The sequence below is a fragment of the Lissotriton helveticus genome, chromosome 4_1, assembly GCF_964261635.1.
Source record: "Lissotriton helveticus chromosome 4_1, aLisHel1.1, whole genome shotgun sequence".
Taxonomy (NCBI): domain Eukaryota; kingdom Metazoa; phylum Chordata; class Amphibia; order Caudata; family Salamandridae; genus Lissotriton; species Lissotriton helveticus.
The window spans coordinates 675,349,680-675,493,858 of NC_136063.1; positions in this window are offsets into that span (position 1 = coordinate 675,349,680).

The window sequence follows — 144,179 nt, forward strand, 5'->3', positions numbered from 1 at the left end:
ACTTACCAACCCACAAACTCACCTCCGTAGGGCACTTACCACCCTAAAATACCAGCACCAGGACACTGACCAGCCCAGAAACTCACCTCCGTAGGGCACTAACCACCCTAACCAATCACTCCAAAATACACAGCACTGGAAAACTCTCCAGTCCACCAACTCACTACCGTAGGGCACTCACCACCCTAAAATAAAGTGCATTGGCCACAAACCAACCCAGGAACTAACAAATAACCTCAGGACAGGATACACCACCACCAAAACCTCCCCTAAGATGACTGCACAGTGCAATATACACTGATACATACCATAGACACAAACCATGACCAAGAACCCACACCCACATACACACAACGAGACAAACATTAAATTGACCAGCAATATAAATGTAAGAGAAAGTCTCTTGTACCTAAGAGCAGTCTCTCACCAGGGTTCTCCAATGAAGTAAAAATCTCTTTCCTTGACCATCCTAAGGTACTCAGCACTGGGGCACTTACTACCCCACACATTCATCACCATTCGCAAAAGAGAAACTGATGTACCAGCAAATCAACACAACTGACCACCCAAAAATAACCTTTACATGGGCACACACTATCTTGCACATGCCAAAAATTCTTGCCCGCCGGTGAGCGATCTCTCACCCGATATCTCTTCAGAGGGTTCAAGCTTCATAGCTTCACGGGAAGTTGAAAAGTCATACCAATCTCTTGCACCGGTGATTTTACTCCTTGTAACAGAGAATTTCGATGCTGACAAAACTCTGCAGGATTGACTATTTAGCATTCAATTTCTGATACACTTTTATTTTCCTCCTTCCAAATCTCTACAGCTTTATTTTGTGCTAAATTGCTGATTGGAACACAGCTGACCAATGGGCTCCCGTTTTGCAATTGAATAGCAGCCAACCAATCAGGTATTATTTTGCAGATTTGTTCCTCCTTCTTCTATTTTTACTTCCTCGATGTTACTCTGAAGATGAACAGACACTGACTGATACGCCCTAAAATGTAAGTATTCCTGTTTTGGCTTAATCTCTTTTCGATTAAATCGCCCAAATTGTAGTTCACCCGATGCCTCACTCGTCACACACCCCTGTGAGATTGGTACTGCCAGTGCTTGGCCCTTCTAATTGGCCTTCTGCACCCTGCACTGTGGCATTGAACACCCCTACTTGTGTCCCACAGTTTGCAATGCCAGTCGCCCCACTCTGGCCCGCTGTATTGCCTCACCTTGTCTTACTGCCCCCTTTGTCGCACTTTCTCACCATCAACTCTCTCTGCCAGACCACGCTTTCCCTCCTCGACCAGTGAGCGGGCTTCCACTGCTTTGTCGCTCTCCTCATTGCTGTCCTCCTCGCTGCCTGACAGCACCCTTGACAATGCATGCCTTTACAACGCAGTTTTTACATTGCCGCATCCATTACAACTCATGATTTTACAACACATGCCATCACAATGCATTTATAGAAACTACATTCACAACGCATTCCATTACAATGCATACCTTTACAATGCATACCATTACAACCCATAATACATTTAGGGCTACAGTAGGGTAAGTGTTGGATAGTGTAGGGGGAAAAACATACTATTCCCACTCCAGTGAGTGCAACAGTAGGGTAAGTGTTGGATAGTGTAGGGGTAAAAATTACTTTTCCCTATTACTTACCTTATAATGCGTTGTAATGGCATGCGTTATAGTGACATGCGTTGTAATGGATGCGTTGTAATGGTATGCGAAGTAAAGGCAGTTGCGTTGTAATGACTGCGTTGTAAATGCAGTGCGTTGTTATGACTGCATTGTAATGGTTGTGTCCCTTCACCCCAGGTGCTTCACTCTAATTAGGGGGTTCAAACCTCACCAACCAATAGTCAGCCTGCTTTTTCCAGGGCTCACGGCTCGTTTCGTGGACATTTGCCTCGCGTTCCAGCAGTCCCCACCCTCGGGAGGCGTTCCTCTCTGGCCCTTTGAGCTCAGGCTTTGCCTTCACAGCCTGTGCCATTTTTCGCTTCTCAACATCTTGTCACCCTTTTCTAAGGTAAAAGAGGGAATCTAAGTAGGGCAGCAGTTACTGGAAGATGTCCATGAACGAAGGCAAGAGGTAGGAGGACATGGAGAGTGTGGAGGGACGTTGGGCGTCGAACAGCCGAGTTACTTACTATAAAGGGGAAGGAGGGGCAGGAAGTAGTGTGCGAGGGAAGAACACGAGAAGATGAGTTTCGGTAGCAGGGTCTATATAAATGCTACAATGCATGTAGAGAAATGGTTGGATGTATTAGATCTGGCAATCTCATTGCCTTCTTGTTCAAGTTATATGCTCTACTGAAATATCAAAGACATGCTCTACATCGACATGAAAAACTCGTCGATGCTGGCGGTCTTGCTTGCCAGATTTTCAAGGACGCCAGAATTCTTCTCACGCCACATCTGATCTCCATTTTATGAAAACTGTTCAGATGCCTTGCCCACCAAACACACGCCTATTTACACATTGAAAACGTTCCTTAAATTCATATTACACATTTAAAAATGGCTTTTCCGTGCGTTTTAATGTTCAAACGTGACGTAATCCCACAATCCGTGTATTATTTGTCCAGGCGACACATTTTCCATTCTTTGGAGATTTTAGGGAGCATTTCGTGGTTCCTCGTCTGTGAATGGCATCCTGAACATTCCGAGCGATTAACGCAAACATCCCTTTTATGGCTTGAATTCTAGTAGCCTCTGCGAAAACGCTACTGATTCTCAGCTTTGGAAATAGAGGACTTTATATTCTCCTTATGTTTTGGTGTTTATTTTGCGCACGTTCATTGAATTCAAAACTGATCTCTTTTATTCATATTGCAGTTGTCTTACATAAACCATATGAAGTTCATAGCGCCTGCTCGGGAGACTGAGTGCACACATGCATCTCAAGCAACGACAATTAGATCGCATAAATAAATAAAACAACAAGCATTTACAATGCAATGGTCTCGGCATTATTAAAGGTATGAGCTATTGGCATTGCTCATGACAATTGTTTTTTTTTTTTAAATCATAAATAAATGGCATTGTCATTTATATTGCCAATAGCTTAATCGCTTGCATATGCGAAACCTATTGCATTAGCACCCACACACAGAGTAAGTAGTAGAGTAGTAGAGTGAGTAGTTGTTAGTGAGTAGGAGAGAGTTATTAGTAAAGAGAGTATTAGAGAGCGAGTAGTAAAAAGTGAAAGAGTGAGTATTAAATAGTGAGAGAGTGAGTATTAAAGAGTCCTAGAGCCACACACATTTACATGCACAGCCACACCCTTACATATACAAAGTGTATTTTTAGTTTCAGTAGTAAAGAGTGAGTAGTATAGAGTGACTAATTATGAGTGAGTAATGTTGAGTAGTAGAGAGTGTGTGTGTGAGAGAGAGAGTGTGTTTGAGAGAGTGTGTGTGAGAGAGAGAGAGAGTGTGTGTGAGAGAGAGAGTGTGTGAGAGAGTTTGAGAGAGTGTGAGAGAGTTTGAGAGAGTATGAGAGAGAGAGTGTGAGAGAGAGAGTGTGAGAGAGAGAATGTGAGAGAGAGAGTGTGAGAGAGAGAGTATGAGAGAGAGAGAGTGTGAGAGAGAGTGTGAGAGAGAGAGTGTGAGAGAGAGAGAGTGAGAGAGTGTGAGAGTGTGAGAGAGTGTGAGAGAGAGTGTGAGAGAGAGTGTGAGAGAGAGAGAGTGTGAGAGAGAGAGAGTGTGAGAGAGAGAGTGTGTGAGAGTGAGAGTGTGAGAGAGAGAGAGAGTGTGAGAGAGAGATAGAGTGTGAGAGAGAGTGTGAGAGAGACAGGAAGGTGCACTGGCCTACAAAGGCCTGGCAAACTTGTAATGTTTTGAAAGTGTGATCCTATAGGAATTTGGCATGAGCCATTAAGGTTGGGCGTGGCTTTTGAGAGTTGACTTTGTCAAAGCAGCTCAGGAACTACAGTTAACAACCCCAACAGAACCACCAAAAGTACCCGATGCTGCCTCCCATGGAAGCTGAAAACACTGCACTGAGTTACAACAGTGCTGAGCTACCACTCATGACCTGGAAAGCTCCCTGTAAGGTGTTCCAAATCACATGGCTGTTCATCGTGCAAAAATGTCTCATCCCCGATGCGGCCGTGTGAAGAGTGTCAATACCATGTAGCACACAACAGCACCGTCTGAGCAGGATGCTGTGTCCGCATCAGCTAAAAAACGGAATCTTCAAATATATAATTTTTTTGGCCATTAACTCCGGTCCATAAATATATTCTCTAACATGTGGAAATGTCATGTTTTGTGCATGCCAACTAACCATTGTCAAAATCCAAAGGGTCTGCTTCCATTCTAATTGCAACATCGAACAAGAACACATTTTGTGGTCAGAAAATCCACCTGCAAGCAAGTACAATGTGTAATGGTATACTGTGTCTCTAATGGAGCGTGCAGCATGGCAGGACAAACAAATCACAAGTGCCCAGGACATTGAGCACCAAACACCCCATAAAATGCATATTGGAGAGTCAGACTTGGAAATTCTTTCATCGTGTCGCAAACTCTGCTCTGCACCTTAGCATATGGTACATGTGCTTCCCAGGTAAATAAACTCTCCACTGACTGGGTCCAACCCTGCGCAAGGCCTCGAACATTTCTTTTTCTACCAAACTGTAACTTTGTCCCAGAAGGCATAGCGGCAGCATAGCATGGCTAATGAACCCAAGGGCAGGCCCACTGGCATCAAGCTGACAATTAGGCAAGAAACGGCTTTAATTTCATAGTTTCATCTAACATGCTCTTTTTTGCATTATGCACAGTGTTCTGGAGAAACTTAGGCCTTGCGTGTGACAAACAAAAAAAAACTAATAAATAATTAAATAGTTCATACACAACACATTCTGGTGCTTCCTGATTAATCCAAAATAATTTTCAGTGTCAACTGAATCCTTCTTGAAAATGTGTTGAATTATTTTTTGTCTCCTGAACTACTGTCTCCAACAATTATTCCTGATTAATCCATGACACTGTTCATTAGCTATACCGAGCGGAGGGATAAAAACACTTTCAGGATGACACATTAACCAGGCTGTTTGCAAGAGAATAAAATGTCTCCTAAGGACCTTACAGGGGGCAATAATCTTAGCCACACCGAATCGGCCATTGTAGTTTGTATTGTGGTAGCAACCTGAACATGTTCACAATTGGACATAGTTCTGTCACGTGCTCTGTTGCAGGTTTGGAAGAGAATGGCGTTTTTTGAGGATTGTTTTGGAGTTTTTTGGGTTGTGTTCAATATTTCCATTACAGGTGTGTATATTTAGAATGGCGATTATGGTGGAAAATACGCATACGCTGCAGGCCCGGCTCCAGGAATTTTTAATTGGGTGGGCCAGGCACGCATTTGGGTGGGCCACTGCGGGCTCGATTTTGTCGCATATATGTCTAGGCAGGCCTGCGTCAGGGCCCTCCTTTACCTCTTCTCAGTCTTTCAAGGCCCAGTAAAACTCACTCTTTTCCGAACCTATGCTCATCTGCAGCGGTTGGAGAATGGCCTAGACCGTAGCTCAGCTGAGTTGATTGCGACAGAAGACTTTGGGCCAATTAAATTGGACTCATTCAGCTTGAGAGCCCACCTCTGGCATAAATGGGACTCTCTGGGGCAGGGATGCTATGTATTTGGGCCTTGCTGAGCTCTGAAGAATAATCACCTCACTCAATAAGCAGCTATCTTGCAGGCCTGCCATGCACCGTCAGTCACTGGGTCTATATGGCACCAAAATAAAGCACAGCTAATGAGCCCCACCAGCGCCTTAGAAGGGCTGCTGCTCAAGCAGTCAGACACCTGGTGTGAGTCCACACTGCAATGAAGTCTTTATGAATGTTTGAGACGGCCTGCTTTCTTTCACACCAGTCCCTGAATATGGCTTGTGGATAAACTACTTCAGGGCCACAAGGAGTCAAGTGAAGAAATGTTTAGACAAAAGACAAGATGCTGGGTAGCAAAAGACCAAATGAGAAGAGAATCTGGGTGAAAGGAGAAGAATAAAGACCTAGCTGCAGTGGAAAGGCAGAGAGAACCCATGATGGACCAAGGGGGCCTGGGGAAGTCACGTTCAGTGGTGAAGCAATTTGAATCTTTCCTTAAAAAGGACAGTGCTCAACTGCAGATTAGTATAGGTGCATAAATGTTGATTCGCCAAAAGGCCAGGGATAGCAGACGTGACCCTGAATGGCCTTTACCTCAAGTTCGTCACATGAAATTAAATGTTATGTACTTGGACCTTGTATCTCTCCAGGAAATTGTCACATGACCTTTGACTCTGATAAAAAATTGACAACTAACTCATAAAAAGTGAATTTGTAGAACAGTTAATGACAGACAATAGGTCTATTTTTAGATACCATCTGTAGTTTAACTCGGGTGCTACCACCATATGTCAGGGGACCATTAAGTGTTATGCTTTGTTAAAAAATGAGTTCACAGACGTGGATGTACTTTAACACAAGAACTAGGACAGAAAATATTCTTATCACAAATATCCATGATTGCAGTTGTTTGGGCCTCATGGAAATTGTAATGATAAACAGGGAGATGCACAGAAAAACTAAAATGTAGTAATGCCTCCCTGCAATCTACATAGATCACGAAGGCAACGAGCTAGGATAGTGGCTTACAAACATTTGTCATCATTAATATTGTTAGATGACTTCCGAAGGTCAATCAATAGTTTGAGGCACAAGAAAGATTTTACTCAAACATGTCAGGATTCACAATACCTAAACATCACCAAGTTGTTAAGCAATGCGCAAGCTTTTCGCTCTGAAAAATACCGAAAGACAATATAAATACTTTATGTATATGTTAAAAGCCAGGGTATTGTATTATCTTCCTATTGAATACTGAAAATACGTCTTTTATGACTTGTGGTTTGAACTAAACTGCAGCTTTTTATTAAGAATTGGCAGAGGAGCTGGTTACATTGTTTCTGTTTGCACGCTTGCAACTTTAAAAAGAGAAAAGCATTTCAAAGTTCCTGCTGAATGCATTTCAGCAAACTGAAAGCCTATTGTTCTGTTTCCCATAGGCAGTTGGTCCAAATTAACTCTGGTTTATAGCCCGTGTTCCAGTGGCGTCACTAGGGTTGGTGTCACCCGGTGCGGGTAACTCATGGTGTCACCCCCTCACAATTTACCGGATGGACCAATTCACCCTCTGCCTGCACCATCTCTCCCTCCGCCTGCACCATCATTCCCGCTGTCTGCACCATCACCCCTCCACTGTCATCCACGCGATCTATTGACACAAAAAGAAGTAGTGAAGCACGCAACCATCTTTTTTTAAAAATCGTTGTGTTCTTGTTCTTAGAGGTCTCTAATAGAAATAAGTCAAAACCACAAGTATCAAAATGAGGATGTGCCGATCTCCCTCGTTATAAGGCAACCGGAGAGCTAGGCGTGTCCTAAAAAGTGAGAACAAAACACTTTTTTTACTCTGAAGACCACGTTCTGCAATAATTAAATGATAAAGCTGAAAACATTTTTAAATGCTCTGCTATTCCACTTGAGCTGCAAGGATAAACAATCTTGCTAGCTGCACAGCCCATCTTAAAGTTGTTGCACAACTGTATCACGTATTGTGCGTTTTAACACACACTGTAACCATCTGCCTCAGTGACCTTATGGCACTGAGGAGAATGGTTCATGATCTCTTGACCTGACTGCCGCGCGCGCCATTGACAGCTGAGGATCGATGGAGCTATCTGAAGTCAGTCAGCAGAGATGCCGGCACACCCTATGTGTGATCTGGAGCTCACGGAGCAGGCTTGAGACTGGTGCAGCTAGCAGCAAGCCTTAGCTGCTGCGAGGCGAGCATTATTAGGACGAGGGAGGTCTGCGCATGCCATTAGATTAAATAGAGACATAACATACATGAACACAAACTTGCATATCACTCTGACAAAACGATAAACTAGATGGTGTCACCCCATGTGAGGGGTGTCACCCGGTGCGGTCCGCACCCCCCGCACCCCCCTTGTGACGCCACTGCCGTGTTCTTGGCTTGGCTCTTGTGACCCGAGGTCTAGAGTCGCTAGGGATAACTCCCCTCCCCCTCCCCCCTCCCCTCGACACCTACATGACGTCAATGAATGGCGTCAAATGCCTATTAGCCTACTATACTTTATAGGTTTATTTTTTAGTTCATTTTGATACTTGGCGCAGTAAAGTTCCATAAGTCACATAATGCAACTACTACTGGTTACAAAATCTAGTACACTGAAATTAGGATATAATGTTCTATGGAAACGGAACTGGATGAGCTTATGTTGGACTCGGCCATGAAGGGTAGAAGGCTACAGGAGTGCACTCGCAAGGGGACCTTCCGAGAGGCCCCTCCTGAGGCTTGGCAGGGCCTGGGAGCCTCAGGGTGGCAGGCTCTGCTGAGGTTCACTGGAGTTGGAAATACTATGGGAATTAAGATGCAGGGCCCAATGAAACCCCACCAATGGAGGGCAAGTCTCAGTAAAGCAAGCAGGTCTACCTCAAGCCATTACTGTGGAGAGAGCATTGCTGCACACAGATCTCACGGTCTCGATTCCACTGCCGTGCATGATGTGTTTTATTGCACTTCACTATAGCTGGTTTCATTTTAATTAATCTCAAAAGCAGGAAAGAGAGAGAATAGTTTACGTAAGGAATTAGGTTTACATTTAACCATGTGAGCGGTGCCTAGCGCCTCTGCTTCCCTCGTCAGTGAGTCATAAAGCTGACTTCACCAAGCACCGTGACTTGTTGTAAAAGCTGCATACATGGACTAAATACAGGACGGGAAATTGTCCAGGAGGGCCAGTCTCCTATGATGCACTTCAGTACAAGTACAAAGAAAATCACCTTGGGCCACCATGCAGCATGAAGTGATGTTTGAGTGAGTTGTATAGAAAGATGGAACAGCAAGCTCCTTGGGTAGCGGACATTCCCTCTCGTTTCAGTGAAGGCTGGAATCTCGGACAACATTTTTCTTGAGAGACCGTGAGAAATGGTTGAGGCAGTAACATACCCATTCTTGTGACCTGGAGGTACTTATAAAATATACATTAACACCATTTGTTGCGAGTTTGTGGCTGACTTGTCAATGCCAGTTATGTCATTCACGGGGCAAAGGTTAGGTTATTCCCCATCAATATGCAAAATCTCATTTTTGAAACTTGAAATACTGGCACTTCTTTATAACCACAAGTATGCCAAATCGATGCCCCAGTACACCAAAAGCAAACGTAGCGCAAAACACCTGCAATGCAGGGTTTATTTTTAATGAGTCCTCACTGCAGGCTCCGAGTGTGTCTGGAAGGGCTTGCCAACAGAGCTGAGTGTAGGGGGACAGCAGCACTGGGCAACGTTACTTCCAATTTTTTTTTCTTTGAATATCAATGACTTGTGCTTATCCTCTCAATTTAGTGTACAGCTTAATGACACGAACACGCGTGACAGTTAGTGATGCTGCTTTCTAGGCACGAGGGGTAAGACTGACCCGAGGAGGCTTTTATCCCCGCAGATGCAGGGGCAACCATTTAATTGAACCTGGTGAGAAACACCCGGAAGCAGAAAGATGACTGGAGGCAGACAAGGACAAGTAGAGACACAGCTACAAACAGGCCTTGATATATAATTTGAGGGCAGACAGACCGACCGAGACCGCAAACGACAAAACAAGCACCAGCGTGCGTGCCTTGCGCGGCAGCAGTGGGAGGGGAGAGAGGAGGGGGCCTGCACGATTCCCTTGCGGGAGCAAGCAGCAAAGCACGATCATTGATAACGTATGGCACCAGCTGCTTGCTCCCGCAAGGGAATCGCCAAACGTGCACGCGTTGCCATTGAAAGCAATGCAACATGTGCACATTTTTGGGCTCAACACCGACTAGATGGCTAAAGGTCTTTTTCCTAAGTAGCGCATGCGCGCTGCTTAGGCAAGATCTAAAAACTGCTTTATTGGAAAAGCAGTCCCAGACTTGGTGGTCTGCTGACCTTAGCAGGATACCATCGCTGGGAGTGCTAGCCATTCCCAATGGGGTCGCAAATTGCGACAGCCTCATTATTATTCATGAGGCATGCAATTTGGGTCCCCATTGGGAATCGCCAACAGTGTCCCAGACACTGTTGTACATAGCATTTTGCAACTTGCAAATTGCGACTCGCATTTTGATGCAATTTGCGACTTGCAAAATGCTATGGTCGTACATCTGGCCCCTGGGCCTTAATATTATGTTTCAAAATTAAGCTTCATTTCTATTGACTATTGTTACATTTTTCCAAGATTCTTTTAAATTCCTTCCTAATTTTTTTGACTCAAGCAAAGATAGTTGCGCATTATGATTTTACAGTTTATCTTACAACGTACTTATGTACTCTTCAAAGTGGTCAATTTTTATGTCATTTGACCCGGTCTGTGAACTGAAGGTTTTATTTGCTCCTAGAATTGTTGTTGTTCTCAGTTTTACTGAGTGGTATAATGATCAACATATTTTACATTCTCCGACCTCCTAGCCCTCCCTCAGACTCGTTTCTTTAGATAACATTCTGACATATATCCTAACTTGGAACAAAGCATGAAAGCAAGGGTTGACTTGAGCATAAAAATCAAGCACCCATTCAAAATAGACTTCATTTTTTTCCTTTGGTTTTCTCCGTGCACTTTAGGTAAACACTCCTTCTACCATACATATAACATTGTATTAGATGGTTTAGGGTGATGAAATACCACTTTAAAAACAAAGAAGAAGAAAAAGAAAAGAATAGTTTAATTCAAGAAAGTGGAGATAAAAAAAATGTGTACAAGTTTACATTCAAGAAATCATGGGGCATATTATCAAGGGGCGACAGGAAATTATCACCGCTTTAGCGGCCGTTTTCGGTCGCTAAGTGGCGATAATTCTATCGCCCGCTGTTGCTAACAGCAGTTAGCGACAGCTTGTAGGCCATAGCGAGCGGTTTGGGGCCGCTTTGCAGTCAGTGATATTTATCGCTAATGACATGCAAAGTGGGCGTTCCCAACCTGTTTGCGACTGAAAGCAGTCGCTAACATCGCTATCGCGTATTACCAACACAGGCGTAGCGATGGAAATATTCACGCTAATCGCGAATATCTCCAAAAACTAACGCCTGCTCGGACCAGTTCTTAGCCAATATATCCAATGGGAGGTGGATATAATGGCTAAGACCCTGTTAGGGATAATGCGTGAATATCGCTGTATTCTCACCGATATTCACGGATTTTGCCACTATCGCCGGGAATTTTATCGCTTTTGAGATAAACGTTGCTAATAGCACGTTATCTCAGCGATAAAATCCGGTGATGCGCGGCGATGAAAAAAATTGCCGCTAAGCCTACTTAGTGATAAATATTGCTATTTGTTGGTATTATGCCCCCATATTCTGGCCTTAATTAACTAAAAGAATTTTGCGAATCATCAATCAATCATCATCAAATAACTTTATATCAACTCAAAGAGACATAAAAATATATCATAGTGCATTTGATGACGAGCACAATAAAGATATGAAATGAATAAAATAGGAACAAAATAGGTATACTAGATTCAATAAATACAATACAAAGTTATAAAAATCATAGTCAAGTGAGACTGTGATAAATCTTGCATAGCATCCCTTGGTCTTGAAGGATCTAAGCCCAGGGGGTTTCAAGTTCAGGCAATTTCAAAGTTCAGTTCAAATGCATCAGTCATATATAAGGAAAAATAGTCGTGTTATTTATGTATGTTATAAGGCGTGGCGCGATACCCCCTACTGTTTCAGTAATGGAAAAAACATCTCTAGTGGGTGCCTAAAACATAGGCTGTGCTGAGGGTCCACTACACCGTACAAGAAGCTAGTAAGTGAGACCACTAACTAATACTAAAGTAGAAAGGTGCACAGAGCATGTAGAGATTGTGTTCCAAGTCAGCCTTAATGCGTGTGGAGCACTATCCTAAACAGTGCTTGGCCCAACAATCCTTTGTCTAATGTACCACGGTGCGCGAAGGAAGTTGGAAATAGAATATACGATACTGGACCTAGTATCTGACTTGCAGATTCCTAAGGACAAGTGGCGGTTCTCAAACTGAAAGAGTTGTCAAAGAGGGACAATCCAGCGTGAGATCTGATTTGTGTAGGCAGGGGGGAAGAACAAACGTTTTCTTCATTTTCGGCACACAGGCATCTCATAGGGCATAGTCTGCTGGGCGTGTCATCACTTTTGTTCCATGTGCTAGTTAATCAAGGCTGCTAGTGACATGATCCCAAGCCTGAACTTGATTGAAGGGATCTCACTGATGGAGCAGTCACATAGTCCATGTATTCTTCCAGGCAAAAACCGCACTTAGCAGATAAAAAAGAGTCAGACAAACTTCCAGACGGTACAGCCGAAACAGATGCAAAAGACAGTGTTCCAATAGTTATACATAACAGATTCCCAGGCATTTTTAGGAATGGTGGAAGGATTCAGCCAATATTCCAACAGACCAAGCTTAAACAGCCAGGTTTTTATATGGCATATCCAGGGAATTGTAAGTGGGACATTTGTGTGTAGGTTGCTCATGGCGTTCCCAAAGAAACTAACCATTTGACAAAAAAATTAATGAAAGTAAGTATGAAAAAATAGAAATGAGTGACAATGTTTTCTTAAGTAATTTTATTGCCCCAATGGCCAATCAACAAAAGTAAAAGGGCTTTATGACCAACAGACCCCTGCTTTTTAACAGTGACATACAGTGCTTGGTTGACCCTAAACATGTGTTCCCTAGACCCATACCCCACTTGTAGGTTGTAATGATTTCTTACTTTTTATTTGGTATGGATAAAGCATCAATTCATGAGATAAAATCTAACGAGTGAAAAATAGGTATGATTGAAAACTCTGCATTCTTCAATTGTACCAAATAATCTGAGTTCGGTAATAGTGGTTATTTGTACAGCTCAGAGTTTGAGTATTATGCAACTCCCAAGGCATATTGCAAAATGTGTTCTTTCTTACAAACAGACTTGCGTTTGGAAGCCAAAGATGGAGAAAAATGCAATATGTAATAAACAAATCCTTTACTCTTTTGAATTCCCACACAATTAATGATAGAAACAACACCCCTCCTTTCTGGGTGGGTCTATCATCAACGACAGGAAAGGTCTCAAAATGCAACAGGGAAACATCAAGCTTTTTCTTGAGAATTTCAATTTTTGTGGGTATGTTGCTAGGTGAGACATTTCGGCTCAGGATTGGCTGGCAAACAGAGAAACATTACAATCCACGCATGGACATCCTGATTATAGGGCGATGAGAATGACATGGATTACAGCATTTCTCACCAGAATACCATGTGTTGGACTTCGTCTTCTGGGCAAAGTCATCCTCAAATTTGTGCCTTGCCCTCCTATGTTCTGAACCTGTTTTTGTATGCTTAGAAGATTCTGTGCAGTTTACCCCTGCTAACCAGTGCTAAAGTGCTTGTGCTCTCTCCTTTAAACATGGTGAAATTAGATTACATCCAATTGGCACATTAAGTTTACCTGTAAGTCCCTACCAAAGTGGAACTACCTGCACCTAGCTCCTGTAAATTAAATTCTACTAAGGGTCCTGCAGCACTGATTAGTTTACCCATTTAAGTAGCCCTTTAAACATGTCTCAGACCTACCATTGCTGTCTGTGTGTCCAGTTTTAAACTACCATTTTGTCCTGGCAAAATAAACCTTTTACCAGGCCTACACCTTCCTTTAAATGCATGTAAGTCAACCTATAGTAGGCCCAACAAAGACCAGAGGGCAGGATGCAGTGTATTTCAAATGTTGGATATGTACTTTAACATTTTGCATGTCCAGGTAGTGAAAAAAAAGATTAACTTCATTTTTTTACTACTGCAAGCCTCACCTCTCCCATAGTGTAACACTAGGTTACCTTATAACATTTAATAAATGAAAACCTTCAATTGAGAGCAGGTAGAAATGCCAAGTTTGTTGTCTACAGAATTTTAATTTAAAAGTCAGATTTTAAGTCACAATTCTGGAAATGCTACTTTTAGAAACTTGTCATTTTCTTGTCCTGACCATTTGGTGCCTACAGCTTGTATCCTGGGTCACATAATGTGTAGCTGGTAGTTAGTTATGTTGTATTATTAGATAACATCTAGTTATCCTCTGGTCTGACAGGCTTCACCAAAACCTTAACGAGCTTAGACACAGGCTGTTACTCGTAATTCACGTGTAAGTACACTGTATAATAATTTATGAAAATTCACTGGACATATGCAGATACGTTTATATATGAGTATAAATGACTCACACGTTGCAAGTTTACCAGACACAAGTATTTGATCTCTTTTTCTGTTTTTCTGCTTTTCCCACAGGTACCACCAGTACATCGTATTCCTACAAAAGTGAAATTACTGGTGTTGTAGGTTGTATTTGTTTCAAATCACTACTTCAAGTTACACTTTTTACTTTACAACACAGTAGCATAAAATATCTAAGACCCTGAGGAAGGCCAAGACACTTTTTAGGTCAAATTGGCCGAAACATGTAGACCTGTTCAATGGACAGATGTAGTTATTATTTTTAAACTGCACATGCACTATTTTTAACCCTGTCTTCAAGAGTTAAGAGTTTTAATATACACTTCACTTTTTTTCACTGCGCCCATTATTTAAACCTTCTAGTGCTTCACATCTTCTGGATTTTAGTAGATCCTATGTGAGAATAGTATCTCAAAACATCCCTGAGCTCCTCCCTCCCAGTGAGGGGGTTGTAGCTTTTGGCTGCACTAGGCGTTGCAGCCAAGAGGAGAAATCCCAGACGATGAAGCATGCCACCTTGGTGGGTGATCGGATTCCGTCCTTATTTAAGGATCTCTCCAATGCATGATTGAGAGTTCATCTGCCTGTGTCTTAGTTTTTAAGGTTTTGGTGAAGCCTGTCAGACCCGCAGATAACTAGGTGTTATATCATAGTTGTAATGGGGAAACTATCCATGCCGGTCTTTAAACTTCCCTTGGACCCTCCAACCTGGATTTGTATTATTTATTTTGTATTATTCCCAGACAGTGAGGCAAAGGGGAAATAGGTGTAGCAGGATGGACTATCACTGACTTAATCATTATATTAATCATAACCCAGTATTTGTAAAGCGTGAACTAATCACCCCAAAGGGTCTCAAGGCGCTGGGGAGAATCAGGAAGATTAAGCAAGCTATTGCCCAGAGTTAAATGGTGCTGGGCTGAGCTGCCGCAGTGCCAGGGATTGAACCGTGAGTCCCGTGCTCTGAAGTCAGCCACCCTGTATCTTTTAGGAAATGTTGTCTTTTTTTCATCTCTCTTCCGAACTCTGATAAGGTGATATGGTCCTCTGAGATTCAATTTTGTGTCAATGGTGGACTTTTCTACTTGGTCCAAAAGTACTGTGCTGGGCTTGAAGAATCTAGAAAGATCTTGGATGACGGAGGCTGCGCTGCTAATATTTTATTACATCTCAGCGCAGCCTTCGATACCGTGAACCACCAAATCCTAATTCAAAGACTCAGGGAGGTGGGAGTCACAGGCATTGCCTTAAAATGGCTACAGTCCTTTCTGACAGACAGATTTTTTCCCGTCTTTGACGAAGGAGTCCTTTCAAAGCAAAGACCCTTGCAGTATGGAGTTCCCCCAGGGGTCGTCACTGAGCCCTACCATGTTTAACATCTACATGAGGCCTTTGGCGGGGGTGGTACTCCCCTGGAGAATCCATACTGTGACCTATGCTGATTACACCCAATTGGTGGTGTCTCTTAGTCAGCAAGATAAATCTGTGTTGGGTTTAGTTGCCTGCCTTACTAAGGTATCTGAATGGATGGACCTGTCCTTTCTTAAGTTTAATGGTGCCAAGACAGAAATCATGATCCTGGGGCATGCATCCCCGAACAACTTGGATCTTAGGTGGCCCAGCTGTCTTGGTTCTCCGCCTGCCCCAAAGAAACAGATAAAGAGTTTGGGCATTTGGTTGGAATCCAATCTGAACCTCTCTGCGCAAGCATGTAAAGTGACAGGGACCTGTTATGGTCTTCTTAGATGGATACGTAAGGTCCTTCCCTTGCTCCCATTTGATGCCAGGCGGATGTTGGTTCAGGCCCTCGTCTTGTCTCGGCTGGACTACGCGAATGCAGTCTATTCGGGTGCGCCACAGGGAACCATTAGGAGATTACAGATTGCCCAGAATTGTGCGGCCCGTCTTTTGCTGAACATCCCTGAACGGAACTCTGTTAAGTTGGTGCTTGGTCGACTGCACTGGCTCCCTGTTCAAGAAAGAATCAGGTTCAAAGCCATGTGCTTTGTCCACAAGTCCATCTCTGGTAAAGGCCCCCCTTTGATTCAGCCCATGGTGCAACCGTATTGCACCAAGAGGATATTAAGATCTAATGATAAGTGACTGCTTGCAGTTCCTAGGATCAAATGGGCCGGGTCTGGAGGCCGGCTGTTTTCCTATAATGCAGCTAAATCTTGGAACCAGCTCCCATATTTCATTTGTCTTGAATCTGACCATTTTAGCTTCAGAAGGCAGCTGAAAACTCTCCTCTTTCCGTAATCAGTGGAGATTGAATGGCGTCACAGGAAGCGCTGGGATGCCCATGGGTTGCCATGCGCTATACAAGTGCGTATTCATTCATTCATTCACTATGTTTTGGGTGGATTCATTGTTAGAATGGTCGCAATTCACTCTCCTGACACCTTCTCATTCCTTTTCAGTGAGATATCCCAAATATAGAACCTCTCTCCAACAGTATTGCAATTTGTTTGGAACCACTTTGGGGCATATGTAAAAGCCCCTAGCACCATGGGAACGTCCATTTTTGTGACGCTCCCGTGGCGATAGAGGCCTTGTCTTATGTACAAGGCAGCGTTAAGCCACTTAACATGGCTTGCCTTGTACATAAGGCACCCTTTCATGCTATGTTTAGGGTGAAAGGGGCGTGCAGTGGGCGTTCCACCTCAGCATCCATTGTATTTGACTCTGCCCCCTATGTACAAGTGTAGCGTACATAGGAGGCAGCGCCAAAATTAAGACCAGGAAAATCCTGGTCTTAAGTTTGCGAAACAAGGAGAAATGCATTATTTCTCCTCATTTTTGCTTTTTCCATGTGTGCTACCATGTGCAGCACACATGGAAAAAGCAAAATGCCATTGGTTGTTTATGTACAGGAAGGTATCCCTTCCTGTACATAAACAAACCTTTTAAAAAAAAATCCATTTTGTAACTTTCATGTGTGCATTTTAGGATTGTTTATGTGCAGGAAGGGATACCTTCCTACACATAACCAATCCTCCCCTGCACGCAGACACCCTTGCACTCTGGTGCAAGGGTGCCTGCATTGGTACTAAGTTGTTAAACTTAGCGCCATCGCAGGGGGAAATGCAAGTCTGCACCACATTCTTGTAAATATGGTGCAGCCTTGCGTTTCCGAAGTGGCGGAGTGTGTTGTTAAGCCCAGGAGGCTAACGACACGCTCCGCCCCTTCATTGTACATATCCCCCTTTGTGTCCATTCCAGCCAGGTGATTTAGAAGAGCAATCACATCTTGCTTAAAAGTTTCTTGTGTACTTGATTCTAAAAGGTAATCCTCAATGTACCGAAAAATAACTGAATTGCAAAGCATTTGTAAAGCCTCCAGATTCTTTTTCAAGATCTGATTAAAGATAAAAAGGTTCTCGGTTTACCCTTGTGGAACTTGGAACCATGCCAAAACTCTATCTCTGTATATAAATGAGAATGATTATTGACTGTTCTCCTGCAGCAGGATAGAGAACAAGGCAGAGATCCAAGACAGTAAACCACTCCTCGCCACAGGGAATCTGAAATAGTATTGGAGCTGGATTTGTTACCGTGGGAAGACATGGAACTACAATATTGTTACTTTTTGAAGATCCTGTACAATTCTATACTTGCCATTGGGCTTCTGTAAACCTAAAATCAGCAAATTGAAAGGAATTCTAGCAATTTCTCTCAAAATCCCTTGTTTTAACATTTGTTCACTCGGTGGGCATGGCTAGAGCCCGCAGGAGAAGGCGGTGGTTTCGTAGCTCTCTCGGGATGACGGGAGCGGAGATGGGCCACAAGCGACACTTCTGTCATGCACAGCCGCCAAATTGAAGGATGAGGCGTGGGAACCCTTGCAGAGCTGAGGGAAACCTACTCTGAAGCACTTCAAAGAACTCTCACAGTTTTATCTCATAAGTGAGTCACGGCGCGGCTTCACTGGATTTACGGCCGACATTTTGCGCTACCCGGTGACAGAGTTTCACTCCAACGCGGTGTTTTAGCAGTCGGGTCGTCGCGCCTTTGAAGTTAGCTTTTGTGAAGTCAGCTATTGTGAATTCCTTATGCTTCAAGGTACTCCTCTCTGCTTCAGGCCATTTCAGGAGGTGTAGACTTTATTGATTCACGAGCAACATGTGTTACGTCTCTGTTAAACTCGTGACCACCATTTTGACTGTTTTTCATCGCCGACGGAGCTCCACTCCAATGCGGTCCTCACAGTCTAGACTTAATTGAAAACGAGCGCTCAAGGATTTGTCATGAGTGTTTTAATTAACAGTTTGAAGTGACTTTCCCACTAGTGCCTCTCGTTGCTTTTCATTGGTTTTTCTTTCCCTCCTGCAGTCCGCCAATTCATTGTCTCTATGTTTTTATTCAGACAATTTACCCTCAGCACATTGATTGCTCATTTCCCTCAGCACTGCTTTATTTAAGAAATTGCGCTGTTAGCACTGCTTTCTGATTACTTTATCTTTATTGTTTTAGATATGACTCGGTTTAAGTAATATGTATTTTTAATGCATTTGCCATTCTCACATACATTTAAAAATAGCTCATGACATGTTTTTAGCAGTTTTTACTCATGAATAGATTTAACGCTGTATAGCATTTTCCTCTGACCTTCTTTCGTTATTTTTTGATGCATGTATGCCATGTCTCCTTTTTCCCTTTTTACTCTCAAATTACTGATGGAGTTGTAATTACAAAATTATAGCAATTTATTAGTTGCATACCCTCTGTGTACCCTCTTACATGCTTCCCTAGTTATATCATGTCAGGGTGTTAAGCTTTAAGGTTATCTAAAGGTTTACAACAGCCTAATTCCTCCTCTCGCAGATTCCTGGTCCATACTAGCTCACGTTACCAGTGTCTAGCCATGGATGTCTCACCAAACACCTCACCTAATGGTGCGTCAGTGTCTCATAATATTCTGAATCCTAGCACTACAAAAGCATCGACTAAAGCATCGACTAAAAGGTTGAAGAAGGATCCTCCCTCTCCTCCCAAACAGTCTACTTCAGTCACAATGGATTTATTGTTAGAAGAAATTAGGGCTTTACGCCCATTTATTGAGGAAGCCAATTCTCAGCTTCAGTTACTTTCTGACAAGTGGTCAACTGTGGTGACTCGTGTCACTACACTGGAACAGAACGTTGACTCCTTAAATTCTTCTGCCTCCAAAGAGGACTCTCTTTGCACCCAAGTATCGATGCTGCCCAGGCAACTGGAACATTTGGAAAACAGGAATAGGAGAAATAACCTCCGTATTTATGGCCTACCTGAAGGAACAGAAGGCTCTTATCCAATCGATTATTTCAAATCCTTTATCCCAAAAAGTCTTCGGTTACCAGACAGTACTGGTCTAAATATTCAGAGAGCTCATCGGCTGGGTCCACCGATAAATTTGACATCGTCCTCCTCAACAAGAAAACCAAGGGGAGTGATCCCATACCTTCTTGAATACACTGACTTGTTAAAAATCTTGTCTGCAGCTTGAGCAATGATACACATCACCTGGTCAGGAAATACCTTATTTTTTTCTCAAGATTACGCTAAACCAACTGCTGACCGTCACAAGGAATTCTTAGCGCTAAGGCCACAATTACATTCAATAGGTGCATGATTCGGTCTCTTCCATCCTTGTCTCTTTAAAGTGACCATCAGTAACAAGTACAAAAGATACTGGGCACACGTTGGAGAATTGACAGTACTGATACAATGAGAATAACTCGTGAGACAATTGACACTAGTGGTATACAATATTGGTTGTTTATAAAGATTTTATTCTTCAAAACTAAAAAACAACGACAGCCGACACTTGTTTCGTCATCAGGGCGATGCCTGTGACTCTTCAGGGCTGTAAATCATACAACGTAATCAGAAAAACATCAATATATCCAGAAACACAATAATACAATAAAAACCTTATCTTGTGCGTGTGGTGTCATCTTAAGACACAAAGAGAAGTGAAAATGCAGAACACCCTGTTTAAAAATGGAAACCAATAACCCTCATAGTGGAACGATAATTGTGACGATCGTGTGAGGTGGTTGCAAGAAAAGAATGCAACGCCTTAATCATATTGAGTGGAAAAAGGAACAGAGCTAATCAGACTGAAAATAAGAATAGAAACAAAAGCAAAATGGAAACTGGTAAATTAAGGAGGAATTCTCTATTTCTAACGAGATAAACCAAAATATTTGGGTAGTTTAAACTGAGTCATTTTAGCTAAACAAAGACAGACGTTACGATCTGGTGCATGTTCGGGGTGCGCATTATGCACAGAACACAGTACATGTTAGTTTGCAACAAAAAACAAATTTAGATTTAAACGTTTTTCGGGAGTTAGAGGCAGGTCAATAATTTTTTGAGTCATGTGGCGGATATTTTAAGTTAATACCGTCATGAGAGTTGTTCATGCAATTGTAGATCAATATACTATAGATAGCGAAAAACATATTCAACGTCACGTAATAGTCAGGACAGTGGAAATAGTAAGGGTTAACAAGTGAGCGAGACGGACGGTTGAGAATCATGTTACACAATTTACATGGTTTGCGAGACGCCTCACTAAAACAAGATCGTGTGTGTTGTTTAAAGAAAAAACGTGCAGAAACGAGGTAGGGACTGAAGCATGCGTACAGAGATATCGGAGTAATACCTGTAGTGGTGTGGTATTGAGATCTGTAAAAGGAGAAAAAAGGAAGGTGGGAGGCCGTAATGAGTATCGGGATGAGAAAAAGAAACGATGAGACAAATAATGACATTGGAAACGGAAATGCTGGTAGAAGTCACCGAATTACCGGTGATAATTCCGACCCGGTGCAACGGGTAAAAACAGGCCGTGGGTATGGCGTGGTGGGATAAGTAGTAGAAACGGGCGGATAAGTCCGTGTTCGTCCAGGACTTGAGAAGTAAAAGGTACTGGGGGTCAGGGAAAATGGGCTGCAGTCTATAGCCTGTGTGACTGGCGCACGGATGGGAGTGAAAGTTTCCTATGAGTACTCGGTTCTGGTTGGTGCTCTTGTCGCCTCGGGATGTGGGAGGACGAATGTGATATCGAAGGTCTGTTTAAAAGGAGGAGTTCAGTAACATGGGACCGCTACCGGAAGTGGATCGTGATCGTGGGTGGACAGGAAACATGGGTCGCCCGGGGCCGGGCGGTGGTGTCTGGCCACGTTCCTATCTACTAGAGCTGTGATCCTAGTGTGTGCCGGAAGTGAGTATAAAAAGTTGGCGCATGCCCCAATGGGGGTACTAAAGGAGAGAAGCGACCCACAGGGAAAGTACAGGATCTCGTTTGTACAGAAGTGCCAAATCCTACACAAAAATTTGTATATAAAAGACAAAATTTACAAATAATGTTTCATTACGGAAAATGCAGCAATCTAAATAGTATTGTGATGGGTATAAGATAGCAGGAGTGACTTCGAACAACAAGAGTGATTAACAAAGGAGTGGACAGCACATAGAGTATATCATTCAGGAATATAATTGACATTAAGCAAAGAAATTAAATCTCTAAAGTAAATTGTAATGGCGATGGATGTTTACCCAGGAACAGCTTAGTTTTCGTATTGAGATTGGGGCAAATAACATCCTAGTCCATAAATGACAGCAAGAAGCCGTGGGAAAATCGTGTATGAATTAAAAGTTTGAAGAAAAGGCATGTACATACAGGAAATGGTGACTGTGCAGAAATATGTACAGACAGGACATAGTAACTGCGCTTAGGTGTGTAGTGTCTACAGCCATCTGCTAGGCTTAAGTGCCCAGAAAGTATTGTAGCTCATGGTCGAAGTTTTGACCATATTTGACAGTATGTAAGTGCATGATCCAGGTTGCCTCGAAGCGTCTCAGTCTGAGTTCTCGGTTTCCTCCCCTCGCATTTGGTTGGGCAACATCGAATCCAAAGAAACAAAACCTGTCTGTGGGGGCCTTGAGAGGGACATGTTGCCATATGTAAAGCCATGGGATAGCGGGGGTCTTGTTCGTGCATGGCTCTTGCATGTTCGCTGATGCGATCTTTGAGGGCCCTGATCGTACTGCCCACGTATTGGCTATGGCAGGTGCATTCTAGCACGTATACAACATATTTTGTGTTGCAGTTTATGTTCACCTTGATCTAATATTCGCGTTTGTGGTGACTAGTGAAAGTTCTGACACCGTTTTTTGCCCATTTGCATACCCCGCAGCATCCACCTTTGTGCAAACCCTTGGTGTGTGGTGTGAGCCAGGACGTAGTGTGGGTGGAGTTTGGTACAGTGGGACTTAATCTGGAGCGCAAAGTACGTCCACGTCTATAAGTAATGAGTGGTCTGGAGCTGATGTTGGTACCGAGAGTTTTGTCTGCAAGTAAGATGTTCCAATGCTTATTGATGCTTTTCTTGACTACTGTGCTCAGTTCGTTCTAGTCAATTATTAGTCTAGTTTGCATTTTGCTTGGTGTTTTTTGGTTCTTGGCAGTAGGGTACTCCTACGGTTGACCTTACTGATTCTGTCGGCTGCTTTGTTAACACCTTGGCTGCTATGACTTTTCCCCTCCTGTGCTGAAGGCTTCAGATTTACATTGTTCATGACAAGGTCAGCGCGTCATTAGCACAGCTCCAGTGTGCCTCATGACGAGCTGAGCTCGTCATGAGCATGGAAGGAGTTAATAATTCTGCAATTATAGCCTCGTTTGTGGAATCTATCTTTCATGTCTGCAACACATTTGACAAATTCAGTGTCGTCGCTGCAGTTCCTGCGTGCTCTCCTTACTTCTCCGTATAGCCTGCTTTGAAGAGTGTTGTCTTTTATATATAGTTCAAGAGCTAAAAAGTGTGTGCTGTGGTTACATGTAAACTTCATGTCCATGTCGTTGGTATTGAGGTAAATGCAAAACGCCTCCAAATCGGCTATTGTACCTGACCAGAGGAGTAGGCAGTCGTCTATGTAGCGACTCCTGTAGACAATAAAGTCTATCCAGAGTGCTCCTTTCCTCAGGGAAAGGAGGAATACAAGAAAAAAACTAAGATCAGGGGACACGAGGAAATAAGCAACCATCAGAGAGAAGTACAGGTGGTTAACCTCTCTTCGAAACCACTGACTCTAGACATGATCTCTTTACTCAGCAAAGGTTTAAAGTTCAACCCACATGAGAAAGAAGACCTGTGCAAAACTAAAATCAACCTTTTTGAAGGTATCCGGGGTTTGAAACAAAAAAAAAACAGTTTGCCAATAACCCCAGTCACAACACCACCGCTAGAGACATGAACATCCCGTCACAACTGGGTGTCCAAACCATAAGAGAGATCAAGGACACACATCTACTCATGACACTTAGCGATATGGACAACGAACCATACACAAATGAACAGCTGCTTCACGAACTAGACATTGAGGGTGACACCACATTGGCCAGCAATCTCAAATGCAAATCCAAATGGACTCCCATTCTACCGGGTGGTAATCCAGTTGACACCTTTTATAACTTGATACTGGAAGATATTGACAAACATGAAATCAAATTAGATAAACATCAACACAAGGTCAGGGACAACCTTACTAGAAATGAACGCATGGCACTTCAATCTCTCTCCTCTGATCATGACATAATAATAAGAGAGGCTGACAAAGGCCGAAACTTCGTTATTATGGACAGAATTGACTACCACCAGGAGATTTTATCCCAACTCAATGACCCCAAATGCTACACACTCATTGAGAACAACCCTACTAACTCTGTTACTAATCTCATCAACAACCACCTGAAGGATTGGCATACTGCAGGCTTATTAAATGATGAAGAAGTACTCTATATGAAAGTAGACAGACCTACCGCACCATGGTTATACACACTCCCGAAAATCCATAAACCATCTCTTTTCCCCACCCGGGAGGCCCATCGTGTCGGGTATAGGGGGACCCACCGAGAGACTTGCTGAATACGTGGACCTTTTTCTTAACCCCATGGTCAAAAATCTTCCATTTATATCGAAGACACAACACATTCTGAGCATACTCAATGACATACAATGGCAATCTGGTATGGTCATGGCAATCCTCGACGTAGTGTCCTTGTACACTTCTATTAATCCTGGCACAGGCCTAGAGGCTGTGACTAAATATCTTGATACTAGACCAGCGACCTTGTGGCAGCATACTAATATGCTACTCACTATGATGGATATCATTCTCAAAAATAACTATTTCATGTATGACAAAAATGGTACAAACAAACAAAAGGAGTGGCCATGGGCTCAAGGTTCTCTCCCTCGTTTGCAAACCTCTACATGGGCACACTGGAAGCAACTTGGATTTGGGGCACAAAAGGAGCACTCTGGATAGACTCTATTGTCTACTGAGGTCGCTACATAGACGACTGCCTACTCCTCTGGTCAGGTACAATAGCCGATTTGGAAGCGTTTTGCAGTTACCTGAAACCAACGACATGGACATGAAGTTTAAATGTAACCACAGAACACATTTGATTACCTTTTTAGATCTTGAACTATATATAAAAGACAACACTCTTCAAAGCAGGCTATACCAAAAAGAGACATCCTGCAACGCCATACTCCGGGCTGAAAGCTTGCACCCTAAACACCAGATTGACGCTATTCCGTGCAGAGAACTAGTGAGAGCACGCAGGAACTGCAGCGACGATACTGAATTTGTCAAATGCGTTGCAGACATGAAAGATAGATTCCACATATGAGGCTATAATTGCAGAATTATTAACAAAGCAGCGGACAGAATCAGTAAGGTCAACCGTAGGTGTACCCTACTGCCAAGAACCAAAAAAGCACCAAGCAAAATACAAACTAGACTAATAATTGACAACAACGACCTGAGCACAGTAGTCAGGAAAAGCATCAATAAGCATTGGAACATCTTACTTGCAGACAAAACTCTCAGTACCAACATCAGCTCCAGACCACTCATTACTTATAGACGTGGATGTACTTTGCGCTCCAGATTAAGTCCCACTGTACCAAACTCCACCCACACTACATAATGGCTCACACCACACACCTAGGGTTTTCACAAATGTGGATGCTGATGGGCAAAAAACTGTGTCAGTACTTTCACTAGTAACCACAAACGCGAATATGAGATCAAGGTGAACATAAACTGCAACACGAAATATGTTGTATACGTGCTAGAATGCACCTGCCTTAGCCAATACGTGGGAAGTACGATCAGGACCCTCAAAGATCGTATCAGCGAACTTGCAGGAGCCATGCACCAATAGGACCCCGCTATCCCATGGTTTTACATATGGCAACATGTCCCTCTCAAGGCCCCCACAGATGTTTTTTATTTCTTTGGAATCGATGTTGCCAAACCAAATGTGAGGGGAGGAAACCGAGAACTCAGACTGAGATGCCTCGAGGCAACCTGGATCATGCGCTTACATACTGTCAAATATGGTCAAAACTTCGACCATGAGCTACAATACTTTCTGGCCACTTAAACCTAGTAGATGGCTGTAGACACTACACACTTAAGCCCAGTTACTATGTCCTGTCTGTACATATTTCTGCACAATCACCATCTCCTGTATGTACATGCCTTTTCTTTAAACTTTTAAGTCATACACGATTTTTCCATGGCTTCTTGCTATCTTTTGTGGACTAGGATGTTATTTGCCCCAATCTCAATACGAAAACTAACTGTTCCTGGGTAAACATCCATCGCCATTACAATTTACTTTAGAGATTTAATTTAATTGCTTAGTGTCAATTATATTCTTAAATGATATACTATGTGTACTGTCCAGTCCTTTGTTAATCACTCTTGTTGTTTGAAGTCACTCATGTTATCTTATACCCATCACAATACTGTTTAGATTACTGCATTTTACGTATTGAAACATTATTTGTAAATTTTGTCTTTTATATATGAACTTTTGTGTAGAATTTGGCATTTCTGTACAAACGACATCCTGTACTTTCCCTGTGGGTCTCTTCTCTCCTTTAGTACCCCTTTGGGGAATGCGCCACACTTTCTATACTCACTTCCGGCACATACCAGGATCACAGCTCTAGAGTTTCGGTCACGCCCCCGCTACGTCACGATCCACTTCCGTTAGTGGTCCCACGTTACTGAACTGCTCCTTTTAAACAGACCCTCGATATCACATTTGTCCTCCCACATCCCGAGGCGACAAGAGCACCGACCGGAACCTAGTACTCAGAGGTAACTTACACTACCTTCCGTGCGCCAGTCACAGAGGACTGCAGCCCATTTTCTCTGACCCCCAGTACCTTTTACTTCTCAAGTCCTAGACGAACACATACTTATCCGCCCGTGTTCCACTACTTATCCCACCACGCCATACCCACTGCTTGTTTTTACCCATTGCACCGGGTCGGAATTATCACCGGTAATTCGGTGATTTCTACCAGCATTTCCGTTTCCAATGTCATTATTTATCTCATCGTTCCTTCTTCTCATCCCGATACTCATTTCGGCCTCCCACCTTCCTTTTTTCTCCTTTTACAGATCCCAATACCACACCACTACAGGTATTACTTCCGTATCTCTGTACGCATGCTTCAGTCCCTACCTCATTTCTGCACGTTTTTTCTTTAAACACCACACAGGATCTTGTTTTAGTGAGGGGTCTCGCAAACCATGTGAATTGTGTAACATGATTCTCAACCGTCCGTCTGGCTCACTTGTTAACCATTACTATTGCCACTGTCCTGACTATTAAGTGACGTTGAATATGTTTTTCTCTATCTAGAGCATATTGATCTACAATTGCATGACCAACTCTCATTACGGTATTAACTTGAAATGTCCACCACATGACTCAAAAACGATTGACCTGCCTCCCACTCCTGAAAAACGTTTAAATCTAAATTTGTTTTTAGTTGCTAACTAACATGTACTGTGTTCTGTGCATAACGCGCACCCCGAACATGCACCAGATCGTAACGACTGTCTTTGATTAGCTAAAATGACTCTGTTTAAACTTTGTTGTGCTAACTACCCAAACATTTTGGTTTATCTCGTCAGAAATAGAAAATTCCTCCTTAATTTACCAGTTTCCATTTTGCTTTTGTTTCTATTCTTATTTTCAGTCTGATTAGGTCTGTTCCTTTTTCCACTCAATATGATTAAGGCGTTGCATTCTTTTCTTGCAACCACCTCACACGATCGTCACAATTATCGTTCCACTATAATGGTTATTGGTTTCCATTTTCAAACAGGGTGTTCTGCATTTTCACTTCTCTTTGTGACTTAAGATGACACCACACGCACTAGATATGGTTTTTATTGTATTATTGTGTTTCTGGATATATTTATATTTTTCTGATTACGTTGTATGATTTACAGCCCTGAAGAGTCACAGGCATCGCCCTGATGAAGAAACACGTGTCGGCTGGTGTTGTTTTTTCGTTTTGAAGAATACCATCTTTATAAACAACCAATATTGTATACCACCTGTGTCAATTGTCTCACGAGTTATTCTCATTGTATCAGTACTGTCAATTCTCCAACGTGTGCCCAGTATCTTTTGTACATTTTCTAGTGTTAAAGGTTTTGCTTTTAACTCATAAAGAGGTTCAGGGTTTTTTCCTCTGCACTGGAGGCACCGTTAACATATGTTTTTTGAATCAATAAGCATACAAAAAATCGCACTAACTACTTGAGCACCACTGTCCTGCTACCTCCCAACCCCTGCGCAGCTGTTCAACTATCAATAACAAAATTGATACCTACGAGGACCCAATAAAACTTAAGAGTTTCCTATACTCTTATCACACTGGTTCAATGGATACTGCATCTCCATCAAGTTCCAAATAGACTGATTTGGATAATGTCATGGTTCTACGTTTTTCATTGCTTTTAATTTGAGTGTATGAATAGTGTCTAGAACCAGGTTGAAAAAGTCCATGTACCAGTCTCTGGGTGAATCTCTGCAGCAATCTTATGCAGTTTTGATATTGCGTCGTATACTGAAGGTGAGTGATCTGGTATAAATACGCAACAACTGCTACCGATAATGCGACATGCACCACCTCGATCAGCCAAAATCACATCAAGCACCATTCTGTTTTGGAGTGCTACAATCCTTGCAATTTGCAGTTCCTCTGTAATGTTCCCAAGTGCCATAGCTGTTTGATTGGTGACAGCTTCCACAACACAAGTCAATCGCCTTATCTTTCTGCTTTTCAATGCAGCACCCACAAAGAAGAACAATCCTAAGTTAAAATCGACATATTGTTGTAGAGCAGTGTCAGTTTGATCGACTTCGTCCATACTTATTGTTCACTTATTTTGGTTCTTAGAGATATCATTATAAAGTTTATAGTCTCTGTGATAAGATGCAGGTGCAAGAAACACAGGGGGGCAATAGAAAGGATACATAGCAGATCCCTGACCACCCAACAGGTAGTTACTATAATATCCCTTATTGCCACAAACAAAAAAGGTATTGTGCGAAGATGTGAAACTACTATTATTAGCTCCTTCAATAGTTAGTGTCAAAATACATTCACTCCGCCCCACTGGAATTCTCCCAACACTACTAATACATAATGTTTCTCATGTTTGTAAAGACATATGGTGTCGAAATATTGTCAGGTTGATACTCTACCCATTCCCATTTAGTCTCTTTAGCTTGAGGATAACAGTCTGTATCTTGATAGCATACTTTATTCAGACGAAAGTTAATCCCACCTACTGAAGGCTTTCCAGAAGCAAACAAAAGTGCATACCAAGCTTGACATGAACCATTATGGGGAAACGGCAGAGGAATAAAAGGTGTTCCTCCCTTTTTCTGGTGAGCAGGTATCATCCCACTCACCCAACAGTTGGTGGTATTCGTGGCATTATGTGTATGATGCAACATTTGAATAAATGTGTTGTTTAAGTAGGATTGTCGAGGCTTCTGCTTGTGATAGGAAAGCGTGAAGTAGTGATGTTCCATTGGTACTATAGTAGTGACAACAAAAAGCTGTCCAGCAGGAGCCACTTTCTCAGCAAACCAGGTGATTTTTGCCATAACCACCAGAGCAACAACAAACCCTACAGCACAAATGATTATTTTGTTATGCTTTTTAACAACAGCGATAATTGATCTTTCTACAAACTCGTTGAAACAATCGTTGGAGCTCTTATCCCTGGGCAGCCGCTGATTTCTTCACCACAGGCCAAGACGGGTGTCACTACACTACGCTGGACGGATACCACCCCTTGCCACATCGGCGTTCTGTTTCACTAACCCAGGGCAGTAGCTCAACCAGTATTTTTCGGCAAAGCAGATTCTTTCCTTGGTCTCAGCTGATATCGGTATTCTCCAGCAATCGTGTGGTCCAGGAAGACTTTCGCAAATTCGTCAGGTGAGATAGCTTGACCTTTCTCCGACTCCAGAATCTCTCGATGGTCAGTCAACACAGCAGGTTCCACCAAGGCAGGTGACACACGTTTGCAGTGTGTGCTATGGACCCAGTTCTTCTAGTTCGTCACTCGAACTGCTGTCCTAGTTGCTAGGAGCACCTGCTCCGGTTCTCGCCACCTCGGTTCCAAACTGTTCGATCTGTCGAAGATCTTGACCATAAAATGAGGTCCTTTGTCACTCCACAAAAGTTTACAAACCCCATATCTAGGGAAAAACTCCTTTAGAAGCACCTTCGCTGTGGTGAGAGCAGTATTAACCTTTGTAGGGTATGCCTCTATCCATTTACTGAAGGCACATACCACCACTAGGACGTATTTCAGATTATTGCAGCGTTCAAGTTGGATGTAATCCATCTGCAAAACTTCCAAAGGTGCGGTTGGTGTAGCAAACCCTCCTGTAGGAGTCCGTGTCCCTTTACCAGGATTATACTGCCAACAGATCAAACAGGACTGCACTACTCTTTTAGCTGTGCTGGCAATTTCAGGATGCTCCCAAACTTGCGTAAGCAATTCAGTTATTGCTAGAGCTCCAACATGTGCCAGCCCTTGTGCCATTTGAACCATAGGTTGTAAATAGGCTGCAGGCAATTTCCATTTATCCATGTCTTTGTTGCGCCAACAACCCTCATTGTCCAATATTCCTACTTTAGCCCATTGCTCAAGTTCTGCTACAGAAGCAGATCTCTGTACATCTAACACTTCCTGTCTAGCATCATGCCATCGCTCAGCTTGAGACTTCACTACATACATGGAAGTAGTACTTCGTTGCATTGCAGTCTCACGAGCTACGCGATCAGCAAAAGCATTACCTTGTCCTATCTTGTCAGTCACTTTCTTGTGTGCGCTACACTTCACAATCGCTATCTTCTTCGGATATGTCAGTGCAGTCAAAAGGTTATGCATTAATTCTCCATGCATTATCTGCATCCCGTGGGATGTAAGAAAGCCTCTTTCCTTCCAAAGCAGGCCAAAATCATGGGCCACTCCAAAAGCATAGCGGCTGTCTGTATAAATGTTCACACACAAGTTAGTGCTAAGTTCACACGCTCGTGTCAGAGCTATTAGTTCAGCTGCTTGAGCTGACTTATGTGGTATGCAAGCTGTTTCCACTACTGTCTGAAGTGTCGTAATTGCATATGCAGCTGAGGTCGTGCCATCTGGTAACTTCAAACAGGACCCATCAACCCACAGTTCCCATCTACATCTGGAAGGGGCGTATCTTGCAAATCGATGCAACCCTTTGCCTGTTCCTCAGTATGGAATATACAATCGTGAGGTTCCTTTGACTGAGACTGAGTCGCAGGATATGGCAACAAAGTGGCTGGGTTTAGTGTCGCACATCTCTTCAAGGTAATAGGAGGTAGTAACAGTGTCAATTCATATCCTGTCAAGCGGGCACTAGTTAAGTGTTGTGTCTTGGTCTGATTCAAAAGGGCATCTACTGCATGGGGTACTAGCACCAACAGTTTATGTGACAGAACTATCCCTTTACTCTGATGTATGGACACAGCTGTTGCTGCAACTGAACGAAAGTACCCAGGTAATGCATGAGCCACAGGATCAAGGACAGCTGAAAAGTATGCGCAGGGACACTGCTTATCACCATGTGTCTGTACTAATACGGACAATGCGCATCCATCTTTCTCATGTACATAGAGTGTAAAAACCTTTGTGTAATCTGGTGTGCCTAACACTGGTGCAGAACAAAGAGCTTGACGTAACTGATGAAAAGCATTCTGACATTCATCTGTCCATAGAAGGGGCACTGGAGTGTCTTTCGTCAAAAGTGCTAGCAGAGGTTTAACAATTTGTGAAAATCCTAATATCTATTGCCTACAAAACAAAGTCAGACCAATGAATGCACGGACATCTTTCTGAGTGGAAGGTACTGGTGTGTCTAAAATTGATTGAATGCGATCTGATGTAAGTGCACTGCCCTCCTTAGACAGAAGGTGACCTAAGTAGGTTACATTCGGTCTACAATATTGCAATTTCTTTTGTGACACTTTATGATGGTGTGTAGCAAGAAAAGAAAGTAGACACAAAGTACACTCTTCACATAGTTCAGGCGTATCGGTTGCCAACAAGATGTCATCGACATATTGTATGAGAGCCACTCCTTCAGGCAAAATAAAGGAATCGAGTTGTCGTTTTAAGGCTTGACTATAAATGCTCGGACTCTCAGTGTACTCATGAGGAACTCTACAAAATCTGTATGATCGATTATTTAAAGTGAAACCGAACAAATATTGGCTATCAGGATGAATAGGAATCGAGAAGAAAGTATTCTTCAAATAGATCAAAGAAAATGTAGTCGCTGTTGGAGGGGGTAAGGTAAGTAATGTCGTTATGTCAGAAACCACAGGGTACTGCAGTACTACAATCTTGTTAACTTCTCTCAAATCAATGATGAATCTGTAAATCCTATTGTCAGTATCTTTTTTCAAAATGGGAAGAATCGGACTATTGCAAACATTGTAAGGAACTTCTTCCACAACCCCCACTTTAATCAAATCATGTACAATGCGTGTAAGTGCTTCTTCTCCTTCTCGAGAAATGTTATATTGAGGCAAGGGCGGCAATGAAGCGCCCTCCTTGACACTAATGTGAACTGGTGGAATAACCATTTGTCCTACATCAGTGTCTGAAGTAGCCCACAAAGCACTAGGGAGTGAAGCTAATGCAGTATCTTCTTTAACCAAACTAGATCTCTCAGTCATGGGGTAGTTGTCATTCAAAATAACACGCACTCCTTCAGGAGAACATCGTATCGTAGCCCTGAAATACTTGAGTATATCAAAGACCCACAATATTGTCTGGTGTGTTCGGAGAGAGCAAAAATGGACATGGAGCAGTAAACTTATCAACATGGAATGCGAGTGGTTGTGACAATGGGCTAAGGGAAGGCGTTCCATCGAACCTTATCGATGTAATGGTTGAGCCAGACAGGGGAGCCCTTGGAATCAATTGTTTAGATAAGGCGCTACGAGTAGCTCCTGTATCAACCAGAAACTGATCAGTAGAACCCAAAACATGTGTTGTAACATAGGGACCCCTCTGATCTACTGGAACTTCAACTGATTCCTTACCCCATCCTAGGCAATCGTATGCATAAGCAGAATCTTGAAATCAGACGGCACATAGTCTGACATTTGATATTGGTTCCTTCTATCAAAAGTGTTAAACCCATCCTGCCCATGTGTATTAGCATCAAACCTAGCACGATCATTAGTGCTTCCTCTAGGCCCTGGATATCCTGAACGATTTCTCATTTGTCCTCGACCACATGGACACTGCTGAGCACGCAGCACTGGACAATCAGAAATCCAATGTCCAAATTTCTTGCTGTGCACACACTGGTCAACAGACAAATTTGGACGAGCATAAGAAGAAAAAGATGAACCATAAGATCCACGTCCACCTCTATCATTACCTCTAGAAGGCGAACGATAAGCCTGAGCCAACATAACCTTTGTTTTAAACTCTTTAGTCTTTTTATCCTCATTACCCTTTGCTTCTAATTCCTGGCGTTCATAATACTGAGCCATAGTCAAAAGAGAAACCGGAGAAGAGGTAGTCCATGAACTCTCACTGGCCTTTAGGCGACTAGCTATTCCTGGCAAAAGGTTTGCGACATATTAATCGACAAACAGATGCCTACTCGTGTCATCTGTCAATGACTGGCCACTAAAATCGTGGAATGCCTCCTCAAAGCGTGTAAAGAAATCTGAAACCGATTCATCTGCCTTTTGCTTACACAACGCTAATACACTCCAATCTATCTTTTTAGGGGGAATAATCGTCTTTAACTTAACTAATATAGCTGTAGGGAGATCTAAAATTAATTTACACCATTTCTGTGCAGGCTCCCTCTCTACATTCATTTGTTCTAACTCTTTCCATAATGCCCCAAAAGTTGCACGATCATCAACTTTACACACAGTTCTCCACATGTCAGGCGGCAATATCAATCCGAAAAACAAACCAATATCCGGCAAAGTCATGGTACAAGAGCAAATAGCACCCTCAAATTCCTCATAAAAAGCTGCTGGATTGCGCGGATCTGGCAATGCATTTTTAAGGGCCATAACATCCGCTCTATTCCAAGGAGTGTAAACCCAATTATAAATAAAGTAACCCTTTGCATCAATTGAAGTCTTATCATCACTCGTACCCGCTCCTTTAGGAGGAACATACAAAGGTGCTGCTTGCTGCATAGGTTTCGCATGAACTGTCATATTCTTATCTGTTCCGAAGATAGAAGCTTGTGCCACGCCTGTCTGAGATGTTTGTGCAGCTGCGTCTGCTACCTTTTTCTCCTCTCGCAAACGGACTGCCTCAACACGTAATTTAACCAAACGCCTGATTGTATTAGCCACCTGAGAAAAGACAAAAAGACCATCACGCATTTGTTTAAAATCCTGTGCTACATCATCGGGCTCCAATTCATCAGAATGTTTCCTAAGCCACTCAACGACCTCTGCGCAAATACCTTGGTAAAATATATTTGCTCCCTTTCCTGCCAATTTTTCATCTCCTCTAAAAGCTCAGAAGCTCGGGCGGTACTGCGAAGGGCTTTTCGGGCAGCAGAACTAAGCTCAGACGAATGCTGGGCAGGCATCATAGAACGAGTTTATCGCGCTTTCTCCTGCTCTGTAGGAGAATCCTCATCTGACTCATAAGGAGCAGAAGAAAAAATGTACGGAGGTGGAGAACTATCTAATAACAAGAAATCATCTTGCGGTTTATTAAGGATAGGATAAAGGGCTTGCCTGACAGCATATTGGCCAGTTACCTGTAAATGGCGCTCCCAATCCTCTCTCTCTTTTAATTCTTTGATTTCCTTGTTTTTTAACTCTAATGTGTTCCCATAAATGTTCTTTCACTGTTCTTTTTCAATCAAGGCTTGCTCATGCTTCATTCGTTCACGCACTTCTTTCTCCCACATTCGCACACAGTCAAACTTATTTTGCCTAGTCTTTTGCTTAAACATACATTGTTCCACATACTGAATCTTTCGCAAGTCATATGACCCATGCCTGGGCCAACGCAACTCAGGATCCTTACGAGTGTATTTATTCCATAACGTGCTGTTTATTATAGAAGAAATACCATACTTGATATACATGTCCCTATTAGGCGTCCCCTCGGGGGGGGCGGTTGTGCTTCATCGAGTCTCAAACTGGTACCTCTACAAAAGCAACACATCCTACGAAGTGTGCTAGAAACAGGCATGCCAAAAATAGTGCAAAATATGCAGTATTATAATCAAAGTAGCGCCTAAAGTACTCTTCGTACGTTGCGCCGTTCAAACAAATTCAAATAGAGAAAAATCTCCTCATTACCTGCCTATATAAATTGCAACTTACATATACCTTACAAACAGATACAAATATTGGCCAATCCTTCAAATCTAAAGTCACAGTAAGTGTTACTAAACTACCTTACCAATCCAAGGCATCGAAAACCAATAGCAAGTGCCACAGAACGACTCTTACCAATCAAATGGTCTCCAGGTTCCAACTGCCAAGTTCTCAAATCGACCAAATGGTCACTGCACGGCGAATCAACAGAAGAGATCTCAGTCGAGGACCGGCGCCACCTGGATGGTCAGATCAGAAAGAAAGGAAAAACGCTGTGGTTGCCAAGTCTTGGGTCCCCTCAGGCAGCGATCGCGTCCAAAGCGAGATTCCAATCCTTCATTTCGACCAGTCCTTCGGGCATCTGAGTCGCCGATGAGCCCTGCGTTGGAAGCGCCAATTTGTAGTAGTGAGCCTCAGCAAGGCCTACCAGTGCAAGGGATTCACCCTTCTCTGCACAGAGTCCTCAGACCAATAGGAAGAAGTTGGCACAGAAGCTGGAATAGAAAATACAGAGTTTATCAAACCTCATGAGGTGGAACTACATTCACACAGCACCCTTTGGTAATTTATGAAGTAGCACACTGAATGGAAGGAGGTTGGTCGTTTTATACCCACACAGGGGCTCAAATGAAGGCGGTACAAGTACAAAATGCTGGTTTTAGGTACATATAAAGTCATACAGAAAATGCACAGTCAACAAGTGGGAGGAGCTAATAGTTGCTAATTCTGGTGAACACATCCTGACAGTTACAGACTGGGGACAGCTGCAAGGACAGCTGCAAACTCAACTGAGCATGTGCGAAGCAGAAAAGGCGAAATATATCTCGTCTCTAGGCAGATTTCAAGAGCAGTTAACAGGAAGGTAGGACAGAGCACATGGCGAGCACATGGTAGCACATGGCAAACAAAATGGCTGACAGAAATACAAAATGGATTCCACAAAACGGACAAGATAGTCTCTAAATACAGATGGCTTCTGCTAATGCTAACCTAATCGCTGCCAAATTACAAATCTCCTTGCTCAGATATATCAATTCATTCTCTTCGTATTGTTCAAACGAGAAATATTGAAACATCTCCTAACGATCTTTTCTAACTTCACCTTTGATTTTGGTACATCTATGGGTCTTGACCTTTCTGGTTTGTAGTTGGTCATGTCTATATCTCCTGTTGATTAATTTTCTGGAGTTTCCTCAAACCATTGTAATTTTTGGTATCATCAAATGGTCTTGTCTCCCCTTTTCACAGAGAGAGAATAATAAAAGCTTACAATTCAATACAAATTTAAAAAAGGAAAGAATGAATCAAATCATTAAAAACAGATGCAATAAAAACATTTACAGATTTAGGGTGCAGCAGTTATAAACTTCCTCCTAGTGATGACAGACCAAAAAAATCTTGCCACTACCACACATGTAAACAAGTCCGGGAGCAATTGTAAAAATAAGTAGGCTGGTCTAACGATTATATTAAAGGCTTAATAAAATAATCCTTAAGTCTGTATAAAATGTGCAGAAAGGCAGGACGTGGATAGTTGATTGTTTAGCGCTCTGGTCGCAAGGACAGCATATTAGTTGATGAGACCAGTTATTGGTATTGGGGAAACTTGTCAAACGATGAAAAATGTCTAATCTAAAAGGTGTCAAGACAAACCTAGGTTGAGCATTTAAAACACCAATTAAAAACAGGTCATTACATTTGATTATGTTGTACGGTGGGCTGTACAAGTTCCAGTGTTAATCTCTTTTCCTCTAAGTTTTTCAAGCATACTCTCTTTAATGATACTCTTGATATATGCAACAAAGATTCAGGATTTTGGTAATATTCAGAGTGACAAATATCATGCATGAAATTTTTTATGTACTTCAGCCATGGTATTTTCAGTGCAAGATCAGCACCGCATCAGTCCTGTACAATGGCTCTGTTAAAGCCTGTATGATCCGATGTTCATATCTTGTGCCAAAGGAGGACTGGCTGCACCCTTATCAAGTCTTCCAAATAGGTCACGCCCAATTCCGCTTGACACACAAAGGTAGAACAGCTGGTTGGAAGCCCTAAAAGGTTTTCAAGAAACCCATTTTCTACCAGCTGTACGGAATCTACATCTACGTATCCCCACACCTCAGAACCGTACATCGCTATTGACAGGCATTTGGCATTGTTAATGCTCAACATATCCCTGGGAAATGTGCGTCCCAATTTCCTAGAAAAGTTACTCAGACACGCAATTGATCTAAGGAACTGCATTCTTCTCGATTTTACTGCACTTTTCCAGTTACCATTGCTATCAAATAAAATTCCTAAATACGAGAAAATTGATGTTTGAGGTAAAATCTCATTTCCTATTGAAATATTGCGTCCCTTGTCTAACTTTCGACCAGCTTTCATAACGTACGTTTTACCTATGTTAATTAAAAGACCCAAATTCTCCATAAAATGTACAAATTCATCTAAAAGATGCTGAAGAGCGTTTGGGGTGCAGGCCATAAGCACCACGTCATCCACATACAATAACACTGGTACTGTAAATGTTTTTATTGCATCTGTTTTGAATGATTTGATTAATTCTTTCCTTTTTTTAATTTGTATTGATTTGTAAGCTTTTATGATTCTCTGTCTGAATCAAATAAAGTTGAATTGAGGTATATGGCATTTGATAAGTCCTCCGTCAAGAGTATTCTTCGTCAGCCAAAATGTAAATATGGCCCTAATCGAGAACTTGTTTTTTGTTTTTTTTGTAAGAGGTGTCCAGCATGACTTGCATTGATTGTGCATACATGGCTAACATTGCTCATTTATTTACATTTTGTGTTGAACATTTCTGTAATCTGTTGAGATCCACTAATTGACAACCAATCAGCATTCACACTTGTCTCCACATAAAAACGGAACTATATATTTTTGTGGGTGGCCCTTGCGCCTACGAATGCAATATGCTAAAAGCACAACATAGGCACATCACATGTATGCGGTGAAAGCGCACCTTATTTTGGATTGTGGATAGCTATGGATTTCAGGCCCAAGCTCAGCCACCACCTCGTCAAACTTGCGCAGATTTGAAAGTTAAACAACCAGGGGAGTCCAGGGGGGTGTTACTTGTTTGGCTGTCATCTGATAAGTTTACTCAGAAGCCAATGAAATCTTATTTTCCTTCCATTTCCATGATGGATAAGGCTGGAATCCACAGGGATCCACAAAGTTCATATAACCCTACATTATCGCACTGTGACAATAAAAACGCTGCTCCTCTTGTGTGACAGGCCTGCTCATGTTCAATATTTCTTTATTTCAACAGTTATTTTCTTTGGGAAAACCTTGAGGGATCTACACGTATGACTTGTTGCTGAATTCAGAATGTCTACTTTTCAGAAATCTATAGTTTTCCTGCATCACCTATGGGTTTCACACTTGTTTTCACCACAAACTGTAAGTTGGTTGAGAGCACAGAAAATAGGAACAAGCATTGGCATTGCCAATAGGTCTCGCTTGTGGGACCTTATAAGTATTTAGTTTTGCAGCACAATATCCGATTATGCAACAAGGATATTGTGCTGCAAAACGAAATACTTATAAGGTCCCACAAATGCGAGACCTATTGGCAATGCCAATGCTTGTTAAGCTACCTACTCTTCTGCTGGTTTAGTACGCATGCGTGATCCACTACCTCAGGCTCTGCCATGTTTCCAGTATTCGTGGTTTCGAGTCCCAGCCTAACCGTTTAGCATACTGTGTGATCAAGGGCAAGTTATTTAATCCGACAAAGATGCTATCTTCGCGCTGTGTTGGAAACATTTATTATTGTTACTGAAGAGCACAAATTAACTTGCACTTTGTGAATGCTTGTAAAAAAAAAAAAATGCGTGCGCCGGGAAAGGAAGGCAGAAGGCAGAGAAGGGGAGTAAAAAAAAAAATGCATGCGTGCGCCGGGAAAGGAAGGCAGAAGGCAGAGAAGGGGAGGGGGGAGGAGAAATGCGACACGGCGGGCAGGGGAGCGGCTAAAATGACTAATTAGGGGAGGAGAAGCCGAGAAGCCGCAGAGCGCACGCTGGGCGAAGCCCTCTGATGTGCTCTGCGGCAAATGGAGGGAGGCTGATGCGCGTTCATGTTTGAACACGTGGTTCACATGAACTTCATGAAAACACCAGCAAAAAGCTGGTGGTTTCATGATGTTTTCGCCGCTTGAATTCTCGCTCCGCTCGATGCGCATGCGCGCATCGATAGGTCGCGAGACCTAAAAATGGGCTACCTCTTTGAAAGATGCCAAAACTGCGTACAAAATTAGTTTTTTTTCAACTCTGTATTTTGCTAAAAATAGGAAGATGGTGACTTTAGCTCAGCAAACCGTTCATTGATGTCATTTTTAGAAGAAAAAAACAGGCACTTATATCTGGAACACCTTTTTTCCTACTTTTCACCCAAAAATCTGAATTTTGTGTGTTTTGCCTATTTTCTCGGTCCCCTCCAGGAAATCCAAAAACCCTGCATTACCTCCTCGTCCATCTTCCTCACCACAGTAATCACTAATGAGCATCCTGCTCCCACAGAAACTCCAAGCAAAAGTTAACATACTAGTCTCCCTATCCCTCCAACATGGCCCCCAGTGGCAACCACCAATCACATAAAAGGATACAAGATCCACACCACAACCTGTTTTTTTGTTTCTGCACTGCTCCGAGTGCTGTTCATATTTCTGTTGCTCAGGTAAGTTGGGGGGCGGGGGTCCTGCTATAGCGGACTCTTGTGCCCCGTTCTGGGGTGGAAGGACTGTTTCTTGTTGTACTGTTTGCTCCCCCCTTGGTTGGCGCTTTTTCCTATATCTCCTATCATGCTCTAGCTGCCTTGAGGGGTATTTGGATTGTGTGTGTCATTTTTGGCTTTGCCTCCGCGTCCTGCTCTGTCGGACTCGGATTATTTTTCCTTTTGTTTTGCAGCTGGTGTGTATGCCGAGTCCTGCTCTAGCGGACCCGGCGTCTTTTCCTTTACCGAACTGCTGCGTATGCAGAGTCCTGCTCTAGCGGACCCGGCGTCTTTTCCTTTTCAGCTGCTGCATGTGCAGAGTCCTGCTCTAGCGGACTCAGCGTGCTACATTGTGCTGCCCCTGATGCCGCTGTTCTGCTTGGAGCGGACGCAACGTGTTTTCAGGGTCCGCTGTGCATTTCTCTTCACGGCTTCCTGCTTGTGGCCAGAGCATTTGGTTCCGGCTGGCGGTCATGTAGGCATGGCGAGGGGGGGCTGATTTTGCTCGCACTTTCTGTCCGCTTCTGCTACGGCGTGTGTTCCCGGTCATGCTGCCACTTATGCGTTCTTGCCGCTTGCCTCGAAGTGGGATCATGTGTTGTGGCATGGGTCGGCTGCGGGTCTGTGCTGTTCGGCGTGCCAGTGTTTGTTTTGTTGGTATGCTGATATGGTGCTTTTAACAAGCACCACTTGCGCTTCTGCGTACTAGGGTTGTGTTTGCCTTCCCTCCTGGTCACTGGTGGGTCGCATACAGGTTTACTTCTCCCTCTTGCCCCTCTCATTTTGCATGATACTGAGTCCTGCTCTAGCGGACTCGTCGTGCCTTGTTTTGCGGGCCTCCCTGTTTTGCATGCCAGTTGCCTCTTGCTCTCCGCTTCATGGTGGGGCGTGGCTTCTTGCTGTCGTCTGTAGGGGCCAGCGCTTGGTTTATTGCGCTTCTTCTGGGGTTCTATATCTCCTATCATGCTCTAGCTGCCTTGGGGGGTATTTGGATTGTTTGTGTCATTTTTGGCTTTGCCTCCGCGTCCTGCTCTGTCGGACTCGGAGTATTTTTCCTTTTGTTTTGCAGCTGGTGTGTATGCCGAGTCCTGTTCTAGCGGACCCGGCGTCTTTTCCTTTACCGAACTGCTGCGTATGCAGAGTCCTGCTCTACCGGACCCGGCGTCTTTTCCTTTTCGGCTGCTGCGTGTAAAGAGTCCTGCTCTAGCAGACTCAGCGTGCTACTTGGTGCTGCCCCTGATGCCGCTGTTCTGCTTGGAGCATACGCAGCGTGTTTTCAGGGTCCGCTGTGCATTTCTCTTCACGGCTTCCTGCTTGTGGCCAGAGCGTTTGGTTCCAGCTGGCGATCATGTAGGCATGGCGAGGGGGGGCTGATTTCGCTCGCACTTTCTGTCCGCTTTTGCTACGGCGTGTGTTCCCGGTCATGCTGCCACTTATGGGTTCTTGCCGCTTGCCTCGAAGTGGGATCATGTGTTGTGGCATGGGTCGGCTGCGGGTCCGTGCTGTTCGGCGTGCCAGTGTTTGTTTTGTTGGTATGCTGATATGGTGCTTTTAACAAGCACCACTTGCGCTTCTGCGTACTAGGGTTGTGTTTGCCTTCCCTCCTGGTCACTGGTGGGTCGCATACAGGTTTACTTCTCCCTCTTGCCCCTCTCATTTTGCATGATACTGAGTCCTGCTCTGGCGGACTTGTCGTGCCTTGTTTTTCGGGCCTCCCTGTTTTACGTGCCAGTTGCCTCTTCCTCTCCGCTTCATGGTGGGGCGTGGCTTCTTGCTGTCGTCTGTAGGGGCCAGCGCTTGGTTTATTGCGCTTCTTCTGGGGTTCATGCTGTGACTTGCTTGCTTTGGGCCTGCCGCTCCGGGACTGGGGATGTTTTCTCTGGTTTCCATCTAGGGACTCAGTCTTTTTCCTTGCATTGTTGCAGCTGTTGTTGGTTGCGGCGGTGGCGGCGGCCTTGCATGTTCGGGACTCGCTTCCTCCTCCCTGATGGGCCGGATGTGTTCATTTCCTTGGTGGATATGTGGGTCTTTCATTTCTTTGTGCATTTTCGGCGCGGGGAGCCTGTATCATTTCCTCTCTTCTCATATGTTTTGAGGTCGTTGGTGGCTGGATGGAAACATGTTATTGGTGATATTTCCCCCCGTTTCTGTGTGAACATTATCCCTTGCTGGACTTTGCGGTTCGGTTTCCTGCCTCTGTTATGGTGGATGTTGGCCTGGGTGTGGACGTTTTCCCACTCTCGCCCTGATGGGATGCTTGGGCGGTTTATTTATTTTGTTTCCTCTGTCTCCTTGTGTCTCTGCCCGTTCTGCCCTATTCCTCTCCTGATCTCGTTTGCTCTCAGTAGTTAGAGGTCGTGCATGGTTAGGCGGCCGCCTGGTGGTGGAGGGTGCTGTGGGTGGGCGCATGTTGTGGTTCCGTTCTGGGAGGGCCGATGCTGCGCTGTGAGTTTTGGTTCTGTGCGGTTCTTTTTCTGGTGTTCGCCTTTGGTGCTCACTTGGTGGTTCTGCACTTTGCTTCAGCTCGTCGTGGACTGGCTCCTCCGACCTTTCGTGGTCTTGGGCGTGGTTGGGGTACTTCTTCCTCTGACTTGTCCCGGTTCTCTGCCACCTCTTCCTCCTCTTCTACTACCACGGGTTACTCCGGGTCTCCGGGTATGGGTCCTGTGGATGGTCGGCTGTCTCTCTTTATGGTCGGCTGGCTGCGGCTTGTGTCGGTCCACTGGGCTCTTCTGGTGGTGTTGCCAGGTTTTCTCCTTGTTTGCCTGCTGTCTCCCCCAGATGGTTTCGGGTCGCCCCTTGCCCCCGGGTCACTCTACTCTATGTTGGAGGCGCTGTTGGGTGCGTGCGCTGCCTTGTTGGATGTGGCGCTATTGTTCTGATGCCTGTGGATCAGCGGGTGCCAGGTGTATTCTTTGTTATCTTCCTGGTGGGATGTCTCCTGAGGTTTGTATCCAATGGTGGTTCTGCCTTCGTTGGATTGATGTTTTGTTCCCGTCACTTCCGGTTGGTGTCCTTGCGGGTGTTCCTGCCTCTACTCTTTATTGGGTTTCTGGATTCCTTCGGTTTGCGGGATGCTTCTCTCCATGTACCTGTCCTTTGACCTCCGTATTGGTTTGCCCTGTGGCCTGTATTCCTCCCCTCATGTCTTTACTGCGGTTCTGGAACCTCTGGTTGGGCTTTTTCATGGGAGGGGGTTGTGATCTTCCTTGCCTGTTTGTTTGGTTGCGCCTGCTTCCTTTTTCTCTGGGGCTATGCTCCATGTACGTGTGAGTTGCCTGGTCCTTGTGGGTCTCGGATTATCTTACTTCCGGGTTCCTTCTCTGGGTCGGTTGTTCATTGGGGCTCACTTGGGATGCTGTTGGGTTTGGCGCTCGGGCATCATATTCTGTCATTACCTCTGCCATCTGTTTTCGGTCCCTGGTGTCGGGGGCTTGGCCTCCGTTGTGGCTTTGGTTGGAGGTCCGGATATGCTGACCGCCTACTTGTTGGTGGTGCCTTGGGCTACTCTCTCATTGTCTCTTATGGTGTGTTATGTTGTTTTTCTCATTGACACCCCTATGGTCTAGATTTCGATTTATGGGTTCCGGTGCCTTCCCTAGTGTGGTTGTCCTGGGTTGTTGGCTGAGTGTCGGACGTCTGTTCTGACGTCATCCGTTTCTGTTTTGTTCCCTCTCCGATGGTCGCTGCGAGTGCCTGTCTGTTAACGTGGGGGGTGGGCTACTCTGGCCGATTCTTGGTTGCGAGGCTGGTGGTCTGTGGGTCTGCTTTCTCGCTCCTCCATTTGAATGGTGCTGAAGCCTGTACATTTAGGTCGCTTGCCTTTTTACCAGCCTTGCTGTGGGTTCACCGTGTTGGTGCCCGGACAGGCTCTCATGTTGTCATGTTCTTCTTCTCTCTACTGGGAGGATTGCATTGTTCGTTCCCTCAGTTTCCTCTGTCGACTCCTTGGTTCCGGGCCGGGGTCGTGGTTGGCCTCCCTGTCTGCAGTTTATCTCCCGTTCCGGGGGTATGTGATGGCGACCTGTCTGTTTAGGATCTTTCCATCCTTGTGGTCTTTTTATCTGTTCCGGATGATGGTCCAGCCATTGCTGTGGTGTTTGGAGTGTCCGTTGGTGGACTTGTTTGCATCTTCGTTCCATTGCTTGTTCCGTTGTTTCTCAGCATTTGTGCCTTTTTCCATGGGCATGGAGGATGGATGCTTTATCCTTCGAGTGGCCTGTTGTCTGCCAAAGTTCAAAGTTCAAAGTTTATTATGTTTTGGCTCTCATAGAGGGCCACATAAAATTATACACACAGTAATACATACAGACAATGAATAAATGACGACACAAAACAAAAAGAAAGAAGACACTACTTATCTGCGAGTAAAGCAATCATCAACATCTCCCTGTACTTCATTAATAAATATCTAAAATCCCTTTCAAAAATTTAAAAATTCTGGAACAAAACATTTCATTTGGGGGGCAATAAAGTGCATAGAAAAACATTTTTACATTTACAATTCCCAATTGTAAACAAATTGGTTTTAACCATTTTTGGCGCAATGGGCGCAATACAGGACAAATAAACAAGACGTGATCACGATCCTGTACAGCATTGTTACAAAAATTGCAAAGAGGAGATACCCCATACCATTTTGCTAGAAGTATATTGAGTGGAAGCAAATTATGTCTTAAAAGGTACCATAGTCTACGGACACTATGGGGAATATTCCAAATAAGATATTGTTGGGCTAATTTTGGGGTGTATGTTTTTACCAGGGCTTCCCTTTCTTTATGTCTAGGTTGGGCGAGTATATCCGATTTATAACAGAGTTCCCAAGACGTACTTTTTAGTTTCAGCTTTAGCTCAGATGGTGAAAGTAAGAATAACGTGCTTTCATCCAATTCGAGCAGCGATACCGCTTTTCTAAAGTTTTTTACCAACTGCGAGAACTCGTTAAAATTGCCCAAGAGTTCCTTTTTAAGAATTGCTCGTAAGGTACCCGGTTTACCTCTGGCCAAACAGGCTACCCATCTTACGAGGGCAACCAACCCCTGCGCCCAACAGCTTCGGAGTCCGAATTCCAGCCTGCATGAGGATGTAGAACAAGCTGTGTTAAGTGAAGAGATTTTTCTTAGTACCTTTCCTTCCATTTTTTGCATAAAACCCCATTGTTTCAACTCTACTAATTCAATTCCATATAGGAGAGTTGCAGGAATTTTCGCTCTAAATACATCCAGACAGAGGGAGAAATGCCTCTTCCCGGTAGCATTATACAATGAACATAACCCCATAGCATGGGCCAGCGCTTTACGAGAGTTATGTTCGATGTGGGGCTTCTCACTAGGATTAGCAAATATTATTTTGCCTAAAAACGTATAGGTTTTAACCACCTCAAGTTTTTGTCCGCTAATAGTCCAATTATAACTACCAGACCTGCATTTCTTCTTGCCAAAGATACACATGATTTTACTTTTAGAACTATTAATTTTCATATAGTGTGCTTCAGCAAATTGATTCAATGCATGTAGACGATTAGATAGACCCTTCGGGGTCAAATCTAAAACAAGTATATCGTCCGCATACATTAGAATCGATATGGCTGACCCTCCGATTGACGGGGCTAATCCCTCACAAACTGCTATGGAAGATGGTAGGTCGGCCGTATACAAAGAAAACAATATGGGCGCCAATATACACCCTTGTTTTAATCCATTCAGAGAGGGGATAGATTGGGAAAGACCCCTCTCACCACCTTGTAGCACCTTATACCATGTGTTCGAGTGTAAAGACTTAACTAGATCGAGTAAATATCCTGGCATACCCAATGCAGCCAGCTTTCTCCACAGCGTAGGACGATCCACCTTGTCAAACGCCGTGGAGAAATCTATAAATGCTACGTATACGCCGCCACCTCGGACACGAACATATTTATCCATAATCACCTGTAATAATGTCAGATTATCTAAAGTTCCATGCTCTTTTCGAAATCCTGTCTGTTCCATAGGTAAAATACTATTTAAATCTGCCCATTCCATTATTAACATTAAAAGAAGTTTAGCGAAAATTTTTCCTATTGAGTCCAATAAAGCTATTAGACGATAATTAGAGGGTTTATCCCGGTCACCCTTTTTAAATATAGGGATTAATATACTTCCCCTCCAAGAGTCGGGGACTATCCGTAATTTAAAGCATGCTTGAAATACTGGGAGAAGAATCCTACTCCAGATGGTAACATCTTGCTTAATTATAGACATGGGCAATTCGTCAGGACCCATAGCTCCGGAAGAGCGCATACTCTTTATCACGGTAGCTATGGATTTCTCAGTAGGAAGTTCCATTTTGTAGTCACTATTTGGGCCTGGGTCCCATGTATCCCCCCCTGCACCATTAGATGCATATAAGGTAGTCACAAATAGGGTCCAGACATCTTCTGAAATAGCGATTGGAGTGGGAGTTATTATTGAGCCACACCCTTTCCTTATTATGGACCAGAAATCTCTAGATTTATTATAAGTCGAAGCCTCTCTTAGCTTGATCCATAGAGAATCTTCTTTTTCTCTTTTTATCTTGGATCTCAATCTTACCCTCCTTCTTTTTAATACAGCTAACTGGTACTCATTTTCCCCAGATCTATTAAGGTATTGTTTCCTGACCAGTTTATTTATCTCCTTATTTAATATTAATAGAGGACTAGTTGTCTGCCTTCCTCTGGTTGCCCTGATTCCGGCGATTGTGCTGCGGTTTGGGTATGATGGGGCCCCCCGTGATTTCTTCTGTTGTTGGTAGTGGCGTTGCGTCCTGGTTGGGCGTTGCAGTTCCTTTTGCTTCCATTTCTTGGGCCCTCTGGTTCCTCTTCCGGTGTTCCGGTCTGTGTTCCTTCTGGGATGGCTCTTGCGCTGTATTCCCTGTTCCATATAGTGAGAAAGAGTTCTCCCAGATACTTAGAGGTCCAGAGGGGGGAGAGATAAACCAAGCGCAAATAAACGAAACCTCAAAAAGGACCTATATTTCTTTTTAACATTGAATCAATCTTATCATTTTTTAAGAGATGCCAAAAGAGAGAACATATGGGTGATTATTTGAACAAGTTTATTAGTATTTTTACATTTTTATATAAAAGAATTGTTTTAACACATTTTTGCAACTGAATTGTACATTATAGAAACAAGCATTAGAATTACTCAATTTACATATAAACTTTCTTAGGAAACATTAAGAGTGCCCTCTAGTAGCAGCTAATCTAATCTTTCATACATACATACGAACATGGCAATCTTACTATGAACTATTCTAAAATGACATATCTTTCCTCACATACACAAAAAACAAATTTATACTAAACACAAAAGAGACTAATACATTTGGCAATTCTAAGGTGTACTAAGTGGAATACACAAGGGATCCAAGATGGTATGGGTCATCTAGTTATGATGGAATAAACTAGTTTGTATCCAAGACAATTGATGTTAGGCCGACGTACGTTTCGGTGAGAAACACCTTCCTCAGGGCCAAGGACAATATAAGCAACAAATTATCAACACAATATATTTAAAAGGTTTGAGGGCAGCAGACAGATTTCTGAAAAGTAAAAGGTACAACAAAGGACATGTAAGTATCAATATTACTATTTCTTTTACATGACATGCTCAATCTTTGGCATCATATATAGACCCATGTTTTTACTTTGAAAAATGACAACTATTTGCTCATAGCTAGTGATTCCTCCTTATGGATAGATTAGATAGATCAGAGAGATTAGTGTTTAGCGGTGACAGAATAGAAATCAGATCCTAAGTGTTCCCTTTATATATTATGCACCAAAAAAGAGAGGTGTGTTTAAAAGCATGCAGTGCTACTAGGATTTATGAAAAAGTTTTAGAATTTAGTAATGGCATAAAGGCAACTTAATTTACCAATAATGTGATCTTTGTAGATACTGAATGTGGATCCTGGTCAGTCTTTAGTCAAACCGTTAGAACTGGAAAATTAAGAGAACTTTCATGATTATATGTAGGCATAAGGTGAAGTTAAAAAATGTCAATAGGCTTCTGTTTTTTTACCTCTAACGGTGATCCGCGGTTTTTAAGTTATGAAGGCTGTATTGGCGAAAGGCATACCACTTCCGTATGAGTGGCAAGTATTCTGTGTGAACAACAGAGATAGCCTGTTAGGTCACTAACCGTTTGTTGTATAGCAGTTATGTAGAATCATGTTTGCAGTCTATGTGACATAACTGATTATATATATTTTTAAAGATGAATTGAAAGTTTTTCGGTGCGCCATTGAATGTGTACTAAAACAAACAGAACAGAGTAGTATTACTTTTATTTGCTTTATATTGGGGTGAACACCAATTCATTAATTTAAGGCCCAGAACTAAATCTGGTATTGTGGTGATCAGATATACAGCCTTAATATGCCAAATTCCGGTTTAGGGCTTCTCCTTCACCTTAGAACTGGAAATATAATAAGAAACTTTCATGTTTCTCTGTTTGCATAGAATAGTATTTGAAAAATGCCAATTGGCTAGCGCTGTTGTACCTCTAGCGGTGGCGCGTGGTCTGAGGGTTATGTGGTCTGTTAATTGAAAGAACAGGAGGCTTCCGTGCAAATCGCATATATTCTGTGTAGACATAAAGTCGCCTTTTAGATATACGGTATTTTTCTGCATTACAATTGTGTGGGGTCATGTCACCAGATTTATACAAATTACCTGTATGTAAGTTGTTGTAGATATTTGGACACTTTTTCCGTGCGCCTTTGATTGTATACTAAAGCAGACAAAAACAGAGAGGCTTAGACCCTATTGTGTTTCTCATTATATTAGGGTGGTCACAATTACATTTATAACAGAGCTTGAACCGCCATAGTTAGGTTTGGTGTTCTACAGCATTTATAAAAGGATATATAATATAACGACTGTGTAAACCTGGCATTTTAAGTTAAGGTTTGCTGCCTGGTGGTGTTCTAAAGCAACAAAAGAGAATGTTAATATATCTTTATTTAAAATTGGAATACTAATGTCTGTTAGTCACTGTCCGACATAACATTCTAGAATTTTTACACTAGGCGGCTAACAAACGCCCCGTAATCTCCCAACCTGTGTGTATATTGGGGCTCCACTCTAGGTCTTACCTTCTTTTAAAACTGTATTTTCCGCTAACGTGGGTTCCTTGATTTATCGCCCAAGCGAGAAGATATTCGTCATGGAGCCTGAGGGGATAATGTAATGTGCTGTGAGACGCAGAACGCGAAGAGATCGTAAAGATTTCAGAGCGGAATGTTGATATCGGGGAAAATTGTATATGCAGCTTAGATAACGTAGACTGCATAACGAGTGTGAATGTTTCTCCCAGGAGGAAGAAAAACGATGTTGGCTAGGAACTAAATTTAAGACTAAAGATTTTTAAAAGGGCACGGACTGCATAACAGTTCCTAACATTTCATACGACTGCATAGTTACAACGTGTAACACCACGATAACGGAGCATGCATGCTGGTGATTTCTTACCTTTTCCATAATCGGCTGTTGCGGCAACCGGGGGTTCTGGGGACTGGTCCCAGGGAAAGATTTTACACCCGTGTGGGGAGCCTTTTAAAAGACCACTCGGAAATTGCCAACAGGTGTGGGTGCATTAGCGTAGAGACAAGGTTCTCGCTCTGCTTAGGTTTCCAGGAGGCATAAACATAGTTAGCAGACAAGGGTTAGAGTGTGCATACTGCGGCGGCCATATTGGAGTTGGTTTTAATAAGACCGGGTGTAATGAGATTTAAACTAAATAAGGGGATATCATTATGTTCTAATTTGCTGGGTTAAAAAAAGGCTCAGATTTATGAAAGTTTGCAGTGTTGAAAAGCACAGTTGGTCCACTAATACTCATATGATGTGTATGGTATCAAAGTCACATAAGCTTTACAGAGACAAGGTAATATCAGAGTGTGACTATCCAGGAAATTTCCTCGTTGTGCCCAAAACACACTGTATCGCATAAATGGATCCAAAAAGTCTCACGTTTTTTGCGAAAGATTGTTGGATCTTTTCCGGGAGGTGTTCGGACATGTTCCAAAATCTGCCATCGCAGGTCTTGTTCTTTATGGCCATATTGGACAAAGTGGGGTACCAATGGGGCATTGGTCTTTTGCGTTCTAATTGCAGACTTGTGTTCCGAGAGTCTGATACGGAATTCTCTAGATGTTTCGCCTATATACCCTATGTCACACGGACACATGATAAGGTATATTACATTTTTAGTCCTGCAATTGGTCATTTCTTTTAGGTTTCCTTGTTTTTGTCCATAAGTCCATCTGTCACCGGGTATGACCTGGTCACATGCATGGCAATTACCACATCTGTGATTGCCAATTGGTAGTGGTTTTCCATCGATTGTTTTTTGTTTGTTTGTATCTTTGCTTTTCCGCCTGCTGTGCACCAGTTTGTCTCGAAGATTTTGATTTCTTCTGAAGGCTAAAATAGGTTTGCTCAATTTATTTTCCTGGTCATTGATGTTCAATATCTTCCAGTTGTTATGGATCACCTTCCTTATCTTGTTATTGATAGTGGTGTGGTTGAGAACACACACCAGTTTTTGTTCCTTGAATTTCGGAGTAGGATTCAAAAGGGCATCTCTGTTATAGTATTTTGCTCTTTTCATGGAATTGCGTATGAGACGCTTGGGGTATCCTCTTGCCAATAGCCGTTCCGTTAACTGGTTGGCATGTATCATGAAGTCCTTCATTGTCGTGCAGTTTCTTTTTATACGTAGGAATTCACCAAACGGAATAGAGTCTTTTTGGCAGTTAGGGTGGTAGCTGCCATGTTCCAGGATGGTGTTTTTGGCTGTGGGTTTGCGATATAGGTCGACTGTCAGTTCTCCATTTACGTGTCTGATCCATATATCTAAAAATTCAACTTTGTCTGGGGAGAAGTTTTCAGTAAATTTTAAATTTATATCCGCCAGGTTGAGCCATTCTATGAATTCCTTTAGATGTTCCTCCGAGCCTGACCAAATAAAAAACACATCGTCTATAAATCTGTGCCATCTCGAGATGTTTTCAAAAAAAGGTGCAATTTCATTATAAATATTCTTCCGCTCAAATTCTCCCATATATATGTTAGCAATGCTGGGGGCACAGGAAGCCCCCATACTGACTCCTTTGACTTGATGGTATACCTCATTGTCGAATTCAAAGTAGTTGTTTTGCAGAACCATTCTCAAGCAGTCTAGAATAAAAGTATCGGGTCTGGAGCCTGGTGTTCTTGCTAAGAGTGCTGCCACAGATTCTAGTGCTTTGTCTTGTGGAATATTTGTATATAGCGATTCTATGTCGCATGTGACAAGCAGTTGGGTAGCATTATTGAATGGGGAATGCTCAAGGACTTGAATCATGTGCCCAGTGTCCTTGATATAAGAGGCATATGTGGTAGTAAGGGGGCACAGGAAGGAATCTAAATATTTAGACAGGGGTTCAGTGCTGGAGTTTATGGAGGCTACGATTGGTCTCAGGGGGGGGTCCAATGTGTTCTTATGTGTTTTTGGGACACCGTAGATAGCAGGTATCACTGGATGGGTGTTAATAAGGTAGTCCATTTCTTTCTGGCAGATGTGTCCATCTACAAAAGCCTTGGACACCATAGTTTTTATCTCTTCTGTTAGGTTAGTAAGAGATCGTCTATTCGTTCTTCTGTAGTGTTCCTCCACTCCTAACATTAGGTTGATTTTATCGGCATATTGGTTGGTATTCATGATCACAATCCCTCCTGCTTTGTCGCAGGGTTTTATTGTGATGTCTTGATTTTCTTGTAGCGTTTTCAAAGCTAATCTTTCCTCTTTCTCTAAATTAGGTTTGGGCATGGGAATATATTTCAGAATTCTCTCTAATTCATTCAGAACGCTTTTCTCAAAGATAGCGACTTCTGGTCCCAGCATATCCAATGTGGGAGTAAAAACGGAAGGGGGATGGCAACCTGATAAGTTCTCTTCTTCTTCGCTTGTGTCCCTGATGTCAAAGAATTTTCTTAATCTGATCTTCCTAAAGAAGGAAAAAATATCCTGATGTATTTGAAATCTGTTCGCTCCAGTACTCGGGACGTATGATAGACCTTTGCTCAATACTCTTACCTCTTCTGATGATAGATTATGCGAGGAAAGATTAAATATTGGTATAGATGTTCTGTCTGGTTTTTTTATTGTTTCCAATATTGTTGTCGTCTCGTCTGGACATATGGCTGAGGATGTGGAGGGTTCGGTTGTTGGTATGAAGTCGGTTGTTGATATTGGTTTTGATTCATTGTTGGGTAACGAGGTCTGCCTCGTCCCCTGCCCCTCGATAAAAAAGGGTGTCGTGGGCCTCGATTCGGTCTTCCTGAGAACTGGCCCCTTTGATTGTGATTTGAGAAGCCATAGTCATAATCCTCCTCATTTGTTATTCCTTCCTTTTCTGAGTCTGAGGAATTGGTGTTAGAAAAGGTTTGAAATCTGACTCTTTTGTCAAACCTAGAATTATGGTAGGTCTGATCATAGGATCTGCTTCCTTCAGCTGGATCCTCTTGTTGTTGCGTATAGAAATCTTGTTTAAGATAAGGGTAAATTTTTTCTTGGGCGAACCAGCGGACATCTTTCCTTAATTTGTCCATTTTCTTTTTTATTAAGTAAGTATCAAATTCTACTATTTCTTCATTTATTTCCTGAAGAGTTTTCTTCGCATCATCCAGGGATGGATTTGCCTTAAGTTTCTCCTCTAGTTCATGGATTTCCTTCTGTAGTGCTCCCAACATATCTTTCACTGTGTTTATAATGAGGAGCATCCAATCGCGTGAACAGCGATTCGCTATGAGGGACCAACGCTCTAAGAAACTGCGAACTTCCACAAATAGAGCCGGCATGTTCCTGACTCTAAGTCCTATAGGGATTGCCCCTGCCTTTAGATATTCTCCCATAAAAAAGGCGTGCGATTCCATTCTTTTTGCTTTCTTTTTTAGGTTGACAAGTTTTAACCAATCTGTATTGGTTGTAGGTGTGCTGATTGTATTGGTCTTATTTCCACCTGTAATTTGGTCCATCATAGTGAGGAAATCTTCATCGGAGAAACCGAATGTTTTTAAGTTATCCATGATAGTTGTGTATGGATGGGCAGGAGATGTTTATGAATGTGACTAAGAATAAAGGTGTATGATATAGAAGAAAAGAAAGGAGATTTGAGTTGTCAACAAGGAGATAAGCGCTATGAGCTATGAAGTAAGCAAATAGAAAGGTATAGCTCTACAGTGAAAACTGTTGAGAAATATAGTGAGAAAGAGTTCTCCCAGATACTTAGAGGTCCAGAGGGGGGAGAGATAAACCAAGCGCAAATAAACGAAACCTCAAAAAGGACCTATATTTCTTTTTAACATTGAATCAATCTTATCATTTTTTAAGAGATGCCAAAAGAGAGAACATATGGGTGATTATTTGAACAAGTTTATTAGTATTTTTACATTTTTATATAAAAGAATTGTTTTAACACATTTTTGCAACTGAATTGTACATTATAGAAACAAGCATTAGAATTACTCAATTTACATATAAACTTTCTTAGGAAACATTAAGAGTGCCCTCTAGTAGCAGCTAATCTAATCTTTCATACATACATACGAACATGGCAATCTTACTATGAACTATTCTAAAATGACATATCTTTCCTCACATACACAAAAAACAAATTTATACTAAACACAAAAGAGACTAATACATTTGGCAATTCTAAGGTGTACTAAGTGGAATACACAAGGGATCCAAGATGGTATGGGTCATCTAGTTATGATGGAATAAACTAGTTTGTATCCAAGACAATTGATGTTAGGCCGACGTACGTTTCGGTGAGAAACACCTTCCTCAGGGCCAAGGACAATATAAGCAACAAATTATCAACACAATATATTTAAAAAGTTTGAGGGCAGCAGACAGATTTCTGAAAAGTAAAAGGTACAACAAAGGACATGTAAGTATCAATATTACTATTTCTTTTACATGACATGCTCAATCTTTGGCATCATATATAGACCCATGTTTTTACTTTGAAAAAGGACAACTATTTGCTCATAGCTAGTGATTCCTCCTTATGGATAGCAGGCGGAAAAGCAAAGATACAAACAAACAAAAAACAATCGATGGAAAACCACTACCAATTGGCAATCACAGATGTGGTAATTGCCATGCATGTGACCAGGTCATACCCGGTGACAGATGGACTTATGGACAAAAACAAGGAAACCTAAAAGAAATGACCAATTGCAGGACTAAAAATTTAATATACCTTATCATGTGTCCGTGTGACATAGGGTATATAGGCGAAACATCTAGAGAATTCCGTATCAGACTCTCGGAACACAAGTCTGCAATTAGAATGCAAAAGACCAATGCCCCATTGGTACCCCATTTTGTCCAATATGGCCATAAAGAACAAGACCTGCGATGGCAGATTTTGGAACATGTCCGAACACCTCCCGGAAAAGATCCAACAATCTTTCGCAAAAAACGTGAGACTTTTTGGATCCATTTATGCGATACAGTGCGTTTTGGGCACAACGAGGAAATTTCCTGGATAGTCACACTCTGATATTAACTTGTCTCTGTAAAGCTTATGTGACTTTGATACCATACACATCATATGAGTATTAGTGGACCAACTGTGCTTTTCAACACTGCAAACTTTCATAAATCTGAGCCTTTTTTTAACCCAGCAAATTAGAACATAATGATATCCCCTTATTTAGTTTAAATCTCATTACACCCGGTCTTATTAAAACCAACTCCAATATGGCCACCGCAGTATGCACACTCTAACCCTTGTCTGCTAACTATGTTTATGCCTCCTGGAAACCTAAGCAGAGCGAGAACCTTGTCTCTACGCTCATGCACCCACACCTGTTGGCAATTTCCGAGTGGTCTTTTAAAAGGCTCCCCACACGGGTGTAAAGTCTTTCCCTGGGACCAGTCCCCAGAACCCCCGGTTGCCGCAACAGCCGATTATGGAAAAGGTAAGAAATCACCAGCATGCATGCTCCGTTATCGTGGTGTTACTCGTTGTAACTATGCAGTCGTATGAAATGTTAGGAACTGTTATGCAGTCCGTGCCCTTTTAAAAATCTTTAGTCTTAAATTTAGTTCCTAGCCAACATCGTTTTTCTTCCTCCTGGGAGAAACATTCACACTCGTTATGCAGTCTACGTTATCTAAGCTGCATATACAATTTTCCCCGATATCAACATTCCGCTCTGAAATCTTTACGATCTCTTCGCGTTCTGCGTCTCACGGCACATTACATTATCCCCTCAGGCTCCATGACGAATATCTTCTCGCTTGGGCGATAAATCAAGGAACCCACGTTAGCGGAAAATACAGTTTTAAAAGAAGGTAAGACCTAGAGTGGAGCCCCAATATACACACAGGTTGGGAGATTACGGGGCGTTTGTTAGCCGCCTAGTGTAAAAATTCTAGAATGTTATGTCGGACAGTGACTAACATACATTAGTATTCCAATTTTAAATAAAGATATATTAACATTCTCTTTTGTTGCTTTAGAACACCACCAGGCAGCAAACCTTAACTTAAAATGCCAGGTTTACACAGTCGTTATATTATATATCCTTTTATAAATGCTGTAGAACACCAAACCTAACTATGGCGGTTCAAGCTCTGTTATAAATGTAATTGTGACCACCCTAATATAATGAGAAACACAATAGGGTCTAAGCCTCTCTGTTTTTGTCTGCTTTAGTATACAATCAAAGGCGCACGGAAAAAGTGTCCAAATATCTACAACAACTTACATACAGGTAATTTGTATAAATCTGGTGACATGACCCCACACAATTGTAATGCAGAAAAATACCGTATATCTAAAAGGCGACTTTATGTCTACACAGAATATATGCGATTTGCACGGAAGCCTCCTGTTCTTTCAATTAACAGACCACATAACCCTCAGACCACGCGCCACCGCTAGAGGTACAACAGCGCTAGCCAATTGGCATTTTTCAAATACTATTCTATGCAAACAGAGAAACATGAAAGTTTCTTATTATATTTCCAGTTCTAAGGTGAAGGAGAAGCCCTAAACCGGAATTTGGCATATTAAGGCTGTATATCTGATCACCACAATACCAGATTTAGTTCTGGGCCTTAAATTAATGAATTGGTGTTCACCCCAATATAAAGCAAATAAAAGTAATACTACTCTGTTCTGTTTGTTTTAGTACACATTCAATGGCGCACCGAAAAACTTTCAATTCATCTTTAAAAATATATATAATCAGTTATGTCACATAGACTGCAAACATGATTCTACAGAACTGCTATACAACAAACGGTTAGTGACCTAACAGGCTATCTCTGTTGTTCACACAGAATACTTGCCACTCATACGGAAGTGGTATGCCTTTCGCCAATACAGCCTTCATAACTTAAAAACCGCGGATCACCGTTAGAGGTAAAAAAACAGAAGCCTATTGACATTTTTTAACTTCACCTTATGCCTACATATAATCATGAAAGTTCTCTTAATTTTCCAGTTCTAACGGTTTGACTAAAGACTGACCAGGATCCACATTCAGTATCTACAAAGATCACATTATTGGTAAATTAAGTTGCCTTTATGCCATTACTAAATTCTAAAACCTTTTCATAAATCCTAGTAGCACTGCATGCTTTTAAACACACCTCTCTTTTTTGGTGCATAATATATAAAGGGAACACTTAGGATCTGATTTCTATTCTGTCACCGCTAAACACTAATCTCTCTGATCTATCTAATCTATCCATAAGGAGGAATCACTAGCTATGAGCAAATAGTTGTCATTTTTCAAAGTAAAAACATGGGTCTATATATGATGCCAAAGATTGAGCATGTCATGTAAAAGAAATAGTAATATTGATACTTACATGTCCTTTGTTGTACCTTTTACTTTTCAGAAATCTGTCTGCTGCCCTCAAACTTTTTAAATATATTGTGTTGATAATTTGTTGCTTATATTGTCCTTGGCCCTGAGGAAGGTGTTTCTCACCGAAACGTACGTCGGCCTAACATCAATTGTCTTGGATACAAACTAGTTTATTCCATCATAACTAGATGACCCATACCATCTTGGATCCCTTGTGTATTCCACTTAGTACACCTTAGAATTGCCAAATGTATTAGTCTCTTTTGTGTTTAGTATAAATTAGTTTTTTGTGTATGTGAGGAAAGATATGTCATTTTAGAATAGTTCATAGTAAGATTGCCATGTTCGTATGTATGTATGAAAGATTAGATTAGCTGCTACTAGAGGGCACTCTTAATGTTTCCTAAGAAAGTTTATATGTAAATTGAGTAATTCTAATGCTTGTTTCTATAATGTACAATTCAGTTGCAAAAATGTGTTAAAACAATTCTTTTATATAAAAATGTAAAAATACTAATAAACTTGTTCAAATAATCACCCATATGTTCTCTCTTTTGGCATCTCTTAAAAAATGATAAGATTGATTCAATGTTAAAAAGAAATATAGGTCCTTTTTGAGGTTTCGTTTATTTGCGCTTGGTTTATCTCTCCCCCCTCTGGACCTCTAAGTATCTGGGAGAACTCTTTCTCACTATATTTCTCAACAGTTTTCACTGTAGAGCTATACCTTTCTATTTGCTTACTTCATAGCTCATAGCGCTTATCTCCTTGTTGACAACTCAAATCTCCTTTCTTTTCTTCTATATCATACACCTTTATTCTTAGTCACATTCATAAACATCTCCTGCCCATCCATACACAACTATCATGGATAACTTAAAAACATTCGGTTTCTCCGATGAAGATTTCCTCACTATGATGGACCAAATTACAGGTGGAAATAAGACCAATACAATCAGCACACCTACAACCAATACAGATTGGTTAAAACTTGTCAACCTAAAAAAGAAAGCAAAAAGAATGGAATCGCACGCCTTTTTTATGGGAGAATATCTAAAGGCAGGGGCAATCCCTATAGGACTTAGAGTCAGGAACATGCCGGCTCTATTTGTGGAAGTTCGCAGTTTCTTAGAGCGTTGGTCCCTCATAGCGAATCGCTGTTCACGCGATTGGATGCTCCTCATTATAAACACAGTGAAAGATATGTTGGGAGCACTACAGAAGGAAATCCATGAACTAGAGGAGAAACTTAAGGCAAATCCATCCCTGGATGATGCGAAGAAAACTCTTCAGGAAATAAATGAAGAAATAGTAGAATTTGATACTTACTTAATAAAAAAGAAAATGGACAAATTAAGGAAAGATGTCCGCTGGTTCGCCCAAGAAAAAATTTACCCTTATCTTAAACAAGATTTCTATACGCAACAACAAGAGGATCCAGCTGAAGGAAGCAGATCCTATCTGACCTACCATAATTCTAGGTTTGACAAAAGAGTCAGATTTCAAACCTTTTCTAACACCAATTCCTCAGACTCAGAACAGGAAGGAATAACAAATGAGGAGGATTATGACTATGGCTTCTCAAATCACAATCAAAGGGGCCAGTTCTCAGGAAGACCGAATCGAGGCCCACGACACCCTTTTTTATCGAGGGGCAGGGGACGAGGCAGACCTCGTTACCCAACAATGAATCAAAACCAATATCAACAACCGACTTCATACCAACAACCGAACCCTCCACATCCTCAGCCATATGTCCAAACGAGACGACAACAATATTGGAAACAATAAAAAAACCAGACAGAACATCTATACCAATATTTAATCTTTCCTCGCATAATCTATCATCAGAAGAGGTAAGAGTATTGAGCAAAGGTCTATCATACGTCCCGAGTACTGGAGCGAACAGATTTCAAATACATCAGGATATTTTTTCCTTCTTTAGGAAGATCAGATTAAGAAAATTCTTTGACATCAGGGACACAAGCGAAGAAGAAGAGAACTTATCAGGTTGCCATCCCCCTTCCGTTTTTACTCCCACATTGGATATGCTGGGACCAGAAGTCGCTATCTTTGAGAAAAGCGTTCTGAATGAATTAGAGAGAATTCTGAAATATATTCCCATGCCCAAACCTAATTTAGAGAAAGAGGAAAGATTAGCTTTGAAAACGCTACAAGAAAATCAAGACATCACAATAAAACCCTGCGACAAAGCAGGAGGGATTGTGATCATGAATACCAACCAATATGCCGATAAAATCAACCTAATGTTAGGAGTGGAGGAACACTACAGAAGAACGAATAGACGATCTCTTACTAACCTAACAGAAGAGATAAAAACTATGGTGTCCAAGGCTTTTGTAGATGGACACATCTGCCAGAAAGAACTGGACTACCTTATTAACACCCATCCAGTGATACCTGCTATCTACGGTGTCCCAAAAACACATAGGAACACATTGGACCCCCCCCTGAGACCAATCGTAGCCTCCATAAACTCCAGCACTGAACCCCTGTCTAAATATTTAGACTCCTTCCTGTGCCCCCTTACTACCACATATGCCTCTTATATCAAGGACACTGGGCACATGATTCAAGTCCTTGAGCATTCCCCATTCAATAATGCTACCCAACTGCTTGTCACATGCGACATAGAATCGCTATATACAAATATTCCACAAGACAAAGCACTAGAATCTGTGGCAGCACTCTTAGCAAGAACACCAGGCTCCAGACCCGATACTTTTATTCTAGACTGCTTGAGAATGGTTCTGCAAAACAACTACTTTGAATTCGACAATGAGGTATACCATCAAGTCAAAGGAGTCAGTATGGGGGCTTCCTGTGCCCCCAGCATTGCTAACATATATATGGGAGAATTTGAGCGGAAGAATATTTATAATGAAATTGCACCTTTTTTTGAAAACATCTCGAGATGGCACAGATTTATAGACGATGTGTTTTTTATTTGGTCAGGCTCGGAGGAACATCTAAAGGAATTCATAGAATGGCTCAACCTGGCGGATATAAATTTAAAATTTACTGAAAACTTCTCCCCAGACAAAGTTGAATTTTTAGATATATGGATCAGACACGTAAATGGAGAACTGACAGTCGACCTATATCGCAAACCCACAGCCAAAAACACCATCCTGGAACATGGCAGCTACCACCCTAACTGCCAAAAAGACTCTATTCCGTTTGGTGAATTCCTACGTATAAAAAGAAACTGCACGACAATGAAGGACTTCATGATACATGCCAACCAGTTAACGGAACGGCTATTGGCAAGAGGATACCCCAAGCGTCTCATACGCAATTCCATGAAAAGAGCAAAATACTATAACAGAGATTCCCTTTTGAATCCTACTCCGAAATTCAAGGAACAAAAACTGGTGTGTGTTCTCAACCACACCACTATCAATAACAAGATAAGGAAGGTGATCCATAACAACTGGAAGATATTGAACATCAATGACCAGGAAAATAAATTGAGCAAACCTATTTTAGCCTTCAGAAGAAATCAAAATCTTCGAGACAAACTGGTGCACAGCAGGCGGAAAAGCAAAGATACAAACAAACAAAAAACAATCGATGGAAAACCACTACCAATTGGCAATCACAGATGTGGTAATTGCCATGCATGTGACCAGGTCATACCCGGTGACAGATGGACTTATGGACAAAAACAAGGAAACCTAAAAGAAATGACCAATTGCAGGACTAAAAATGTAATATACCTTATCATGTGTCCGTGTGACATAGGGTATATAGGCGAAACATCTAGAGAATTCCGTATCAGACTCTCGGAACACAAGTCTGCAATTAGAACGCAAAAGACCAATGCCCCATTGGTACCCCATTTTGTCCAATATGGCCATAAAGAACAAGACCTGCGATGGCAGATTTTGGAACATGTCCGAACACCTCCCGGAAAAGATCCAACAATCTTTCGCAAAAAACGTGAGACTTTTTGGATCCATTTATGCGATACAGTGCGTTTTGGGCACAACGAGGAAATTTCCTGGATAGTCACACTCTGATATTACCTTGTCTCTGTAAAGCTTATGTGACTTTGATACCATACACATCATATGAGTATTAGTGGACCAACTGTGCTTTTCAACACTGCAAACTTTCATAAATCTGAGCCTTTTTTTAACCCAGCAAATTAGAACATAATGATATCCCCTTATTTAGTTTAAATCTCATTACACCCGGTCTTATTAAAACCATCTCCAATATGGCCGCCGCAGTATGCACACTCTAACCCTTGTCTGCTAACTATGTTTATGCCTCCTGGAAACCTAAGCAGAGCGAGAACCTTGTCTCTACGCTCATGCACCCACACCTGTTGGCAATTTCCGAGTGGTCTTTTAAAAGGCTCCCCACACGGGTGTAAAGTCTTTCCCTGGGACCAGTCCCCAGAACCCCCGGTTGCCGCAACAGCCGATTATGGAAAAGGTAAGAAATCACCAGCATGCATGCTCCGTTATCGTGGTGTTACACGTTGTAACTATGCAGTCGTATGAAATGTTAGGAACTGTTATGCAGTCCGTGCCCTTTTAAAAATCTTTAGTCTTAAATTTAGTTCCTAGCCAACATCGTTTTTCTTCCTCATGGGAGAAACATTCACACTCGTTATGCAGTCTACGTTATCTAAGCTGCATATACAATTTTCCCCGATATCAACATTCCGCTCTGAAATATTTACGATCTCTTCGCGTTCTGCGTCTCACGGCACATTACATTATCCCCTCAGGCTCCATGACGAATATCTTCTCGCTTGGGCGATAAATCAAGGAACCCACGTTAGCGGAAAACACAGTTTTAAAAGAAGGTAAGACCTAGAGTGGAGCCCCAATATACACACAGGTTGGGAGATTACGGGGCGTTTGTTAGCCGCCTAGTGTAAAAATTCTAGAATGTTATGTCGGACAGTGACTAACAGACATTAGTATTCCAATTTTAAATAAAGATATATTAACATTCTCTTTTGTTGCTTTAGAACACCACCAGGCAGCAAACCTTAACTTAAAATGCCAGGTTTACACAGTCGTTATATTACATATCCTTTTATAAATGCTGTAGAACACCAAACCTAACTATGGCGGTTCAAGCTCTGTTATAAATGTAATTGTGACCACCCTAATATAATGAGAAACACAATAGGGTCTAAGCCTCTCTGTTTTTGTCTGCTTTAGTATACAATCAAAGGCGCACGGAAAAAGTGTCCAAATATCTACAACAACTTACATACAGGTAATTTGTATAAATCTGGTGACATGACCCCACACAATTGTAATGCAGAAAAATACCGTATATCTAAAAGGCGACTTTATGTCTACACAGAATATATGCGATTTGCACGGAAGCCTCCTGTTCTTTCAATTAACAGACCACATAACCCTCAGACCACGCGCCACCGCTAGAGGTACAACAGCGCTAGCCAATTGGCATTTTTCAAATACTATTCTATGCAAACAGAGAAACATGAAAGTTTCTTATTATATTTCCAGTTCTAAGGTGAAGGAGAAGCCCTAATCCGGAATTTGGCATATTAAGGCTGTATATCTGATCACCACAATACCAGATTTAGTTCTGGGCCTTAAATTAATGAATTGGTGTTCACCCCAATATAAAGCAAATAAAAGTAATACGACTCTGTTCTGTTTGTTTTAGTACACATTCAATGGCGCACCGAAAAACTTTCAATTCATCTTTAAAAATATATATAATCAGTTATGTCACATAGACTGCAAACATGATTCTACATAACTGCTATACAACAAACGGTTAGTGACCTAACAGGCTATCTCTGTTGTTCACACAGAATACTTGCCACTCATACGGAAGTGGTATGCCTTTCGCCAATACAGCCTTCATAACTTAAAAACCGCGGATCACCGTTAGAGGTAAAAAAACAGAAGCCTATTGACATTTTTTAACTTCACCTTATGCCTACATATAATCATGAAAGTTCTCTTAATTTTCCAGTTCTAACGGTTTGACTAAAGACTGACCAGGATCCACATTCAGTATCTACAAAGATCACATTATTGGTAAATTAAGTTGCCTTTATGCCATTACTAAATTCTAAAACTTTTTCATAAATCCCAGTAGCACTGCATGCTTTTAAACACACCTCTCTTTTTTGGTGCATAATATATAAAGGGAACACTTAGGATCTGATTTCTATATTGTCACCGCTAAACACTAATCTCTCTGATCTATCTAATCTATCCATAAGGAGGAATCACTAGCTATGAGCAAATAGTTGTCATTTTTCAAAGTAAAAACATGGGTCTATATATGATGCCAAAGATTGAGCATGTCATGTAAAAGAAATAGTAATATTGATACTTACATGTCCTTTGTTGTACCTTTTACTTTTCAGAAATCTGTCTGCTGCCCTCAAACTTTTTAAATATATTGTGTTGATAATTTGTTGCTTATATTGTCCTTGGCCCTGAGGAAGGTGTTTCTCACCGAAACGTACGTCGGCCTAACATCAATTGTCTTGGATACAAACTAGTTTATTCCACCATAACTAGATGACCCATACCATCTTGGATCCCTTGTGTATTCCACTTAGTACACCTTAGAATTGCCAAATGTATTAGTCTCTTTTGTGTTTAGTATAAATTTGTTTTTTGTGTATGTGAGGAAAGATATGTCATTTTAGAATAGTTCATAGTAAGATTGCCATGTTCGTATGTATGTATGAAAGATTAGATTAGCTGCTACTAGAGGGCACTCTTAATGTTTCCTAAGAAAGTTTATATGTAAATTGAGTAATTCTAATGCTTGTTTCTATAATGTACAATTCAGTTGCAAAAATGTGTTAAAACAATTCTTTTATATAAAAATGTAAAAATACTAATAAACTTGTTCAAATAATCACCCATATGTTCTCTCTTTTGGCATCTCTTAAAAAATGATAAGATTGATTCAATGTTAAAAAGAAATATAGGTCCTTTTTGAGGTTTCGTTTATTTGCGCTGTATTCCCTGTTCCTGAATGATTGTTCATTTGGGGTTGCGGGTCTTCTCCTGCTGTGCGGGCGACCCTCTTCTCTTATTATCTTTCGCTTTGCATTTGGTCTCCTTTGCCATTTGGTGTCTGCTCTATGGTTTGGCTCCTGATCGGGTCCCAGATATATATTTTTGGGGGGGTCGGTGTTGGTTGGGCCGGCCCTTTCTGCCCTCCATGTTCGGGGGGCTACTTTTGGAGTTTTTCTTGGTCTCCCTTTTGTGTCTGTGGGGCCTTTGAAGGTTCATCTTTTCGCTTCTCCCTGGTGGTCCTTCCGTGGTGTTGGGTGCATTGAATGGGGTTCCCTTTGCTCTGTTGATGTTGGGGGACTTTTTGACGTTTCGGAGGTTTGGGCGCTCTTGCGTGCCCTTCCTTCTTTTGTGCCTGCTTGTGCTCTTTCTTTGGTCGATTGGCGGAGTTGTTGCTTTCTGTTGACTCCTGGGCACATTTTTGGGTGTGTAGCGTGCCTTGGTGTATTATTGCCTCGCACGGCTGCTTTTTCTGTGGTGGCCTATTGTTTGTCATTTTTGGCTGCCCTGTCTGGAGCTATTGCCTTCTCTTCCACTCTCAATCGGTGGATTTCGGCGGCTCTCCTTTTTGGTGTCTCTTTCAGTCGGTGGTTCTCTCTCGTCCGGTTCGGGGGCGTTCCACTCATTTTGTGGCTGTTTCTTGGACCGCCTTTCATGTTGTTTCCATGGGTGTTTTGCTGGTCGGCCACTTGGTCTTCCCCTCATGCCTTCTTTCTTGTTCCGGCTTGGGGTTGGTGCTACTGTTGCCTTTGCCTCTTTGGTTCCGTACTCAGTGATTTATTGAGGTGTTTCTCTCTCCGTTGTTGGCACTGGAATTTTTGGTTGGACTGCCTTCCGCGTGTGGGCTGTGTTTCCTATCCATGAAGCTGATATTGCTTTGGTATCTGCTCATTAGTGAATACTGTGGCGAGGTAGACGGACGAGGAGGTAATGCCCCGGTTACTTACCGGTAATCTTCATTACTCCGAGTTCTGGTCTTCCTCGCCACAGTATAGTTTCCCTTTCCCTCCCGGCCCTTTGTTGTGGCTTCATGTATACAGCCTTGATTTACAGGTCGTGGTGTGGATCTTGTATCCTTTTAGGTGATTGGTGGTTGCCACTGGGGACCATGTTGGAGGGATAGGGAGACTAGTATGTTAACTTTTGCTTGGAGTTTCTGTGGAAGCAGGATGCTCATTAGTGATTACTGTGGCGAGGAAGACCAGGACTCGGAGTAATGAAGATTACCGGTAAGTAACCGGGGCATACCTTTAGAATGGATGCTGGAATCCAGGATGCTGGAAAAAGGTTACAAATTTGGTGTGGATACCTCATGTGAACAAAAAGTATGCAGCCCTGAGAACAAACTACCCAAATAGCTAAAAAAGAAAAAGGCCATGCACAGGGGGCTGGGGGGAGGCCCAGCAGTTAACAAGTTAAGCTAAACTTTGACTGAACTTCGCCAACTCCTTGGATAAATAAAGTAGATTGGAGGCCATCTTCCCATGAAAAGCTGAGTACCTACTGCCTTGGAAGTAGCGAACAACATCACTCTCAACAGTAATAGTGCTTAAACATCCCTTCAACAGCAAGGATCAGGGAAAAGCCCTGGTACACAATGGAAACTTTTTTTTTCATTACATGTACACATTAAACTTATTGTTCGCTAAACATGTTAGATATAAAACGCTGATGTAAAAGGAAGGCAGAGCTGAAGATTATTAAATCGTTCACATCCCACTTAAATATCAATAATATCCGCCCCATGAAAGGCAATTGCAGGACTACGATTTAATCACAAAACGTCTCAGTGCTGTGAAGAACAGTGACAGCAGCTGACCCTGATGTCTTCCTCCCAGACACAAGTAAAGTAACCTTCAGGTAAATAAAACTTTTATGGCCTAGTTCTGGCTCAGGATAGGATAGTCAGGTGCAAAGCTTCAGGGTGTGTGTGTGTGTGAGGTATTTACACCCCCCAAATACATTTTCAGATAAATATTTGGAGACGGGTGCTATCGGCCGTGTATGGTGATGTGTTTGTCGGATTTAACTAGGAATCTTTACGTACACACAAACAAAAACGCACTAACTGCTTTGAAGGTCTTTTAAAATATTGCTTATTTTCCAAAATATTGTTTTCTCTTACTTAGTGCCCGTACCAAACCGCATTCCTATCTCTTTCCACTGCCTCTTAAGACCATCTCATGCGCCCTGCTTGTATATAACGTATTTTAACTTTTCATGACCGCGTCGTTGTTGGAAAATCTGAGGCTCACCTCCCCCATCCACCCCCACCCTACCAATGTATTTTAACTTTTCATGACCGCGTCGTTGTTGGAAAATCTGAGGCTCACCTCCCCCATCCACCCCCACCCTACCAATGTTACTGGCCAAGCTAAGCCCCGAGGACAGTCTTCAACCTCAGTAGCCCTATGTATAGAGTCGGTGTCTTTATGCACTGCTGCGTCGGTGGTAGACATATGAGCGGTCATAAAGGGCCTGGAAAGAATCTCTTACTGCATCACGTAGGAATTCAGAGGAGGAAAGAGACGCGTTAATCACGAGCCGGCTGCGCTCTTTCTGTGTGTAACATCCAGTAAACTGAAATGTTTACGAACACGCAGGACTTCCCTTACCTTCTGAGGTAACAATAAGGCCCGACTTCTAACGTGATTTGTAAAGGACATCACACGACTACTTAATGCAAGAAGGTTATTAGCTAACTTTTGGAGTCTGTTTTCAGAAGCGTTTACTTTAGAAGCAGATTGCAGGTAAAAAGCTGGTTCGTCATTATTCTGGGGGATATGTGCTTCGATCGTATGGGTAGTAGGTCCTGAAAACCGTCATCTCTCAGATATCTGTTCTTAAACTTAAACATCATGTCGCAATTAGCTAAATTTTGCAGCAACAACCAATGTAATTAACCATGTATAGCTTTTTGTAGGACGCTACACCAATGGACCAATCATGATAGGGCGCTTATGCAAACGAAAAAACAAATTCCTTGCGAGTTAAAGGTTTTGTCCATTCCATAGTTATATCTGGAACCTAAATATTTATTAGGAATATCTATTTGACATCATAACACATTGAGAGTAAGCACTGATTTAGGATTGCTAAAGTGAATTTAGGTCACATAACACAAGTTAGATTCGGATTTGTATGAATTAAATAAAATATAAATTGGGATACTATAGTGACCTCCGGTTATATGTACTTTGAAGGGCTTCGAATTACATGACCCTCTAAGGTCCAGCGTGTTTGATGATAAAGCACCCAATTAATTATTCCTTTTGTCTCCCAATACCTTGTCGAACCGTGTAGGTGACTGTACAGTAGAGGCTGTGTTTGACACCTCAAACTAGGCACAGGGTTAAGTCTGGGGCGTAGCAACCATGGTGCAACTGGTACAATGCACCGGGTCGAGAGGTGGGAGGGGGGCCAAAAACAACCCCTTGAGCATTAGAGGCCACCTAAATAGCCATCCTGAAGTTCTGAAGGTAACCAACCATTAACGATGACTTCAAATATTGGTTTTATCTTGACACATTTTCTGTGCATTCAAAGACAGAGGTCAAATGTCATCCAGTTCTTCGACCAAATTGACGCTTATTCTTTTAACATGGAGGCAAGTGTTCACTTTTCTTTCACATGCTGCAAGCTGTTAGGATTTTTTAAAAGTGAACTATGGTCACCTTTTTGTAAAAATATTTTAAAATAATTAAATAGGTAGCAATGCACAATTTAAGTGTTTTTTTTCTAATTCTAAAGTGTGATGGAAACAAAGATTTTAATTTAATACAGTTTATTCAGTGATTTAATCAGTAAAATTGTAAGTCTGTGCAAATTAAGTTGACATATCAATGGGAACTTTGCTGTCAGTATATGTCAGTGGCTACTACACCATGCCTTAGTAATATCTTTATTACAGTGCACTCCGTAATGCAACACCACCTACAAACTACACCCTTACCACTCTCCTGCTGAATGGGTGTTTCTCGTTTACAACACTTGTTCTGTGTATGATTCTTGGATTTTTCAAAATCTCTACGAGTTTAGTAATGTAATATTGAAGGCAGTACCACCAGTCTGAACGTTGTTGCAGCACTACTGCCTACTAGGCCCACGTGAGCTATTATAGCACTGGGAGCTTGCTGTTAGCTCTGTGCGATTTCCTCAGCTGCAGGAGTAAAACTTTGATCTGCAGAATCTACTGAAGCACCTGCAGGGGCACTGTGAATGCCTCATTGCGTGCGCACTGAATGGTCGAGCAGTGCACCTGCTCACTTGTGTAAATGCAGAGTGCGCCATTTGGCCCTGGCTGCTTGATACCAGCAGAGGTCAAGTAAGTAGGGGCAAAGGTGCTGAGTGGCTTATAAAGACAAGATAGTCCCAATAATTAATGCATTTGGCCCGACAAATGGAGGGCAGACAATGGCAGTTAATTAAAGAACATAGGGCCCAACGAATCTCCTGGCAATGGAGTATTCTCTCTTAGATTGGCTGAGGGCTTTACGTATACCAGGCTGAGACTACCTAGGACTGCCTAGCTAGTAATCATTTATAAAGGCATGGATAGGAACCACCATCACAGCACTTCCTGTCAATGCATTTTACTGTTTGCTACAGGGTTGCATCGGAAGGACCCAGCCCTGTAGCAAAAAGTATTCTTTTGTTCTTTACAAAAAGAAAATCCTGAAACTGGATTTTCTTTTTTGAAAAGAAAAACGTAATGCTCCCCTTGCCACTGGAGACTCATACCATGGTGAGGGGACTTTATAATTGTTTTACTGTTCCTTACTGCAAGGTTTTACATGGCGGTATGGAGCAGTAAAATATGATTACGTCTGCCTATCTAAACCGAGCTGTCGTGTTCCCCAAACCCACAGAACACACGTCAGACGTTGTGGTGATATACAGGTACTTTTATTGTATATGGATCAGCATGGGTCATACAGCGCTCCTCATCCTGCGACCTCTCGCCCTGAGGTCCTGTCCCCGTCTGCCCCCCTGATCCCTCCCCTGACTGGATGTGGTGTCCGGTGTCCCTTGTCCCCGACCCTTGCTTTGCAGGGTCCTAGTGCCACCTTCAGGGCACGACATCTCCCCCTTTCTTGTAAACAAACTTTGCTTGTCCTTAGCTCTGCGTCCCGTGACGGAGAGAGAGAGAGAGAAAGAGAGAGAGAGAGAGAGAGAAAGAGCGAGAGAGAGAGCGAGAGAGAGAGAGAGAGAGAGAGAGATCTCTCGCACGTCCGTTCCTGCATCTCCGCCTCCTTACATCTCTTCAATCAGTCTTTTTGTCTTTTTGCATTCCCTTCTTGGTCGCCGGTCTCTGGCGTCTGTTGGTCGCTCCGCCTGTGTCGCGTCTCCTGCCTGCTCTTGCTTTGGCCCGTCTTCTTCTTTTGTTCTCAGTTCTTTGAAGTGAGAGCTGTTCCTTGTAACATGGTGCTGACCTGCTGATGCGGTGATCATTGGTCCATTTATTTTTGTTACCTTCAGCGGGTCTTTGGAGAAAGCGCTGTCTGACTTCCTTGCTTGCCGCTGCCTCACGAGCACCATGTCTCCTTCCTCTATTTTGCCAGTTGCCGCGTGCCTTCTTCGTTCGGCGTATCTCTTCATCTTTTCTTTCTGTTCCTGGTCTTTTCTGGCAATGTCTTTATGTTCTGCCTTCTCTCCTTCTTTGATTTCTTTGATATTCTGGCCACCTTGTCTTGTGATTCATAACATTGTCTTTCTTAAATTATATCATTTAATGACGACAGAAATAACTGTAGAAAACAGGATAATAAATTTTATCCTGTTTTGAAGTAGTTCATGCTTTATTTTGTCCTCAGTACCACTTACTCTACTTTTCTATCCTTGTGTTGCTCCTTGCCCAGGTATGGGAGAGTAATTTGGGCAGAACCCCTGTTTATTACGTAGTAGCTTCTTTGATTTGCGGCAGTCTTGTTCTGCTTACTCGCCCTAGCACCAGCTCAGCGGGACACCGTCCCGTGAAGCTGTGAGGGGTATTTCGATAGTTCCTTAGTACTTGACATAGGGCCTGGCCAATCGATATCTGTGTCAATTTTGCCATTTGTACTGTCTTTTTGATGGTCCCCATGAACCGCACTGCCATCCCATTTGCTTGCGGCCACAGTGGTGTTATTCACTGGTGGTTTATTCCCAGGTATGCCATAAATTTATTAAACTCTTCCCCTGAGAGTGGTGGACCATTGTCTGTTTTGAGTGTTTGGGGTGAGCCCCATGCTGCAAGAACATCGTCTAGCACTGGTAGTATCGCACTTGCTGAGGTTGATGATACAAGTCTCACTATGGGGAACCTTGAATACTCATCTATGATCACCAGCAGGTAGCTTCCTGTTTCCAGGGGGCCGTAGAAGCCTGCTGCCAGCTCCGTCCACACCGCTGTTGGTAGCGGGGACATTTGCAGCGATTCTGGTTTAGACGGCGGCCCCGTTATTTGGCAGACGTGCCAGTGTGTCACTGTCTCTTCTACCATGCTGTCTAGTCCAGGGAACCACACCTTTTCCCGCAGAATTTTTTTTGTTGCTACCATGCCATGGTGTGATTCATGTGCTAGCTCCACTGTTCTTCTTCTCAGGGCCCTGGGCATTACGATCCTCGTGCCTCTCATTATTATCCCTTTGCCACTTTCAGATAGTTCTTCATTGATTCTTTTGAAAGCCAGCAGGTCCTCCTTGTCTACTCCTCTTTCTACGCTGGTGTTGGCATTCACATGTCTCCAGCGTTGTGTTTTGGTGATCTTCATGATCTCCTGCATGGTGTTGTCTTTTTTTGTTTCGTGCTCTAGTTCTTCTAGTGTTATTGTTGCAGGCGTGCTTAGCTTCAGTGCGAAATTGAGGTATTCTTCCGCCATTGTCGCCGATTCCGACTTCTTTGGTAAAGGGTGCCGTGACACATAGTCAGCTGGATTTTGCTCTTTCCCGGGCTTGTGGATTATCTTGAAGTTGTAATACATTAATCTGATCCCCCATCTTTCTATCCTTGGCGGTATTTTTGCATTTGGGTTGCCGTATATCGTTATCAGCGCCTGGTGATCCGTTATGATTGTGAAGGGCTTCCCATATATGAACATGTGGTAATGTTCGCAGGCCCATACACACTGCCAAGCTCTCCTTCTCTGGTTGGGAATATCCCTTCTTGAGGTACTGGGTTTTTAAGAACCGGCACAGAACCGGTAACCCAGCGGTGCCAGGGGATCAACACCCAGAGACCTCGGGTTCTCCTGAGTCAGACCGACAGAAACTTCAGAGTCTTCCAGGTGAAGTCAAAGATTAGTTTATTGGCTGCAACCAAGGTGACAGGGTCCTAGAAGTACAATACCAGTATATTCAGGAGACTGCACACTTTCACGAAGTTAGGCTTCTCTTCTTATACATAATATTCAGCCTTGGGCAAAACATTCCTTGGATTCGTGGTATTCCATTTATGGTTACTGATTACAAAAGAAAAGCAGAGTCATGATGACATGTACATATTTCACGTCGTGCTGCCCATAACAAATCATCCGGCAAGGCCCAACATTTCATCAGATATCGCTGTACCCCTAATAAAAATGGTCACCTCCCCATCATAAAACAAGTGAGGAAAAGGAGTGGAGAAAGATGTGAGCGAGATATGGCAGGTGTGCGCGCTGAAATGGTTTTATGGCTGGTTGGGCCTAGATGCTATCTTGCTCGGCCACTGGGAGGGAACTGACCTAACGAGTTCGGCCTGGGGCAATGGTTCTAACTTGTACTGGGGTCAGGGAGAAGTCGATTAAGGAGTATGTGTCCTTGTGGAATCAAATTCGACTGGATTAAGGCCTATGTAGAGGGCAACATGCAGCTAAGGGTTTAGAAGGTAAATGACGATTTCGAGGTGAAAACGTCACTCGAATATGCCGAAAATACATGTACTTGATGTACTCGTCATTCTCGGTCTTTTGATACCAAATTCGTCCTATTTCGACGAAGTTTTTATTCTCGAGTCCAGTACTATTATATGAATCCAGATTTTTCAGAACCACATTCTCAATGTCTGACAGGCTCTTGCTCTCATATGCCACTATGTTTCTTGGGGAGTCTTTTCCGGGTTGATGCTGTGCCAAGATTGCCCCTAGTCCGACGGGACTCTCATCCACAGTTAGTTCTGTGCACAGTTTGGGGTCAAAGTATGCTAGGTGACCCACCGCTGTCACAGCTTTCCTTATTTCTTCGAACCCTTTGTCACACTCGTTTGTCCACATGAAGCTCTGTCCTTGTTTTGTCAGCTCTCGTAGTGGTGCGCTTACAGTGGCAAAGTCTTTGATGTAGCGCGCGCAGTAGCTTGCTAGCCCTAGGAAAGATCTTACTTCCGCCACGTCTGTGGGCTTCCTCGCCTTTTCTAGGGTCTCCACCTTGCTGTGATCCGGCCTTATTCCTCTTTTGGAAAAGATGTGGCCGAAGGATACGAGTTTGCTTCGCCCTAGTTCGCATTTTTCTTCGCTGAGTGTCAGACCCTCATTCTCTAGTTGCGAGCACACTTCTCTGAGTACTTGGTTGTGCTCCTCGTCTCCCCTACCCTCGGGGTAGGGCAGATTCAACGAACAGAACGTACCGGAAGAGGTTTAGGAGATCCACAAGGAAAAATGTTCTGAGAAACCCCATGTCATATTTCCAAAGAGGGAGAACGTAGGGCCTTTCTATCTAGGTCCAGCATACAGGCCCGTGACTTACGTATAAACCGGGGTGGTATGCAGTTCCTATTGTGAGTCGCAGGTAATTGTATATGTTTGAGAGGGCAGGGGAATGATTTCATCCTTTCAGAAAAAGAACCTCACACACCCAGCCAGCTGCTCCTTATTGGGTCGGCGCTGCGATACCCGATCGGCACTCGTGATGGGGCCTCCTTGACAGAGATCTTTATTCCTTTTTGCCGTAGGGTGTAGTGCATGTGAGGGCCCTTCGTTAGTGTAGGTGTGGTGATGTGAAGGGGTGTGGGATTAAAACAGGAGATAGTGGTCCACTCAAGACAATTTTAATTAAATGTGGCCACTACCCTGGTTAAAAATAAAAAGGGCGTACGCCCGCTCTAAGGTTGTGGGATTATATGCTTGTGATTTAGGTCAACATGTTTCTTGCCTTTTATCAATTTGACGGCAATTCCTCAGGACCAAAGTGAGATCTACCTACACTTTCTGGTGGTGTTCCGAACTACATGAAGAGAAGTCATGACCACCCATACAGCACCCTAAAAAGTGGTACCTGTAGATCTACAACATACCCTGCAACAAGAAAACTCATACAAGTTAGTTTGTCATAATGCAACTGTAATTCATACAATGATGTTTGTGCACCATTTATATTGAGGGTGCAACACATGCATGCTTCACACTCAAGTGACTGATGGCATCCGTCAGATGTCACATAGATACATTAAAACCAGCAGCAGTATTAAAAATAAATTGTGCGCCCGGCACAACGGTGGAACTCACCCTATTTGGGTCAATAATGCCGGCAACATGTACCGGCAGGTGTAGACACTAAAAGTGTAGTGTCCTGGTGAATGGAAGAATTTAGGAGAGTTAAAATATGGACATACAGGCACAGTTTCCTGTAAGCAGTTATCAGGTTAGCGGTTTAAGTCACAACAGTGATGGCCCCTAAATGTATGTCATCATGCAACGGCTACTGCGCCTAGAGAAGGGACCTTGTGTCACCCATCTGCTGAAAAGGAGACATGCCATTAGCAACTTCCCTCACAGCGCTACTTGGTGGTTCCTGAGAGGCCAACCAAGGGTTAGTGTCTGGCTTGCCCCAGATTAGCGCAGACGGAGCGGGAGAGGATGACAGCACTACAGGCCGAGACAGAGACCATATCACACCAGGCAGCAGAGTAGGGGACAGACAGGCCCTCAGCCCAGAAAACGTGGCACACAGACTCTGAAGACTCAACACTGAGCAAGGGAGCACTGCTAGTTGTGACCCCGAAATCAGTAGATGAACTGATATAGCTCCTGGGCTGGGGACCGGGGTCCGCCATATGGTAAGATGAGAACTACATGACAATGGGTTCCCCTGGGGGGTGGTGCTGCACCTCCGGTTGGGGGGTACGGGTCTTGGATATGGACATTGTACTCCTTGTACAGTGATGGTTATTACTTGGTGTTTGATCCAGAGTACAGTGTCGCTACCCAACTGATGAGGCAGCTGAAATCTGGGCTGGAGCGGGGGAAGCAGGGGCACTGTCCGATCGCTTACCCTGACTGTCTTTTCTACATGTCTCTCTTTTATAAGTTTGGGCAGCCCGGTGTTGCGAAGCAGCCCTGGGGCTGGGGAGTTAATAGTTTGGAGAGTATAAAATACATTGCTACATCACATGTCGAGGAGCAAAAATAGTAATGCTACAAGAGGCCAACCTCAAAGCAGAAGAGGGTGCCCGGCTGAGGAGAAGATGGCAGGGCCAACTCTATGCCACATCTCACTCCGCATTTCCGAGGGGTGCATTATTATGGATTGGAGCAGGCAAATTCTTCAAGGTAGAGCACATAATTATAGACCCAGAGGGGCAATATGTGTTAGGAAAAGGCAGATTGTTGTGCAAGGAGATCAAGTTAGTTAATTTATATGCCGTGAACCAGGCTCTATTACCAGCAAATAAAGGGGACCTCTATGGGCGCTATTTTTACCCCGAACCTGGCTGTATTGTTCATGGATGAGATTGAGAGACAGGTGATTTTACTACCATCAAATCCCTTTTTCTCTGGCATCATCATGTGGCGTAGATACATTGATGATATCTTCATGCTATGGAGATATGATATCAATGATCTACGCCACTTCTTACATTGGATGAATAACAACTGCTCCGGCCTCAGCTTCACACTCACATCCAATAAATCCTCCATAGACTTCCTGGACCTCACTATCTTTCATCAAGAAGGGGTACTTTTGACTCGGTTGTTCAGAAAACCCACTGAGCGAAATACACTGCTAGAATATTCTAGTAATCATCCCAGAGCTCTCCGTGACTCACTCCCATTTTCTCAGTTTCTCAGGATCCGAAGAAACTGTTCCTGTAAGGAGGACTATTTTAAGGAAAGTGCCATTCTGGCAACCAAACTTAAAGATAGGGGCTATCCCAGAAAAATGTTAAAAACGCTCTCAAACGAGCCTGGTATAGACCCCGAGAGACCCTGCTAACACCTCAAGGATCAAGAGAGGTTGTCCTGTGTCACCACTTTTTCCCCACTATCAAACAAACTGAGAAAAATGATACTTCATCACTGGCCAATCATTAATGCAGGCAGTGTACAAATTGAACGACCCCTATTGGCTTTAAAAAAAAGCAAAAACTTGAAGGACCACTTGGTTCGATCAGCCCTTCCCAGCCCTTCTCAACCCTCCACACTTGAGGCTGTATGGGGTCTGTCCCCCATTGTTGGACATGTGAAATGTGGTAATTGTAGCGTGTGTGACTTGACGATTGAGGGCAAATCCATGATATTTATCAACGTCACTTTCAAAAGTACAACCCTCTCTAACTGTAACATGAGTAATGTTATATACCTGATCCAATGCCCGTGTAGCAAAATGTATGTTGGACAAACATCACAGAAAGTCAAAACTCGTATTTGCCAGCATAGAAGTCGCATCCGATGCCGAACACCCAATGCCCCACTGGTGGAACATTTCACCAATGCCAATCATAAGGAAGATGATTTCCGATGGACCATATTGAAAGTTTTGCGGCTGCCGCCAAGAGGAGGAAACATGTCCCAACTTCTTAATAAAGAAGAACTTAAATGCATAATTTTGCTGGACACAATCCAGAATGGATTGAATCGGACAGAGGATTGGGCTGGACTTCTTTAAAAATCTGTTCTGGATAGGACAGAAATTGCCAAATCCTAACATGACTGCCCTTCTGAACCTTGATTTGTAATTGAATATGTTGTTATTGCTTTAATGCTAAGTGTTAGCCTATTTTTGTACGAATATAAGAACTAGCGAATCCATTTTTTCTGTATAAATGTACCACTGTGTATACCTGTCACTCACTCGTTCACTGGTTCTCCCAAACACCACCAATATGGCCGCCTTGGCAACCAGCAGTTCGTTTTCACTCTCACTTGCATCAATGTACCACTGTGTTTCCATGTCACTCACTTGTTCACTAATGCGACCCCATTCCAATATGGCCGCCGGGGTTACCAACAGTCCGTTTTCACTTTTACCTGCATGATAACTCGACTGAAACTTCAGGCTCCCATTAATTTCCGGATTCTCGTGCAGTCGGATGCATTGGCCATTGCGCCCTCCGACTCCCAGTATACTGCTCGATCTTGGAGCCACACTGATGCTGTTAATATAAACTAGGTAAGCACCTGAGCTCTGAAAGGCGATAAATGGCACTATGCAATAACTTTATTGCCCCTTGACACCTCCATAAATCTTCTAGCGTGCTTCGGAAAATTGTCATTCGTTTGCGCCTGGAGCACCGATCTCCGCCAAACCAAACCAGAGGACTCCACGTCTGAATGTCCATGGATTGCAGTCCAATGGTCTATCTCGAAGCCTGAGGTAAATATTGAAATATGGTCGGGGCACCCCACTAGCACAAATGCGAACTTTATTTTACTAACTCGCAATCCTAATTCTTGCAGGTATTCACCCTCGACCAGGTTCGCGCCCACACAACAATCCATGATTCCATGTTATGACACGGATTCCCACAGGTCAGCTCGACTTTATCGCCCCGCCATCTCCCACCTAGGCACTACGGCATCCGTCCACATTAGGCGCCGTCTCGTGATCGGTCACTTCACTCGAAACCTCACCATGGCGTAATCGGTTTACGTTTTTAATAACACACCCGGCAACAGTACCCAGACTGGAACCTTCACAATCAATCTTTTAGGCTAGCATGCTTATGTTTGTTAATAATACACCCGGCAATAATACCTCGACCAACCCGGAACCTACCATCACTTGCGTTGTCTGTGCACCCATTGGAAATTGTTAATCCCTTAAAAATTACTGTAGATAAAGACTTAATGTGTGCTGGTGCTTCGTGAATACCGCTGTGCGTAATAATGAGGAGTAGCATGCGAAATTCTGTAAGAATGGTCTGACATACTAAGTACGTTGTTCTCACTGTAAATATGTTTTACACTTTCGTTTCTGTTTTCCCTTTTATCCTCATTTCTTACAGGCGCTTCAATAACAAAACAGGCAACTTAATTCCAAGTCCTGATGATGATCCCGGTTCATTAGGAGCCAGGGGATCGAAACGTCGTCGGCAATCGAAACAATTCTGCAGTATATCGATTGTGACTATCTTATTGCAGTAATTGTATGTCCAAACTTGCTCCACAATTGATTCAGATGCAAGGGACAGTTGGCTCCCACGTCTTTCTTGCCTGATATTGTTTGCTTTCCTCCTTTTCTTATTCTTTCTCTGGAACTGTTTGTCATGCTTACTCTCGGATAGGTACAGGCTTGTACCCTATCAAATGTTGTATTTGACCCTCCTCATGGTCTCCTTAACTCCTGTATATATTGAATAAAAATCTCCAGACACGGCTGGGTACTGGAATTACCAGATATAGCACTGATTCAGATCTATATATTTCATTGTATATGCTATTACATTATCCTAAGGACCTTTGTTCTCTAGAATAGTGAACCAAGACCAACTCATGTTTCTCGGAGGATTATCATGTGCCTCTCCACTTTGGGCACAGATGACCACCTTCTAGGAGGAGAGTTTAATTGTGCAGCTGATATATAACTAGAGAGATCAACACCTCTGGTTGAAGGCACGTGGGCATCCAAAATGACAAAGGGTTTCAGAGAGTGGCTAGGCCAATGGGAATTCATAGATGTTTGGAGACTTCAACACGGCTCACTGAGAGATTACTCTTATTACTCCCAGTCCCACCTCTACAGTCTACCTACTAGACTAGACATGTTTGTTTGCTCTTCACACTTGAGCCCCCATGTATTGGACACTGAATACCTAGGGCGCACTTTATCAGACCATAATCCCTTGTAATTTGCTTTGACCTCTGAAGGAACCCATGGTGACCCCCCCATGGCGACTTACTCCCACCTTACTTGAGGATGCGTGCTTCAGGAATACACAGCAAAAGGTTATATATGAATACTTCAGTTTAATTAGGGCATGGCTGGATCCCCGATGATAGAATGGGAAGCATTTAAAGTGATGATAAGGGGACATTTTATGGTTGAGATGGTAGGAGTGGAAAAAGAACTGCTGGGGAAATAACTGCACTGGATGCCAGCTCACATGAGCTAGGAGCCAAATTGTCCTCAGACAGAATGGCACATAAGCAACTAGAAGACACTCCGAAATCATATAATGATATAAAAGCCCCTCTCTCAATGTTAAACATGTACTTTATTGTCCTGACCATGAGGCTTTTTCCATATATGCCACACCTAGTACATGAAGATCAGAATAGTTTTATACCAACCAGGTCTAAATCTGGCAACCTCCGTCAGCTTTTTCATGCTATGCACCACCCAGATAGAGGACGGTACCCTGAGGCATGCCATATGTCCTTTGACAATCGACTCCATCAGGGGGGACTTTTTATAAGCAGCCATGGAGAGAATAGGCTTCGGTGGCGGATGGAAGAGATGGGAGAAACTGATGTCCTTGTGCTCCACAGTATGAGCCAGGACAGGAGGGGTGATTTCACAATGATATACTACAGAGGGACCAGAAAGGAGGCACGCTGTCCCCTATCTTGTTTGCACTAGTAATTGAAATCTTAGCAGAACTCTTTAGACAGCAAAAACATGGCCTAGGCACACAGATTGGAGGGAATGTACATGTTATATCCCTCTATGCTGATGACTTATTGTTGTATTTGGATGGGGAGGGGGGTGGAGGAGTGATCCAGACTTTGAATTGTACTACCTGACCACCCAACTCCAGTGGCTAGCGCAATGGCTAGACGGAAGGAATCAGGAAACATTGGGACCAATAGGTAGGGTGGAGTACCAGGGTTTGCTTGTGGCCAAACTCATTGGTTTCAAAGTTGGACATCCTTGCACCAGGGCTGCTATTACAGGTGGGGATGGGGTTCTTGAGGAGATGCCTCCGACGAATGACAGTAATTCCGATGTATGCCCCCGATATGTCACTTGTGGGGCTTCCGCACGGTGTCCCACTCATCCCATTCTCTGGAACCCTGTTCTCTGAATGGAAGGCGGATGTGTCATTACAGTAAGTGACTGCTTTCTACAGGGAGTTTTCATCCCACTGGAAGATTTCCTATCCCACTGTGACCCACTACAATGTCAGTTCCTGACCTACCACTAGATAGTGCACACATTAAGGGACCTATGGCAGAAAGACCAAAAGGAACCAAAGACGCATGCTGTCCTTGAGACATTGGTGACTCTGGGAGCGGCCTGCACCTTGGGAAATGGCTCTATAGAGCTCAGATAGAGATGGTTATGAAACCTCTGGAATGAGCTCGTGAAACGTGGGGTGCAATACTAGGGAGAGAGATACAGGACAGGGAATGGATACAGGCGTTGCAGAGTCCAGAACTGGTGTCCAAAAACTTCAAATTGAAGCGTATCCAATTTAACTATATCCACATGGTCGACCTGACCCCCTCACATGTTGCACATAATGAACAGAGGAGTAGTTCACTACTGCCCCAGATGCAGAACTCAAGATGCGGGGTTTGCCCATATGATCTGGGAATGTGCAGGGTACAGGAATTCTGAGGATCAGTGATGAATGACATCAACCGAGTGTTGGCCCACACATTCCCTTGCATGGCATAGCATTGCCTATTGGGGCTCTTCCCCAGACCCAAGACTAAAAAGGTGGGCTCCAGATTTGCAGACCTGGCCCTGGTCTCAGCATGCAGGCAGACAACCGTGGTATGGAAGTCCACAGTAGGCACTATAGTTACAGCATGAAAATAAAATGTAGACATGTGGGCCAGGGTGGAGGAGAGGGCTCTACAATGTGCGGATGCCAGAAGGGTGAATCATCACACGCTGGCTGGGTGACGGACAGAGATTCTAAGAACATGGGATACCCGTACTGAACTTCAGTCGAGCAAGAGTGTGCGTGAAACAGAGAGCATGGAAAGCACCTGAGGAAGCTATTCTGGCTCTAGACGGACTGTGATGAAAAAGAGATGTCTATGCAGTGAAGTTTGCGCTCCTGTTGCGTCCTCTCCCCTCCCCCCCCCGCCATCTTAGCACGTAGGCAGACAACTATGGATTGGAACCCACAGTAGGCCCTACAGAAACAGAATGGGAAAAAATGTCGACATGCAGGCCAGAGCGTAGGAGAGGGCGCCACAACTTGAGGATGCCAGAAGGGTGCATCATCGCCTGCTGGAGGTGTTATGGACAGAGATTCCAAGAGCATGGATACCCGCAATGAACCACAGTCAAGTGAAAGTATGGGTGAAACAGGGAGCATGGAAAGCACCTGCGGGCCCTATTCTGCCTCTAGGCGGACGGCGTTAAAAGAGAGGGATGGCTGTGTGGCAAAGCTCGCCCGTGCTCCGGTTGCGCCCCCTGCCCCACCCCGTGCCTTCCAGAAATCCTACTCTTGGGGTTAGACCGACCCCTCCCATAAGTGGAACTCGACCCCGATATACTGAAGGATAGTTGGGCCCTACAGACGACTCATGGTTAGACAGTTTCTGTTTTATTTTGAGTTTTTCTATCACCCTAAAGTTGGATACTTGGAGCACTTAGTCCAGTGGTCTATCGGGTTACCCCATTGATATATAACTCTGGGCTGGCTGTAGGCACCCAGTTAGATCCGCTGAACAAAGTACTTTAAATCCTAGTTGCAGAGCATTGCATTGATCCGCATTGAAGATGTGCCGCACAGTTGTGGTGATGTGCCAGTACTGAGATGCAACGTGACTGCAGTGTGAGGTCCTGTTGCATTATCGTTGAGGATCTCACTGACAGGTCTTGTGATGCAAAGTCAGGTGTTGAGAATGTGGTGGACAGCACTGATGCATTGATTCTGAAGAGCTGCAAGGCTGCAATGCAGAGTCTGGTGTCATTGTCGAGGCTGCCATAGATGAGAGATGTGAGGACCTAAGTTGTAGATGTGCCATTGGCGATGCATCAGTTCTGAGGACTGCAGGGGTGGGGCAGGTCTTTGCAATCAGTCAAATCCATGCAGAAACAGAGCTGCATCGGCTCTACTCAGGGATAAACTACTCAGCTTAGGAGATGCATTTGTTCTGCTCGGGGATGCACCACTCAGCATAGAAGATGCATCACTTACATAGCAAGATCCTTAGGCCTACTTCCAAGGGACCAGGACATGGGTGGCACCACTTGGCAGGGTAGACTCAAAGATGGCAGAGTCCTGGTGCAGGTGCAAGGTTTTTGGAAGAATGTTGTGGCCCTGAGGCTTCAGATCAGGAGGGCAGCTAACTAGCCCTTGGAGTCACTCTGAGCTCTTGGCCCAAGAGATGCAGGTCCAGTCCCTCTCACCTAGGCAAGAAGGCAGCAGGTAGCAGGTCAGAACAGCATGGCAGCAATTACTTCAGAGTAGCAGTCCAGCAGAGTAACAGTCCTTTAGCAGCACAGCAGTTCTTCTTACTGGGAGAGTATCTACAGGTCCACAATTGTTCTGAAGTGGTGAGTTATAAGGTCCTTCATTTGTACACAGTTGTTCCTTTGAAGTGGGGAGAAGCATCTAGACGCATGCCTTTGAAGTGCACAGATGCCCTGTCTTCAGACTAACTGCAGGGGGTATGTAGCAATCAATCTGAGACTGGAATAGACAGCACCCACAAGAGTCCAGTGAATTATTCGATCTTTCAAACAAGACACAGAACCTTTGACGAAGTGACACAGGCAAAATATTGCCAGGAAGAATTCAAATCTAAAAGCCCGAGTGCGCAAAATACAGATGGCCCAAACAAGGACATTTCAACCTACTCCACTTCACATATTGTTTCTAACCCCTAGGAAAATTTTACCCCGAGGTAGTAAACACTAATACCAAAAGCGCGCCCAAAAGAGCACAAAGTTTGCAGCCATATGGGCAGTCAAAGGCACCAGTCAAGACCAGTAGAAGCTTGGCAGCCCAAACAATAGCACATAGGCCTGTGGAAATGTAATTACGTGAGCAGCTGGAGATGCTGCTGCCAGCACCGGAGCCTGAAACCTGCATAGCAAAGATGCCAACACCTCTAATGGAAATTAAATGAAAAGGCCAAAATACGGTCATCTCTCAAACAACAGCTGCATGGAAGACAACACCCTTTGATCAAAAGGTCCGGATGGTCAAGCAACTCTTTAGCACTAAATTGGATGAAAAAGCACAAGTTGTGCTATGTTCGACTAAACTTTAGACGGGGATCTTTGAACGAACAAACATGAACAATGACCAGACATGTAAGAACGAGAAAAAAGAAATGGAAGAAGAACCAACGGTTAACTCACCGCTCAATATGATCTTCACCCCTAAATTCGAAACAAGAAGCCCAGGCGACATCATAAACTGGTCAAATATCTTATACCCCTTGTTGAGCATACCCTCACTGGCCTACCTAACATCAGCTCAACTAGCATCGGTGCATGTTAAGAACTGCACCTGGATAAGCCATAGAGAGTGAACCCTAACAAGTGGAAAAGCAGGGCGGACACCCAAAACATCATGGCAGAGAAAGACATACTCAGGTTTGGGGGATACGCATAGACAATTGCACAATGTAGAAGTAGAAGTATTCCCATGTTCTCCTTCAGAGGCCACAAACTCAAGGGGTACAACAACCCTTCAAATGTGTACTAAGGGGCACCAAATACATTTTGAAACAATTCTGCTATAATAACATCAAAATCCAGCTCTACAAGAGTGGTGGAACTTGATATTGCACCGAGGTAAAAGCAACTCATGATTCAAGGGCATTAGAAGACTGGGCATGATTCTCAACGGCACTGCATACCAACGGGAGGGCACATTTCCAGCACAGGAAAACACTTAATTTCTTCCGGACATCAACACCACCGGGTTTTAAGAAAAGCCTAAACCCCCTGTATTGAAGGAATAAAGGAGCAGACAACAAGAAATAGAGCTATTAAAATAAGCTGGAACGTTGCAGGGCTTAAAACCACCATAGCAAACAAAGAAGCTATGGAATTCTTCCAAATAGGAGACATTTTCTGTTTACAGGAAAAATGTCTGACAACAACAAGCTCTATTAAAGGATTCCATGTGATTTCAAGAAAAACTTCTTTTGAACACCCATTGGTGTGATCTCAATTTTTATAAAAACTAAACATGCAAGTACGAGTCAGGGAATGGCCCATGCACTCATCCGATGTCCAGGTCCAAAATATAAAAGGAGCAGGATTAGAGCGAACACATACTACTATTGCAGTAATTAACCTCTATGAGAAGGAAAATACCACAAACATTAAGATAATCACTGAATTGAAGAAAGAATACCTTTATGAACACCCGGGGATTAGTGCATTGTGACAAGGGACTTCAACATGACAGATCTGTGCTGCCCAAAGCAAAATAAATTGGAGAGTGGGCGGAACATCATGGAAGCCTGCATTAATGAATTTAAACTGGCGTCTGTGATTCAAATAGGGCCTAGGAATTGCAAACCACAATCCACCTTGAAAAACATCTCCACTCTAGACTACATTTTTCTAAGCAAAGATTTATTGGGGAGGTGCAAGAATATAGGGTGCAACAAACTATTGCAAGTGATCATCACCCACTATCCAATCTTGAGAACGCAAGCGCCGCAATGCATGAGGTACATCTTCCAGTTGGTCAAATGCTCACTTCAACTAGTGAGCCTGCATTAATAAAAAGAATAAATGGGGGGTCTCTTGCCAGGCCAGATATAACAGTTCAAGCAGGTCATACAAACAACAGGCACTGAGGACCCAATCTGGTGGGAGAACATGGCGGCTAGAAGAGTCGGCTAGTCGGGAGGCTCCAGGAAGCTCGGGTGTCCGGACGGCTTTAGCGCAAGTTTAAGTTGCATATGAGCCATTGAAGGCTAAAGGAACACTCGTATTTTCACGGAGGATGCTATTTGTTTAATTTTTATCGTTTTTGGGAGGATTAAAGCCGATCTCTACACGCTCGGCTGCTGCGGCCGGAAACGCGGCTGGGTTCACGGCGGTATCACGTTAACACGAAGGATGACTCAGAGCTTGAGTTTGGAGGCGGGGCAGGTTTGAGATCGGTCGGCGGCGGGTGGCAGACGAATACGCCGATCAGGTTTCTAGTCTGCCTCAGTGTACTGTGCTGTTGATCAGTTTGGCAGTGGACTCTTTTGGGTCAGGACATATTCTGCTACAATAGGCCCTCAGCTCTCTCGGCCCTGGATAAGGCACAAAGCCCCGACGTGGCGGAAGCCACCATCATTTCGACAAAACAGCTCCAAAGCACTAATTTAAAGGTGAGAGGGCATAACATTGCTGAAGGGGGGCTTGTACGGTGAGCAAAGGCGGCCTCTGAAGTTAGGAGAGGGAGAAGGGTAGCATCTAGGATTTCCTATCTTGGAAGAGATTTTGGTATCACGCAGCAAAACCTACCTAACCCTCAATGCACCGGGGTAGGGCTTCAAAATTACCTGAATAGCAATCTGAATAATACTGGGTATACTGCTAACAGAAAAAAGCTGTTTGTAGAAGTTTTATCTCGTATGTCAGGCAGTGAGTTGCAAGGAAGCCAGGCTTCCGGTTACACGCTCAGAAGTAAAGGGGGGAAACAAGGTGCTGCAAGTGGACGGACAGATATTTCACCACTGGCTGTGGCTAAATCTAAGGCAAAACTTTCCAAGAAGTCCGGTAAAGAAAACACTTCTAAAGCACAGAAGCCTGCTACCAAGGTCAAACCACCACCCTCATTGAAGGCTTACTTTAAATAAGTGCCTGCTGTATTGGAATTTAAACCTTCTGACGCAGCTTCAACACTAGAGTTTTCAGAGGGTCTCCAGACGCTTAATAGATACCATCTTTTGGGGCACCCAGAACAGGATCAAGGTCCTGAGCAAGCAGAGTCTTTAAGGGTCTCTAGGATGCAGAGTTTAGTGTTGGCTGATAATGAGGCTAAGGCGCAGGACAGCACCCTAGTAAATTGCAGCATTGATGAATTAACATCTACTCACAACCTTGGGAAGGATCCTTCAGCTATACCGACTCTTGAGACTTCATTTAGTGATCAATCGGTTTTGCTAATGCTTCACTCACTAAGTCACGAGGTAAAAAATGGGTTTCTAGCTTCGCAGAGAAATCAGCAAGAAATTAAACTATATTGTGAGAAGCTGGAAGAAACGTTTGATGCATTGGTGGCTAGAACCACTGAATTGGAGTCCACAGTTTCTGACTTAAAAGTACTCGCACTTCAACATAGCAGAAAAATTGAAGATTTCCGACAGCGAGAACAGGGGTACCAGGAGAAAATGGAGTCGCTAGAAAATGCGCAAAGGAGAAATAATTTGCGCTTCCTGAAAGTCCCGGAAGGGGCAGAAGGGAGCAACATTAAAGAGTTTGTGGTTAAACTTATAAAGCAAGCGACAGAAGTTGAACTTTCATAACAAGATTTGATGAGGGACATCCAACGAGTGCATAGGGATCCGTTCAGACAAAACTCCAATAAAACAAGACCCAGGAAGATATTAGTCCACTTTCTGACCTATACTTTAAAGGACGAGATACCCAATAGGGCGCTCGAAAGTAGTTCCCTATCAGCTGAAGGAATTACTTTTCAGATCAGATCAGATGTATCTTCGATTACAGCATCCAGGCAGTGGGAGCTTGGCAAATTGCTAGACCCTTTTAGGCAACTTGGCGCCACTGCCCAATTGAAGTTCCCTGCATCTCTTAAAATAATGTATAAAAACAAAATGAGAGTCTTTAAAAGGTTTGAGGAGGCAGAAGAGTATCTCCAACTAGTCACAGACGATAGTAAAAGCGACCAGGGAGAGCGAGTCTAAGGGACTTAAAATAACAGACGCAATAATTAATCTCCTCCCAAGGTTGACTTTTGTAAATAGCTTAACCTCTGTTTTCTTTTCTTTTTTCAATGTTTACTCTTTTTTTTTTTTTTTTCCTATAGAAGCTCTACTAATCATATAGACCATCCGGACATCTGAGGATGGAACCTCAATGGCCTTGAGTTAGGCCAAGAGAAAGGAGGGGGGTTCTCCAGGGGAGCACGGGAGGGCGTAGGGTTGTACAGGGGAGGGGGGGGGAAGGGCACTGGGTGGGGAGAATGTGGGTAAAAAAAAAAAAATGTCCAAATCGCAAAATAGGATACTTAATCGTTTACAACGAATAAAGAAAATATGTTACAGGATAGGGTAGCCCCGTTGGCATATATGAAGGTTATGTCATGGAATTTAAATGGTTAAAGGGTTAAATATAGAAGAGAGAGGATATTCCAATATTTTAAAGATGTGCCCGAGCATATTTTCATTCTGCAAGAGACGCATTCTACGGAGCAAGAGTTAAGAGAAATTTGCAGTAAAACAAATGGATTCAGCATGTTATAACTACATCGCAGCAAAGCATAACTAAAGGAGTTGCTATACTGATTAAATCAAATCCGGATATTACGCTACTAGAATCAAGAGCTGATAAAAAAAGGGAGATGGGCTATAGCAAAGATAAAATATCATTCTTATAAATTTACAGTAGCAGGATATTATGGCCCGAATTTAGATGACCCGCTCCCTCTTAGAGAAGCTCCCTCGAAGTTCTCGATCCACAAATAGACAAATCATATAAACTTAAGACTTCACATGATCCTAAAACAAGATCACTATTAGTAAATGCAACCAGTCAGTTTGTCTGGAAGGATATATGGGGGAAGAAATGGGGTACAAAAAGAGAATTTACCTTTCATAATTAGAAGTTGCACCATAAATCTAGATTAGATTTTGTCCTAATTTCAGAACAGCTTTGTGAGCTCGTAAATGAGGTTAAACATTTAGGAGCACATATTTCAAATCATTCGGCAGTTTCTTTAGTTTTGAAACTATCAGGCTCACAGAGCAATAAAAGATGGACCATGGATAGGAGTATTCTGTTGGAAGAAGAGAGAATAGAGAAATTGTTGTCAGAGTCCAAAGCGTTTTTCAACAACAACTTAGGGACAGCTACACTTCCTGTTGTCTGGGATTCATACAACGCTTTTCTGAGAGGGTTACTATTGGCCATTCAATCTTCCAAACATAAAATATATAGGGCAAAGATCTCGGAGATTGAGTTAAAAATCATGACTTTGGAACGCGCCCTATTAGATTCAACTTTAGCGTCAGGGGCAAATATCCGGGAAGAGTTGTTAGGTTGCAAATTGCAACTTGAGGAGATCTTAGATGATAGACTCAGAAAGCGATGGCAGGCTAGTTCTCTCGCCCATTTTGAATAAGGTGAAGCTAGTGGTAAGCTATTAGCTTGGAAGGCTAAAAAAGAGCAGAAGAGAAACACAATTAAAGGAGTCCAGTTGGGTAATACGGGCGTGATTTCAGAGAGCAGTGCTGATATAGAGGAAGCTTTCTTTAATTACTTTTACCAAGTATATAAGGAAGACTTAGTTCCACAGGAAGACCTAATTCAGTCATGGCTTGAGCAATATGCCGTGCGGCAAATCGATGATCAGGCATCTGAGAATTTAAATAGAGGAATCAATTTGAAAGAAATAGTCATGGCAATAGAGTCTGCTAAAAGAAGTAAGGCTCCGGGCCCGGATGGGCTGCCTGCCGAGCTCTACAAACCTTTGGCTCCAGTAATTGCCCCCGTTCTTCAGATGCTTTTTACATCCATTTTTGAGGAAGGTGGTAAAATTACGTCTTCTTGGGACGAGGCCACAGTTGTCCTTGTCCTCAAACCTCTTAAATCCCCCTCCCAATGTGACTCATACAGACCTATCTCTCTGCTTAATATGGATTATAAATTTCTGGCCAAAATACTAGCAGAGAGATTATATGGGGTAGCTGGCTGATTACTACATTTAGATCAAAAGCGATTTTTCAGAGGGCGCTCTATACAAGATCTGACGCAAGCATTAGTAGGGGCAAATGATCTTGCTTCCCTTTATAAACTTCCAATGGCGATCATAACATTAGATGCCACCAAGGCATTTGACCGCATGAATTGGGCATACTTGGCTAAAGTCTTAGAAAGGTGCAATTTGGGAAGGAATTTTTGCATATCTATATCCGCATTTTACCATGCTCCAATAGCAAGAGTATTGATAAATGGAAGTCTCTCACCACCCATACAAATCAACAGAGGTACAAGACAGGGGTGTCTTCTCTCACCCTTGCTTTTTGATTTATATATAGAATCATTGGCCAAAAAACTTAGACAAGATCAGCGTATTTTACCATTCAAATTTAAAAACTGGGAGAAAAAAGTGTCTCTCTATGCTGATGACATGATGCTTTATACGTCAGACCCTATCAACGCAATTCCCCTTATCTATAGTGTGGCCGATCAGTTCGGGCAAATCTGCGGATACCAGATTAATCAGTCTAAATCTGAATACATGACATGGAATATAATTACTTCAATACCAATTCCAATCCTAAAACATGAAATAAGATATCTGGGGGTACAAATCACGCAGGATATAGAACAACTGGCTGACAGAAATTTGGTGAAAATTGAGAGAGAGAGTGCAGACTCTCTGAAAGGTTGGTCACTTCTTCCTTTGACTTTAATTGGAAGAGTCAATATTATTAAAATTATGCTGCTTCCTAAATTAATTTTCATATTTCAGAACATTCCGTTAGCCTTTAAAGAAGTTCAGTTAAGCAAAATCCAAGCCAAATGGAATTAATTTGTATGGGCCTCAAAAGGTATAAGGATTGCATGGAAGAAGTTGCGTAGAAAGAAAAGCAAAGGAGGGCTCTGTGCTCCAGATTTGAAATTCTATGCCTGGACTTTGCTAATTAAGGCGGGGATAATGTTATTTGATACCCCAGAGAGGACAGAAACAGGCTTTATGTTTCAGATCATGCTATCGGGGCTACAGAGAGGCGCTCAGGGATTCCTTTTGAAGTTCGGTGATCCGCGATTTTTCAAGAAGGTTCGTTTAAAGGTCTTGATATGGCATATGTCTGGGCCAGGGTAAGAAGATCGATAGGTATCCCATATTATTCTGCTTTGGCTCCAATCTGGAATTCACCTGGTTCTCCAGAGAAGACTAAAGACTCATTGATTACCCCTCTTTGCGAGGCTAATGTAAAATCTTGGGGCCAGTTAATGCCAGAAGGGGTCTTGTTAAGCTGGGAGGAGATCTCTATTCTTACGGACAATAACTTATCTAAGTTTAAATATCTACAAATCAAGAGCTGGGCTCAGGCTACCTCAGTGGAAATTGGTGCTAAGACAGTGTTGGAGGAACTTTTATTGAGGAAGTCCAGGCGGATAAAAACATCAATCCTGTACTGGACAATCTTGGAAGCAGAAGATGGGGATTTCACTCTGCTGGCTCAACTTTGGGGAGACCAAGTTTCGGATGTCGACTTGCAGGATTTATGGCAAGTATCTTTTGATCTACTCAATATTACAGTCTCTCCCGCCAATTTAAAGCGCAACCATCTTTTTTCTCTTCACAGAGTATACTGGTCTCCGGCTAGGTTGGCAACATTTTCTAAGGGTCCCATCCCCTGTTGCCCAAAGTGTAAGCAAGAAAAAGTGGACGACCTTCACATATTTTTAACTTGCTCTGCTTTAAGAAATTTTTGGGCCATGGTAGAAGAAGGTATGAAAAAGCTGTTTCATTTTGATATAAAGGTTAGTATAACACCTGTTTTCTTTGGAATTTTTGCTAATTATGAGGAACTCCCGCAAGACATTATTTAATTATCACAATATTTAATTATTTTGGCTCGCAGAGAGATATGTAAACTTTGGGTTAATGACACTGCACCTTCATACCTATATTGGGTCAGGGCAATCAAGCATACACTTAAGCTGGATAAGGTAGCCTGGAAGAGAAGGAAGCACTTTTGGATTCCCTGTATCGAATGTCTGGATAGGATGTGAACAATTTTGTCCAATGATTATGTCTTTTTGCAGAATGGGTTACCCTAAGATCAGTTCAAGGGCCTGGAAAGATAAAAGAACTGAAATGAATCCATCCTTTTTGGTACCGCCTGGTACTCTCTGGGTATCTGCAGAAAGAGCATCCATCAAGATCTTCGGGGTTTAAGGAGGGGCCTCTCTGCTGTGCAGTGGGTGGCACGAACCTGTTACTCTGAGAATATCTTTTTTTTGGCGTATGAGGACAAAAAAAAAACCAACAGGCACTGAGAAACATTGGACATAACAGATTGATTTCCAATTCGAAGTTCTGAGTGTAGGAAAGCTACCTCAATTTGATAACAAAGAATTCAGCTAGAGGAAAAAGAGGCAGGCAGAGTCACAGTATAGGAGAGAGAAGTGCACATGGAGAGAAAAAATCTGAAAACATCTAGAAAAAAGCACAAAAAAACACTTGGCACATGAAACAAACTTACATGGCAGACAAATGGAAATATATATACACCCTACTAGCGCCTAACAAGAACTGGGAATTTTGGAGGTACGTCAATGGCCTTAATGGTGGAATCCATACAGAGAGAGCTGAACCTGCCAATGAATGGGCAGCCTATGCAACAAAGCTCTATGCTGACTTAGATAAACCCTTTGACAATATTATGGCGGTGGAGGGCAACCATCCTGGCAAACATGAGGTAGCTCACGCTGTCTTAACTGAAAAAGAAAACCTTATCACTCTGCAGGGCACTCATAAGGATGGGGCTCATGGACCCAATGGCCTACCGGGCAGCATCTTTAACGAAGATCGAGAATTCAGGGACCCCCACATGCACAGCCCGTTCAATCAATGCTTTAACACATCAGCAGTGCCGGACTCATGGAAAGGCTCCATCTTGCACCCCATTTATAATAAGCAATTGAACTCCAATAGGTCTCGCATTTTCAAGAGTTTAGGCTATTGGCATTGTAACAGACAATACCTTTTATTCATCTGTTTAGAAAAGTAACACATAATTAAAAGGCATTGTTATTTACAATGCCAATAGCTTCAACTCTCAATTTCGTAGAGGTAGCAGGGCAGGCAAGTGGGAGGGGTGAGATGGTGCTGGCCATGGCATTTAGTACTTGATAAAAAAAGTTAAAAAGATGGCATCTGCCATAGTTGAAGGGGACTGCCCTGTCAAAATAAAGAAATATATTGAAAAAGGACCGCGCTTGGAAAATAAAGAAATATTGGAGCACAGCCGTTATAGTGAAAGTAGGTTGAGTTGGCAAAGTAAATAAAATAAAGGAGTGCTGGTTTACAGGAAAGCATGTCGTGGGTGGAATAAGAGAAATAATTCAAGAGAATAGTGCTGACAGACTAAATAATACATACAGTGTAACACAAGTAGAAAGGTCAGTCCTCACGGGAGGTTACAAAAGCAGAAAATGTGGTACTAAGTAGGGATTACTATATGTATTTATGAATCAAAAGCAATGATTCAGAAATTACAGTAACGAGAGCCAATTGAAAAGATGGGCGAAAAATGAGCATAGCTCCATGTCCATACCTGAATACAGCATGCCTCGCCGAGCAGTACATGGGCTGCCTAGTCTAAACCTGAAAACGTGTAAAACCATATGTAGCAGGGGCAGTCTGCTTGGAGGTTCTGAAATGCGAAAATGCGGGACTAATTAAGCATGCTAACCAAACCAAAGCATGCATGTATGAAGGGCACAAACACAAACAAATTAAAAAGATGGGAGCTGCTGCAAGCAAAAGTTTTCATTACAAGTACAGTTGCAACTGCACTAACCTGAGACAAAAACAGCCCTAGGCCAGTCTTAGGTTTATTTATTTTTATTTATAAAGATTTATATAGCGCAAACTTAATTCCGAAGGATATCAGAGCACTTTGCAGGGAAGTGAAGGTAACAGATCAGTACATGAGTCAAACAGGGAAAAATACATAGGCATTGAATTAAATTGTGCATACATAAAAGACCAATTGTAGACCTGGGGTAGACGTAGAATGAGCAAGTCGCTGAAATATAATGACTAAGGGGAGCAAATACAATAGTAAAATACAAGATTGACAACCATTCTTGTAGTTTGTCCAATGCGTTTAGTGCTGACAATCGCACTTCTTGTTAAGGTAGGAACTTGTTCATGAGTAATCTTTTTGCTTCCAGTTTGAAAGCAACCTTGGAAAAGATTCTACGGATTTCCGGTGGAAGAGAGTTCCAGATTTTTGGTGCAGAACTCGATAAGGCTCATAGACATGTTCTCTTTTTGTGGAAGATCTGGGGTTTCAAGAGGAGGGAATTAGCACTCCTCAATGGTCTACCCCTCTGGAGAGTTCTAACTTTTGCGCCAGGTAGTTGGAGTTTTTCAAGTGGGGGCCTTGTGCGATAAGCAAGCAATCATTAGTTAAATTCTCGCTTCGTAGGGCAGCCAGTTTAGAGATTTAAGGACCGGGGAGATGTGGGCATTTTGCTTGGTGCCCGTAATCAGTCTGGCCGCAGCGTTCAATGATGCCTTCAGAAGGGCAAAGGTTTTTTGTACAATAATTACTGAGGTCGATCTAAGTTTCAAGCTGCAATGTCTTTCGTAAGAACACTGCAAACATGAAATAGTTATACATCAGCACACTGAAATCTCTACCTAAAAACACTTGCAAACTATGTATCACTCCAAAGCTGCATTTCTTCATTCTAGAGACGCCTGCAAGTCCTAAGGATGCTCTGCACAGGCAGCTCGAACTCAAGCAGGGCTAATTCTACAATTACTAATTCTACAATTACACCAATGCCTGGTGTAAGCACGCACTGTCTGAAGGACTACAATTTTGCGCTTCTGTTGACAGCTGACAGATGTACACAATTGATCTGTTTGGTGTGGTCAGACAAACTGTAAGGCGTGTTTGTATTTCTTGTTGTTAGAGGAATCTGCACTTAGCCCGCGCAGTTTCTCCACGAGTGCCAGTACGTTTTGATCCTGCTCCTTCTCATAGTCTGTCCAGTGTGCCATGGCTGTGTTAGCTCTAGTCACCCAATACCTTCACAAAGGTAACCAGGGTGACGATAACCCACTATAATCCGCCATCATCCCAAGCATGAACAGACACTCCTCCTAAGAAAAACCCTGCACACACGACAGCTACAGCGACTGCACCGGAAGACTCTTTTTGTTTTCATTCTGAGTACACTGAAAGCTCCACCCAAAATTTGGTGATGGTGGAAATAGAAGAAGAACCAGGAAACAAGAGCCTTAAACATTTTAATTAAATTTCAAGTTTAAGATTAACTCAAGTCTATTTCTGCTCCTGCAAGGGTTATCATTTTGCTAATCACAATGCAAAACATTTGCATGTAAGCAGTGTTTCCACTTACATGCAGGTCTTTGCAGTTTTATATAGCACTAGCTCGCCTCGAGTTTTTTTGTTGCAGTTTTATCTAGCGCAAACTCGACACCAATGTAAAGGAGCTCTTTACGTGAAAACCAGTTACGTTACACTAAGATCGCAACTTCCTTGGAAGTTGGACGTCTCTAAACAATTACGTACTGATCCAGCTAGGGTCCTCCAACTGGACAATCAAAACAAACCATTAATGAAATCGCCATGGAAAGAACATGATACACAGTGGAGGGACAATTGCAGCGCTCAACCAATAAAAAGCAAGCATTTCAGAATGCCAGAAAAGACAACCTATGGCAATCGGTGGGTGTGGCAAACCCCACAGAAGAAAAATAACAGATCGATCGAAGCTCGACCTAAAAGGGGGGATGCTTCTCCTGTAGAGAATTACAGACCTCAATATCAGACAGGATTCTGGCCCAATTCATCTACGTTGGATAACACCATTACCTTGTCATATTTGGCAACCAGGGCCACAAAGGTCGCCTCCCCACCGCTCTATGCCTGTTTTGTCGAATATAGTGCCGCCTTTGATGGCATTGGCCATATTATACTCCGGGCAAAACTTTGGGGCATCCAGAGGAAACCTTTGGCATCCATTATGATGCTCCACACTGGCACATGGGTTCGCACCAATCTAACGCAGACAAATTTAACAGCCAAGATCTATACAAACAAAGGAGCTGTGTGATCGCTCTAACCCTGTTTAATCTATACACCGTGGACTTGGGATAGGCGCTTTTGAAAGTCAATATCTTTCTGCCCAAACTACACCATCTTCGACTCCCCATTATGCAGTATGCGAACGATCTGGTATTATTTGATCAAACTAGAATTGGTATGAAAAGGGCATTGGAGACATTACATCTCTTTAACATGGAAAACAAACTCCAAGCTAATGCCACAAAAATGAAGGTTCTGGTCTTTGGTCATAAACAAAAAAAGCAACTTAATGGTGTCTTGGCCTGCTAAGGATTGCCACCGCCAACAAATGTAAATATCTGGGAATACAATTCTCAGACACTGGCAGATCAGCATTGCAGACCAGGATACTGGAAGCCAAGGCGGCTAAGGTTACGCATAAGCTATGTAAACTAAACCACAAGCTCCAAAGTCATTCCGCAGATGGTATTCGATGGGTCATGCAAGAAAAACTATTTCCAACACTGAGCTATGGCCATCTTGTCAGTACTGCTTACTGAAAAATTGGAGCAACTGCACATAATGGCCTACTGAAAGGTATTCAATCTCCTGTACTCAACACAGCGCACATCGATTCAGTTGGAGTTCAATATCTCAACGATGGACATTGAATGCAAAAAGGATATAGTCAAACTTTTCGATCGTGTGACTAAGGCGGCTCCTGATACAATCAGGGAAGCACCAAAAGCAGTTTTCCAGGACAAAAACAGCCGTCGGGCTAGGTATCTCATGGAGGCAAAAAAGTCACTGGCCTGCCCCCAGATAATATAACTGACACATCCTTAACAATGGCAAGCCAAAAACGTTTGTTAAAGAAACAGGGTAAGCACATTTCAAGAAAAAAAGGATTTTGACAGGATTAGATCTACTCCTGGCAGAGAGGGCCTTGTCTATTCCCACTGCACCACAGCATGTCAACCATATCTGAAAGCAGGGCTGAGAAGGCAAGCCTTACAGAACATACTGAGAACCAGGCTTCTAACACTGCCAATATGGGAATACAGGGCCCACTGGAAAACACATTGCCAGGAAACAAGGGATTTTGTTTGACAATATCACACAGAATCAGCCAAGCATATCATTTGTTGCTGCCATGTCATGATGGGACAGAGGGGAATATACCTAAGAACAATAGGGTATACTTACAAGAGAAGTAGCGGAGTGTGTCGTTAGTCTCTTTGGCTTAACAACACTCGCCGCCACTTCAGAAACGCAAGACTGCACCATGTTTACAAGAATATGGTGCAGTCCTGTGTTTCCACCTGTGCTGGCGCTACACTCAGTAGTGTGGCGCCAACGCAGACACCCTTGTACCATAGTGCATATATGTTCATGTACAGGAAGGTCCCCCTTCCTGCACATAAGCAATCTAGAAATGCCGTATTGTCACTTCTATGTTTGCTGCTTAATGCACCACACATGGAAGTTACAGAATGTCTTTTTTTTAAGATTGTTTATGTGCAGGAAGAGTCACCTTCCTGAACATAAACAATCCAAGGCATTTTGCATTTTTTATGTGTGCTGCACAAGGCAGCACACATCGAAAAAGCAAAAACTGGTCTTAATGTTGGTGCTGCCTCCTATTTACACTGTCCTTGTAAATTGGGGTCAGCATTAAAATCAATGGGTGTTGCGGTGAAATGCCCCCTGCAACACCCACTGCCCACTCCTCTTAAGAACATGCAAAGAGACCCTAATGTTCATCTACACCACCGTAGTGCTGATGGTCCTTGACGCATTGGCAAGTTTTACATAGAAGCAGGAAGGATTTTACGAACAATCCAAGAAACGGAGACAAAAGATTGCAACATACACGCCGCTGATTATTTATTTCCACAGTAACACTTTCTGAGGGAGCACTCAGCATGAACTGGCACTAAATGATTTTACACAAGCACCTCACACCCTAGGACTCAGAGGAGTACATTGGTACACATGAAGGTTGCACTACTCGAGGGTACTGTGCACAGGTCTGACTTTGCATCTAGTGTCTTATCTACCTCTGGCACAATCTCTTGGGGGGTATTCTGTATAAATATGCGCTACATAGACTCCTGCGGTTTACTTGCACCTCCGGTTTTAATACCTTATCATGAGTGATCTGGGAGGGATACTGTTTTTAACTCGCATTATATGTTGCACCAATTCCGATGCCCCCCACACAACTTATTATTCTGCATGTTTGCATGCACAATACTGCACACCCACATATCCCATGGTTTTTGGCTTTGCCCAGTGATGCCTTATTCTGTATTTGCCACACAAAACAACTCTCTGGGTTATTTGCTTCTCCCATGTCACTTGGCGGTAGCACTTCCTGACGCTGTGAACCTTGTTTGGGCGACAAATGTTGTGACATTATATATTTTTATATTCGTGTCGCTTTATGATATAATTTACATTGTCTTCTGTTAATGATTTTACGTAATCATACAAAAAGATTGTACTTTACTTTAAAGGGGGTATGCCGCCCTCTGTGTGGCTCGGCTCAACTCCTCCCTCCCATCCTGCCAGTGATGGCACATTCAGTCACATTTAAGCTACTATTGTGTGTGGCTGTGTAAAAGGAATTCACAAGGTCCAGCTCCCAACTACACCCAGTCATGTGACCAGTGACAGGCTCCAGGCACCTAATGGATGAGGCAAGAAAATGCAAATTTTTTTAAAGTGGCATTTTCCGAATTGTATTTTAAAATTCGACTTCACCATAAATTAAGAAATTAAATTAGGATTCCAGAGACACCAAACTTGATTCAGTTATCTCTTCCCATTTGGAAATTACAATTATAAAATGTAATAAGGCAACTCAAATGTTATCCTTTCAGGGGAGAAGGACCTTTTAATAGTGAAAAATGAATTTAAGAGTTTTTCACTACCAGGACATGTAAAACCTAGAAGTACATGTCTGGCTTTTGAAATACACTGCACCCTGTCCTTGAGGCTGTCTAGGGCCTACCTTAGGGATGACTTATATGTATTTGTAGGAAAGTGCCTCTTTGACAAGGTTAGCCCCCACTTTTTGCTCAATGCCTGATGTGATTTCAAACTGTAAGTGCACTGGGTCTCTGCTAACCTGGTTTCCAGTACCAGATTTCTTTTCCAAAACTGTACCAACATTGGCACAACTTCAGCCATCCCTGTAAGTCCCTAGTAAAGGGTACCTCTGTTACCTGGGGCATGGTTACTGAAGAGAGTCCACTGGGGCTGCACCACAAATTATGCCACCCCAGAGACCACTCACCAAGACCATGCAAACTGCCACTGTAGACTGTGTGTTTTGGTGCAGAGGAATCTGAAGAGTTGACATGGCACACAGCCCTGTGCGTCATGCCCCCCTTCACTCTTTGAGGTATAGGTAAGTCACCCCTACTGTAGGCCTTACAGCCCTATGGCAGGGTTCACTATACCACACATGTCGAGAGATCTCCCTGAGCAGATATGACCCTACAATACCGAGTCTATTCTTGGATATTGTAAGTGCACAGGGAAGCCATAAATAGTACATGGGCTGGGTACTTGTCATTATGAGTTTCCTAGCTACATGATGGCTTCACTGTACCCTAGCTTACTCAATTGTGAGAAGATATCACAAGATATATTCATAGCGAGAAGGTTCAAGCTGTGTATTTTTTTTCTTTATGAAACAAACATTAAACATTGTAGAAAAAGAACAATCATATAATTCTTACCTCTCTCTATGTTTCATGAAGATAGATATATATATATATTACATGTATATATAAATTACTTACAGGCAGTCGCCAGTAGGTAGTTATAGTTAGGACCTATTATCCAGAGGAAATCCGCAACATTCTATTCGCAATAACTTTCGCACCGATTGATGAATCTTTGTGAAATTTTTCAAACTACTGGTCAGCTTTGGCCCGCTCCTATCCTGAAAGTTTCACGGTGATTTGTCAAGTGGGGGCCGAAAAAAAGGGTGGTCCCAAAACATGTTTTCCCCATGCAATTTCACATAGGACCTTTAGACACAGCTACAGCTTGAACTGCTGAACGGAATGACACCAAATTTTGGCAAAGAGGTAGCCCTCAGTTCAGACTTGTGCCTTTTGCTTAAATGGTGTCAATCTGTTCAGAAGTTCCTGAGAAAAGTACAGTTAAAATCATCCGTGGAGTCTGCGCGCATTGTCATCGTACCATAAGCGCACCCTTCCGATCACGCGCTTAATGCTAATTGGCTGTCAAGTGGTTGTCAACATTCGAAACCAGGAACTGTTGGCAGCGATTTTGTGCCTCGGTAGAAGCGAGGCTGAGGAAGTCAGTGGAATATGTTTGCAAAACGTATAAAGGGGGCAGGGCAGAAATAATTTTACCCTCTACACCTGCTTAGGGGGTCCCAGAAGGACTCCCAGGGCCCAATTTTTTTTTAAAAGACTCGGCAGGTGCGTGTAGCGTGCGCAGACTCTGCTGTAAAATAAATAAAATAGAACAGAGCTTTTTTAGTAATTAGCCCCCGGGGGGGCTAAATACAGGGGGCAAAATTGTAAAATGTTATGGGGGGCCCAGAGGGGCCCCACAACCCCGGGGATCGTCACACCTTCGGCTAACAAAAAATGGTTGGGGGAGGGGTCCAAGGTCCCCAAAGCCGGGGGGACCACCACCCTCGGGGCTTGATGTATTGTGGGAGGGGGACTGCGTGGCCCCTCTCCTGGAGCACTCCAGGGCCCTGTACCCCCGGGGCAACAAAAAAAATGGTTGGGGGGGCTGCAAGGTCTCCAAAGCCCCAGGGACCACCACTCCCCGGGGCTTTAAGTATTGTGGGAGGGCCGGCTCCTGAAGTGTCCCGGGGTGTCCATCCAGCCCTCCCATAGCAAGGAAATCTGTTCTCTCTTTTAAAATATAAATCAGATTGCTTTTCCACATGGGGAGCTGCACGTTAGTATCTCCCCATGTGGAAAAGCAGTGCCGGCTCCCAAACGCGTAGAAGTTGTCCACCAAAGGCGCTGGAGTCGTGCACCCTACAGATTATGAGTCGTGAATCCAGGGCGTACAAACCAGGGGGCCACACTGAGTACTGGGTGCGCAACTTTTAATTTCACAATAAAAAAATGGCCCCTATCAGTAATTTCTAATAGCCCAGTGGACCCTATCCCCCGGGTCTTATAAAAAATGTTGGGGACTGTGGGGGGAGCCACAATGCCCCACGGTCCCGCCAGCTCCCTGCGTCCTTCGGGAGCCGGCATTGCTTTTCCGCATGGGGAGATGCTAACTTGCATCATCTGGAAAAGCAGTCTGGTTTGGATTTTGAAAGTGAGAACAGATTTCACTGCTGTGTCTTTCAAAATGCAAATTAAGTTTGCTATGGGAGGGCAGGAGCCGCGAGACTCCCACCTTCTCATAGCAAACAGCAGTGTCCTGGGTGTAGGCAGCCCGGGACACTACAGGAGCCAGCCCTGGGGCCTGGCGGTCCCCAGGGCCCTCGAGGGGTCCAGGCGGAAGGCCACGCAGTCTGCCTCCCACAGTGCACAAATCCCCGGGGGAGGGTGTTCCTGGGGCTTGAGGGGGTCGTTAAGGTCCCCACACTTCTAATTTTGCAGGGGGGCCCTTGGAGCATGTTGAGAAAATCTTCCGGTAAGATAACAAAGGATTTTGAAGTCTATTTTCGGCGTTTTTGTTGTAGTTTGCATGCGTTAAAGCGACCACAATTTTAACTCCATCTTTGTAAATATGCCACTAAGTTTTGTTATGTCGACAATCTCGTCTTCCACTTAAATAGGCACAAAGTATTTACTGAAGTTCATTGTCAATTGTGAAGCAACACTGTCTAATTGTGATCGATAAAGAATTGAATGAGTTGTGTACTTGTTTTGCTCGTAATGTGCATAGGGGCAGATTTTCAAGTTCATTGTGTTACTATGGCATCACTTTTAAGATGGGAAAAGTGATGCGAAAATTGCGCTGGGGGTTGTAAATCTGGTACATAGTGTTCTGTTTTACGCGATTTTCCTTTCTGTAATATAGAGGATCCTGGGTAAATATAACGGTTTCTGTACAGCCACGACCTTTCAACCCTACCCCCAAACGGTTTTCTGTAGCAGCAATTTAGTAGCAGTGTGATTGACTATTTACTTGACTAATTTATGTCTCACTAAATATACTGGGTAATGACTAAACTGTGTGAATATCTGTATTACTTTCTCTGTTGTTGTGTAAACTGCTGCACCAGTTAGTTACTAGCTACGTGAAAGTCTATATTAGTTATTGGTTAGTTAACTGATTATTTGTATGGGAGAGTGAATCTGTGTGTGGTTCGGTGTGGGGTTTGTGACTGCCCAAAGATGTATCAATAGTTGATTTAGTAGGTATATGATGTTAAGACTACATGTTATAATACTTGTTTGGGTGAGTGAATATGTATATGGATGTGCTGATTACCAAATATATCTCTCAATGGTCCATGTCCAACAAACTAGAATAATAATAGGCAGTGTATGTGACATTGGTCGTATATAAATGAGTATACATAAGACTCAGTGATTGCATGAGTGACTGTATGGATAACTGTATACTTGTAATAGTAATTTTAAAACACACTAAGTATGAGTTACTATCTATATCATTAAATGAAGTGGTGTTTGTACAAGTGTGTAGCTCAGTAAATATAAGTGTGATCCATTGTTTGCATAAGTGAGCAGGATGACTGCATAAGTAAATAGGATGTGTGCTGGTGTGTAATGTCAATATAGGTGTATAAGTATATTTCATAGTGTTCTATTGATCGCTGAAAGCATGTATGAGTGAATCTATAGATAATTGATTGCATGTTTGTGTAGATCTAAGAATGACTGAGTGGGGTTTTAGATACTTGTATTAGTGTGTCAATGGATTCAAATATGGTACTCTATATTTTACAGTGAGTGATTAAAGATTATAGTAGTGTATGATGAGGTGTATCTCATTGTCACGTGGATGATGTCATCAGTGATGTCATCAGTGCTGTCATTTGAGATGTCATCAGTGATGTCATCAGTGATGTCACTGACCATGTCATGAATGATGTAATATGTGACATCATCACCAGTGGATTGCAGGCGCAAGAGTTACCGTTCGTACGACTAACTATAACAGAGGAATCTCAATGGTTTTGTATGAGTGAAATGTCCAGCTAACTATAACATTCCTAAAACCTACGTTTGTTTCAGTGAATTTCTAAGGTTTTTATAATGCTAATTCCGAACTATACCGTGCCTGAAACCTTTTGTTTTTTCAGTGAATTTCAAAGGTTTTTTAAATGATAATTCCTAACTATAACCTGCTTGAAACCTATGGTTTATTCAGTGAATTTCAAAGGTTTTTGAAATGACAATTTCTACTTATTATGTTGACCACTTCCCCATATTTTCAAACAGAAACCAAATCTGCAATGCTACGTAAAAAATCAGGCAATAGTTCCACTTAACACTAACAAATTAACATCAACATTTAACTACTGTAAGAACGTTGAATATGTACTACGTGAATTACATCGAACTCACACCCATGTTTAAAGAGCAATATGTGTTAGAGATTGTAATTATACACTTCCGACACCCAACAAAATCACAATACTCAGCGCCACTACCACTACAACCACCCCCACGGACCTCTCCTTCCTACTACCTCAGAGGCAGTGCAAAACAGTACTACGGACCTTTCCAAAATAATATATCTCCTCAACAGTCCACTAGCTCAATCTACAGAGATGTGGCAACCAAGTATGTATAACGGAAAGAACCCGAACATCAACAATAATGTACACAACGCTAAGACTACCGGTGACATGCTATACACAATTCACTATAGAAATCAAAAACTTTTTAGTGTGTACATATACCATTGATACGTGTAGTGTACTGAATAGTGGACGCAACCATATTATCTCAGACACTAGGGAATATATCGTTCATGTAGCTGTGTTCACCCCCCCTTCTTTGAAACAGAAGCGGAGTGGGCTAGTCCAACGTAAACAATGTCAACTTAAATCTATAAATAATTAGTCTACGCTTGGGCACGGTTGACTTCTGCAAAGAGAACAGACTGCACCACAGCAAAGGTCCACACCCTGCCACGTGGGCCATGACCACGTGCTTCCTTGATACAGGCCGATTGCAAACTCAGCGCCACAGCACCGCAGACTTATGTCTGTATCGACTAGTGGTTTGCATCAACCCTGCGGACAGCAGGGTTCACAACTTGAATTCAACTTTGGATCTAAATTTGTCTTCAGTATCTGTGCTGAGAACTGCCATCAATCTATTCTGTGGTCAGTAGAGTTGACAACTTGATACCAGTTGAATTCAGCTGTGCATTAACAGTACGGACAGCATTGAATCCAGCCTTGCTTTATTTAAGGTAGAGACAATTGTACTGTGTCCTCAGATTCTGTTAACTGTGGCAAAATAGCATTCATCGATCTTTGTGTCGACTACTGCCTTCAATCTACACTGCGTACAACAGGGTTCACAACTTCAATTCAGGTTTGCATCAAAACTACGGACAGCATTGAATCTAGCCTTGCTTTATTTAAGGCAGAGACAATTGTACTGTGTCCTCAGATTCTGTGACAAAATAGCATGCTTCAATCTTTGTGTCGACTACTGCCTTAAATCTACACTGTGTACAACAGGGTTCACAACTTGGATTCAGCTTTCCATCTATACTACGGACAGCATTCAAGATATACTTGATGTATGTAAGGCAAAGATTATTTTCTTAAAGGATGCCACAAAAAATTTCCTCAATGACTGTAGTGAGTTCTGTTTTCAATTGTACACTGCGATCAAAAGAGTTTACCGCTTGATACCAGTAGCGCATAAGCACTACAGACAACATAAAATTCAGTCTCGATTTATTTAAGGCAGAAAGATAGTACTGTGTCATCAGATTTTGTTAAAGTATGTAACAAAGAAAAGCATTCCTCGATGTGTGTGTACCAACTACAGCCTTCGATATACTCTGCGGACAGCAGGGTTCTCAACTTGAAGTCACCTTTGCATGTATACTACGGACAATAAGGAATTCAACCTTGATTAATTTAATGCAGGGACAATTGTATTGTATGTGTTCAGATTGTTTCAGATAGAATGACGATTGTACATCACGCATTCCAGTAGACATGAGACATTATACTACTGCGACCCCCTCCGAACCACGAATCATCACAGGGTACACACAGGCTGACTTCTGTAGATTCAACTAAATTACTGCACCACAAGTCATTTCCCCGTAGCCTTATTAACCCCTTCCATGCTGATGACGAGCTCAGCTCGTCATCAGCGTTACCTGCCGTGTTCTGATGACGAGCTGAGCTCGTCATGAATCGTGGTAATTTTAAAAATGCCGCATACAGTGGGAAAAACGGCCGCACGCATGCGGTTAAAGCAGAATTCACTAGGCAAAAAACATTCCTCCCAGTACAGCCCTCCTGCATTACTCATTATCGCAGGGTACGTACAAGCTCAGCGCCAAAGATACTACTTACTCAGTGCACAATAAATCATCGGAAAGAAGAGTGAACAGTTTCATGTCAGCAATGAGGCATACTATCACTTTTAAGTGGAATTCATGCAGAATCCAATCAACAGAAGACATTACTCCAATTACTGTGCCCCCTCCCCCCAGTCCATGCATTATCGCAGAATATGTACACACTAAGCACCAAAGATACTAGTAACCCAGTGCACCAAAAATGATTTATCACAACATTAAAAACATTACTATCAGTACAGCCTGCCCGGACCACGCATCCTCGCAGGCTCCACAGAACCTTCTTGCTTTAGATACCACTAACTCAGTAAAAAACAAACTAAGTATAACACCTATCAAACCCTACACAATATCTCTTTATTATGCTTCCTTGAAAAACTTACTTTATATCACTTATACATTTAGTTGAATAATATAATTCACGCTGCATACATGTTCGATCTTCCACTTCCACTATAATTGCTGATGATGCACTCCACCCTAAGATCTACACTGCAGACAGCAGGGTATACAACTTGAATTCACCTTTGCATCTACACTATAGACAGTAGGAAATTCAACCTTTATTTAATGCAGAGACAATTATACTGCATGTATTCAGATTTTGTTAAAATAAGTGAAAAAAACATTGTTCTATAACTGTACTGACTAATAGCTTCTATGTACACTGTGCACAGTAGGGTCCTCAACTTGAATTTACTTTTTCATCTACACTACAGACAGCATTAAATTCAGCCTCGATTTATTTAAAGCAGAGAAAAAAATAGTGCTGTTGCACTGCTAGTATGTACAAGCACCTTCAATAGCTGCATCACGTGAACTATGATAACAAACAATGTGCAGGATTGCGCCAAAATGCACCTCCACCACCAGCAATACCAAGTACCTCTGGGCTATCATCTTCAACATAGCCACCAGACATACGTCCCCAATTTGTGAAAGTTACAATGCATTGCGTGAAGAGGAATCGTGTAATTTGTTATGAGGAGCAATCAGTGCACCTAGTTTTCACAGCAATTGATAACCATCGATGCTAGTTTTTTTTTCCCCCCTCAAAGTTCATATACTCCAGTATGCAACAGAGAATGATTTCAGTGCAGCCCGGTCAGGCCTCGCATTATCGCAGAGTGAGCACACGATAAACACCAGATGTACCACTAAATCAGTACACCGTAAATAATCGCCACATGCCCTTGTAAAGGCAAAATTCAATAGTCAAAACACACTTTTACCAGTGCGGTCTGCATGGACCACGCATCATCGCAGGATCCACACAAACCACCACTACCTCAGTCCACCACAACTCATGAACTCTTTACAATAGAATCTTGTGTGTATTATTTGACATACAATGCTCCTACATTTGTACAGCAGAAGTCATAAACCGTTTATGATTAAATATCTGTATATGATATCATGATTACTATTCTACTTCTTACCAACTACAACGTAATAAAATGGAGTCAAGCACATGTGCCCGTACCCACTTCAACTATCTATCTGTGTCTGTGTGTTTATTGTGTTTGTAAAATGTTGCTCCTCCACACTACCACATTATATTGTGCTATAGAGAGCGCATGCAACCATCTTACCTGTGACAGTAAGTGTGGGCTATTCCTCCTTTTTTTTTGTCAGCATATTTATATAGCGCAAAATCAACCCAAAACTAATACATTTTCAGGCGCGCATACATTACGTCATTACTCTACAATAACAGGATGGGGACGCAACTCCGAAGCTCGAACACTGATTTCCAGCACCGAGTTCTACGGTGTACCTGAATAACAACATACGTTTATATATATATATATATATATATATATATATATATATATATATATATATATATATATATATATATATATATATATATATATATATATATATATATATATATATATATATATATATATATATATATATATATATATATATATATAAACACGAAGTTGTAGCTGTTCCCCAGCCTCTATATCGGCGGGCTCACGGCAGGGGTAGCCACCCCTTTAAATCAATCACGTCTACACCAGCGTTTTCCTTCCCAATATTCGCGGAAAGAACTACACAGGAGCTATGTTAAGGGTTGCCAACCAAATTACTATGTGGAAAGATGAAGGTATATTAAGTGCTGATGAATTTTCATATTTGGCTTGTAAGTATCCAAGATTGCCTGTTTTGTACTTGCTTCCCAAACTGCACAAGAATGCCCAAAGACCACCTGGGAGACCGATTGTCTCCTCCTGTGGGAGTGCCCTGGAAAACACTTCGAAGTATGTAGACCACTTTCTACAGCCTTTGGTGCAATCGCTTCCTTCATTTGTCCTCGATACTAGCGACTTCCTGAAACACATCAGTGACATTGAATGGTCCCCCCAGTACTTAATGCTAGGCTTAGATGTCTGTAGCTTGTACACAAGCATTCCACAAACACTAGGTCTAGAAGCCTGCAAACACTTTTTTCAAAGTAGACCATTGGGTTTCTTTCAGCATACTGACATGTTACTGAAAATGATTGAGATATGTCTAACTAACAATTTTTTCTTATTCGACAAAAACATCTACAGACAAACCCAGGGGACGGCGATGGGAACCTGCTTCGCCCCCAGCTTTGCGGGTCTTTACCTGGGCTGGTGGGAGGAGCAGGTTGTCCATGAGATCGGGCTATTCAAAGACCACGCCGTCCTCTGGTTGCGTTACATAGATGACATTTTTTGTGTGTGGAGTGGCACTGACTTACAAGCATTGGAATTTGTGGAAATACTGAATAACAACCAAATGAATCTCCAATTCACGCATCGCATAAGTAGGGACTCCATGGAATGCCTAGATCTCAAAATTGAGATAGATAATAACACTATTGTGAGCTCTCTATTTAGAAAAGGAACGGCTGGCAGCAGTCTACTTCATGCGGACAGCTGCCATCCCCGCAATCTTATGCAGAGCATACCCTATGGTGAGCTGTTACGAGCTCGCAGAAATTGCAGTACAACCTTGAAATTTGAACAAGAGAAAAGCATTATGAGTGAAAGATTCTTGACACGAGGCTATAGTTCTAAAATAGTCAAAAAAGCCATCAATAGAGTGGATGCTCTCAAACGTCAGGAGCTTATATTTCCTAAATCTGATGAATCCTTAAATAAGCCTAAGGAAACAATAAGATTCATCACGACGTATAATACTCATGCGTGGGAAGTTAGAAAAAGCCTCAAGAAGTTTTGGGAGGTCTTAAAAACTGATAATGACCTGAAAGATTGTATAGGCGATTATCCATCCCTAACCTTTCGAAAACCCAAATCACTACTGTAACGAAGTTAGCAGTCCAGTAGCTGGGGTGGGCGGAGTTAGATGGGCAGAGGGGAAGAGGAGGGGACAGGACAGGAAAGGGCAGTTAGAGTAGGGACGGGGTCGGAGTAAGAGGTTGATAATAAAGCTCCTTAATTACCACACTGTGTCCGTGTGGTTTAGTAGCGCGACGCTACAGCTGGCGACGAGGGTGGGATCAGGTGATCCACCAGTGACATCGGGGAGCGAGAAGAGAAGCTGACCCGTCCAGAACCCCGGCTGAACGTGACCGCTACCTGCGGCGCCGGTGCCCCGTAATTGCCGCCGTTTCCAGCCTGAGACCAGCGGTAGAGAACCTGTCCACGACCAGGAGATCGTGTGTGGCCGCGCTAGAGCAGCGGGAGACGAGAGGCTGCCCCTCTGATGTCCGGCGCGTCGCTCGCGCCAAGAATCTGAGGAGTGTGCCCCAAAGCGAAGACCGAAGAAAGAAGGATCTGGGAGCCTACCCCAGCCCTCCTGAAGTGTCCTGCACGAGCGAGGAGTGCAGCGATAGGTGAGGGAACTCGCGGAGGCGCCTAGACGAAGCGCTGATGCCGCCGACACCGGGTCTCACCCCCGATGCGTGAGGAACAGCACGCTGCGGCAAGCAAGACGCGGGAAGTCGCATTGGCCTACCTACACGGCGGACAGTGGCCAGAAAGTGAAGATGAACTGGCCAAAGCCTGGCTGCTGAGAGGAAGAACCCTCGGTGAGTGCCAAGAGTGACCGAGTGTGGCTGAGAGTGCAGAGGAGCCCAGACCTCGTGGGTGACTGGGGGCGGCCATCTTTGAGTCAGGCACCCTCAAGGACATCCTCCCTGTGCAGAATACAGGCGGCCATCTTGAAGTCAGGCATTCAATAGAAAACAAGCATTGGCCATAGAACACCAAACAAGCCCTGACAAAGGAACAAGCATTGGAACACAAACAAGCACTGACAGCCACAAGAGACAAACAAGCATTGACAGCCACAAGAGTGCGAACCTGAGAAACGCACACCAGCCGCTGACGCAAGAAGCGGACGTGGACGCCGAAATCCATTGTCACGATGTCTAACGCTCCCGCGCAGAAGGACGTCAAGGGAGGCACCCACCTGCGAGCCCCAGAGCCATTGTCAGTCACAACAGGAAGCAGCATGGGACTAAAATGGCAAGAATGGCTAGAGGACTTTGAGGACTATATTGAAGGGTCCAAAATTGAACCAGACAAAGACAAGATCATAGCCCTTCGCAATCTAGGGGGGCGTGAAATAAGCAAGATCGTCCGAGAGATCCCAGCCACAGATGGTGACACCTATGATAAAGTAAGAACTATTCTAAATAACCGTTTTCTGCATAAGAGAAACGTCGACTATGAGAGACACAAGTTTCACCAGCAGCGCCAGGGTAAGGAAGAACCACTGAGCTCCTTCATACATCGGCTGCGGAGGCAGTCCCAACATTGTGACTTTACCAACTTCTCGCCGGATGCAGCCATCAAATCTCAGATAATCACGGGGTGTCACTCGGAGTCACTGAGACGGCGCCTGCTGAGAAAACCACAAGAACTTGCAGAAATCGAAGAAAACTCCCGACTGTATGACCAGGCCGAAGAGAATGCGGCGGAAATTGAAACAGGGCCCAGTACCAGCCGTGAGCACGCCAACCGCATCACTGAGAGACGGCAGGGACGTCAGGATCGGCGCGACAGTGGAAGACGTCACCTGCGAGACAGATCGAGGCGCTCCAAGTACTCACCCAGGCGACGCCCGGACTACAGACGAAAGGAATCCGATAGGAGAGATCGCCGACCTGAACGCACGAGGCGATGTTTCAGGTGCGGGTACGACTATCCTCACATTGACTCCTGCCCTGCCATGGGCCAACAGTGCCGGAAATGTGGACGGTCCAACCACTTTGAGGCCATGTGTGGGGATTACCACAAAGAGAAGCGCAACGATGGCGGCAGACAGGAAGGATCGCAGCGGCCCTCCCGATCGGAGGCCAAACGTCATCACATCAGAGCAGTTCAGGAAGAGCCTCCTGGATCTCCCACGTCCTCACACTCTAGTCATGACTCTCGGCGCTCCCGATGGGACCGTCGTTCCCCTTCAAGAGACTCAAGATCATCCTCATCCAGGCATTCATCTTACACCACCGAGTATGTCAACTTTGCTGACCACGATCAGTTCAAACGTTATCCACGCCTCAACATCAAAGTGGGCAACCATGCCGCTAAGTTCATGATGGACAGCGGAGCATCGCTTAACTACATTTCTGTTGCTGAACACGACCGCATGGACCCCAAACCACGCTTGCATTTTGCACCTGTCCGCGTCTACACCTGGATGGCGAAGAAACCTCTCCAATGCCTGGGCAAGTTTGACACCACACTAACGCATGGCAAGCTCTCCATCCCAGCGGTTATCCACGTGATCAAAGGTCCTGAGGCTGACTGTCTGCTGAGCCTCCCCACGGCGGAACGTCTTCAGCTGGTGCACATCCTCTTCAATGTCCATGACATCTCGGACTGCGCCGGAAAGTTCCCTTCCCTCTTCCGAGGTCTGGGGAAGCTGAAAGGCCGTCAGATCCACCTGCATATTAACGAGCTCATCAAACCAGTGGCCCAACACCCCAGAAGAGTGCCATTCCACTTGCAGTCCGCAGTTGAACATGAACTGCAGGAACTTTTGGACGCAGACATTATTGAGCGCACTGTGGGCCCCACTCCATGGGTGTCCCCGGTGGTTATTGTCCCCAAGAAAGGCTCCCAAAACAAAGTCCGTCTCTGTGTGGACATGCGTCTGCCGAACCAAGCAATTGAGAGGGAGCGACACCCAGGCCCTCTCCTGAGCGACATGATCACGGCCCTCAACGGGGCAACCGTGTTCTCCAAACTAGACCTGAACAAGGGCTACCATCAGCTCGAGCTTGACGGCAGCTCCCGCCCCATCACGACATTTGCCACCCATCTTGGTCTTTTCCGCTACAAACGCCTCAGTTTTGGCGTCTCATCGGCCGCCGAGATCTTCCAGGAGGCCATACGTCTTGTCATCCACCACATACCTAACGCTCTTAATTACAGCGATGATATCCTGGTCTACGGTTCGGACACGCAAGAGCATGACACCGCCCTTGATCGTGTCTGCCTCGCTCTGATGGAAGCTGGGTTGACCCTCAACAAGGACAAATGCGAATTTCACCAGTCGACCCTGAAATTTTTCGGACACATCTTCTCGGCGAGTGGCATGAAACCGGACCCGGACAAAATCGCCACGCTCAACAACACCAAGAGCCCGGCTGATGTCAACGACTTGCGTTCCTTTCTCGGGATGGCAAGCTACTGCGCCCGCTACATTCGTGACTACGCCACCGTAAGTCACCCTCTGAGGCTCCTCACGAAAGCTGGCGCGCACTTTGTATGGACCCCGGATTGTGAGCGTGCCTTCAAAGACATCAAACACGCTGTGGAATCAGCCAAATGCCTCTCCTATTTCAATCCCAGAAGGAAAACGGAAATCACCGTGGACGCAAGCCCCGTGGGCTTAGGGGCCATCCTGGCACAGTACGACCATGAGTCGGATCAGAGGAGGATCATCGCTTATGCCAGTCGGAGCTCGACGGACCCTGAGAAGCGATATTCCCAACCGGAAAAGGAGAGCCTGGCTGTCGTGTGGGCATGCGAACACTTACACATCTTTATTTACGGGAAACACTTCACACTCATAACCGACCATCAGGCACTTGTCACGATCTATGGAAATCCCAAGTGCAAGATGCCTCCCAGGATCGAGAGGTGGGGCTTGCGGCTGCAAGAATACACGTTCTCGATCATTCACAAACCGGGGAAGGATGAGAATCCTGCTGACTATATGTCTCGCCACCCCCGAGACTCATCAGAGACTGTGCCCTCCATTGCGGAGGAATACATCCACTTTGTGACCACTCATGCTCGTCCATCAGCCATCCCCATGCACACCATTCGGGAAGCGACCAACCAAGACAGCCTCCTACAAACCGTAATAAGACGCACTCGAACAAACAGGTGGAGATACCACCCGCAGGAGGAAGAGGAAAGCCCTGCCGCCAAGAAAGAACTCCAAGCCTTCCGGCACGTCTCCGACGAACTCTCTGTGACTGATGACGACCTCCTTCTCAGAGATCACAGACTAGTCATACCAGCGACACTGAGACAAGGAGTAATCGACTTGGCCCACGAAGGCCATCGAGGGGTCGTTTCCACCAAAAGAGCACTGAGAGAACGTGTCTGGTTCCCAGCCCTCGACCAGATGGTCGAAGACACTTTGAAAGACTGTCACCCGTGTCAACTGACCAGCCACAGCAATCCACTTGCACCCCTACAGATGACCCCATTGCCCGATGGGGTATGGCAAGAAGTTGCCATGGACTTTTATGGCCCCCTGCAATCCGGGAAGTATGTCATTGTCATCCTGGATGAATACTCCTGATTCCCAGTGGCCCAGTTCATATCATCAACCAATGCCACCTGCACCCTCAAGGTACTGGAAGAAGTCTTCGCGACTTGGGGCGTCCCCAGGGTCATCAAGACAGACAACGGGCCCCCATTCAACGGTCATGAGTTCAGCGACTTCGCGAAACACATGGACTTTCAACACCGTAAAGTCACGCCACTCTGGCCTCAGGCCAACGGCACTGTGGAAAGATTCATGTCCACCATCAAGAGAACATTCCAACAAGCCACAGCTGAAAGGAAGGATCTTCAGTCAGCATTGAACGAGGTCCTTAGTGCCTACCGGACCACCCCCACTCCACAACGGGCCAATGCCCTGCGACTCTCATGCTTGGGAGGACAATGAGAAATCGGATCCCCACATGGGACGGAGCCTTGAGAAAACCACTGTCGGATCAACAACACCGAGACATGGCCATATCGGATCGACACCACAAGGACAAGATGAAGGAGTATGCGGACCGCAAGCGAAGGGCCCGGTCCCCCTCCCTGAAAGAAGGTGACAGAGTTGTTGTCAAGCAGGAACAACGCCAGAAGACTGATTGTCGCTTCAAAGATGAGCCACTAACAATTACCCAACAAAAGGGCACCATGGTGACAGCAGAATCAGAGACACGAAGAGTCACCCGCAACGCTTCTCATTTCAAGAAGTGCTCTCCTGAAACCCATGAAACTACACCTGTGGTCCCCACACTTGAAAGCAGGAACAGCCCTGAGACTGTCGTACCCGACACTGGACCTTCACCTGTAGAAGAATCCTCATCTGAAGTTGTTGTGTCCACACCGGCGAGACCCCGCCGTCACGTGCGGCCTCCCAAGAGACTGATTGCAGAGATGGACTAATCTCTATTTTCTTCATTTGTTGCTTTATTAAGAAAGGGGGAGATGTAACGAAGTTAGCAGTCCAGTAGCTGGGGTGGGCGGAGTTAGATGGGCAGAGGGGAAGAGGAGGGGACAGGACAGGAAAGGGCAGTTAGAGTAGGGACGGGGTCGGAGTAAGAGGTTGATAAAAAAGCTCCTTAATTACCACACTGTGTCCGTGTGGTTTAGTAGCGCGACGCTACAACTACGTGATCAGTTGTGTAGCAACATGATCCCGACTCCAACTAAAAAGAACGCAGTGCAAGGCTTTTTTACTTGTAACCAATGCAAGGCTTGCAAATTCAGCAGTAGTGTCAAATCCTTGAAATTTCAGGACAATGAGGCTCCATGGGTCATACAAAAACACCTTAATTGCAACACTGAATATGCCATCTACACCCTTAAATGCCCCTGTTCCAAATATTATATCGGCAGCACCATCCACAAAGGAAAGAAGAGAGTGTTGGAGCACTTAAGGGCAATCAGTAATAATGATAAAACCTATCCGATAGCCCGACACTTTCAAGAGTACCATAAAAGTAACGCCAATCTTGTCAGATTTGCATCCATTGATTGTGTTCCTCCCAATATGAGAGGGGGCAATAGACTACTTGAACTTAGGAAACTTGAGTCCAAATTTATTATCAGATTCAACACCAAGGTGCCCCATGGGTTGAACATGGACGAAGAACTATCAGTACATTTGCATTAAATTTAGTTCTAGCACTTGTTAAGTACTAGTTGCTGCTGCTTATACCGTTTGCTGTTTTTTAGAATTTTGTGCTTTTTCTTCAGAAACCCTTCTTTTGGCTATGAAGATTTTAACAGGACTTTATCTTATCTTTCTAGATATTACCGATGAGTGTACAAGAGTGAGTTATGAGAACCTACTTTGCTGACCAAGACCATGAGCCCACTAGGGCATGATTTTGTTTGACCCGATCACAATATTAACTAAGAGTAGTTTTGGCCCACTAGGGCAATACTTTTATTTGTTTCATGTATTAGAATTTTGATGAGTTTGCTGACACCGTGTGATTTTTTGGATGATACCATAGAAGTGTTTATTTTGAACATACAGATGAGCAGCTTTGGCCCACTTGGGCAATACATGTAATAGCTTTAAGTGTTATAATGCTCTCTGATACGGTGAAACACCATGACACGATGGCAGTTTCATACTGAGTAATGTCAAACTGTTTAGCGCAAGCGGCTAATAGACTGTTGAAATTGTTTGTCTTTTGAGACCGAGGGTTCGAGTCTCGCGCTTGCCGTTAAGAAGATGATTATTTTTTATTTTTCATTTTCACTTGACTTTATTTGAATTTTGCAAAGACTGGCTTAATATTAGCACTAAAGGTGTAATTAACAGCAAACCATTGATTCTGTTAAATTGTTAAAAATATTGATGACCATTTCGTAATTATACTGGTCGGCAGCACTGTTTTAACAATTTCTTAATATGATTGCTTAATACATTAGCAAGCTGTCACTCGCCTGAAAATAACGTACAATGTCAAGAATGAATTTTTCACAAGAAAGTACAAGTACGAAGTATTTTGTTTATGTTGTTGTATCACGTGACACATTATTTTACTTTATTAGTATTGTAGAAATGCACAATCTTTGCCCGTGATGAAGGAGTAGTCTCACTCCGAAACGCGTAGGACGTTGTGTCTGGAAATTAAACCTGCACTTTGACTGAGGCCACGGCTCCTGTGTAGTTCTTTCCGCGAATATTGGGAAGGAAAACGCTGGTGTAGACGTGATTGATATATATATATATATATATATATATATATATATATATATATATATTCACTGAAAAAACCATAGGTTATAGACCATATATAGTTAGGAATTAGCATTTACAAAACCTTATTTTACTCACACAAAACCATTGAAATTCCATATATAGTTAGTTGCACTAACTATATATCGCGCACCCGCAATCCACTGCTGATGATGTCACATATTACATCATTCATGACATGGTCAGTGACATCACTGATGACATCACTGATGACATCTCAAATGACATCACTGATGACATCACTGATGACATCTCATTTGACATCAATGATCACATCACTGATGATATCATTCATGTGACAATACAATGCATCTCCTCACACTTTAATATAACCTCTGTTACACCCAGTGTTAAATACAGAGTATAATTTTTGAAACCTTTGACACACCAATACTAGTTACTACATACGCACTCACTGATTCCTACGTCTACACACACATTCACTCATTCACCCATACAATCATTCATACATACAATCACTCATCTTTACAACACTATCATATGCACTCATACACCTATACAGCCACTCACACTCTGCCACTCATCCATGGAGTTACTCACACACCTAGTCAGTCCTGTAAAGAATCAATCACACTTCCATTTTCTCATCTATACAGTTAAACATAGAACACCTTACATTTTCAAACATATACTACACACATACTTACTCTCTTATACAATCACTGATACAAGTACACATTGATCTGCACAGAGTCACACACCTCCCAGCCACCCACACACACACTCAGTCTCCCATACAAATACTTGGGCAATCAATCAATAACCCATATAGTTACTCATATAGCTACTGATCAACACATGCAGCAGTTTACAGAACAACAGACATAATGATGCACAAATTAAGACAGTTTAGTCACTAACCCATGCACTCAGTGAGACATATTTAATCACTCACTCATACAGTCAGTCATGCACCTACTAAATCCTTCATCCAGACACTTATACATCCACTCATTCTTCAATATGTAAGACATATTTAAACTTTACAGAAACATAAAATTACTGTATGTTGTTTTCAGTGATGTCATCAGTGATGTCATTTGAGATGTCATCAGTGATGTCATCAGTGATGTCACTGACCATGTCATGAATGATGTAATATGTGACATCATCAGCAGTGGATTGCGGGTGTGCGATATATAGTTAGTGCAACTAACCATATATGGAATTTCAATGGTTTTGTGTGAGTAAAATAAGGTTTTGTAAATGCTAATTCCTAACTATATATGGTCTATAACCTATGTTTTTTTCAGTGAATTTCAATGGTTTTTTAATAGCAAATATCAAAAGCTTTAAAATGTATTCTTCTTTAAATCGAAAAATATATTTTATATGTTTTTAATACAATTTTTTAATATATATTTTTTTTTATAATTTTTTTTGTTTCGCTTCCGGTCCGCGAACCGGGTAGCTTCCCGTTAGCTCAATGTGCTGCCGCGACCCAGTCCGCGAACCGGTAAACGTTCCGTTTGCGCAACTGCCGCGTTAGAAAACAACATCGTAACGCGTCGCGTAACCGCGACGTATCGCGTTGTCGCCTAATGCGTCTTATGACGCGCCGCGTTAGCGCACCCGGAAGTGCTCCGGTGCGCGAGGCGCGAAGCGCAGCTTCCCGGAAGCGATCTGGGACGCGGCGCAGAACGCGTAACGTAAGCATAACAGGTCATGTGACTTGTTAATAACACTTTTAATTGGTTCATTTCACTTTTGGTTTCCTAATGATGTAAGGCTAGGTCATGTGACCTAAAAATAACACTTTTCATTGGTTTAGAACTATTTTTTTTCCCAAATGATGAAAACCCCTCCTTGTTTCCTCACTCTGACTTTCATCTTTGTGAGAGGAAGACCTTTTTTCATCACTTAGCAATGGCAAGTGTTGTAGCTTCAGCTGGTGCACCCCCACCACCACCACCACCTTTTAGGAAGAGAGGACCACCTCCTCAGGTTATGGTTGAGCAAGAGGAGGAAGAAGAGGAAGAAGAGGAAGAGGAAGAAGCGAGGCATTTTTTGCGAGAAGAGCCTAGGAGGTCCCGTGTCAAAGTGAATTTTATTTGCAAATTTTTCAAATATCCCCAGGGCCAAAAAAAAGTGAATGCTCGGTATGTAACTTGCCTTATTTGCAAGAAAGATCTGTCCTGAGGGACAGATAAAAAATATAGTTATGGCAATTATACGATGCATCGCCATATGGAGAGGTGGCAGCCTAACAACTACAGTGCTGCGCAGGTACGTGACCTGCAGGATAACCCCCCTCCTGGGAGGAAGTGACGGGACCAGAGGCGAGGGAGACGGTCCCAAATATACAGATGAGGTTCGGGACAATCAAACAAGTGTGCGTGCGTTGCGGTCAGTTGATTTGCTACAGAGAAAGTAGCATCAATTTAATCAACTTAGCAATTGACAATCATGATTGTCCAAACCGGCACAGAAAATAAATTATCTTTTTTTTTTTGTTGCTCCTGTTGAGCCCTTTAGAATGAATCGTTTTCGTTCCCCCCCAACAAAAAACCAAAAAAATATAAAACCGTTCAAAAAATACAAAAAAAGTAAAAAAATGTTCAGAAAAATAATAAAAAAAATATAAAACAACAAAAATAATTAAAAAAAAGTTCTTTTCAGAACTACCTCCCCTTTATAAAAAAATTGCTAGAATGTTTAGCACTCTGGCAACCTCTATTTCTTTTGGTTCGCTTCCCGGTTCGCTCGCCGGTACGCGAACCGGAAGCGAACCCAAAATTTTTTTTTTTTTTAAAAAAGAAGAGTAAGTATAAGGGAAGGAAACAGAGAGTAATGTTAAAAGAAAGACAGCTATAGGGAGTAAACCAGAGATACTGTTTAATAGATCTATTTACCGAAGAAAAGATGGAAGAGGGTATAATTGTGAAAAACAAAATAGATAAGGAAGTGAAAGAAAAAAAGGAGAGTAGAAGAATAATAAACAAGAGTTTCTTAGAGAATGTGAGTGAATGTTCAAAATAAGATTAAAAAATGTGGAATAACAGAGAGAAAAAACAGAAAGCAGAAAAGAAGAAGTAACAGAAAAGGAATGATTGAAACAGCAAAGAAATGTAAATAACGTAGGGGCATATTATCAACATAGGCGATAAACATATCGCTGCTTTTATTGGCAGAAATCTGCCGCTAAAGCCGCTTTTGCGGCAGAAAACTGCCGCTAAAGCCGCTTTTGCGGCAGTTTTCTACCGATAAAAGCAGCGATAATTTTATTGCCTGTGTTGATAATATGCCCCTTAGTGTGCTTGAACTACAGGGAGAAAGCATAATGAACAAGTAGTGAAAGAGTGATCAGTCAGAGACAGTGAGAGTAATAGAGACGGAGTGAGTGAACAAGAGTGAGGAACTATGAGAACAGAGGAACTGAGAAAAGGAGTGGAAGGAGTAGAGTAAGTAAGTAATAGAGAAAGGAATAAGGGAAGTAGCAAAGGCAGGAAACTGAGGGTTAAAGAAATGAAGCAGTGGAACTAATAGAAGTTAAATGTGATAGAAATGTAAAGAAAAGAGTACAAAACACTTACCTTATAATTGTCGTTAACTTAGTTACTTGTTATTTTTATACTTTCAATCTGTGGAAAAAAAAAAATTTTGAAAAATATTAAAACATGTATTTAAAAATTAGAAAAGACAAGGGAAAAGATTGACAATCATCCAATTTTACAAAGAAATAAAGTTAGAGATAAACATGCAGAAAAAAAGAGAAAAAAAACGGTGATAGACAGTCAGAGACAAAAAGAAATTGAAATAGAGTAAATTACTAAGAGAAAAAAAAGAAGATACTTTCAGTGACAGAAAAGAAGGATAGACGAGAAAACTAAATTGAAGTTGTGTAAGCTACTAAAAGAAAGTGAGTAAGGTAAACTATATAAGGAAAGGGTGAATAAGGAAAAGAGAGTGAGAGAGAGAGGAGACAGAGGAAGTGAAGGGAAGAGTGTCAGATACAGACTGAGTGAGGCATCTACACAATGTGATTCGTAATGTTAGGAAACACAGGTAATGTATTTGAAAAACGTGCAATTTTTTTTGCTCAATCCACAATCACATCACTTGTGTTTCCTTTGCTTAGGTATCTCATTGTGCAGAAGTAGTCTAGCATATGAATGAGTACGCAGAAGGTGAGCACTGTATGCAACAACTTTGACACTTACAGAAGCCTCAGCTTCTCCATGCCCCCTACACAGTCCTAAATATATACATTTTAAACTGACGGTATCTTGTTGCAGATGAAGTGAGTCCAATCTTGCAACATGGTGCATCTTTTGCACTGCTGCTGCGTCACAAAAGTGACGCAATGGCGGCGCAAAAGAGGCGCACGGCCATCATAAATCTGCCCCTAACATTTTAAATGATTGTTTCAGGATGCCGATAAGGTGTGGCCTATCCAGAGATTTGTTTGAGGTGAGGCCTACTCAGGGTTGCAGATGAAATTTAGGCTTATTGAAGAGTACAGAGGAGATAATACATGTGCAGGCCTACCAATGAAGTGAGTCATGTCCACTGCACTCTTGAACAAAGGCCACACCTCCTCTGTGTCCCTGGACAGGCCTAAACCTCATCTGCACAATGTGATTCGTAATGTTAGGAAACACAGGTGATATAATTGAAAAACGTGCAAATATTTTTGCTCATTTCACAATCACATCACCTGTATTTCCTCAGCTTAGGTATCTCATTGTGCAGATTTAGTCTTGCATATCCAAGAGTACGCAGAATGTGAGGACTGTATGCAACAGAGCAATGTACATTACTCACCTCCCTTGACACTTACAGAAGCCTCAGTTTCTCCATGCCTCCTACACAGTTCTAAATGTATATCATAAATACAAAAAGGTACAGAAATAATTATACATGTTAAATGGTTTATTTTTACTGTTCTCAGAATATATCAAATTTCACTAAAAACAGTGAGTTGAAGGTATTCATCATATAACAGCGGGGAAAAAAAACACAATCAAAATGATTGTGTTTAAAAAACCCATATAACATAACCAATCAGAAATCAGAACTCCTGAAAAGTAACTTACTTTCCATGACGTCGAAGGATGTCCTATGAACAGCTTATACTCTGTTGTGCTGTTATTATTTTCTGCCCGCCACTTTCTGAAAGAAAAGCTCCATCGTATTGACAAATATGTTACATACAATGAATGACTTCTCGCTCTCTACCGCACTTCTCCTCAAGGCCAAATCGTGTAAGAGCCATTTATAACTCTTGGAATTATTCTAAGCAAATCCCGTCATTTTCTTTTTCCGCAACTTTCAGAAAGAAAACGTCCAAGATCACTTTCACAATCCTGTACTAGTAATATCTCACCCTTCTTGCTCACTCATGTTCCACATTAACTTTTCACTCTGTACTACACTTATCCTCAAGGAAGGCCAAATAGTGTAGGAGCCATTAGAACCTCTTGAAATTCCTCAGAGCAAATCCCGAGATTCCTACCCTAAAATTTTGGGTGTAAAAACACCAGGTAAGAATTTTTAAGGTCAAAAGGCAATTTTTTAAAAAGTTAAAACAGAATCATTGCAGAATGACCAGCCGTGTCTAGACTTCAAATAAGCTGTGTAATGTCCTGCTGTTGTTGAAGGTCCGTCATGATATATAATTGCTGCAGTTACAAAAGTCCTTCCTGATATTGACAACTGCGAAGCCACAACATTTTTAATTAAAGTTGTCAATTTTGTTCCATCGGTCCTACATTGTTGGAACATTAAAATGACATACTGGCCATATGTTTGTATAAATAATGTGGACAGCATTGCAGACTTACATTGGCTACACTCCATGTTTTGATTGGCTGCTTTTACTAGCTTATTAAAGGACACTGATTTACTGTCTGGCAAAGTTAAATATATAAATCTTTCTGAGTCTACACTAGTAGTACTTGATACCCTACAGTTCTCGCAGTCATGCTGCCATTGATAAGAAAGGCCAAACAGATGATCTACATCTACACATTCATCTTGCAATACATCAAGCATATACATTAAAAACTCCTGACAATCTTGCTGAATATTTTGAGAGAATTGCGTTTGACCTGAACATTTGTCTAACAGATTTCGAATTTCAGACACACTTTCTATTTTTGTTCTATCAGTGCTACATTTCTCTAACACAGAATTCAACAAGCAGCAAAAACTTTGATCCGAATTGATCACAATCTGTTCTTTTAAAGTTTCTAGAGAAAAGACAACATTAACCACTACATTAGCATAGCAGTTGACACCAGAACTATTTTCAAATTGAAAACCAACAACATCTTCAACAGAATCCTTTTTCTTTCTGCTTATAATTTCAGGTTCATCGACTTTTCGTTTTTTTGCTACAACCTCTCTACTATTGGTCACATTTCTTCGTTTACGGCCTACCACACGTTTCTCAAACAAAGGATATTGAGGCAAATGTGGCGCATACTCTCTTCTTAACCTATTGTATTCCTTAACACAATCTAGATCCGCACAAATGTTTGTGACATCACACTCAATCAAGTACAATCCCGATAAACTTCTGACTCGTGACAATGCCACATATGCCATACCCTCCTTGAACACAGAACTGCCAATATTCACCAATGCACTGTCTACACTTAAACCTTGTGATTTATGGATTGTCACCGCATATGCCAAGCAAACAGGAAACTGCTTACGGCGAACATATAAGTCTTTTACAAGCAAAAACCTAGCAGAGCAACGACCAATTAGCTGTACTTCCTCAATGCCATCAAATTTAATTTTTAAAAATTCAATTCCATCTCTATTTCTGTATTTCTCAAAATCAACAACATTACCCATTGATCCATTTACCAGACCTCTTTCAACATGTAAATTCCTTCTTAAAATTATACGGCAATTTAAGCACACATTCAGAGTCTTTTCAAAACCTGCAGTTTTAGATATAGTCTTCTCTAATGAATCCAATTTTGATTTCAAATTCTTAGACAAAATAATTGTTGATCCCATATGCTCTTCTCTGTCAATAGCTTCCAGTTTCACAATCTCTTGGTTTTCTAAATGCAACATTTTGTTGTTGAAGATGGCACATTCTGCAAGAGTTGGCATCAAACATATTCCAGATTTCTTCTCAGTAATTTTCCGAAAAATATTCTCAGGCACAACGTCTTCTTCTGGATACAAATTTGACAGTAATCGTGCATGTAAAGCTTCTTTCCCATGCTCGGTCACTTTTCCGATTCTAACATCTTGTAGAATATTCTTATAATCTTCATCCTTCGCTTGACGCATATTTTCACGCAGTTCAGCATAATTGAAGTTTAACCATATATTGACGTTGCCAATGCTCCCTAGGCACTTCCTGGTATCTTCATGCGTGAGCATTTTGAACACAGGTTGTCCTTTCACTGGTGTCAGCTGCAGAAGATCACCGAAAACAATGATGTGTTTGCCACCAAATAACACATCATACTCTGTTTTGAGAACTTCTTGCATTCTCAAATGCACAAAGGCAAGCATGACATTGGAAACCATGCTTACTTCGTCAATGATAAGAATTTTTATTTTCCTCAAGACTCTTGAAACATCACAACAAGCATCTCCAGATAACTTGTGGTATTGTAATTTGTTATCATGCTCCACTGGCAGCATCAGTAGACGATGCAAAGTAATACCTTTAATGTTATGTGCTGCCAGTCCAGTTGGAGCGGTGACAACACAAGACAGCGATGACTCACTCCTTTTCTGCAAATAACATGAAATTGCTTTAATGAGGAAACTTTTTCCAGTTCCCGCTTCTCCACTCACGTGCAGTCGGACAGGCTTCAACGACGTACATGAGCACTCTTTCTTATAGGCGTATAGCTCTGCAGAGATCCACAACATAGGAACTGCAGCGGCTACTCATTGCTCTCATATCTATTTACCAGATGACCTCCCCTCCTGTTGCCGCGGATGTAACCTCCAATTGCGTAACACTATGCTATCCACTGCGACGCAGGAATACCATATGTACGTACTGAACTGTCGGTCACTACCGAGGCACAGCACACAAATCCACCTACTCCTGGAAGAGCGTAACCCGGATGCCATTTTTCTAACAGAAACATGGCTCACTTCCCACTCGGAGCCAGACATAGTTTTAGCCTTACCCCCCGGCTTTCTAATTCACAGGCTAGATCGAACTGTAGGGAGAGGTGGAGGCCTGGCTATCATATTAAAAGACCAGTATCACTGTCGCATTACAACCGAAACTATCCCTGAATGCGAGAGCCTAGCATTCAGCATCGATTTTACTGCAAACAGCTCTTTCTCCGGCACGCTATTATATCGCCCCCCAGAGCCGGCCAAGTTGTTTCATAGAGTTCTCCCAGATATCATAGCCAAACGTATCTTGACTTCCGCTAACTACACGATTCTAGGAGACCTCAATTATCATTTTAACTCCCCCTCAGACCATACTGCCATGGAAATAACCGATGATCTGGCTGCCTTACAACTAACGCAGCTGGTCCCAGCCCCCACTCATGAAAAGGGCAACCTACTCGATCCAATTTTTAGCAATTGCACCAAGCTGAAGGTGGGCCTACCCATCCACCTACCTTGGTCGGATCACCTTTTGGTCCCATTTACTTGGCTCACCGGCAAGACCCCCCCACCCACCCCCCAGGCCTCATTTAAGAGGAACTGGGCAAAATTATCTATGGAGTCCTGGATTAACAACTTAGACTCCAACCGCCCCCCCCCCTCCCCAGATCCCAACATAGCAAACAAAAACTACGAGGATTGGATCAGGGATTCATTGGATACGATCCTGCCCGCTCAGAGATCTACCTCAAGGAAGCTGCACAATTCATCACCCTGGTTCTCAAACACCCTAAGAGAACAAAAACGCCTCTGTAGGAAACAAGAGAGAGCATGGCGGTTAGACTTCCTTCCCGAAAAAAAGGCCATATATAAAGAGGCAATAAAGGCCTACAGAGATGGGGTTAGGGCGGCCCAGGCCACCTACTTCGCTGAGAAAATCATGGAGGCCAAATCTAAGCCTAAGGAAATTTTCCGCTTAGTAAAAAAATGCACTACAGTGAACACAGCCCCCCCCCTGGCAAAATCTCAAAATCAATGTAATGAGTTAGCAGATTACTTTCACAATAAAGTCACCCAGATCTACTCCTCCTTTCCAACTGCAGCCACTAACCAAGGAATAATCGATAAAACTCCCCCGGGACTTTCTACCCCCCTTGGAGTGCCACAATTAGAACAGTTTTCCCTTTTAGACGCTGATTCTCTTTTTCAATTAGCCCGCCAAGTTAAGTCAGGCTCCCCTTCTGACCCAGCTCTACCAGAGTTCCTGCTTCAGGCAGGTCAAGCCACCTTGCCTGTGATATTAGATCTTTTAAACTCTTCCATCTCCTCCTGCACAGTACCCACCGCTTGGAAGAGAGCCATGGTTCGAGCAATATTAAAAAAAAAACACCTAGACCCAGGAGACCACGCCAGTTACCGGCCCATCTCACTACTCCCCTGGCCGAGCAAAGTTCTGGAAAAATATAAAAACAACCAGTTGACACAGTTCTTGGAAAGTAATTCGCTGCTGGACTCCACCCAAACTGGCTTTAGACCTAAGCATGGCACTGAAACCGCTTTATTAGCGGTCACTGAAGAAGCCCGCAGGATATTGGATCAAGGAGGATCAGTGGCAGTGATCCTCCTTGACCTAAGTGCGGCCTTCGACACGGTCAGCTATTCCATCTTGCTGAACCGATTACGCAACATCGGAGTTGTAGGTGACGCACTAAGGTGGTTTGACTCATTCCTGACCAATAGATCTTTTCAGATCTTTGACGGGGAAATGGTGTCAGCCAGGAAACCACTGAGCTGTGGGGTACCGCAGGGCTCGTCCCTGAGCCCTGCGCTGTTTAATATATACACTAAACCACTTGCGGGGGTCGTCGAACCATACGGTATCACAATTATATCGTATGCCGACGACACCCAGCTAGTGGTTTCCCTGGCTCAGGAGGGTAATAGGCAAACAACGGAAGGTCTGATGAAATGCCTAGAAGATGTCAAGGCCTGGATGACATCCTTGTTTTTAAAACTCAATGGAGACAAAACAGAGCTTATGCTCCTGGGCCCAGCTCCCCCAGTACCATTTACCTCCCTATGGCCTGCATGCTTGGGAACGCCTCCCTCCACAAAGGAGAGTGTAAAAAGCCTAGGAGTATGGCTCGACAAAAATCTTTCCTTCTCCACTCAGGCCACGAAGGTATCCGCCACATGTTTTGGTTTACTCAGAACTCTGAGGAAAGTTCTTCCTCTTCTGCCAATGGAGGCAAAAAAAGTGGCAGTTCAGGGCCTGATCCAGTCGCGGCTGGACTCAAACAACGCCTTATACGTAGGAGCCCCTGAGATGACCCTACGAAAGCTGCAAGTGGTACAAAACAGTGCAGCCCGCTCCTTGCTGCAGATCCCACGCACCCAGTCAGCCAGATCTGGACTGATAAGCCTGCACTGGCTCCCAGTGAAACAAAGAGTGCCATTCAAGGCCCTATGTATTGCTCACCGGGCCTTCTGGAAGACAGGTCCAACAATCTGCAATAAGTTAGTCACCCATTACCACCCAACAAGAAATCTTCGATCTACGGATGCTTTCTTGGCTGTGACTCACAAAGTAAGGAGAGCCAGGACCGGAGGGAGGATGTTCTCTCAAAACGCTTCGAAACTGTGGAACGCACTCCCTCTCCATCTCCGGTCAAACTCGAACCTGCTCTCCTTTCGCAAACAACTCAAAACGCTTCTGTTTGCTAGGTCTATTGAGTCCTAACCTCCCGCACTGCCCAGCCCTATCTATTGCTCAGCGCTTGGACGCCGATTGGGCAGCAATCGCGCTTTATAAATATATTTTCATTTCATTTCATTCATTTCATTTCATTTCATTTCTTCTCATGACTTAATCCATGATCAATTTGGTTGGTAACTTCATCATATATTTTCCTCTGCTCAACGTTGAGTTGTCTTTCCAAGTCTTCTAAGTTAACCGCATCCTCCTGAGCATGTGCCATGGCTCTTTCCACTTCAATCATGGCAGTGGCAGCTTCATTTTCGATAACTGGTCCTCCTAGTGGATCCTGACTCAATGAAACAGAACTCTGACTGTCCTGAGAACTGTCTCTAGCAATCTCGGCTGCAATCATTGCTTCCTGCTCGATTTCCGCATTCAACATTTCTAGATATTTGGGAAAAACAGGACATTCTATGGTCTCCTTGGCGGCATTGAAAGAGTCTCCGTAACAGAGGAAATCTCCAAGCAGTTCCTCTTCTGCACGCCAAGGCTTGAAAAGTTGCAAAAGAGCTAAATAGAAAAACTCTTTTCTTTCAGGAGATTCGCCACTCAATTTTCGATGGTTTACCAATTGGCATTTTCTTTGCTTGACCATTCCATTCCATTCCACTTCCAATTACAGCATACACTCCTTTATCAATATCTTCTTTGATGTTCCTCTTGAATATGTAATTTTGTAGAACCTCATACAGACAAACATTCTCGAGGTGACTGCTTCTATTTGGATAATATGTATCCAACATGTTAGTCTTCAAAATATCGGTACTGTTTGGCTCCTTTTCCGCCAAATACTCAATTTCTCGCACAGGTTTCAGAACTCGATTACGCGTTGCAGCAAGACCAAGACTCGCCCAAATGATACTCCTAGATTTGGCATAGAGACTTGCTGAAGATAACCGGTCAGAACATTCGTAAGCTCCGATTTCTCGATGCGACAACATCTTCAGACTGAAACTGTACAACTTCTTACTGAGGCTTTTTTCATGGGAAATGTCCTCCCACATATCCTTCAATTCTGTCTTTTCTTTTTTAGTGATGTAAGATGTCACATACCGAGCCACAGCCATACAGTTATCAGTCACAAACTGTATATCCATGTTAGCATTCCACATGGACAAAATCACTGGGTTGTAGTCGTGGATGTACTTGGACTCTTCATTCCTTTTCAAATTGTATGTGTTTTTGGGGGATTTCCTCGTCACATTATGTCGCAGCGAAGACATCAAACTGTTCACTCTTCCTTTAGAAATCACCGGTCGTGGAAAGCCGAAACGACTTTTTGTGTAGAACTTGTCCTTGTTTCTGAATTTACGACGACAGTACTTTCCGCAACGATGGCTTTGGAAGCGTAAAACTTGTTCTCTTATGCTTTTGTCTTCCTTTGTCTTTGGAACAGCACATGTAGAATACTGTTCTATGAAACTCATCACTAAGTCATCCGGATCTGTTCCAAATTTGGGTGCATCTTTGATCCATAGCAGCATATGTATATGAGGAGCACCTCTTGCTTGGTGCTCCTTTTCCAGAAGAAATCCAACACCTCTCCAAGAGGTGGATTTTTCTTGTTCATGATGAAAGCCATCATAGCTTCAAACCTATGATTGAAGTACCTGCATACATTCACTGGATCCAAAGAGCACAGTTCTCCGGGTGTCTTGAATTCGATATTTTCAATGTTTCCATTTGCCTCTCGTAGAAATTCAAGTAAGTCTTCCCAGCCATACTCGGCACAGCTGAGAGTGAGGAACCATGTGGGAGTTCCTAAGTTCCTCAGCATACATTTTAAATCACCATGACGACGGTACCAGTACTCATTAGTACCACGCTGACAGGCCATGAGATTAATCAGGTGAGAATCCAAAATACTGTCTTGCACATTGACTTTATCCATAAAGTCCCTTGCCGAGATATTTTGCATCTGTACACCACTTTTCAAGATCTGGATCACTGCATATGACAGTCCAGACAAATCGCTTTCAAACAGGAGATGAAACAAATAGGGAATGCATTGACGAAACCTAGGATCTTCTGCATACAATCGTAAAGTATGGTATTCAGAAGCAGGAATTTGATCAGGTCGCTCATCATATCTTCCTCCATCACCTGTTGGAAATAGCTGTGGGAAACACCGAGCGTCCAAACTTTCCTCCCAAACACTAATGGGACTCCCTTTGGCTTGTTTCATTTGAAACAACTCAATAGCATTCCCCATGACTTCCTTGGAATGCAAAGGATGAACACTATAATGTTCATATATTCCTTCATTTTTAGAGGCTTCTACTTTCTCAATTTGACCAGCACACAAATCGCTATCCTCTTCTTCACTTACTTCCTCTTCTGCAACATATACATTCTTATAGTACTTATTTTTTTTTCTTCAAATACAATGTTGCCTTTTTGCCTTTCCTAACATCCACTAAATCTTGCCATATTTTCTTACTCTTTGTCGGAACCCCATTAACTAAGATAACCAGAGGTTCCTCTTCCACTTTCTCTTCTCCAATTGTATTAATGTTTTTCTTCAAATCTAGAGGCAAATAAACAACTCTTCCCTTTAATCCTCTCTGTAAATCTGATGGAGGCAATTTCCCTGTCTTTGGCTCCATTCGTACAATAGCCTGAAAGGGATGGACACTTTGAATCAAAATAGATTCATAAGTATTTAAATCCTTCAATTCAGAAGGAATCTCAACCAATTCCAGATTATTATGAACCGCTCTAGCAGGCATCCGGTTTTGATTTAATTTGTTACAACAATAAGTACACACACGTTGATCCAATCCCAAATCAAAACAATTTTCTACCATCAAGTATGTTGCGAAATCCTTCCATTCACTATTATTTTCTCTTTCACTTTTTGCATATAAATCCACTAACTTAGTCTGATTCTTATAATAAGTGCGTCGACAACACACACAAGTTAAATTAGGCCTCTCACTTGATTTCACCTGAAACGTGGCAATTTCCTTCTGAAAATTATCTGTACTGGAAATCTGTACACTCTCTTCCACATTACCTTCTTCTTCTGGGTCAATTTCAACATTCTCCTCTTTACTTGCAAAGTAACAAAACTCAATTTCTGCACAAATATTCTTCACATCTACTTCTGAACCATGCAAAAGAGCAGTGCATAATTGTTTAAGCATAATTGCTGGACTCTTAGCATAATACAACATTCTAACTAATTTCCTCACTTTATTATGATGCACTGCTAGCATCCTGAAATGATGAAAAACACTCTGGCATACTCTCCTGGAAAGACAAGCCAATGAATGACCATGCAACCCTGTCAGTTCTCTCAATCTGCAAGGATCTAAGTCTTGCAACAACTTAATTTTTTGTTTCAGACTTTTCTTACTATATGTACGTAAGAAATTACAAAACAAATCAATTGATTCCTGTCGCACACTGCAAATACTACTACACTTCCAGGTGTACACTGGACCCTTAGGACGTCTCCCTATAACTTCATCACCTAACACCTCTTCTGCCTCTGTTGTCACAAGTTTTTCTTTTTCAACCACACATCCATCTTTCACCTCATATGCTCGACCACTGGTGTCAACTGCATGCACCAAATCATTATCCTGGAAATAACTCTCCTCATTAAAAAATGCCTCACAACTTGAACTATGCATCCATTCTCCTGTAAAAACTTCACAAAAATTACTACGATTAACTGTTCTCTTCCATCTACTATTTGATTTGAGATCATAAATTGCCTTGTTTAGTTTCCTAATTTTATTGATTATCAAAATAAATAACTTTCGCTTAATTTCGAAAGCCTGATCAATAATTTTCTCTACATCTTTCTTTCTCTTATAAAAAGCCACTTTCTGTTGACTTTTCTTAATATTTTTTAACAAATTGCCAATTATCCTATTGCGGAACATTCATCTACGAATGTCCGTAAACTGATTTTTCCTTCTACTACCATGCACAGAGTTATCTCCTGCTTTAGCAGTAACATTTTTGAGTGGCCTTTCCTTCCCATTTAAATTGGCTCTCTTTTTCTGGACTAAAACATGTTCTGTACTGATACTTTTTCGTCTGCAAATGTTTCTTAAAAAAGATTTTGTTGTCTTACCCGGAGCTTTCTTGGTGACCTGACAAGTTTTTATTGTAGAGGACTGCTGCAAGCATTTAGTAAGCTGCTGTGTTTGACGTTTTGTAGCCTTTTTCCTCCTGTCCTTCGAAGGCATCGTATAATTTTGAAATGATCTGCAGTTGAATCTGTGGTAAAATATGATAAAAATGTTATTAACCACTATTACCAAACAGTAAATCAATAACAGTCGTCAATTCTACATACAATAATTTTTAGTGCATTAGCAAATTTAAAACTCACAAATAGTAGCAAAGAAATGGAATGCTTCTACATTTGACCTGTGCTCTTTTATATGTGAATCTGAACTAATTGTATTAGCATATTGAACTATTTTAATAAAGACACTTCACACAATCTGTTTTTGAAGTTGTATTTAATTTTAAATAAAACGGTTTACATGGTTACTTTTCATTTCGAGGTACTTACATTTATTTTTAAAAGTCTTTATAGGTTAATAGGCTCGAGCAGGTCAGCTGCCCACCCTATGTCATACAATTCTGACATATCTGCATCCTCATCATATTCTTCCTCATCCACAGGATATAAATCATCCAAGGGATCTACTTCCACTGACGTTTCAATAACAAGTTCAATGATAAGATCGAGATCAACAGATTGGTCATTATCACTCATGCTTGATGTTGTCGTGATCTTTAAAAAAAGAGAACAACAATGAGATGTTGCAGAGTAAGAGACAAATCTCAGAGACTATAATAGTAAAATTGTTTAACAAGAGTAACATTTTGCAGATATTATTTAACCATGTCCAGCGATGCTGAGGAGGTGAGGCCTATGTCCAAGTTTTCAGTGAACAGGACTCATCTCTTCTTAACCTTGGATAAGCCTCACCAACACTGTGTCCCCTGCTAATACTTAAATTTAAAGGAGCAGATTCATGTTAACTGGCGCATCCCCAGGGATGCACCAGTTAACGTGCGCCACTGCTCTGCCACCCATGATGTGCCGCATTTACAATGCAGAGCACCATTGAGCAAAAACAGCACAGATGCGTCACGCATCTGTTCCACAAAAACGGCGCATTGCAGGAATCACGTCATAAGCGCGACATATCTACTGCAAGGCACAGGGGCAAGCCACACATTGCATGGTGCATCACTCCTTATGCCTGTTTCAAACAGGCGTAAGGATTTGATTCAGCAATGCCATTAAGGTGACTCAGTGAAATCTTCTTAATTTTACTGTGTTAGTTTTACAGGGCTTTCATGCAAATGACTGCCCACCCTACAACAAAACACTCACATGAAACCTGACGCAGGTTTCATGTGGCACAGGACTTTACAGCATGACACATCTGCCTAGATGCATCAAGTTGTAAATATGTCGCAACATAGCACATCTTTTGCACCGCTGCTGCGTCACAAAAGTGACGCACAGCGGCGCAAAAGAGACACACGGCTATCATAAATCTGTCCCTAACATTTTAAATGAATGATTCAGGATGACGATAAGGTGTGGACTATCCAGAGGTTTGTTTGAGGTGAGGCCTACTCAGGGTTGCAGATGAAATTTACGTTTGTTGAAGAGTACAGAGGAGATAATAAATGTGCAGGCCTACCAATGAAGTGAGTCATGTCCACTGCACTCTTGAACAAAGGCCAGACCTCTTCTGTGTCCCTGGACAGGCCTAAACCTCATCCGCACAATGTGATTCATAATGTTAGGAAACACAGGTGATGTAATTGAAAAATATGGAATTCTTTTCCTCATTTCCCAATCACATCACCTGTGTTTCCTTTGCTTAGGTATCTCATTGTGCAGATGGAGTCTAGCATATCAAAGACTACGCAGAAGGTGAGCACTGTATGGAACAATTTTGACATTTACAGAAGATTCAGCTTCTCCATGCCCCCTACACAGTCCTAAATGTTTACAGTTTAAACTGACGGTATCTTGTTGGAGATGAAGTGAGGCCTATCTTGCAACATGGTGCATCTTTTGCATCACTGCTGCATCACAAAAGTGACGCAACAGCGGCACAAAAGAGGCGCACGGCCATCATAAATCTGCCCCTAACATTTTAAATGATTGATTCAGGATGACGATAAGGTGTGGACTATCCAGAGGTTTGTTTGAGGTGAGGCCTACTCAGGGTTGCAGATGAAATTTAGGCTTGTTGAAGAGTACAGAGGAGATAATACATGTGCAGGCCTACCAATGAAGTGAGTCATGTCCACTGCACTCTTGAACAAAGGCCAGACCTCTTCTGTGTCCCTGGACAGGCCTAAACTTCATCTGCACAATGTGATTCGTAATGTTAGGAAACACAGGTGATGTAATTGAAAAATGTGGAATTTCTTTTGCTCATTTCACAATTACATCACCTGTGTTTCCTTTGCTTAGATATCTCATTGTGCAGATGGAGTCTAGCATATCAAAGACTACGCAGAAGGTGAGCACTGTATGGAACAATTTTGACATTTACAGAAGATTCAGCTTCTCCATGCCCCCTACACAGTCCTAAATGTTTACAGTTTAAACTGACGATATCTTGTTGGAGATGAAGTGAGGCCTATCTTGCAACATGGTGCATCTTTTGCCTCACTGCTGCATCACAAAAGTGACGCGACAGCGGCACAAAAGAGGCACACGGCCATCAAAAATGTGCCCCTAACATTTTAAATGATTGATTCAAGATGACGATAAGGTGTGGCCTATCCAGAGGTTTATTTGAGGTGAGGCCTACTCAGGGTTGCCGATGAAATTTAGGCTTATTGAAGAGTACAGACAAGACAATACATGTGCAGGCCTAACAATAAAGTGAGTCATGTCCACTGCACTCTTGAACAAAGGCCAGACCTCTTCTGTGTCCCTGGACAGGCCTAAACCTCATCTGCACAATGTGATTCATAATGTTAGGAAACACAGGTGATGTAATTGAAAAATGTGGAATTTCTTTTGCTCATTTCACAATCACATCACCTGTGTTTCCTTTGCTTAGATATCTCATTGTTCAGATGGAGTCTAGCATATCCAAGAGTACACAGAAGATGAGGACTGTATACAACAGAGCAATGTACATTACTCACCTCCCTTAACACTTACAGAAGCCTCAGTTTCATATTTCTCAGTTCAATATTTATTTAAAGAAGCAGACACCAATATGACCTTCTCATAAATGTGAAAAGTGATTTTTTTAAAAAAAACCGATTTTCTGGTCATAATTTGAAAACACAACACAGGTCCTATGTAGAAGCACACCCTGTCAGTACTTAAATTTGCCAAGCACACATGGGGGCGTATTTACAAGGACCTTGCACCACGGGGAAATGTCTTAAATTAAAATGGGAAAAATAACATCAAAGGGACTCAAAGGCCTTGTAAATATGCCCCAAGCAACCTATGAAACTCTAGCAGTACATATGAAGAAACCTAATTGATTTCAAAAAACGTTTTTAAACACATCATGTTAAGCAATTATGGGCCCGATGTAGGTAAATCCCATTTACCGATTTTGAAATACCGAATTTTACCGATTCGGTATTTCAAAATCGGTAAATGGGATGTAGGTCCCAACATCTGGATTCGTTACCAAATCCTTAACAATTCTTTAATTACCGATTCGGTAAATACCGAATCGGTAATGCCCATTCATTCCTATGGGCTTTGAAGCCCATAGGAATGATTAGGCATTACCGATTCGGTATTTACCGAAACGGTAATTAAAGAATTCACAAGGGTGCAGGGGGTGTCACTTTGACACCCTCTAGCACCCCCAAAACGGGCATGTGTGCAATGTGGCACACAGACATGCCCTAAGGGCATGTCTGTCTGTCACATGGCACATGTGTACATGCACAGATGTGCATGTACACAGGAATCGGTTTTTTACCATGGATTTGTATTCCATGGTAAAATACAGATTCTGTAAGCCATGTGCTGATGGAACATAGGCTACCTACATTGCATTTTCGGTAATTTTACCGAATCGTTATCATTACCGAATCGGTAAATATTACAGAATCGGTAAATTTACCGATTCGGTAATGATAACGAATCGGTAAAATTACCGACAATGTGCCCCTACATCTCGATAGCCCTTTACCGATCGGAAACGGCCGAAAATCGGTATTTTCAGCCGATTCCGATCAGTAAAGGGCTACCTACATCCGGCCCTATATACCTACATTCATGGGGAAGTGACTTAAAATGCCCTAAGACACATGAAAGCGTATTTTTAAGGCCCTTGCACCATTTTTGCGTCACTTTTAACATGGCTATGTAACTCAAAGATTCAAAATCTAAATTTGCCAAGCACACATGGGGGCATATTTACAAGGACCTTGCACCACGGGGAAATGTCTTAAATTAAAATGACAAAAATAACATCAAAGGGACTCAAAGGCCTTGTAAATATGCCCCAAGCAACCTATGAAACTCTAGCAGTACATATCAAGAAACCTAATTGATTTCAAAAAACGTTTTTAAACACATCATGTTAAGCAATTATATACCTACATTCATGGGGAAGTCACTTAAAATGCCCTAAGACACATGAAAGCGTTTTTTTAAGGCCCTTGCACCATTTTAGCATCACTTTTAACATGGCTATGTAACTCAAAGAATCAAAATCTAAATTTGCCAAGCACACATGGGGCGTATTTACAAGGACCTTGCACCACGGGGAAATGTCTTAAATTAAAATGGCAAAAATAACATCAAAGGGACTCAAAGGCCTTGTAAATATGCCCCAAGCAACCTATGAAACTCTAGCAGTACATATCAAGAAACCTAATTGATTTCAAAAAACGTTTTTAAACACATCATGTTAAGCAATTATATACCTACATTCATGCGGAAGTGACTTAAAATGCCCTAAGACACATGAAAGCGTTTTTTTAAGGCCCTTGCACCATTTTAGCGTCACTTTTAACATGGCTATGTAACTCAAAGAATCAAAATCTAAATTTGCCAAGCACACATGGGGGCGTATTTACAAGGACCTTGCACCACGGGGAAATGTCTTAAATTAAAATGGGAAAAATAACATCAAAGGAACTCAAAGGCCTTGAAAATATGCCCCAAGCAACCTATGAAACTCTAGCAGTACATATCAAGAAACCTAATTGATTTCAAAAAACGTTTTTAAACACATCATGTTAAGCAATTATATACCTACATTCATGGGGAAGTCACTTTTAACATGGCTATGTAACTCAAAGAAACCAAATCTATTTGTAAAACACTTGACACAAAGCAACATTTTAAATACACAACTTTCTTCATAATTTTCTCCTTAAAGCATACTAATCTCTATTTAAATTAAATGAATCTTTTCTCACCTTAGCAAATAATTTTTGAGTTTCAAAACAGTCTCAGACACACACCAATTTGTCTTCAGCAGAACAAAGGGTATGCACTCCAGAGGCTGCAACCAACATTGGCACAGAAATGCTGTAATTCATCACACATATCTCTCATGTCACCCAATCAAAACTCTTCCCTCACTTTTTTCAAATCAACACCCTTCCCCCCTCTGCCCTTTCTACCTTTTTTGCATAGCAACCACCTCCTGAAAGACCTCTCATGTTTGCAAGTTCACACAACAATGTTTCAATTGAACTCTGAACTCTCAGTACACCTGCGTATCCAGTGCAATCATTCATAAAATGATTTTTTCTTGACCATTCAAATTACATCTTTCAATGAACTCATCCTTGCACCCTAACTTTCTGTTTCCAGCAATCAAAATCCACCAATCACTGCTACTGATTCATTAGCACAGAAACTCCACAGTTTTTTTCATTACATACTCCTACTGTTTCAACTGCCATTTCATTACCACACTTCATCTGACTGCAGCAGAACCTCCTCTCACTATGTTTTCTGTCTGGATTGTTGGACATAGTTACATCCATTGGGCTCAAAGGTATGCTGATAACAGAAATTTACACAACCTCAATTTACAAAATGTGGAAATCAACTGGATTGGCCACAGAGGATTAAGATGTCACCAATTGATACCATTGGTGAAAACCTTTTTGCATTTGCCAAAACCTGACCTGTTAATTGTGCACTGTGGAGGAAATTATTTGGGCACTTTGACTGGGGTAGGTCTGGAAATGCTTTTAAAGGACACCTTTGAGCAATTGATGGCACTTTTTCCTCAAACTGCCTTGGTATATTCAAATATATGCCAAAGACAGAAATGGAGGTGGTCCAAGCAATTTTCTCCACAAATTGAGAAATCGAGGAACCATGTAAATAAGTCTGTTTCAGCTTACATGAGAGACCATGGAATGGGCTCCATCTACAACAATAACTTGCGTTACTACATGCAAGGTATCTACAGAGAAGATGGAGTTCACTTCTCAGATGAGGGGAACAGACTTTTCATCCTGAATTTAAGACTATGTATTGGTACCTACTTATAAGTACCTAAATCTACCACAGACCCAAAAGCTCTTCTCAGAGCTACCCTTACTATGATCACTATAAACAAATTTTAAATGTAACTTTTTTTTTACAAATTTTCACAATTTACGCTTTCTGGAGCGCTACCCGGTACGCGCACCGGACGCTAACCGCGCGAAAATAAAAAAAAAATGGTTTTTTTTCGCACATATGGGCCTCCTCAGCCACCCTCAGAAAACCTAGGGGGTCAGGATACATCTACCGTGCCCCCTTCTACCCATTCTGAACATTATTTGCCCTCCATCTTGTATCTCAATTCTACCGAAACACAAAATGGAGGACTCCCGTAACGCTGCCGGTTCGCGTACCGGGGCGCGCACCGGGAAGCGCTCGCTGAAAAAAGGTGGCAAAGTAATTCACAGAAAAACCACTGGAAACACTTTCACCAAATATAGATTAGCTCATACTACATACCAATCCCTACCATTTTCACAAATTTGATTGGAATTCCATTTAACCATTTAGCCTGTAGACCTCTCTAAATACCCTGAGGTAAATTACTTCACAAAACACATCTGAAGTGTTGGAATTGACAACCAATTAAAATGTTACTTTCATTTTCTACTTTTTTTTACCTGACTTTGATTGGTTATGTACCTGAATATATATAAAGAAAGAGAGAGAAACACAGCCATTTTGACTACTACTTCCTGGAGTACATTGCAAGAGCATTTTCACTGACAACTTAAACTTGTTTTTAAAAGGTAAGATGTTATTTTGAAAACTAAAGTATATTGTGCACTTTAAGTTAATATGGAAAACTTTTTCTGATAGTTATATACTATCCCTCTGTAATAGTTATAGAGTTAGATAGACTTTTTTGTTATAGTTATGGATGGATTTAGGCTTGTCTGGTATAATTATGAATTTACTAAGGTTTCATCACATACACATTTTTATATTTCTACTACCAGTCTGATACTATACACTGCCCAAAGATAAATTCACTGTTAAATTAATCCCAACAGTGCCCTATCTCTACTGACATATATATTTTTTATGCAAATTTCAGGCAAAAAGGAAGGAGAACAAAAAGTGTCATTTGAAATTGTCCTTGAAGAGACCAATCAAGAAAACATTGAACCAAATGACATTGAATTCATGGATGAATCACAGGACCATGAACTACTACAATGTGTACAATCTGTAGATTTCCTCCTTCAAAATGAGGACATGTTGCAAGTTATGTTCACTCAAAATAAGGACATTTCGGACACTCAAATGTTGGAAGTTATGTTCACTGAAAATGACGACATTTGGGAAAGTCAAATGTTAGACATTGTATTAAATTTTGAAAAACAATCACAAAAATAAAACAAAAACCAAAAAAAAACCAACAAAACGAACAATCAATAAACATACAATATTTGAAAAGTCTATCATTCTTTTTTCCTCATAGTACGCTCCCCGGACCGCTTCCCGGTGCGCGTACCGGGCGCTCCCCACGCAAAAAAACGATTTATTTTTTATTTTTTTTGCCCCGCGGGGCCCTTTTAAAGCCTCCACATCAAACCTAGGGGGTCAGGGAGGATCTACTATGCCCCCTTATGGTCATTTCCCCCTTTGTTTTGGCCTCTTCTTGCCTCTCGATCCTACCGAGAGACAAGATGGCGGCCGCTCCGGACTGTTTAGAATGTTGACAGACACCGGAGAGCCAATCAGCTTCGCATCGCGAAGTTCCGTTACGCGTCAAGTACGCGAACCGGGGCGCTAACCGGGGCGCGCTTACAGATATATATATTTTTTTTGAACGTTAATTTATCAAAATCCACTGGAGTACATATATTGAGACCTAGCAAAGGCACATCGGGCAAACAATATCTACAATTTTGCCAAGTTTCGTGGAAATCCATTCAGCCGTTCGAGCTAAAAGTGAGTCCAACCGCCCTATGGAAAATTGCATGGGAAAAACGCGTTTTGGGACCCCCTTTTTTTCTCGGCCCCCCCTTGACGAAACCCCCCCAAATTTTCAGGGGCTGCTCAGAAACAACATGTTCCATTTTCCTGAAAATATCAGCCAATTCCGTCCTCAAACGCCAACGTTATTCGACATAGAATTTTCAAAAATCCCATAGGAAAAAAATCCTAACTATATATACCTACTGGCAACCGCCAGTAGGTAATATATATATATATATATATATTCACTGAAAAAACCATAGGTTATAGACCATATATAGTTAGGAATTAGCATTTACAAAACCTTGAAAATTCACTGAAAAAACCATAGGTTATAGACCATATATAGTTAGGAATTAGCATTTAAAAAACCTTATTTTACTCACACAAAACCATTGAAATTCCATATATAGTTAGTTGCACTAACTATATATTGCGCACCCGCAATCCACTGCTGATGATGTCACATATTACATCATTCATGACATGGTCAGTGACATCACTGATGACATCACTGATGACATCTCAAATGACATCACTGATGACATCTCACTTGACATCAATGATCACATCACTGATGATATCATTCATGTGACAATACAATGCATCTCCTCACATTTTAATATAACCTCTGTTTCACCCAGTGTTAAAAACAGAGTATAATTTTTGAAACCATTGACACACCAATACTAGTTACTACATACGTACTCACTGATTCCTACGTCTACACACACATTCACTCATTCACCCATACAATCATTCATACATACAATCACTCATGTTTACAACACAATCATATGCACTCATACACCTATACAGACACTCACACTCTGCCACTCATCCATGGAGTTACTCACACACCTAGTCAGTCCTGTAAAGAATCAATCACACTTCCATTTTCTACTCTATACAGTTAAACATAGAGCACCTTACGTTTTCAACCATATACTAACACATACTTACTCTCTTATACAATCATTGATACAAGTACACATTGATCTGTACAGAGTCACACACCTCCCATCCAGCCACACACACACTCAGTCTCCCATGCAAATACTTGGGCAATCAATCAATAACCCATATAGTTACTCATATAGCTACTGATCAACACATGCAGCAGTTTACAGAACAACAGACATAATGATGCACAAATTAAGACAGTTTAGTCACTAACCCATGCACTCAGTGAGACACATTTAATCACTCACTCATACATTCAGTCATGCACCTACTAAATCCTTCGTCCAGACACTTATACATCCACTCATTCTTCAATATGTAAGACATATTTTAACGTTACAGAAACATAGTCACTGGATGTTGTCATCAGTGATGTCATCAGTGATGTCATTTGAGATGTCATCAGTGATGTCATCAGTGATGTCACTGACCATGTCATGAATGATGTAATATGTGACATCATCAGCAGTGGATTGCGGGTGCGCAATATATAGTTAGTGCAACTAACTATATATGGAATTTCAATGGTTTTGTGTGAGTAAAATAAGGTTTTTTAAATGCTAATTCCTAACTATATATGGTCTATAACCTATGGTTTTTTCAGTGAATTTTCAAGGTTTTGTAAATGCTAATTCCTAACTATATATGTTCTATAACCTATGGTTTTTTCAGTGAATTTCAATGGTTTTTTAATAGCAAATATCATAAGCTGTCGAATGTCAAGTACGTGGTAAGAATTTTTTTTTTCGTGTTTATGCACACTGATCTGCTTTGATTGCTGCCCCCCACCCCTCATTTCTATTAGGAGTACTCTCTCTTTGCAGATAGTGAAGGGTAGTTAACGCAGCCCTTTCCCCCTTTGTAATCCGTCGTGCCTGCTTCTCTCTCCATTTGATTGATTGTTCTCTTTGGTTCATTCTCTATTTACAAACAAGCACAGAGTCGCAATACTCTGTTTAGTCTTTGCAGATAGCGAAAAATCGTGTAAAAAAACAAAAGGAATCGAGCAAAATCAGTAGGCCACTAATGGGATCTCTTTTGACCTCGCTAAAATAGAAACATTAGGAACAACCTGTTGAAAATAGCAATGCGTATGTATATAAGCGGCGTTCATTTGTGTTCACAGTACCCCTTGTTGATTGTTTCAATCGAGCATTGAATTGTTCGAAGTTAATTCTCTTAACGATCTTCTCTACCTGCAAACGAGGAAGAATAGGAATATTCTATCTCCCTTTGCAGATAGTGAAGGGTAGGTAACGCAAGCCTTTAACACGTCGTACCTATTTCATTCCTCATTGATTGATTGATTGTCCGAACATTGACTGTTTGGGAATTAGTTCTTTTTGGAGGTATTCCCTGTTTGCAAATAAACGTAGGAAAATCTTTGCAAGTAGTGAAAGGGTACGTAATGCGGACCGTTCTCCCCCGTTGTAATCTGTCATGCCTATCTACTCCCCACTGATTGATGCACCTTTTTCACCCGGACCATTTACTAGAGATACGTCATCTGGCCCGACCAGAGAGCACCCCTAGTGAAAAGGACATATGCAATAATAACGAAGTGATCACTGTATCCTGTTAACAGAAACTTTACCATGAAACAACCTGGAAAGAAAAAAATAGGAAAACGAAAATCAGTAGGCCACTGATGAACATGAACTTTTATTAAACAACGAACAAAGAAACGATAACATAATGTAATGATAAAACCTATTAATGTCCTAGAAACAAGAAAACGTTAAAATATGCCAGTGGTGAGAGACCAGAAAAACAGTAAGAGAAACCAAATCACCCCTCGCTGTCCCACCGCCTGCCACGCCAAAAAAATCGATAGACTAGGGAAAATGCAAGTCAGTAGAACATCCACCCCCACTCTGGAAACTTCCAAGGTGGGGCAGGGTTCCGGCTACGCCCAGCCGGGAGCAGCCCATATAAGGCAGGTCCTGCTGCCACGCCTCGGCCAGGAGATCCTAACGTAGGGTGTAGCCGGAGGAGAGGCCGAGACCAGCGGGACCCGGCCAGGGGATTGCCTTTACAACGCTGAACAGTTGCAGGGGGGGGGAATGTCTCCTCGACCCTCCCCTCTCTCTCCCAGTCCGGCCGCGGTGGCCCTTGAGAGTTGCAGGTAGTCCCGCCACATGCTCTTCCGGTCCGACCACCAACGGTCGGGGGGCCGAGGCCGACGGGATCCGGCTGCAGCCGATAAACCAAGAAACCCGTTCATGGGGCCAGAGCCAGGGGCGTCCGGCCGACATCCACCGGAAGCCCGGCCCGAAGACGGACGGGACACTTCTTTCTTTTATAATGGCTGCGACAACACTGGAGGGGGATGTCTTACACATGCCTCCGACCCCCCCCTCGTCCTCATCGCCTGGTCCGGCCATAACAAATCTCAAGCGAGACGCCGTGGGGTGCACTGGGAGGGAGAGACGGTGCGAACAGGCCTCTCCCGCCTCCCCAGGTGGAGGCTTCCCAGCTGCACCCTCAGCGCTCCAGGCGGTGGCATCCTAACAACTACAGTGCTGCACAGTTTCGGAACGACCTAGATAACGGTTCTTCCACTGTGGCCATGCTGCAACGTCTCGCCCGGCAGGGTGGAGCCCGTCCGCTCATGTGACCCCGCGATCGCCGGTAGCTGCCGAACTCTCAAAATGGCGGTCGACCTGGCAAGAGCGGGCCCAACATAAAGAAATGGCCCGGTCACTGGTTGACTCCACCACCGTAGTCCTCCACGACCTTGAAGATTCTAGAGGAGCCGCGGGAGTCTCCGACCCCCGATGGGGAATGACTGCCATGATCGCCCGTGGAGTGACGAAACTGTATCCGCGGGACGTCGGCGCTCCCATGCTGGCGCCAGCCTCACTTTGAATTACTACAATCCTGCAGACCTTACTTCCGGTGAAAGCACAGTGTGACCCGGTAGGAAAAATTATTGCACCCCCTCCCCTTTTTGACTGATAGTTCAAACCACCGATCCTTTCCTTTGCCCTTTTAACGGAACTTTGGACTGCCTCCCCCTCTTTTACATTTTCTAGAGAAAACAAAACATTAACCACTACATTAGCATAGCAGTTGACACCAGAACTGTTTTCAAATTGAAAACCAACAACATCTTCAACAGAATCCTTTTTGTTTCTGCTGTGACCCTGCTACAGCACAGGCATTGTCCCCAGCAGTAATTCTGCAATGCCGGTAAGAATAGCTGTGGTGCCTACTGGACTCACTCACCCCCGCGGCGCCCCACGCCGTTTTTTGCTGGGCGGCAACTTACTAGACATCACTTTCGTGCCATCTAGATTTCAGCGCGTTCTGCTGCCTTGGAACTATTCGCACAACAGACCGCTACTGACAAGAATATTTCATTATTGGTGCTGTCAATTTCAATAAATCTATTGGATAATTAAAAAGAAATTGCCACGGTCTCTTCGTTGTTTAAATGTTTTTACTGTTTTTGTTTTGTTGTATATATTTATATGTTATTAAAGTTTTATATTCCTACTACTTTGTTGGAGTGCTATATATTTTTAATGTGACACATAATTGTAAAAACTTTGATGTACAAAGAGTCATCCCTGGAATCTTCCGCTTCAGGCTCGGTCCCCTCCCCAATCACAATACAGGATGGTTTTCAGATAGTAGGAACGCGTGTGCTGTGACGGATCACATCGGGTGTGGGCCTTGATCTACTATAACTCCTTTGAAGAGGGGTGATTCTTTACAGCTGGGGCCATAAACTACATCTGCAGGGCTAGCTGATAGCCTAGGACCGGCCTGGACATTCGGACACAGAGGAAGAGGAGTGTCAGAGGGTGCGGTAGTGAATAGGGCGAAAGGGAGGTGTCGGGCGGGCACAGAGTGTGATTCTCAGGGAAGAGCAGCGCAGATGGGGGAAGGTTTATTGCCCATGCATAAGACAGAGAGCGGTGGTGACCAGTGCCTGGGGGAGATGCTTACGAGGGTGAGGAGCCATGCTACGAATCGACAGCGTGCAGAGAGTGGGTCTGGTCAAGACATCTAAAATGGCTGCCGTGCACGACAAAAGTGTGGCATTTCAAAAAAGGCAAGATGGCGCAGACAATGTTTTTCAACACTTCCTCATTTCCTTCGAATCGAACGTTAACAGACGTTGGGGCATATTACCAAAGTTAAGCGATATTTATCGCTAACGATGCTTACCAACCAATTTTTTACCACTAAGCATCGTCAGAAATTATCGAAGATAAACCTTACTATTATCAAGGTTTATCGCAAATGCGATAATAAACGGCCGCAATGCATGAATATCGCTAAAAAGTCAGCGATATTCATGCATTACCGAGCTAATACTCTTAGCCATGTTATCCACCTCCCATTGGATAACATGGCTAAGAACTGCTCAGGGCAGGTGTTACTTTTTGGAGATATTCGCGCTTAGCGCGAATATCTCCAAAAGTTGGTAATAGGAGATAGATATCTTGCATGTTGTAATGCAAGTTATTGTGGTATATGGAACTCATACCATAATCTCTCAGGAAAGCAGAAACTGATCCTTTTGGGACCGCCTAAAAAGGCCTAGGGGGTGAGGAGTACTCTACTTTGCCCCCTTTTCACGTTCCGAACTATTTTATTTTACTCTCTTCTGTAATTACACAAAATACCAGCGATAAGATGCATCGGAGACACACAGTGAGAGAAAGGAGGCCGGAGATGAAGAAGACATGTCAAATACACATTGGAGATAATATAGTGGCAGAAGGGAAGTAAATATGAGTAAACTTACCATGTAACATAAAAATGTTGCACTCTATACTATAAGTCTCATTTTATACTACAATCACTTCGCTACAACCTCATAAATTAAAAATAAAAATAAATAATGTCTCAAACAATTTTTGATTTCTAAATATAAATTTATTCTTCAGAATTTTCTAAATTTGAAACAACTAGTAACATGTCCTCATCAGTAATTTCCTCTTCAATCATCTCATCTGGAATCTCCTCATTAAAAGTCTGCAATGATGATTCTTGTAACTCTATGGTCTCCAAACACTCGATAAATTCGCCATCAAGAGATTGATCAAAAAAATCATTCAAGTCATCTCCTCCTTCTGACAATATTTCATTATTGGTGCTGTCCATTTCAATCAATGTAGTGGAATCATTCAAGTCATCTCCTCGTGACAATATTTCATTATTGGTGCTCTCAATTTCAATCAATGTAGTGGAATCATTCAAGTCATCTCCTCCTTGTGACAATATTTCATTATTGGTGCTGTCCATTTCAATCAATCTAATGGAATCATACAAGCCATCTCCTCCTTGTGACAATATTTCATTATTGGTGCTCTCAATTTCAATCAATGTAGTGGAATCATTCAAGTCATCTCCTTGTGACAATATTTCATTCTTGGTGCTGTCCATTTCAATCAATCTAATGGAATCATACAAGTCATGTCCTCCTTGTGACAATATTTCATTATTGGTGCTCTCAATTTCAATCAATGTAGTGGACAATTCAAAAGAAATTGCCACGGTCTCTTCATTGTGAGCCATTTTATTTTGAAATTGCTTGCTGTAAATTGCAGAAAAAAATAATCACTTTCATTTATCGTTTTTAGTAATACATAATATAAAACTAACTTCATCAAGTATTTAGTATAACAGAAGGACTGCAAATAAATAACAGAAAACATTTTTCAAATTATCTTCAAGTGTACAACATAGTTCCCCTTACAAATTAACAACTCACCTTTTTAAAAGTAGCAGAAGTGTTAGTACTGTGTAAATCAAACACCAGAAATTCACCACCAAAAATTCCTCACAAATGTACCTCAGACAGTAGTATCACAAAATGGCTGTGGTTTCCTCTCATTTGACATATATACATAACCAATTAACTTTCATCACACACAAATACAAAACCAAAGTAACATTTTAATTGGTTCTAAATTTCAACACTTTCAAATGTGTTTTCCCCATGCAATTTTCCATAGGACATTTACATACGTCTACAGCCTGAATGGCTGAACGGAATTACACCAAACTTGGCAAAATGGTACATCAAACCTAAGAGGTCAGGAATGATCTACTATGCCCCCTTATGGTCATTTCCCCCTTCGCTTTGGCCTCCTCTTGTC